This window comes from Lagenorhynchus albirostris, chromosome 9 (genome assembly GCF_949774975.1).
Source record: "Lagenorhynchus albirostris chromosome 9, mLagAlb1.1, whole genome shotgun sequence".
Classification (NCBI taxonomy): domain Eukaryota; kingdom Metazoa; phylum Chordata; class Mammalia; order Artiodactyla; family Delphinidae; genus Lagenorhynchus; species Lagenorhynchus albirostris.
Window position 1 is genome coordinate 5,001 of NC_083103.1, and position 133,224 is coordinate 138,224.

General features: G+C 53.9%; 9 protein-coding genes across 20 annotated transcripts; 5 read left to right on the plus strand and 4 right to left on the minus strand.

The window, feature by feature from the left end:
* The first annotated feature begins 25,951 nt into the window (after window positions 1–25,951).
* On the plus strand, window positions 25,952–28,656 carry CIMAP1A (ciliary microtubule associated protein 1A). 2 transcript variants are annotated; one of them, XM_060160904.1, is made up of 6 exons: window positions 25,952–26,060; window positions 26,231–26,431; window positions 26,912–27,013; window positions 27,157–27,278; window positions 28,104–28,244; window positions 28,567–28,656. In XM_060160904.1, exons 1-6 carry the CDS (start codon window positions 25,952–25,954, stop codon window positions 28,654–28,656), a joined length of 765 nt encoding a protein of 254 aa, XP_060016887.1. The 2 variants fall into 2 exon arrangements, with proteins under 2 accessions (XP_060016887.1, XP_060016888.1); XM_060160905.1 differs by lacking the exon at window positions 28,104–28,244.
* Window positions 28,657–30,098: 1,442 nt separating this feature from the next.
* BET1L (Bet1 golgi vesicular membrane trafficking protein like) lies at window positions 30,099–35,825 on the minus strand. 4 transcript variants are annotated; one of them, XM_060158028.1, is made up of 4 exons: window positions 35,207–35,825; window positions 32,939–33,030; window positions 32,641–32,697; window positions 30,099–32,514 (listed from the first exon to the last, which is right to left on the minus strand). In XM_060158028.1, exons 1-4 carry the CDS (start codon window positions 35,235–35,237, stop codon window positions 32,347–32,349), a joined length of 348 nt encoding a protein of 115 aa, XP_060014011.1. In that variant the 5' UTR covers window positions 35,238–35,825; the 3' UTR covers window positions 30,099–32,346. The 4 variants fall into 4 exon arrangements, with proteins under 4 accessions (XP_060014011.1, XP_060014012.1, XP_060014013.1 ...); XM_060158029.1 differs by lacking the exon at window positions 35,207–35,825 and adding an exon at window positions 34,238–35,193; XM_060158030.1 differs by lacking the exon at window positions 32,641–32,697.
* Window positions 35,826–35,977: 152 nt separating this feature from the next.
* On the plus strand, window positions 35,978–41,578 carry RIC8A (RIC8 guanine nucleotide exchange factor A). Of its 2 annotated transcripts, none has more exons than XM_060158032.1 (10): window positions 35,978–36,186; window positions 36,464–36,511; window positions 36,598–37,188; window positions 37,679–37,770; window positions 38,242–38,392; window positions 39,248–39,343; window positions 39,429–39,573; window positions 39,649–39,793; window positions 40,213–40,332; window positions 40,733–41,578. In XM_060158032.1, exons 1-10 carry the CDS (start codon window positions 36,103–36,105, stop codon window positions 40,851–40,853), a joined length of 1,593 nt encoding a protein of 530 aa, XP_060014015.1. In that variant the 5' UTR covers window positions 35,978–36,102; the 3' UTR covers window positions 40,854–41,578. The 2 variants fall into 2 exon arrangements, with proteins under 2 accessions (XP_060014015.1, XP_060014016.1); XM_060158033.1 differs by having other exon boundaries at window positions 35,979–36,186; window positions 37,009–37,188.
* An 871-nt stretch (window positions 41,579–42,449) lies between these two features.
* On the minus strand, window positions 42,450–58,822 carry SIRT3 (sirtuin 3). 4 transcript variants are annotated; one of them, XM_060158035.1, is made up of 7 exons: window positions 58,707–58,822; window positions 53,944–54,129; window positions 53,629–53,861; window positions 51,840–51,940; window positions 45,922–46,083; window positions 44,529–44,738; window positions 42,450–42,956 (listed from the first exon to the last, which is right to left on the minus strand). In XM_060158035.1, the coding sequence occupies exons 1-7, from the start codon at window positions 58,787–58,789 to the stop codon at window positions 42,927–42,929; spliced, it is 1,005 nt and encodes a 334-aa protein (XP_060014018.1). In that variant the 5' UTR covers window positions 58,790–58,822; the 3' UTR covers window positions 42,450–42,926. The 4 variants fall into 4 exon arrangements, with proteins under 4 accessions (XP_060014018.1, XP_060014021.1, XP_060014020.1 ...); XM_060158038.1 differs by having other exon boundaries at window positions 53,944–54,121; window positions 58,707–58,786; XM_060158037.1 differs by lacking the exon at window positions 44,529–44,738.
* Window positions 58,823–59,537: 715 nt separating this feature from the next.
* PSMD13 (proteasome 26S subunit, non-ATPase 13) lies at window positions 59,538–69,997 on the plus strand. Its single transcript, XM_060158039.1, has 13 exons — window positions 59,538–59,710; window positions 61,356–61,434; window positions 63,300–63,334; window positions 63,418–63,473; window positions 63,705–63,748; window positions 63,934–64,020; window positions 64,974–65,145; window positions 66,126–66,205; window positions 66,286–66,411; window positions 67,956–68,018; window positions 68,607–68,687; window positions 68,871–68,987; window positions 69,554–69,997. The coding sequence occupies exons 1-13, from the start codon at window positions 59,616–59,618 to the stop codon at window positions 69,647–69,649; spliced, it is 1,131 nt and encodes a 376-aa protein (XP_060014022.1). The 5' UTR covers window positions 59,538–59,615; the 3' UTR covers window positions 69,650–69,997.
* A 2,540-nt stretch (window positions 69,998–72,537) lies between these two features.
* NLRP6 (NLR family pyrin domain containing 6) lies at window positions 72,538–86,338 on the plus strand. The gene is given in 13 exon segments (XM_060159516.1): window positions 72,538–72,555; window positions 77,425–77,531; window positions 80,795–81,075; window positions 81,308–81,344; window positions 81,619–82,472; window positions 82,475–82,711; window positions 82,714–82,821; window positions 82,824–83,364; window positions 84,229–84,318; window positions 85,360–85,512; window positions 85,591–85,616; window positions 85,619–85,757; window positions 86,200–86,338. Coding segments are annotated over 13 exon segments (2,730 nt in total).
* Window positions 86,339–88,873: 2,535 nt separating this feature from the next.
* PGGHG (protein-glucosylgalactosylhydroxylysine glucosidase) lies at window positions 88,874–94,247 on the plus strand. Of its 4 annotated transcripts, XM_060158040.1 has the most exons (14): window positions 88,874–89,058; window positions 89,302–89,585; window positions 89,904–90,114; window positions 90,191–90,626; window positions 91,460–91,579; window positions 92,019–92,150; window positions 92,372–92,483; window positions 92,692–92,764; window positions 92,857–92,993; window positions 93,134–93,267; window positions 93,394–93,489; window positions 93,564–93,661; window positions 93,736–93,947; window positions 94,050–94,247. In XM_060158040.1, exons 2-14 carry the CDS (start codon window positions 89,327–89,329, stop codon window positions 94,103–94,105), a joined length of 2,076 nt encoding a protein of 691 aa, XP_060014023.1. In that variant the 5' UTR covers window positions 88,874–89,058; window positions 89,302–89,326; the 3' UTR covers window positions 94,106–94,247. The 4 variants fall into 4 exon arrangements, with proteins under 4 accessions (XP_060014023.1, XP_060014024.1, XP_060014025.1 ...); XM_060158041.1 differs by lacking the exon at window positions 94,050–94,247 and having other exon boundaries at window positions 93,717–93,879; XM_060158042.1 differs by lacking the exons at window positions 93,134–93,267; window positions 94,050–94,247 and having other exon boundaries at window positions 93,717–93,889.
* Window positions 94,248–97,395: 3,148 nt separating this feature from the next.
* IFITM5 (interferon induced transmembrane protein 5) lies at window positions 97,396–99,073 on the minus strand. Its single transcript, XM_060158044.1, has 3 exons — window positions 98,901–99,073; window positions 98,462–98,750; window positions 97,396–97,855 (listed from the first exon to the last, which is right to left on the minus strand). The coding sequence occupies exons 1-3, from the start codon at window positions 99,071–99,073 to the stop codon at window positions 97,643–97,645; spliced, it is 675 nt and encodes a 224-aa protein (XP_060014027.1). The 3' UTR covers window positions 97,396–97,642.
* Window positions 99,074–119,003: 19,930 nt separating this feature from the next.
* On the minus strand, window positions 119,004–120,205 carry LOC132526570 (interferon-induced transmembrane protein 3-like). The gene is made up of 2 exons (XM_060160907.1): window positions 119,881–120,205; window positions 119,004–119,288 (listed from the first exon to the last, which is right to left on the minus strand). Exons 1-2 carry the CDS (start codon window positions 120,136–120,138, stop codon window positions 119,097–119,099), a joined length of 450 nt encoding a protein of 149 aa, XP_060016890.1. The 5' UTR covers window positions 120,139–120,205; the 3' UTR covers window positions 119,004–119,096.
* Between the last annotated feature and the right edge of the window lie 13,019 nt (window positions 120,206–133,224).

A 133,224-nucleotide genomic window follows, 5' to 3' on the forward strand; every position in this document is an offset into this window, starting at 1 on the left:
TTCCCTAACACTGACCCTAACCCTACCCTAACCCTACCCCTAAACCCTAATCCTTAACCCAAATTGATTTTTTTTGTGTATTTTAAAAAATTTTTTTCTGGGGTTAAAACAAATTAGCACAACAACTAAATAAAACAGAAACTAACCTGAGTGCCCCTCAAATATCTACGTCTTAAATACTTGGTACTTCTGTTCTATTGACTCTTATGTAGCCGATAAAAATGTGAGAGCTAAGTCTGTTTTTCTACAGTGAGAAACATGATGTTCCACATGTAAGGAACACCTGGATGAAATGAGAAATCTACACATTATGCTGGTCTTTTCAGGGAGTAGGAAAGGATGGCATGTGGTAAAATATTATCTTTCCCTTTAATCTTTTTAAATTTCACTTGTTACAAAGAACTTGAATTATAATTGTACTTTTAAAAGTTAACAATGGAAATTTGAAAGAAAAAAATATATGTTGTGTGTTTAATTACATTTCATAGAATTATTATCCCTCAATCATAATTCTGTTTGTACACCAGTATAGAGATTATTTCTTAATATTTAGGTGAGAACTATTTCCTTCTCTTTTGAGAATAATTCTGTAAACTCATTTCCAGTAATGGCACTCTTCCCCAAATCAAAGGTTTAACAAGGCAGATGCAAGCAGAATACTCACGAAAACACAAAGCAATACAACAGCAACAAAAAATTTCTATCTTCCAATAACAGCTCAATTTAGAAGAGGGTTTATATCTTCAGAACAAAAGCATTCCTCCTTGACTTTCTAACCAGTCAAAATCTGTGTATTCTACAGAAAACTGTGATGTTATTCCCATAAAACTACCCTTTACTGCTTCTGCCTCCTTTAGATTTCCTAAGCACTAGTGTTTTAATGTACAGGTTAAAAACAAAATCCTAATGTGGTTTATTTATCATGTGTGTGTTCTTTGTCTTATCCTAGTGTCTAAAGTCTTCTCCATGGCTGGACCCCAAATAATATTCCTTTACGTGCTAAGTGATATCTGGAGAATGGGACAGGTTTAATAAATACCCTAACCCTAAACCATACCCTAACCCTAACCCATATCCTAACCCTAAACCATACCCTAACCCTAACCCATATCCTAACCCATACCCTAACCTGAACCCTAACCCGTACCCTAACCCACACCCTAACCCGTACCCTAACCCTAACCTGTAGCCATACCCTAACCCGTACCCTAAACCTAACCTGTACCCTGACCGTAACCCGTACCCTGACCCTACCCCTACCCCATCCCCAGAGCTTCTGGTGCCTAAGAATTTATAATGTTAACCGCCTGTTACCTCACCATCAACCAGAGAATTGTGCACCAGCTGATCACATACCCTGCGACACCCCTCCTTAACTTGGCCTTTAAAATTGCTTTGCTGAAATCCTTCAGAGAGTTTGGGGTTTTAGAGCACAAGCTACATGGCCTCCTTGTATTGGCACTTGTACAATTAAGGCTGCACCTTCCTTCACCACACCTGGTGTCAGACTGGATTTACTGCACTCGGGCAAGCGGACCCACATTTTGTTCAGAAACACTGGGGTCTCCCACGCTCCCACTCTCCTTGTGCCCCACTGACTGTCGTCTGCTCCTCCAGAGTCGTGTTGCAGCAAAAATAGAAATGAAGTTTTCCCTGCCCTGAGAACAAGGAAAACAAAGGGAACAGCGAACAGGCTAGAGAAGAAACATAACCTGGCCTGAAAGAGTTCATCACTCCTTGTTTTACTTTGTCACTCATTTGTAGTAACTAGATTTGTACTTTACAAGACTAACCTCACTCCATGACACTATGTAATTTACCTTTGGCACCCATCATCCCTAACTCTGTGAGAGTTACATCCCCTGCCTCTCACTCCCTAACCTTATTATGTCCAGCACTTACATTCTATACGCCCCTCATAACAAATCACCCCCTATAGTTTTTGCATTTCAGAAACGAGGTCACCGCCGATAAACCAGAGGCAAACGGACGCAATTACCAGACTGCTGGACCCCAATTACCACACGGCCTGATGCCAACTGTGACTGTTTTGAAATAATGCAAAGGAAAGGAGGAATGCAAGACCTTCACTACTTTGATCCTTATCCTATACCCCGGACTGCGAGAGCCCCACATATAAAATCTTCCCTGATTTTCAAGGAGGGGATGCCCAGTTCTTGAGGCTCTAGCCAGCTGTGTCTTCCCTTCTGCCTGGCAGAAAAATAAAGCCATCTCTTTTCCTCCAAAACCGGTCTCCGTATTTCTGTTCAGCCTCGGTGCACAGGGAAGCCGAGATTTCGACAACAGTCTGTGGCCAGTTCCCACACTAATTCCCCTCTACGTCCACAGCCCTGGCCCAAGCCTGAACTTGTGCCTGGTTCCTCCATCAGGCCTGACAAAGCTCCCTGCCCGCACGGTGCGTCTCACATCCCACCCCAACCTGGTCTTTCTGAAGCATAAACGAGACTGACTCTCTCCCGCCTGTAATCCCCCAAATGTTTCCCCACTTTCGCTAGGGTATCTGCCGGAAGAGACATCTGCCAAGGCCCTGAGAGTCCCCGACATCCCCACTAGGCTGCTGGCTCCTGAGCTCCCTGACAATGAGCACCTCAGCAGGCCGGGAGACACGGCAGGAAACCCCAGAACTGCTCACCTCAGGACCGGGCCGGCACTGCCACGGCCTGATCAGAGACAGCAGAGAAGGGCTCCCCAGCTGGGACACAAACTCTGCACGAGTGGCCTCTCCTTCAGCCATTACATCACCTCGAGTGACTTGAGGGAAGGAAGGACTGAAACACACTTGTTTCTTAAGGAGGATGGTATACGCTCAGTCAGGTCACTCCAAATTCACATGCTGAATCCCTAACCCCCAGGACCCCAGGACGTGGCTGTATTTGGAGATGGGATTTTTAAAGAGGTGATCAAGGTAAAAATGAGGTCACTAGGGTGGATCCTAATCCAATAGGATTGATGTCCTACAAGAAGAGATTAGGACACAGATAGGCACAGGGGGAGATCATGTGAGGACCTGGGGAGAAGACAGCTGTCTAAGCACCAAGGAGAGAGGCCTCAGGAGAAGCCAGCGTGCACACACCTTGATCTCAGACAGCATCCAGGACTGGGAGATAGGTCTGTTATTCAAGCTGCCCTGTCTGTGCTATTTGTTACGGCGGTCCTGAGCAGACTCACACGCAGGGTTAACTCAGGCCTCAGACTGGACAGAGCCCACTCTCCATCCCCCTGTACGTGAGTTACAGGAACCCCAGGAACTGAGGAGGGGGTCCCTGAGGGGAGGCACAAGATAGAAGATGCTAGGCATTAACATGGCTGCATTCATGTCAAACGTGCCTGAACTACATTCACACGAGATGCTTTTGTCCTCTATGTACATCGGCACCTTCAGTCTGAACTGCAAATCTTTGGCTTCACCACCTCCACTGAGGGCATTAGCTTCACCTGCTGTGGACCATCTCCTATAGGATTTCCAGAACCACAAAGCATCGAAGCTTCACAGGACCCAGAGTCTGTGCACTACCGTCCAGGTGACCGTCACAACAGGGCCGTGCAGCTGCACATCAGAACCCATTTCCCTTTTTCCTGTTCACAGCTACCCTGCACCTCCCAGCCTTCCCACCCTTTACAGCTGGGGCGCAGTGTCTCGTGTTACCAAGGGGAAAGGGTGGAGGTGGTGAGGGCCTTGGCCAGCCTGCATCCTAGGACGGAGGGCATGATGCCCTCCTGGTCACCCCACCCTTCTGGTTGGAGCCCTCACCTGGAAGCAGGGAGGAGAAGCAAGGGGGACAGAGCCTGGGACCCGACACCCACCTGCCCTGGACTCTCACAAGAAAGGGACAGAGACATCTCGAGCTCCAGTCCAGTTTTGGGAGACACTTCGTTCCAGCAAACAAACTTTGCCTTAAAAGTCAAGGTGCTTTACAAACCCCTCCCCAGCTGTCACAGAAAGTCAGCCTTCATCTCATCACACTTTTCTCAAACCCCAGCTCACGCTGAGACCTCCTCTTAGGTGATGGTGCTTCAGAGCATCCCCTTTAAAAGACCCCTGGAGTTCAGCTCTCCCAGCCCTGCCTTCAGTTTAAGGGAGAAGTTTCCTTGACAAACTTGTCAAACCTGCTCAGTTTCCTTGACAACCAAGCTTAGCAATCTCCCAAACTCTTCTCCTTCAAACATTCCTATTCTAGGCTTGATGAGCCTAAAGTGACAGTGCTGTCATCACGTGCCACAGAGTAACTCCTCCAAGCCCGTAGTTACTGGTCACATGATGCTATTGATGATGAGATCCCGGAAGAGCCTGCTTTGCAATATAACCATTTCTGGACTCGGCACTGGGTCCCTTTCCACGGACAGAGTGGAGTGGCTGTTTCCACGGACCCCGTGGTGGAAGAGCTCACCTAATGCAACCAGGACTTCATCCCTTCCAGGTTATTCCAGGGTCCTCATTCTCCCCAGACCACCACGGCCCCACATGCACTACCTACATGGCTACTGTCTTTGCCAGTCCATACGGGACCTTGGTAATCTCCTAAAAGGGTGTTATTTTATACACAGGTAATGGGTTGAATGCTGGCCCCGAAAGATGTGCCCCCCAAGAACACGTGAACAGGACCATATCTGGGAAAAGCATCTTTCTATATGTAGTTAAGGATCTCGAGGTGAAGTCATCTTGGGTTAGGGTGGCCCTCAATCCAATTGAGAGAGTCCTTATGAGAGACAAAAGAGGAGAAACACAGACATAGAGGAGAAACCACGTGAAGACAGAGGCAGAGACGGGAGGAATGCAGCCGCAAGCCTGGGAATGCCTGGAGCCCCCAAAAGCTGGAAAAGGCAGGAAGAACCCTATCCTGGAGCCTCTGGAGGGACTTCCGTCCTGCAACACCTTGATCTCAGATGTCTGGTCGCCAGGACTAGGGGAGGATGAATTCCCGTTATTTTAAACCACCCAGCTTGTGTCATTTTTTATAGAAGCCACAGAACAGTCACACAGACCCTGCTCTGTAGGATCCTGGAAGTGCGGGTCTCATTAAAGGCCGACAGAGGCTGGATTGCAGAACCCATAGAGTCAGCATTGGGCCCCAGAACTCCTAAAGCAGTGGCTGGACACCAGAATGTTGAGGGGTCAGTCGGAAGCCAATCCCTAAGGATGCCGGCTGCACACAGCCTCCACAGGATTTTTCTTTTTTTTTTTTTTTTTTTTTTGCGGTACGTGGGCCTCTCACTATTGCAGCCTCTCCCATTGCAGAGCACAGGCTCTGGACACAGAGGCTCAGTGGCCATGGCTCACGGGCCCAGCTGCTCCGCAGCATGTGGGATCCTCCCGGACCGGGTCACGAACCCGTGTCCCCTGCATCGGCAGGCGGACTCTCAACCACTGAGCCACCAGGGACGCCCCCTCCCCAGGTTTTTACTCCTGTACATGTTGGGGATAAGTATTTCCATCCTGATTCAGGACCTCTGATGTCACCGTTCACGTTGCTAATTAAGAACCCACTAGCTACACAGATGAAAACCTTATCAGAACACTTGCTCCAGTGGTAAACAATTATGACCAACAGAGGTGGGGAATCATCTCCCATGCAACCAGAAGCCCCCCGCTGCAAGGAGCGTCCTCATTGCAGGGCTGGGGGACGGTGCCAAGGCGTCTGTGAGTAAACGTGAGCTGAGCCCCAGGCCAGCTGCTGATGAACTGTTCCTACCCTTCCCAGGTAAAATACCTGAATGTGTGCAAGGACTTGAAAGCCTAGAGAAAGGACCGTGGAGCCACACCAGCCACAGCACGCAGGCTGAGTTGGTGCCTGCAGGCCAGCCGGGATGGTCCTGGCCCTGGGTGCTCTTCTGGAAGCTTTCCATTTCCCTGTCTGACATACCCCTCCTGTCCCGGCCCCCACTGCTTTTTTCTTTCCTCACCTCTGCCCGGGGAGAAATTCCAGCTGCAGGTATGGGTGACACATCCTCTTCTTTAGCAGGTGGCAGCCCAGCAACTCCTGCGGAAAGTCCAGCAGAGCCCCACTCACACCAGGCCACCCACAGAGCCGTGGGCCCTACTCCCTCCCACCAGCCCAGCCCCGACACTGCTGACGGGGCAGAGAATATGGCGTCAGGCACAGCTGCAGGGGCTCTTGCTGCCTGGAGGGGTGTTTATATAGACATCAACCCAGGCACACCTGGGGAGGGCTGGTGGGCTGGGTCAGGCTGCCCAGGTCAACCAATCCTCGCCCCTCAGGGGCTCATAGCTGCAGAAAACGGGCCTTGCTGCACTGGCCAGGTCCAAGGAACAGGTGTAGGGTCCTCAGGGTCAGGATAGACACGGGGCTGCATCCCTGCTTGTTTTCTAATCATTTTTTATGGTCCATGAGTGGGAGACAACTTCAAGACCCTCTCCTAATGAAATGAACCCAGGAGTCAGGGAGAGGAGGGGTGGTGGGTGAAAACAGAGGCCTGGTGCCCCAGCTGCAGTGGAAGCCTCTGGAAGACCCGGTGGAGGGAGGCCGCACAGAGTGAAGCCCAGGGTCACAGATCTGTCAGAGCTGCTGTTTGTTAGTTCAGGTCCTGCTCTGAGGTGCTCAGGGTCAGCTCTGAGCAACAGGTGAGCTGGGGGTGCTCTGCAATGAGGGCTACATGCACGGTTCCTGGGTGCCCAGCCTTGCTGGGTGCCTGCCCAGGTGAGCTCCATACCCGGGGAGGGGCCTGACCATGAGAGCCCCGTGGGCTGCTGGGTGCCTGCCCAGGTGAGCTCCGTACCCTGGGAGGGGCCTGACCACGAGGGCCCCAGGGGCTGCTGGGTACCTGCACAGGTGAGCTCCATATCCAGGGAGGGGCCTGACCATGAGAGCCCCGGGGGCTGCTGGGTACCTGCCCAGGTGAGCTCCATATCCAGGGAGGGGCCTGACCATGAGAGCCCCGGGGGCTGCTGGGTGCCTGCCCAGGTGAGCTCCGTACCCTGGGAGGGGCCTGACCACGAGAGCCCCGTGGGCTGCTGGGTTCCTGCCCAGGTGAGCTCCATACCCTGGGAGGGGCCTGGCCACGAGAGCCCCGTGTGCTGGGGGGGGGCGTGTGTATGGGCGCCCTCTCTGTACAGCCGGCACAGAGTTGCTTAGCAGCTTCCCTGTGGGCAGTGCTGGGATGAAATGAGAACCGGGAGATGCCACGGGCCCCCTGAACCCGTCCATCTAGAGTGATGAGGTGAGTAGGCGGGTGCTGGCCACTGTGCTGCATGAGGGAGGCCCCACGGGTACCTCTTGTGTCTTCCACCTGACACCACAGAGGCCTCCCCAGGACAGAGAGCCTGCCTGGGGCAGGTGGGAGCTCCTGGTGACGCTGCAGGGGACATGAGAGGGACGGACCAGGCAGGAGGGGGTGGGAGCCCAGGCAGAGCCATGGGGCTCGGGGTCGAGGGGGTCTTTCTGGGTCTGAGCCGAGAGTGGACGTGCAGGTGGTGAGTGTGATCCAGGAAAGCTGCCCTGGTGACGTGAGGCTGAACGCGCTTCAGAGTGACAAGCTTCCGGGTGATCCCAGAACAGGATAGTGAGACGGATCCTGTTAGAAGACGGTAAGTGAATCCCCCCAGGAGGAGGCTCTGTGAGCTGGCCCCGGGAGGGGGTGAAGGGAGCAGGCGTGGAAGCTGTGGGGAGTGGGCAGTCCCCCTGGGCGGGCGGTGGGTGCAGACCCCACTCCGTGTCCCACAGCTGTGCTTCCGGCTGGATTACTTGGCTTCTCGGAGCCTCAGCTTCCTGGTCTGCTCGTGGGGTGATGGTAGCATGGACTGACTAGTAATTCACTCAGAACAGGGTAGGAAGGGGTCTAGTGGAAATTCCACAGAACACCGTCAGTGTGGGAATCGCAGGCCCTGTTTCCTGTACGTCTGTCTTCAGGATCGGGAGAGCAAAGCCGAGCAGACTGGCAGCAGAGCCTGGGGACAGGCTCCGTTTGGTGGGTCCCCCTGTTTCCCGAATCTCGGAAGGAGCAGCTCCAGAGGGCAGTGGCAGCTTCATCCCACACCTGGAAGCATCCAGACCTCAAGGCCCTGCGGCCCACGAGCCCTGTGTCTGGGCCCCCGGGAGGCAGGCGGGACAGGCCGGCATCCTCCTCAGCTCTCTTCCTGCCCAGAACATTCGGGGTCCGGGCCGTCATTAGGGAGAAGCAGGGATGGGGGTGTCCCATGCGGGAACAGGACACGGGGCAGCTTGTGCACGTGGACGTCCACACCGGGAATGGGGATCGGTGGGACGCGGGCACCGGGAGGGGCAGGCGGTGGGCCTGAGGAAGCAGGGCGGGGCCGGGGGTCCTGGGAGGGGGTGCGAGCTTCGCCTGTGCCGGGCCTCAGACTCCACGGGGCTTCCCTCCCCTGGTCACTGGGCAGGAGGGGCCGAGCAGCGCTGGTGGAGGGACCCCTCGTGTCCCCAGGCCCTGCCAGCATCAGCCCTCCAGGCTCTGGGTCGGGGAGCCTGAGGGGCGCAGGCCCAGCTGTGCCCGCAGGGAGGCCTGGAGGGGTCGGGCGGGAAGCACGGGTGTGGTCTCGCCTGTGCAGAAGCTCCCGAGCCACTGTCCAGTGGGAGCCCTCACCTCGCACGTGGGTTTCAAGTCCACAGCTCAGATCACCTTCTAGCCGTTTGGTTTGTTTTCTAGACACAAAGTCCTAATATCTCCTATGTCCCCTGCCCGTGAAAAGGCACGTCTCACCTGGCACCAGGTGCTGCCTCTGGTCCCCCCTGGCTGGACGCCCAGCAGCCAGTGTCACCACGTCACAACTGTCAGGGGTGTCAGGCGTGGGGGGACGAGAGCACACGGTCCAGGCCCAAGAGGGGCCGTGCCGTCCACGGAGCCGGTGCTGTGGCTGTAGGCGTTCCCTCCCCACCCCGCGGGCAGAGACCACCGTCCCCTTACAGACTGTTCCCAGGTGAAGTCATGTGGACCCTGTTCGGGCCCCAGCCTGCGAGGCGCTCTGCCTCAGCGGGGGAGGTTTCCTTTTCCCACGTGGGTTCAAGTAGGCAAAGAACAGAACCAAAGCCGAGACCAACACAGCACAGGCTCTACTCAGTGGCCAAAGAATGGAGAAGCGGGAACTGAGTTCACAGATCACCTTCTCGCCCTCCTGGAGAGAGAGGTTTAATTTTAAACAGTAAAGACAAAGGGAGGAGGAGGGAGGCTAGTGATGGGATGAAGAGGCCTTCTGGGGAAGGGGCGGGGCTTTTTCCAAGGGGCTGGGGTACCACCTCCTTTTACCCGTTTCTGGTCCTTCATGTCCAGCCATGGCCGCCAGTGGATGTGTCACTTAATATGCTGCTATAGTAAATTCAACACGTGATGAGATTCGGGGTCTGTTGGAGGTCACATTCGTTGCCATCCTGGTCCCAGCTGGGTCCATCTGTTTGTTTCTGGCTTCCTTTCTTACCTCTGGACCCCTTCACTTAAATACTTAGGTGAACTGCTGCTGAAGGTGGGGGTGCAGGACAGCCCTGTGAAAGGTGGGTGCACGGGGCTTGAGCAGGGCCTGGAGCAGCTCTGACAACAAGAGGAGGCTGAGATGGACGGTCAGTCTGACGCCCGCACTGGGACCTGTGGTCGGCATGTGGAGGCGGTCAGCCGGGGGCACGTGTCAGGGAAGGTTCTCGGTGTTCACACAGAAGAGGTGAACGTGGGCCTAGATGCAGAGCTGCCTGCAGACGCTGCTACAGAAACCCCTGATTCTTTCCTGAGAAAACTGGTGGGCGGTCATTCAGGCAACAGGGCAAACAGCTTGCTCTGGAGGCTCTTGTGGGGAAGTGGGGACTTAGCAACAGGGGCTCAGCCTGCATAACCCCAGAAGCCCTCCCAGGACAGCCGCAGGACCGCTTCTGGAATGGTAAGCAGAAGTGGGTCTTCCACCTACTAGACGTGCAGGAGAGGGCTGTGGTCTGCAGGGCCGCCCTCACCTTCAGGTATCGGCTGGGAGGCTCACAGGACCCAGCACATGCTTGTGACTTGTGTTCTCACAGCTGAGATGGGTCACAGCACGCAGTAGGGATGCCCGGGAGGGAGAGGCCCTGCTCCAGTCACCTCATGACCCTTCATGCCCCCTCCTTCCCTCGAGGGTCTCTAGGATGTCTCTTCCCCCAGCGATGAAGGGCAGAACCATGACAGTTACCACCCCCGTCCCCCCAGGGAAGCTCATTAGCGGCTTGGTACCCGGCTGGGGGCGGTCACGTGGTGTGCTCTGCCCTCACCCCCCAAAATGCCGGTGCCCAGAAGGGGAGCCGGGGTTCAGTATGAACCACATGGTTTGTGCACACAGCACAGGCGCAGGGGGCTGCCCCTAACGGGAGGCGGGAGGGTTTAGATCAGGCCAGGGAGCTGCTCACCAGCTGCATTAGCTTCCCGGGGCAGCTGTGACGAACGACCACAAACGGAGGCTCAGAGCAACAGAAACATGTCCTGAGACCAGACGTCTGAGGTCAAGGTGTCCCAGGGCTGCGCTCCCTCCGGAGACTCCAGGAGAGGGTCCTGCCTGCCTCTTCCAGCTTCTGGGGGCTCCAGGCGTCCCTGGGCTTGTGGCCGCATCCCTCCCGTCTCTGCCTCCGTCTTCACATGGTGTCTCCTGTGTGTCTGTGTCTCTCTGCTTGTCTCTTAGAAGGACACTGTCACTGATTTAGGGCCACCCTGATCCAGGATGACCTCATCTTCAGATCCGTAACTAATTATACCTGCAAAGACCCTACTTCCAAATAAGGTTCCATTCTCAGATTCTGGGGGGCATGACGTGGACATAACTTCTGGGGACCCCCCATTCAACCCGCTATAGCACCCAGTTCCCAGATGCCAGCCGACCTTCCTCAGGACAGCATCAGGCTGGTGATGTTCTGTGTTTCCTCACGGAGTTGTCTCTTGTTTCTTGTGGTAACAGTGAGGTTGGGTGGGGGCGCTTCTGGCTGACCTCCCGGTCATTCCAGGGACGATGCTGACGTGTCCTTCCCGGGAGGGTGCGAGCATGGCCAGGGCTCCCTGGGAATACTCCACACAGACCGCTCGGTGGTCAGACACCTGCATGGGCTGGACCAGTCCCCAGCACCTTCTACCACATCCATAGCCTGGTGGACTCTGTGCGGGCCTATGACCAGGAGGTGTGGACCGGCAGGATCGGTGGGAGCCCCCCTGCCTGCCGTGTGGCCTCCAGCCCACCACAGACCCTCCAGTCCTGCCATGGACATCCCCATCCCATTAGCCCCCAAGAGGCCTTCTGGGAGGGGTGAGAACTTGGCCATGAAGAAGACAGGGCAGGCCCTAACTGCAGCAGGTGGAGGCAAGGACTGGGGGTGCTTGGCTATTTGTCCCCCAAAGACCCAGGATGTGGGCTCTGACTTGATGGGTCCACGTCCACCTGGGCTCACCTGGGGGGTCGTTGCAGGGATAGTGCGTCCTTGGGTGATTTCCAACTCTCCCCACATCCGCCTCTCTCCCCGGGCCCCCCTGGGCCCATTAATAGTCTTTAAATAGTGTCTCTCATCCATGAGGCCTGCGTGGGAGATTTTAATATTGTGCGGGAGTCCAGTGACCAGCGCCCATGTGTCCTGTGTGTCTTGGGAGGGGAGGGAGCCTCACTCTCACATTCCTGCCCCAGTGCACCTGGGGTCGGGGGCAGCAGACCCAGGCTCTGTTCCGGCAGAAGCTCCCTTTCTGTGAACAGGTCTTCCCCCACTCCCATTATCCTCACTGGAGACTCAGGAGGCCACAGCATCGGGACACCTCCAGCACCAGGACCCCACCCTAGGGAATCTCTCAAGAGCAGGGACCAGGCCTGGAGGCGGAGGGGAGGAGGGAGCCGGCCGCTTCAGGATCCCCGGGGCTAGGAAGCCTCCTACGCAGGAGGGCTTTGGACTCAGCTTAACTACCACCCAGGGTCTCCCACCCCTCCCCTGGTAGGGGGGCCCTTCAGATTCCAGGGCCCCAAGATCCTCCCCACCGACTTCTGCCCCCAACTGCAAAGTCGGGGACCAAGAGACCCCCTCCCCGGCTTCTTTGTCCTTGGAGGCTCCCAGAATTCCCTGAAGCTGTTATACTCAGGGTTTATTATGGTGAAGGATGCAAGTTAAAATCAGAGAGGACAGGGGGGATGAGCAGGGTCCAGCTTCCTCGGCTGTGACAGCCCAGGGAAGCCCACCTGAGTCCTGAAGTGCACGGTTTATTGGGGTCTGTCACGTCAATGTGGGGACCGCCATGTGCCTGACCTTGGCCTCCAGCCCCCGGGGGGAATCGGGAAGCCCCACCGTGTATCACGCTGTCAGCACAGACCAGCCTGGAGCGAGGCCCACGGAGCACGGACACTCCCGTCAGACTCAAGGTGACCTCTGGAGCCAGGACAGAGGCCCGGCCTCTCTGTGGGCAGGTGAACCCACACCGCACAGGCCCTGGTGCAGTGCCTGTTCTGTGGGGTCAGCTGGGTGCACGCAGGTCAGCCAGTGTCTGTGTCTCTCAGCCTGTAACCACAGACCACACTGCCCTGCTCTGCTCACAAGAGCGAGGCCAATGGAGGGACAACAGGGGTGGGAACAAAGCCGGGTCATGGTCAGGCTGGGTGAGAAAGGGTCCAAGGAGCGAGAACCCGGCTGCCCTTGCCTGGTGAGCCGAGAGCTGACGTCCACCCTGTGGGCAGCCCCTCTCCCCACGTCCCGAGGTAAGGCTGCCTTTCCTGCACCCTGGGCAGTGTCATGCCTGTGTATACAGCAGGACGCACAGCAGTGCACGCAGCAGGCCTGATGCCTGCCCTTGCCATGTACTTGGGGGCTTGCTGAGGGTGGAACATCCTGACAGGACACGGGCCGACCCCAGGGAGGATGTAGGGGTGAAGCGTTTGGGAGCCTCTGGAGGGGATCCTCACCTGTCTGCACAGGTGGACTGAGGACACAGACCAAGGGTGGGCAGGCGGGGAGCCCAGGAAGGGTCCTGGGTCATCCCTGAGGCTGGAGGAGGGGTGTGGAGCTGGGGGTGACGACGGTGGGGACGAGGGGCTGATCGCCGGACCGTGTGGAGAGGGACCATCCAAAGCAGCGGGGAAGGTGAAGACTGTGCCGGATGGAAGGACGGAGAGACCAGCAGGCGGCGCTGTAGGGCAGGATCAGGGCTGCTCCCTGCAGGGCGGCGCCTAGCCCCGCGCCGCTGGAAGCCACTGGTGTCCAGGCCAGACCCCCGCCAGGAAGAGAAAGGAAACCCTGTCTACACTGCTGAAAACACCAGTGCGGGACGTTTGCCCTCCTCTTCAGCTGGCGGGGAAACAGGCAAATTGAAGTGGAGGTGGGAAATGTGGGTGCTTGGAGCCTGGAGAGGAGGGTTCCTGAGGGGGTGAGGCCACAGGGTGCAGGAAAGGGACAGGGGGTGGGCAGGGGGACGGGCAGTGAGTGTCCAGCACTGGAGCACGTGCATCCTCGCTTGGGCCGGCCCCCCTCCCCCAAAGGCTGGGTCTATTAACACAGGGACCCTGGAAGGGGGTTTGCTGTGTGGCTGGTTCACTGAAGCTGGGTGTTTGTGGGCACATGGGGCAGTCTTAAGCCCCTGTGAAGACATTGTTCTGTCCAGGGAAATGAGGTGGACACTCAATCCCTGGTCTGTGGATGGTCTAGTCCTCTGGGTGTCTTGTCTCTTCTTGGGGGTCACTGGGGCTTTACCCTCACTCCATGGGGTACAGGAGGGGAGGGATGCACACGCCCTGGGCTCACTGTGCCTGGGCTCCTGGGGAGGACCTCTCTGGCCCACATGTTCACAGGCCTCAGTCACCCCTGCTCGACACCCCCCCTCCAGAGACTCGGTAAGAGGACCTGCCCTGTGAAACAGGGCGCCTGGGTCGGGGGGCTTGTGGGTCCCTTCTCAGATGGCCACACTCAGGTCTCGGGGTGGGGTGGGGTGGCCTGTGGCCACTCGCCGAGGTCACCACGCCACTGCAGCTCCTTTCTGCGGCCTGAGGTGCCCCATGGATGGCTGGGTGAGGGGGGAAGGTCGCCGTGACAGGGGTATGTGGATCAGGAGTCCTGGGCCCTGAGTCCCTCCCCGAGGAGGAGTGGGGGTCATGCCCAGAGCGGGGGCAGCCGGTGATGGTCCTGGGTGTCAGCAAGCACAGCGCCACGCCCCGCAGGCCAGGTGTGGGATTTCTGTGGCCCCCGCACAGAACAGCAGACAGGGGCCGGGGCTGGGACAGGGGACACTTCCTCTCAGGCCTGGAGCCCGAGGTCAAGGTGCTGGGGGCCCGCTCCTCCACGGGTTCTGAGGTCAGTCAGTCCCAGGCCACTCCCAGCCCCGTCTCCATCTCTGCCGTCACATCGCCTTCTCCCCTGTGTGTCTGTGTCCAAATTCCCCCCATGAGGACCCCCCGCACACAGGTCAACCTGGGCAGCTCTGTGGTGGCCCATCTGCACACAAAGTCCCAATCTGAGGTCCCAGGGAGTCCATCTTCCCGGGGGAAGATGTGGGCGGCGGGGGAGCCTCCAAGGCCGGAATCCAGGAGCCTCACGGAGGAAGAGGTATCCTGACTCAGGGAGGACAGATGGACAGGCAGAGGCGGGAGGGAGGCCAAGTGGGCGGTCACTCCTGTCCTCTGGGGGATGAGGAGTCTCTAGAGGGCCGGGCTGGAGCTGGCGGGCAGGATGCAGAGGTCAGAGGCAGGCGGCCTGGTCTGGGATGTGTGGGGTCACATAGGGCAACCATAACCCAGTCCCAGCCCTAATGCTAACCCTTCAAACCACCAACACCAAGCCAAATCTAATCAAGTCACACAAATACGTCATAAAAAAGAAAAGTACAGCAGTACACCTCACAAATATGAGCGCAAGGATCCTCCACAAAATCAGAGCAACACGAAACCAACAGAACATTAAACGGATGATGCCATAAGCAAGTATCTCCACACCGGAAATGTCAGGGTGGTCAACACATTAAACCTAAGCAATGGGGCTTCCCTGGTGGCGCAGTGGTTGGGAGTCCGCCTGCCGATGCAGTGGACACGGGTTCGTGCCCCGGTCTGGGAGGATCCCACCTGCCGCGGAGCGGCTGGGCCCGTGAGCTATGGCCGCTGGGCCTGCGCGTCCGGAGCCTGTGCTCCACAACGGGAGAGGCCACAACAGTGAGAGGCCTGCATACTGCAAAAAACAAAAACAAAAACTAAGCAATGTATTGAACAACTATAAAGATGTGAAGTAAAAACACATGATCGTATCAATTACTGCAGAAAAAGCTATAATCAAAATCCAGCGCTATTTCATGATACAAACACTCAAGAAAGTAGGAATAAAAGGAATTTTGTTCAATATGAAAAAGAGTAGCATACAAAGCCACAGCAAACATCATGCTCAATGTTAAAAACTGCAAGATTTACTCCTGAAATCAGGAACAAGGCCAGGAAGCTGGCCTCCACCACCGATAATAGTGTACTGGAAGTTCTACCCAGAGTTTTGAGGGAAGAAACCAAAGGCATCCATATGTGAATGGAAAAATTAAAACTGTGTCTATTCACAGAGCATAGGTCACATCATCTTACATATAAAACTACCTATAATCAGCAAAGAAATTATTTGAGCTAATTAAGCAAAGTTATAGAACAAAATATCAATTCATGAAAATCTGTCTTATATGTATACGCTAGCAAAAAATAATCTGAAAAAGAATTTATGAAAACAATTCCATTTTTAATAATGTCAACATCAATATTTAGGAGTATATTTAATCAAGGTACAAGACTTGTTTTATGTATGTAAATTTGTACGTTTGAAATTACTGTAAAGTAAATTACTTTTCAAAATATCATGTATGTCAATAGCACGCCAGAAAAGCAGAGAAAACATCAAACTTCCATATAGAAGCCAAGCTTTACCCAGATCCAGTTCACCCAAAGTCCATGTGTCATTTAGAGGCACTGGGGGAAGGTTATATTAGGAGCCACTGTCCTCCGTGTTGTGGACGACCTGGATACGGTAGAAACAGTGGGATTTTGGAATTCCAATTTTCCACTTCATTCCACAAAAAAACTATTAGAACTAATAAATGAATTCAGTAAAGTTGCAAAATCAATACACAGAAATCAGTTGCATTTCTAAACACTAATAATGAACCATCAGAAAGAGAAAGAAGGCAACCCTATTTACACCTGCATCAAAAAGAACAAAATACCTGGGAATAAAGTTAACCAAGGATGTGAAAGACCTGCACACTGAAAACTTTAAGACATTGACGGAGAAATTGAAAAACACACCAATAAATGGAAAGACATTCTGTTCTCAGGGGACGGAAAAATTAATATTGTTAAAATACCCATTCTACCCCAAGCAATGGACACAGTGAATGCAATCCCTCCCAAAATTCCATGGTATTTTCCCCCAAAATAGAGCAACTCCTCCTAGTATCTGTGTGGAACCACAAAGGACCCCAAATAGCCAAAGCAACCCTGAGAAAAGAGAACAGGCTGGAGGCATCTCCCTCCCTGACTTCACACTATGTTATGAAGCTACAGTCACCAAAACAGCGTGGAATTGGCACAAAAACAGGCACACGGACCAGAGCAACAGAATAGAGAGCCCAGAAATAAACTCACAGGTATGTGGTCAGTTAACTCACAAGAAAGGAGCCAAGAACATGCGCCAGGGAAAGGACAGTCCCCTCAATAAACGGTGCTGGGAAAACCGGACGCCACACGCCAAAGAACAACTCTGCGCTCTGTCTACACCACATACACAAACTGGCTAAAACCCACAATTTTCCACATCAGCTCCTTCCCCTCCTGGGTCCTCCGAAGATGGAGCCCCTCCGCGGTCAGCCACGCACAGGAACCTTCTCCCCACCTTCCCTCACCTCTTCTCCAGCTGCACTGCTTCCTGGCAGGTCCTGAGGGGACCCGGCTCCTGTCAGTGTCGATGTGACCCCACACTATCCCAGAGCTGAAGCCCTGGATGGCCCTGATGAGACCCAGATCCCATCAGCTGTGTACAAACCCAACTCTGAGTGTGGAACACGGGTCAGCAACGTGGGCTACACGCCCCCATGGGCCATCAGGGAAGTGCAGACCATGCACGCTCACAGTTCAGCGAGACCCCACTCCCAGTGGGCAGATCGGCTACACACACTAGCCTTTGGAAATTCAAACTGAAATGCAGTCAAATACCCTGCCATTGAAAGGATGGAGTTACAATTTACAGCCACTGTTCTCCAGATCCCAAGGCGTACTGAGACCATGCAGGGTTGCAATGAAATGCTATTTTCTTTTATTCATGGGAGCATAGCTGAAGATTTCCCAGTTTTGCAAAATATACCTTAGGGGACTACAAGACGGAACAGAGCTCTGATCACCCATACTTAATTATTCACTGTCAGTTTGTGAAATATCAAGCAAACAGCAAACCAATGCAGAACAGTCTCTCATGGTCGCAGTTCCCTAGGCCCAGAAAAGGAGATTCCCAATCAATGGCCCGTCAGTCAGAGACGAAACCAAAGGACCAAGCTTGAATCCAAAGGGGAGAAACCCAACCAATGCCCCATCAGACATGGGGCCAAACGACCAAGCCTTGGTCCCAACCAGTGCTCTGCAGTAAGCCGAGCCAAAGCAATAGGGAAGAACACCCTGGTGTCCTCACACGTGAGCTCCATTCCCAGAGACGTCTCAACCGCCCAATGCAAGTCCTGATACACACATACACACAGACAACAAATACAACCACACAGACAAGAGATCCGATGAGGCGCGGTCCAAAACTTCCATTCCCACTCCCAGATGGAGGCCTCCAAACAGATTGGCCCGGCTCCTAAAAGACAAACGGGCCCAGAATGGTTCACGACAAGCCCAGGGTGGCTCACTGCTCGCAATGGAATGAACCCAGATGGAACGGGTAGAATTCCCAGGCTGTGCAGGGTGGAGTGAATCAGCCCCAAATGACACGGAGTGTGGACTGGAGAGCTCAGGACGTTCCTCATCTCCAGAGAGCCTTGGGCTGGGATGGTCAGTGTCTGTCAGGGAGAGTCCCTTCGAGTTCCCTGGAGCAAGATGAGCTCTGGCAGCTGCTGGGGACTCAGGGAAGGGGATGCCCCGGCTGGGGTCCACCCACCATGGATACAGACTCCTGGCTGGCTCGACAGAATTGTTGTCAAACCCAAGTTCATGTGCCCAACACACAGTGAGGACAAACAAACTGAAACGTCAGAGTTTGGAGCAGAGAAAGGTTTATTGCAAAAGCCAAGCAAGAGAACAGGTGGCTCGTGCTCAAAAAACTGGAACTCCCTGATGGTTTGGGGGGAAGAGTTTTTAAAGGCAAAATTTGGGGTGAGGGCTGCAGTGTGTGATTTTCTTCTGATTGGCTGGTGGTGAGGTAACAGGGTGGTGCTCCAGGATTCTTGTGCTCAGCCAGAATTTACCATCCTCCGCTGGTTGGGGGCCTTAGTTCCTGCAGAAGAACTCAGCGACATATTGTTATGTACATCTCTCGAGGAGGAACCAGGACCCTGCCTTATGCTGCTCTATTATTAGCTGACTGCTCCTCCTTTATTTCTGTATTCCCTTCCCTCCCTAATTAGTAACTGTTTGAATCTGTCCTTTGGAACTCTGGGAATGTCCAGGAGGCTGAAGCCTTTTTCCTACAAACAAGAAACAGGGGACATGGAAAGGCTTTTGTAGCCAGGAGGGCCCCTCCTGCTTGGTTTCAATATTTTTCATCGTAACTTGATGAATACAGTTATTGATAAAGATATATGTAATTTGAATACAATGATGATGATGTAAAAAAAAGACTTTTTTTTTAGCTTTATTACGAACAAAAATGTTAGCTCTAAACCATATAAGGTCTAGACCATTTTCCGATATGATAGTTACCCAGGGGAGGAGTCCTGCTAAGAGAATTTGACTACCGAATGAACTCTCAGTGTTTCTACAAGAAAAGCAGCCGTGTTCAGTCCTGCCTCATTAACAAGTGAATCAGACAGTCTGACATACTGACTTGTCTGATATCTTCAGTATTTAATAACCTTAGTATTTCTGTCCCAGAACGGAATGTCACATATCTTCATGAGGGCACCTAAGGTCATAGGGCACAAGTAAATGTTCAAGAACTAGAAGAACAGAGCCTTTGCAGGTTGCGGTGATGAGTTCCATAATTTAACAAATGTGATCTTGGTATTTGCACGTCTCTGAAAATTATGAACCAAACACGTTATGAATTGATAGAACCCGGTGGGTTTTTTTTTTAAGAACATTTTGACTGTAATTTTCCATCAGAACAAGATCCATGACTAGAATGTTAATGAATGCAGAATCTATTTGTCCCTCCCCGTTAGCCAAATGCAACCTGAAGACAGAAGGCTGGGCGCCTCCTGGGGCTCAGGGTGAGATAAAGCCGAGGGGAGCGTGGTCTGAGGACCAGGGGGAAGCCTGCAGCACTAGTGCTAGGGGGTGGCTTTTGTTGTGCTGTGTTCTGCTTCCAGATGGGTGACGTTACAGCAGGAGTAGATGCTGGTGATGTTACCGAGTCCAAGCTCGCTCCGCTCACCGCACGACAAGCCAGTAAATCGGAGACGAGGCGCGGAGGCAAGGAGCACGACATCATTCGGAAAGCCTGCAGACGGAGAAGATGGCGGACTCGGTGCCCCCAACCATCTTATGAGGGATCTGGGTGCCACTTTCTTTTATAGGATCAGAGAGGGAGGGGCGGTGAGGAAGTAAAGTCAAAAGGACTATCAGTCTTGCAAAACGGGTGAGGGGATGTGTTACTTTCTTCTTTCTTGCGGCCATTCACAGGTAGGCAGGGTCAGATTGTCTCCCTGTGAGCTGAACAGAGGCACTTTAACATTCAGGCAGAGGGTTCCCTGAGGCAGGCCATTATGTATGATTATAGTAACAAAAGCAACGAAAAGCAAAGGTTAACGTCAAAGAAACAGATCCAACATGGAAACAGAATTGGCTCTTCCCTGTTACACTGAGAATGATGCAGTAGAGATAAAAACATGATACTGCAGAAAGAGATGACAAAGCCTTCATGTGGGGAGAAGTAACAGAGGAGGGTTGCCGTTGGTATGCGTGAAGACAGGTCCTCTCTTGCAACAGGAAGAAACACAAACCTGGAAATGAAGGCAGGTTGATAGATTTGGTGATAAGACTATGTGTAGTTTTTTTCTGACCTATTCAGTTTCTGAGGCCCAGAGGGTAAGACAGGAGGGGCAGTGTGACAATAGCCATCTCAAAGTATGAGAGGACACCCATCCTGGGAATCTAGAAGTCGTTGGCAGCACTAAGACCCCACCCAAGGCGAGGTCTTGACATGAGGTCAGCACACCCTGCTGAGTGGGCAAGTGGAGAGGAAGAGGTGGAGTTATCCAGTGTCGGGGGAGAGGGTGGGACAGGAAGGGGGTTTGACCGTGAGCGAGGGAATGTTCTTAACCACGGTGCGGTAGATCCAGGCCAGGTGGACTGGATGTGGGTAGGACTGTGACGGTTGGCCAGAGCAGTTCCTGAGTAACTGCTGCGCACCAGAGGCAGCGAGCTGAGGGAAAGGACATGGCCAGAGGCAGGGGCACCTGAAAAAGAAATTGAGCAGGGAGTGCAGTTATTGGTATTGCAAAGACCAGGGGATAACCTTGACAGTGACTGACTGAAGCGGGTGGAGGGCAACACCACAGGAAGGGAGGAGGCCAGGGGAACGAAGGTCAAGGTGTGGGGTGGGCTAGGTATGTGCATAGCAGAGTCACCAAGAATGGTACCTGGAGGAGTGAGCAGAGCAAGACAGAACTGAGGCTCAAATCCTCAGCAACCATGAGAGATTGTTGGGGATTCCGTAACTGACGGCGCCTGTGAAGGGCTGCAGGAGCAACGTTCAATAGCATGTGATTCCAGGGGCCCGGCGTTTGGGGAAAAAGAAAAAGCGCAATCCAAACGTAGTAAAGGGGGGCACCCAGCCCACCTCCAGGTGGGGCAGCCGTTTTGTTGCGGGAGGGGGCGGCAGATCACTCTCAGAGACTGAGACTGTCTTTGCCAATAGTTTATTCAACACAGGTTCACGGCGGGAGTTACAATAACTGCTCAAGCCAGTAGCATACAGGATAATGTCTCGTTACAATAAGGCAATAAAGACATAACATAATCCAAACAAGCGACAGGTTAATTACACTGTTGTCCCACACAAGGGGAGATGACAGGAATAAAGTCCACATTTAGTCGAGGTGTACCTTTTCTGTGAGATTCTCGAGAGAGTCGGCTTAACCAGCCAGGAGCCGGCATCCAGTGCCCTGTTGCTAGGGAGTGACCCTGACACAGCTCACTTCATTCTTAAATCAAAACAACTTTTCTTCCAAAAAAAACTGTTTTTGGTCTTGGTCATAAAACAACTGGTGGATTAAAACAACTTCACTCAAGTCATAAAAAAGTGCATTTGAAATCATATCAAACCAACACACAGCACTCTGGAGACTGGGAGAAAAGTGCAGAGGAAGGGGAATAAATGCTGGGCGGACGGTCTCCACTGGGGCCGGAGGGATTCAGAAGGGCAGATATCCAGGCCCTGCCCCCGGAACCCTGCTTCCATGGGTCTGGACTATGTCACAGCCCAGGGACAGCGCCTTTAAACATCTCTCCAGGTGGCCCAGCAAGCAGCCAGAGGACCACTAAGTTAAAGAAGATGATGTGGGTCCATCAAAGCATAATCAGAGCAAGGCCTGTCCCACTGACCAGAACCCCCTGGGCCTTTGGGGACGGGGAGGGGCTCAAATTTGCCAAAAGCAGTCTCACTCATGAAGCCACATTGCTTTGTTACAGATGACCTCATTACACGTTATTTCTCCTACATTCTTGGAATTGTGAGCAGAAGTAGGTTATATCGCCCATGGATTTCCTTTCATGTTAGCAAAGGGGACTACAGACTATTTGTTATAAACAGACACTCAAGTGGATGAGAGGCTCTGAGTACTCAGAGGACACAGGACAAGGGTCTGTGGTCTGTGACAGACTCAGGGACAGCTGGGGGCAAGTGAGGGGCAGGGTGACAAGCAGAGGCAGGGTAACCAATCCGGACAAGGTTGATCTGGAGGTGTCAGTACTGAATGAGGAGCCCCTGGGGGCCAGGTAGGGCCTGAAACCCTGGATCCTCACAGGAGCCCTGTGGAGAGTGGGCCTGTCCTGCAGGATGCCATTGGCCACCAGGTGGCAGCATGGGACAGGAGAAGAGGGCCCACGGCGTAAAGGCCAGACTGCAGCACTGCTCTAGGGGCCGTCTAGTCATGGGCCCAGGTGTTGCAGCCCCCTTTCTCCATCATAGCACTGGACTGTCTCCCCCAGATCCTAGACTTCCCCAGGCTGGATGACCACAGAAGGAAGCTGAGTCAGACTGCAGCCCCTCCTCACTTCCTGCAAGTGACTGTAATCCCACCAGGTCCCAGAGACGGCCCAGCTCCTCGCCCCTCAGTCACTCTCAGGCCCATCCTCCATCCCCTGGAGGCTGCTGCCCACTTCGGGCCTCCTGTGGCCCTGGGCCCATCTCCTACCGCCCAGATCTGCAGACCCCAGGAAGTCCCCCACCCCTGCCCCAGTGGAGACCTCCAGGCTGTCTCAGGTATCAGAGCCCAGCGCTGGCCCACAAAGCATGCTGAGTGGAGGGGGGATTCCTACCCCAAAAGAAAGGCCTGGGCCTAGCCCAAGAGCCTGCCACTCTCAGCCGCAAGCCAAGCGAGGCCAGAGGCCCTCAGCGTCCCCAGCCACACCACCCTTCATTGCTGACCAGGCTCCCGTCGCCCCCTTACCTCTGTGCACTCACCCCAAACGTTTGCCAAGCACCCCTCACACAGCACCCCAGGCCCCTTGCTGCTCGGCAACCACTGCTGGGCAGGGGGAGAGGACACACCCTCGGCTGCCCCACCGCTGCTCGCACTGGCTGCGTCCTGACGGGCAGGTCGGACCCGCCCCCGGGACAGGTGCCTGTGAGGCGTAAAGCAGGCCCAGGCGGCTCCTGAGGAGCCTGCGCGTCCGCCATGAAGGGGGGCGGCGCCCTCCTTGCTCGGTACCCGTGCTGAATCTGTGCGCTGACAGGTGCTTCCAGCACATTCGGGGGGCTGGTGTCGGGGGAAATGGGCGGGAACGTGGGAAGCTAGAAATCCAGGCACTGGGCCCCGCAGTGATTGGTGCCCACCTTCCCAGGCACCCCAACCCACCTCCATCACAGAACACAGATGTGGACAATGACCCTGTTGCCCTTGGCGACCCCAGTCCCCAGGCAACCCTACCCCAACCCCAGCCCAGCTCAACCTCTCTCCCAGCCCCTGTGTCACCACCAAGCCCAATGTCACCAACCCAGCCCAGCCCAGGCTGACCCTGACCCCGATCCAAGCTCCAGGTCAGCCAACCTCACACGGAGGGGAAATTCCACTGAGTCAGAGGCTTGGCTTTCCTTCCTCGTGACGCTAGGGAACCCAGAGCGGAAAGAGGCCGCTGAGGTTAGGGTGACGGGAGGGGTCTGCGGGCAGGTGGAGCTGAGGGATGTTTTGGAGGAAGATCTGGGGCAGGTGAGGGGGACATTGATGGGGAAGGTCTGGAGACCGCTGAGGTTAGAGGTGGGGGGTCTGGGGGTGGAGCTGGAAGGAGTCCTGACCTGGCCTCATCTCATCCCAACACAGGACTGGCCACGGGGGAGGACAACAACGAGTTTTTCATCGACTTCCTGCAAATGCTGCTGGTGGGATCTGCAGAGGAGCTCTGTGAGGGGCCCCTGGGCAAGTACGTCGTCAGTACAGATGCCAAGGCAGCAGTAACCAAGCTCAAGTCCTGCACAGATGGCCTGCAGCCCATGCACAAGGCGGAGCTGGTCAAGCTGCTGGTACCGTGGCCAGGGGGGCACCCCACTCCCTAAAGGCCTGCAGCCCTAGCAGGACCCACAGTCCTACTCCTCAGGCCCTCCACCAAATGCCATAGCCCCTCATCACCCACCCAGTGCAGCAACCCCGTACCCCAGCACCCCACAGACACCCTGACCAGCCTCAGCCAGCAGGGGTGGACATCCCAGACCTCATTGCCTGCAGAGCAGCCCTCAGCCTCCCCTACATGCACATACATGCATACGCACACGCTCATACCTGACACACACACAAATGCAAACACACATGAGCACACCCCGCTTCCCCAGCTGCTGGAAGGGGACCGGCTGCCATGTCCAGAGCCCACCGTCCCCCCAGAGGCTGGCCTGGGCCTGTTTGCCTGATGGAGCCGTGGCTCTCTAGTTACTCATCACCGGGCACGGGAACCCCAGGCCTCTTGGCCCACGCGTGTCTGCCTCCTGGGTGCAAGTGCTGGGCAGTCAGGACGATGCCTAGTGGACCCCAGACGTGGCTCCAAGCAGCCGTAGGACCAGCCGCACAGGCAACCATGACGACGACACCCCTTCCACTTCCCTGTGCAGGAATGTATCCTCAAGCCACCCAATCAACAAAGCCTCCTGCAGCTCAGCCTCCGGCTCCTGTCTCTCCCCACCCTCAGGCACACAACTACAGGCTCACACATAGGATCATGTGAGCGGAGCACACACGTATAAGTAACCCCACACAGAGGGCAGACCCACCAACAGAAATCCAGGCAGACGCCCTTGTAGGCAGGTGGACAAAGCAAGACAGACAGATAGGCGAGACATGTAGATGCAGGGAGGCATCAGGACACAAGAAGGCCTGCGGAGGCAGAGGTCGGGGGCAGGGGCTCAGAGCGGGGAAGGGCAAAGAGCCCCAGAGACAGGAAGTGGCCAGGGCTGAGGGAAGAGGCTGGGTGCTGGCGCTCTGCATCTGAAGGTTATCATTTTGAGACAATAAATGTGCACAATATACACATGACACGGGTCCAGGGGATTGAGAAGTCACCCAAGGAAAGAGACGGAGCCCCAGCCGGAGCCCCAAGAAGGACATGCTAACGAGGACACTCAGGGTCCGACGGGCGGGCACAGCCAGCGTGATGCAGGAGGGAGAGCAGGGTCAGGGAAAGGGCCCTCAGCAGAGCAGCAGCTTCCGATGCCAACTCCTGCCCCCACCCCAAACCAGGGCAGCCCTACTGCACCCTGGATCCCAGCATCCCCAACAGCCAGAGCCTTCTTGTGCCTCAGTTTCCCCAGCTCAGTCCTTCCCGGGGGCAGGACTGAGGAGGTTCAGCTCTGCCCCTGAGGACCTTACTCCTCGGCCACTCGGACTCTGGGTCCCATGGCCTCACCGTCCTAGTCCAGGACCTAGTTGTCCCCTTCCTGCCCTCTGCGCCTCTGGCCTGCACCCTGCAACAAGGAGCAAAGACCCGGGTCCCGAGCCAGGCATGGGCGGGGGGGCTGGTTCCACGGGCTGAGGCCATTGTCTCCATCACACGGACAGTGATCTAGAACCCACCACCCCACAGAGCCACATTCTAGAGCTCAGGGGCCGGGCCCCTTCCCCAGTTCTCGAAGCCCCCAGGGGGAGAGGAGAGAGAGGGAGAGGCCTTCCTCGCCATGCTCCTTTTCTGGGACTCCCTGGCACCGAGGCCAGTGCGACGGGATTGCCTCTGAGAAGGCTCGGTCCATAGGTTGCTCTGAGCATTGCTCCTGGACTAAGGAGGTGAGGGCCCCTCCAGAGCAGACCCCTGCTCAGCCCACGGCACAGTCTCACCCCAGAAGTTCCCCACCTTTGCCCACTGCTCCTTGCCCAGTCACGTCCAGGGTCCTCTGAGCAGGAAGCACCTGCGCAGACCCCCTCAGAGCCACTGTGGGGTGGCCCGTGAGCGCTGAAAGAGACATGGGCTTGTCCACGAGGCTCTGAGGCTCCTCCCCTTGCGGGGGGACGGGTTGGTGCGGCAGAATCTCCCACTGCTCTGAAGTCTGGGCCTCAACTCAAGACCCCACTGAGGAGGCTGTGGCCTACAGTTCTGCCCCTCAGTGGGGGCAGAGGCAGTGATGGGGGTGGAGGGCCCAGGCCTCCTAGCACCTTGTCACCCTTCCATCCGTGGACAGAGCCAGGCATGGCGGAGGAGGTATGGGTGGGCACCTGGAGGCCCCATCGCCCCCGGGGACCCATCATGGCCCTCTACAGCAGCCCCGGACCCAAGTACCTGATTCCACCCACCACAGGTAAGCACTTGGGAGCCTGGGAGGGGGCAGGAGCCAGGTCTGCGGGGAGCCCGGGGATGGCCAGGGCTCATCCCTGACTCCCAGCCCATCAACCCCTCTGGGGTCAATGGGGGGTCTGGGGGAGAAGGGCAGGGTCTGGCTCCAAGCTGCTCAGAGCCCCTGCCCCACAGGCTTTGTGAAGCACACGCCTGACAAGCTGCGTGCACCGGCCTACAGCTTCCACGGGGCCCCCATGCTCCTGGCAGAGAACTGCTCCCCGGGGCCCCGCTACAGCGTGAACCCCAAGATACTGAGGACTGGCAAGGACATCGGCCCCGCCTACTCCATCCTGGGGCGCTACTGCACTAAGACCACGCTGACCCCCGGCCCTGGTGACGGACTCTGGCCCAGCCCCAGCCCCGCCCCGCCCAACCCTGCTGGTGGCCACTGCAGGCCTGGCAGGGCCAGGGTGTGAGGGGTACAGCCATCCTCACCCTCCTGACCCACCTTTCTCCTCATGAAGGGATACCATCAGGCCTGGAGGTGGAGCTGTGACACCACTGCAGCCTCTGAGACCCTAGTGCCCTACTCTGACCTGGGCCTTCCTTGGCCAAAGTCACCGCACCAGGCCCAAGTCAGACTCGCCCTCCTTCTCAAAGCAGCCCCTGCCTCCCCCCAGCCCCTGCAGCCAGCATTTCCATCGTGGACACCCGTGCACAATCCCGGTCGCCACTCACTGGGGCCCAGAGGCCCCAGGCCTGTGACGTCGCAGGTCTTCCTAGAACCGCCCAAGCAGGGCCGGGCACCTGTTTGCATCTGCTGGATGGTCCTCCCCGTCCCAGCACCCACACCATTCCTCCCCCCACCCTCAGGCCACTACTTTCCAGAGAAATCTACCAAGCATGTGTTCGACTCGGCGCCCAGCCACTCCATTTCTGCCCGAACCAAGACCTTCCGAGTGGACAGCACCCCAGGTCCGCCACAGCCCCGATGGCCCATGGCTGACCGGGTCGAGGATCCCGGGCAGGGCGGGTGAAGGGGTCTGGCCTGATGGGGGTGGAGACTCCGGGCACAGGATTCCATCCAGCCTGAGACTCGGCACTTGTGCCCCCGACAGGCCCCGCTGCCTACATGCTGCCCGTGGTGATGGGGCCCCACACTGTCGGCAAGGCCTCCCAGCCCGCCTTCTCCATCAAGGGCCGCAGCAAGCTGGGCAGCTTCAGCGACGACCTGCACAAGGCAAGGGTCACCCGGCTCGGGCAGAGCACTGCTTACCCCTAGAGAGACGGCCCTCGGGCCCCTTCCCCCAGAACCTAGGACCCACCAGCCTGACCCCCATCCTCCCGAAGCCCCTCAGCTCCTTCATCCTCTTGGAGCCTGCCACACGTCTGTCCCCACCCCCACGGGTTTACATCCCAGAGGTGAGGAGGGGCAGACAGTGGAGGAGGACGAAGAGGCCGAGGCTCGGCATGGAGACCGATGGTGCTGGGGAGAGATGAACACCTCAACACCCAGTGTGTGGGTGCTGCCTGAGTGGGGTGCCGCCTGAGGGGCGAGGAGCAGTGTGAGACACGGTGGCATGCAGGAAGAAGCTGAGAAGAGGAGAAAAATAAGCTGTGACATATTTGGGGGAGGAGGGTTCTGGCTGCAGAAACAGCCAGTGCAAAGGCCCTGAGGTGCTTGTGTACCCGGGAGCTTGGGGAGCCTGGGGAGACTGGCAAGGTGGCATCACAGCACCGCTGACCTCACCAGCCCAAGGCCCTTGAGTCCGCAACTAGGAAGAGTCCTCTCTCACACACACTCATGGAAGGGACAAGTCTGGGGCTGGCACAGACTGGGGTGTCACTGCCACGGCCAGGCTGAAGGGAAGGTGACATCCCACACAGAGAAGGGCCCCACAGCACTAGGGTACTGTCACATGGTGTGGCCATCGTTTGGAGACAGAAGAGTCCCCTGACACACAGTGACTTGGGGCCTGAAACCCAGTGTCTGATGCCAGCCCCTGCCCTCTGGGGTCACACGCCCTGGCAGGCCGAGCCTGTGTGAGCCTCTTTCACCTCCCAGACCCCAGGTCCCGCAGCCTACCGCCAGACCGACGTCCAGGTGACCAAGTTCAAGGCTCCACAGTACACCATGGCTGCCCGAGTGGAGCCCCCGGGGGACAAGACCCACAAGCCAGGACCAGGAGCCCACAGCCCTGAGAAGGTCTGGCAAGAGCACTGCCCGGAGGGGTGGGGTGGGGACGGGTCTGTAAGCCTACAAGGGTCACGGGGGCCGGGCACCATCAGAACACTGTGCGTTCCAGCACCAGCCTTCCCCAGCCGGCAGGCTCTGGGTCCCCAGTGTCCCCAAACACTGGTGACGGTGAGCGCTGCCGAGTGTCACCACACACCAGGCTCTGAGAGGGGCTTCCTGCTGGTCACCTTGGCCGGCGGTTTAGGGGGTACAGCAGCCCCAGCCCCAGTGAGGGCAGAGCCTGCAGGGTGGGGGCAGGGGTGCCGGCCCCTCACAGCCTCTCCTCTCCCAGGTGACAGTGACCAAGCCCCGCGCCCCGATCGTCACCTTTGGCATCAAGCATTCTGACTACATGACACCCCTGGTCGTGGACGTGGACTAGCCCTGGCCCCGCCCCACCCGTCACGCTAACTAAGCCTCTGCACATCATGTCCCCCCAACAACAGATTCCCTGAGCTGAGGGCTTTGGGCGGCTCCTCTACCAGCTGGGCTGCAGCCGGCCTGGCCCTGCAGGGCAGAGCATGCTTGCTCGGACAGTTGTGACCAGCTGTTTTTTCTATGCTTTCCCATTTGCTAAACGTGTTTCCTGCTGTGCCCAGATATACAATAAATCACGGATTCCGTTAGCGATGGTTTGCCTTGAGGGAGGATTAACATTTTCCAGAAAGGGGCCCCCACGGGCGATCATGCCAGCCCATGTCAGGTCCCACCCTAGCTTCCAGGGCCTGGGGTCTGAGCAGAGAGGGCTCAGGAGCATCAGACGCTGCTATGCCTGCCCTTCTGATTCTGCCTTGAGCGCTGCCCTCCGCACCTTGCTGTATCCTCCAAAGACGGTCACACCTGCATTCGTCCCTTCCCGTGTGGTCCTCTCCCTGTGTGACTGCCTCTCCCCTGCTGAGATGGGGTCTGTGTCCCTCCCCTGGAATCTAGAGCCTGTGACCGTCCTGAATAAAGTGATGCTACGTGACTTCTGAAGCCAGGCCATGCAACATACAAAGAAAACAGCTTCTGCCTGGACGTCCCTCTTCTCTTTGCTCACTGTCACACCAGCCACCATGTTGTAAGGAAGCTCAACACATGGCAACACAGTGAACCCAGCTGGGCCCCCAGCTCACACCAGCAATGACCTATAGGTGTGTGTGAGCCTTCAGCAAGTGGCAGTGCCAGTCTCTTGTCTCCAAACGGAGACCTTAACATCACAGAGACAACTATCTCCGCTCTGCCTGTCTCAAACTCCAGCAGTAACCATGAGACACAAAGTATTACTGCAACTTTAAGTGACTACATTTGAAGGTGATCTGTTAAACATCAAAGATAATACGGGAAGCATAAGATCTGTGCAGGGAAGAGGGTGTCTGAGCTGTGATGAAGAGGGGCATTTCCAGAGGATGCCCTGGAGTCCAAGGCCAGCCTTGAGGAATGAAGTCTAACCTTCACCCTAGCCCTGGGCAGGCAGCCCTGTCACCCCCGTGGGACTGTGGGCTGCAGCTGCACTAAGCATAGTACAGCTGCTGACCCTCACTCAGCTGTATCCGTGTCAGGCTACTTGTTCTAAACACCTCACCTGCATCCCTTTAATCCTGAAGAGGTAATGCTATCATCTGAGTCACAGAAACTTGCGCAAAGGAAGGTCCAGCAACAGGAAGTGGCAAGCTCACGTCTGCCCGCCTGAGGGGATGAGTGAGGAGGGGAGAAGGGACCCAGGAGAAGGAAAGCAGCAGAGTCCAGACCATTGGTGCCCACGGCCAGTTTATGGAGCAGAGTCAGTTCCAGACAAAGCTATCTGAAGCCCCCAAGGAAATGAAAACACCAAAGGCTATGGGGTTTACTCCATCACGAAGCTTTTTATTCCAAATTTTGATTGCTAAATGTGTTGTCCATGAATTATGGGATAGAACCTGGCAGTTCATCCTCACCTGGCACAGAGGGAGGCTCCAAGTCCTTCTGTTTTATGGTCTCCGGGATCAACCTCGGCAAACCCCACTTACCCACAGGATTAGGTGCTCAGTGTACAGGGCTGAGCAGGGAAGGCCCCACAGGAAACCCTGCCGACACAGCGGCAGCAGGGGTGCCCTGCTCCCTTCAGGAATTCACCTAACACAATGAGAGTAGGAAGCAAGAAAGTAAACCAGAAAGAAACTAGAACCCAGACCCCCAAATAGGTGGAAGGGCTGCAAAGAGCCGTGGAGGTGGAGAGGTGGGGAGGCACAGACGGAGACCTGAGGAGAGAACACAGCAGCCGGTGTGCCACCCTGAAGGCAAACCCTAAATTCCTGGTCTGCCTTGGCAAGACAAGGGGGCACACCACATAAAAGCATCTGCGGGGAGAAGGCTGCCATGGCTGAGCCACGTTCTCAGGAAGCAAGGTTAGCAGGCCCAGACAAGGTGGGGGCCACGGAGCTCAGGTCTCGGTGTATCTGCAGGGCCTGTGGCAACCAGATGGAGACACTGCACAGGCAGCAGCTGTTGAGCTTGGTGACCAGAGGATGAAGCCCCGCGACAAGGTTCAGTGTGAGATGAGAAGCAGGCGAAGCCAAAGCCGCAGCGCACAGGGCGCTGGGGGTCAAGGCAGGACCAGAGACCTGCGAAGGAACGTCCAGGAGGACAGGGAAACAGCCAAGCCCCAGAGACACGGAGACAAGCAAGGCAGTCTCACCGGGGGAGACACAAGCACACACTGGACGAGACGGCGCACTCAGGTCGCAGGTACAGGGGAAGAGAGGGCACCAAGGCAAGCGTGCGAGGTGAAGCCAGCCTGCTGGGCGGAGGACGAGGGGAGGCGCAGCAGCGGCACCAGAGGCGCGGTGCCCGGGGCCAGACACCAGCAACGTGGGGCAGCAGATGCGGCTGGCGCAGGTGACCGCGCGTGGCACGAGCGTGCGGGGAGGCGGACGGTGAGCCAGTAGCCCTCAGGGAGTAAGGTGGGCTGACTAGGAAACCAGAAGGTCGAACAAGGGCAGGGAAGGACACAGCCGGTGACTCGTTTCTTATAAGCGTTTTTTGTGAAGACAAGGCTACTGAGGTCTCAGTGGGGTAAGAAGCCACTAGTCTGGCTCGGCCTGTGGTTCAGTTCGAGGTTCGAGTGAGCAGGGGACTGACCAAGTGGGCGCTGAGGGCCCAGGGAGAGATGGGCAAACACCGCAGTGGAAGGGCCAGGCTTGGTGGAAACTGCCCGCTGACCCTCAGAAACTAACCTCTAGGTCCTATGAAGAGTCCTTACTTGGAAGCCTCCTGTCTATACCCACGAAAGTCCCTCCTCACACCCTGCCTGACTCTGAAATGCCAGATAGACTTGTTTCCAGAGATCTGGTCTCCTGGAAATAGATCTCTGGTGCTCTGGGTAGATCTTGAATCGTGAGAAAGTATCACTTTCTGCACCTGGATACATGGCCGGGAGATCACCAGAATGTGAGCCCCATGCTTTCAGCGAAGGCTGCAGTTCCCAACTCCATCCACAACCCCTGCCCTTCCCTGAGGGTCGGGCTTCAGCTGTGGGACTGGAAGGCAGGAAGAGGCCTCTCGGCAGGACCCTTGACTTCCACTGGTCCACGGATGCCCAGCAACTCTGGGCAGGAGCAACTGCCATCTCTGGGTTGAGAACACTCGGCTGAAGGTGACAGCGATGATTTGAGGTTCACCGCCACACCCCCTTCCTATGTCAGCTCCAAGCATCTCAAATACCAGACGTGGCCTTATACAGACAAGAACAGCGTAGAAGAGCCTGGAGATGTTCAGAAACTCGAGGGCCAGGGGAAGAGCTGCTGTTCACAGGTGACCGTGTCCAGGATTCCCAGCTGCTCTGCTTGGACCTGACTCTGCTGGGGCTTCTAGCACCCAAGGTGGCAGAGGAAGTGGGCCTTGGCTACCCCATGAAGATGGGCCCCTTGCACACATGGGACCAGCTAACACAAGCTCACTGGGTCAGAGCCTCCCAGCCACACAGGAACAAGATTCCTAAGCCACAATCATCGTTTCAAAGGAGTATTTTGTCGTTAAGTTCTCTGGCCCAGGACGCCAGGCAGAGGCGGACCATGCTTGCCCGAGGCACCCGCAGAAGCCAGCTCCCACTGGCTCACGTCCTTGGCCTCGACAGGAGGTAGGAGAGGATGAAGAAGACCACGATCAGGCCCACGGCCATACCACACAGAAGCTTCCGGTTGTCTCGCCCAGACCGTGCCATTGTGGAAAAGCGCTTCACGCTCCCCGTGAGGAGGCCCGTCACACTCGTGAAATCTGTGTCCTGAGGAAGGAATCCCATCATCATCACACAGGGGCGGTGACCCCACAACACACACACATGTGGGGGCTGCACAGCAGGCGGTGGGGAGCAGAGGTGACCGTGACACTCGCAAAACACGGGCCTTACCATGCCGCCCAGGCTCTGGTTCTGGTCTTCCACGTCCCTATCAATGTCCAGGGCCAGCTGGTCAGAACACAGAAGAGGCAGGGTCAGACCAGGACAAACACAGTGGACAGCACCTGACCCCCAGCAAGACCAGCAGAGGTCAGGAGATCCAAATGCCACCTGGACCGCACACAAATGAGTGTGCCACAGACGGGACAAGGATGATGGAACTACCTGAAACCCTTCCAGGTTTTCACCCTCCCTCCGATACCCCCTCCGGGATGCTAGGTGGAGGCAAAAGGAGAGGACCACCACTGACCGATTTGAGCCTGGTGACCTTGGAGGCCAGGCTGTCAGCCATCCGCTTGTTCTCCCGGTCTAGAATCTCCTCCACAGCGCCGGGGCTCTGAGCTGCAAGTAAAGACAGAGGTTGAGGGCATGCATCCACCCACGAGCATCCCCTGCACCTCAGCCCTTTGTGGCCTCAGGGCTCTCACTCCAATCCCATCTGGCCCAGTCGGGTGTCCGGAGGTACTGGGCCCTCCTGAGTCTACTGAGCAGGTCCCGCCCTAACCCAGGATCCAACACGTGGACTCCACACACAAGACAGACTGTATAAACAAGTGTGCGTGAGCACACGTCCTGTGTACTCATCCAGGCTGGGATGCGTAGGCACCTCCAAAGGGCTCAGTCCAACCAGCACTTTCTGACATTCTGTAACAGAACCTGTACCATTCCTCCATGGATATCACCAGCGACGTACACAGAACCTGTTCTCAGAGAAAACCAGTGAACTCTGGTAAAGCCTTAGGAAAGCCTCAGTAACAAAGATTGAGACTGATCCCAAGAGCAGGGCCTAGGTCTGCTCACTTCTGCACCCCACACAGGGCCTTGTAATGACACTCAGAGCATGGTGTTTGCTGAGACCTGGCCCACGACAGGGGCTGGGCTTGGTGATTTAAAATTACCATCCTATCGGGTGGGTGACAACTGCCTCCCCCAAAGTTCAGAGTGCATATCTGCCTTGGCCCAGAAACCTCAATGAGACTCATATAATAGGAGCACAGCCCTAAGAACCACGAATGTGTACAGACCCCAAAATTAGAGGCGTTAGCGTTCTACCAACTCCTTGTATCCATTAATTCCTTAAAGGTCACAACAGCCCAGCGAAACAAGCAACAGCATTCCACTTGGCAAATGAGAAGAGGGGCTCCCAGGGGGCAAGTGGGGCACCCTGAGCCCGAGTCCGTACGCGGCCTGCTTGGGCCCTCTCATCACGCGCAGCCCCCACTCCGAGGGGGCTAGCCTCCGGGACCCGTCGACCAGGCGGCCCGGCCGAGGTCCCGGACAGAACCATCTCGCAGGGGTGGGGACTGCGGGCCTCCGGACCCAGCAGCTTCACGGAGCAGCTGGGCAGGAGCGCCCACAGGGCCCCAGGGACTCCTCCACCGTGCTGCTGGCTGCAGCCCGGCCGCCCTGCCCCGTCGCCGCCCGCCCCGAGGGTCTCCCGGACGAGGCCACCCAGCGGGACGGGGGGCAGGCAAAGGCGGCTCCTGCGGGCAGCGGCGTCGGTGCCGGCGGGCCCCGCCGCCATCCGCCTCGGCTCTCCCGCACTCACCCCGAGCCCAGTCCGCCATCCCGTACAGCTCCGACCCGGGGATCCGTCACCGGCTCGGCCACAACCTCCTCTGACGTGGCACACTCGCGGGAAGTGGCTTCCGGTCCCGCCCCTTCCGCCTCAGGGCCTCCGACTTCCGGCCGAGGTCCAGGCCGCGGGGGTGCGGCAGTGGGAAGGGAAGGATCTGACGTTTCTTCCACAGCTTGGCTTGGGGATGGGGCGAGCCCTTTACTTTTGGGACCCCTGGGTGGTTAGTGTCTTTAATGTCAATTAGGGTGCCGACAAACACTCCCGCAGCCATTCCCGCCTAAGGCGGCTTCAGGTCCTAACTGTGAAGAGCTCACGGGCCCTTTCCCAGGCGACAGAGGCTCCTCGCCGCGACCCCGCCCGGGTCCTGAGGCCCGCCCCGGCCCGCCCGGCTGCGGTGCGGCTAAGAAGCGGACTCGGTGCGAAGGCCGGCTCCAGTTACTGCCGGCGGAACAAAGTGGAGATCAGTGCCTAGAAAGTGCCTGGAACCAGCGAGCAGTGCAGAAGTCGCAGGGGTGAAGCACTCCGAAGAAAACAAGAAACCAGGAAGAGGAGTGGGAGCGTAAGGGGAGTGGGGACGGTAGAAGTCAGTGCTTCTTGACTTTGCACCCGGGCACTGACAAGGGGCCTGACACAAAGTAGATACTCAACAAAGCCTTCTTGCCCAGTGGATGGACTATAAGTTACCACCCAACGTAATGGAGCATTTGCTGTGTGTCATTTAGTCCGCCTGACAATCCACTGAAATGGGAACTTTTATCATCTCTGCTTTTCAAGTAGTAAACTGAGTCCAGGCCAGACCAACAGGTGTGCCTGCTTAAACAGCAAGGAAGTCACCGCACATGACCAGGCTTTGCCTTCATCCTGACCTCCCCTCCCCACTCTCCCCTTTCTCTCAGCCACAACAGTGACGTTTCTATCTCCCACCACGGCCATTCCCACCTTTGTACTGGTCACTCCTTCTACCTTCCATGACCTTCTTTCAGATCCTTTCCTGGTTCACTTCTTACCAACCGGTCTCAGCAAAAATGGCACTTCTTCAGGTCTCCCTGCAGTCCATCAAGCCCCTTTTCTTATTCGATCACAACACTATGCCTAAAGTCGTCTCGTTTGCCCGTTTTTCTTGGTCTTCACCTCTGGCACATAAGCTGCTCGAAGGCAGGGACCTTTGGGTCCTGTTCACCCGCATCCCGGCTCCTCGCATGCAGTAGGCACTCAAACGCCTGGTTAGAAACCAAGTGGTCCCGGGGTTGCAAAATCCTTTCCACCTCGGCTTTCTCCTGGACATCTCATTCGTTCTGTGCATCAAGAGGAGTGTTGGTGTTCGTGTGATGGAAGGGTGGGGGGCTGAGGTCCTCTCCTACAGGGAATTCCGGCCCAAGAAGCGAGGCTCGCCGCTCGGTTCAGGGGCGATTCGGGCCCAGAGGTCGGACGATCACCGAGTCGGATCTTGAAGCCCAAGTTCACTTGGCGGCAAAGCCTTCGGGTCCTAGAGGGGGGCTGTTCCAGGGCTCGCCACTTTAAGGCGCGCGCAGCCCAGACTACGCAGCGTACACCCTGTCCCGGCCTTCCCCGCGCGCCTCCCAGGCCCCGCCCCGCGGCGCCGCGCACGCCTCGTCCCGACCTCCCCCGCGCGCCTCCCAGGCCCCGCCCCGCGGCGCCGCGCACACCCTGTCCCGGCCTCCCCCGCGCGCCTCCCAGGCCCCGCCCCGCGGCGCCGCGCAAGCCCGGTCGTGGCAACCCCAGTGCGCCGAGCCTGGGCGGGGCAGGCAGACGGAGGCCGGGTTCCGTGAAGCGAGGTGCTTCCCGCTTTCCCGGCGCCGGGTCCCGGGCCCGCCATGGAGCCCCGGGCGGTTGCGGATGCCGTGGAGACGGGGGAGGAGGACGTAGTTATGGAGGCTCTTCGCGCATACAACCGGGAGGTGAGCGGGACGTTTAGGGAGGAGGTGAGGCCGGGTGGGGTCCGCACGCGTGGCCGGCGGCGGGGGCGTGAGTGGTGAGCGTGGCGAGGGGCTGAGGGTGGAAGGGAACGCGGCGGGGAGGAGCGCCAAGTCTCTGAGGAGTTGCTGTGGGGGCTGGTGTGTGGGGCTGGGGCGCCATCTGTTCCGAGCGGTGCCTGCGGCCTCAGGTCCCTATCCACGGAGCCCGGGTTCTGCCGCGGTGGGCCTGCGCCTTCTGAGCCTCTGGGTCTCTCTGCAGAACTGCCAGAGTTTCACGTTTGATGCTGCCCAACAGGAGGACAGGAAGGTGGGTGCTCAACGAAGGGTAGAGGGGCAGGGACGGGTGGCCCAGGTAGAGGAGCCTGGTGGAACCGCTCTTCTCCCTGCCCACAGAGACTGGCGGAGCTGCTGGTCTCGGTCCTGGAGCAGGGCCTGCCACCTTCCCGCCGCATCATCTGGCTGCAGAGCATCCGCATCTTGTCTAGGGACCGCAGCTGCCTGGACTCATTCACCAGCCGTCGGAGCCTGCAGGCATTTGCCTGCTATGCTGGCATCTCCGCCTCCCAGGGCTCGGTCCCCGAACCCCTGGACATGGATGTTGTGCTTGAGTCCCTTAAGTGCCTGTGCAACCTTGTGTTAAGCAGCCCCGTGGCACAGGTGCTGGCGGCAGAGGCGGGTCTAGTGGTGAGGCTCGCAGAGCGAGTGGGGCTGTACCGCCAGAGCAGCTTCCCGCACGACGTCCAGTTCTTTGACTTGCGCCTCCTCTTCTTGCTAACGGCACTTCGCGCCGATGTGCGCCAGCAGCTGTTTCAGGAGCTGCAGGGAGTGCACCTGCTGACCGAAGCGTTGGAGCTGACGCTGGGAATGACCCCTGGAGAGAGGCCCCCTGAGCTCCTGCCTCCCCAGGAGACTGAGCGAGCCATGGAGATCCTCAAAGTGCTCTTCAACATCACCTTCGACTCCATCAAGAGGGAAGTGGACGAGGTGAGGGCTGATCTTAGCCTGTGGGTGGGGTATGACAACTTGGACGTTTCTTGGATGTGCTGCTTTGCCAGGTATCTTCAAATTTCTCCACGTCAGACCAGGAGGAACTCTTAGCCTGTCAAGAGAAGGCAGGGAGATGCCCATCCGGGACAGGGCCCTCAAGGAAGTTTTCTCAGGGCGGTGGAGAGCATAACTGGCTCTTGCAGTTTGGCAGGAGGGCTGTTTGGTGGGGGGAGGCTGTGAGAGACTCATCACCACGCCTCTGTGAGCATGGACCTAAAGCGCAGAGCAGTTCCAAAGGGATCCGTCAACGTTCTTAGTCAGGAGGGTGTTCTTCAGGTCGCGTGGGAAAGGACAGCATCCAGGTGTACAGTAGAGATGTGTAATTAGCGCGCGTGGGCTTGCGGTGGGCCAGACGGTAGAACCTCAGCTGGCAGCGATGGGGGCGAGCGGGGCTCTCTCTCACAGGAATCTTTCTCTCTTTGGTCAGGAAGACACTGCCCTTTACCGGCACCTGGGGACCCTTCTGCGGCACTGCGTGATGGCTGCTGCTGCTGGAGACCGCACAGAGGAGTTCCACGGGTGAGGGTGGTGCCTGTCGTGCGGGGGGCGTCCTGCTCGCAGGTCTCCCTGGTGGTTCCTAGCTCTAGAGTCTTCTTTCACCTGGGTGAGACGGACGCCAGTGTGTTTCCGGGGAGCTCCGGCATTTACAGTACACAGCTAGGACAAGAGCTGTGAGTCCGGGGACAGGAACGTGCCAGTGGACTTTGGGTGGCGTCGCGGACAGTATGGTATCTGTGAGGCAGCACGCTTGTTCACGTCCATCGTTGCTAACCTACGCATAGGGAGGTTCTGATTTTTGACTGCGTTGCTTCGACCCAGATGTGCACTAGGTCGGCCGTTCGCAGGGAGTGTTCCCCTCAGCTCTGGTACCTCGTGCTGTTGCTCAGGCCCCCAACGCTGGTTCATATCGTGGCCCCAGCAGGTGGTGGCAAGCGTTGTACCTGGGCTCGGGGATTGGATTTACCAAATGCCCCTTTCATCTGTCCCCAGCCACACAGTGAACCTCCTGGGGAACTTGCCCCTCAAATGTCTGGACGTTCTTCTCACCCTGGAACCCCACGAAGGCTCTTTGGAGTTCCTGGGAGTGAACATGGATGTGATTCGTGTTCTCCTCAGCTTCTTGGAGAAGCGTCTGCACCAGGTGGGCAGGGGGAGCTGCTGTGGCTCTGGTCCAGGCTTTCCCGAGCAGCTGTGGTCGCTGCGTTTTTGTAGTCCACGCTGGGAGGTGGAGATCAGCCCCCCAGTGTGATTCAGGTGACGCTCCAGCTCCTCCACGGTCCGGCCACGCAGGAGGCTGGACCCTTCTCCCTGAGAAGTATACGGAAACAAGTTTTCAGAGTCTAGCAAAGGACTCATTTTCTTAGATTTCCTTGTGGGTCTTTGAGTGGCCCTGAGAAGCCCGCCCACCCGTAGTCCCTGCTTGTGACCCTAAACTCAAAGTGTCACTGAGCACAAGCAGCCCTTGGTGACGAGCATCGGCTGTGCCTTGGCGTCCCTAAGGGGACCCATAGGGCCTTCAAGCCAGAGGCTCCCTGATTCCTGCGGCTGCACCCCAGGGCATTGGCCAGCCAGTGCTCTAACCAGCCCCCCTGGTGTTCGCAGATGTATCACGCAAGCCAAAGAGATTCTGTAGGGCCCCGGGGAATCCATGTTGCCTGCGTGCCCTGGGAGCTGGTTTGTGTTCTGGCGGTGTGCTAACAGCTTGGGACACTGTTTTCCCCACCATTGTGGTGTAAAGGGAGGGAAGTGAGACTCAAAGCAGTCGAGTGATTTGCCTCAAGTTGCAGGGCATGCAAATGGCCCTGAGTTAGGGTCCACGCCTGTCCTTTTCGAAGCTCACACAGACACCCACTGCCCTCTCTTAGCCCCTCAGCTGGGGCCCCTGTGGCGGGGCCTCGTCCCGAACGCCTCCTGCCAGGACCGTCTGGTGCATGTGCCTAGCTCCCCTGGCCTCGAGTCAGATGGGCGCAGTCCAGTGACAGAGGCTCCTCTGCAGACGCACAGGCTGAAGGAGAGTGTGGCTCCCGTGCTGAGCGTGCTGACGGAGTGTGCCCGCATGCACCGCCCCGCCAGGAAGTTCCTGAAGGCCCAGGTACGGGGCAGAGGGGCCGCGGTCAGGCCCTGGTCAGAGACCCTGGTCGTTCCAGGCCTGGGCTCAGGGACAACTACATCCCCAGGTGCTGCCCCCGTTGCGGGATGTGAGGACCCGGCCCGAGGTGGGGGAGCTGTTGCGGAACAAGCTGGTTCGCCTCATGACGCACCTGGACACCGACGTGAAGAGGGTGGCAGCCGAGTTCCTGTTTGTTCTGTGCTCTGAGAGCGGTGAGTCAGGGGGCCAGCCCCTCGCCTGCCCCTCCCCAGCCACGTTTGCACACTGACCTGTGCCCTGCCCTTCAGTGCCCCGATTCATCAAGTACACAGGCTACGGGAATGCTGCCGGCCTCCTGGCTGCTAGGGGCCTCATGGCAGGGGGCCGGCCTGAGGGCCAGTACTCGGAGGACGAGGACACGGACACAGACGAGTACAAGGAAGCCAAGGCCAGGTGTGTGTCCCCCACATCCTCGGGCTGCCCTCACTCGGCCCCCATTCCTATTCCCACACCCATTTGGGCCCGCAGGGTGGGCAGGACAGGGTGACCAGCAGGTAAAACCTTATAGAATCAGGCTGCTGTTCCCAAGTGACACGTATTCTGACATCAGGGTGTTTTGTTGAGAACACCGGCTGAAGGGGGCCGAGTAGTGCCGGGGACCAGGTGGTCCAGACGGCAGGAGCTGGTTACCTGCTGCTCCAGGAGGGGGGGCTTTTCTGCAGTTGCCTCGCCTTCCCCGCACCCAGGAAAATGGGTTTCTTGCCATTACAAGCCCAAGCAGGAAGATAAGGAACTCCACTCACCCCACACAGCCTTCTTTTGTCCTGCAAAGTCACTGATGCGTTCCCCATGCTCCCTCTCTTGTGAAACAGCATAAACCCAGTGACTGGAAGGGTAGAGGAAAAGCCTCCCAACCCCATGGAGGGCATGACAGAGGAGCAGAAAGAGCATGAGGCCATGAAGCTGGTGAACATGTTTGACAAGCTCTCCAGGTATGTGGCCTGGCAGGAGGGGCCCAGCGCTGGGACAAAGGAGAAGGACCCACGTCCTGTCTTGCGAGCCGCAGGAAGTGGGATCAGAGTGGGGGTTAGATTCTGGCAGGGCTGCGTTACTAATGTTTGAAATCACCTGTCTTGGAGGAAATTCTCTAGCCAGGGGTTAGGGCTGAGATCAGTATTAGGTCCATCTTTACAGTTGATGAAAACTGAGGCCCAGAGAAATTAAGACACTGCCTAAGGTCTCAGAGCTTAGGTAGCAGTCAGGATTTAGGCCTGACTGAAACAGTTCCCACCCAGGCTTCCCCAGTAAACAGGAGCAGCTTGGTGGAACAGAAGGTCGCAGCCAGGGGTGAGCAGGACCCCTGCCCTTCCCTTCCACGCCTTTTCCCCTCAGGCACAGAGTCATCCAGCCCATGGGGATGAGTCCCCGGGGTCAGCTCACATCCCTGCAGGATGCCATGTGCGAGACCATGGAGGGACAGCTCTCCTCGGACCCTGACTCGGACCCTGACTGAGAACGGCTGCTCTTCCGCTGCCCTTCAGAACTGGTGCTGCTTCCAGAGGAGTCCTGGGGGCCAGGACCTGGGGAAGCCACATCCCTCCCTCCAACTCGGAGACCCTTTTCTCTTTACTCCCACACTTCTTTTCGTGATTTGCCTTTGGTCCATTTTCTTCTCTTTAGGGCTGCGAGGGTCTTGTCCTATGAACTCTGGGAACTCAGCCTTGCTTTCCGCAAATGAAGTGGTTTCTTTTATGTGTGCCTGAGGGCAGGGCTTAACTGAAGGCAGAAATGTACATGGGTTTGGGAGGGCGGGGGCTGAGTGAGACACAGCACATCCACAGCTGGCATGCAGGCCCAGAGCTGGTGTTGGGCAAGCACCACATTTCACAGGGGAAAGAACCTGCTGGAACTTTATATGCTAATGCCAGAAACACACAAGGTAGGATCTGCTGTTTTTGTCCCCACTGAGTGCACGGCTGGCAGCCTCTTGCATTCTCGGTCCTGGCTCAGTGCCCAAGTTCTCTGGTTGTGACAGTTGGGTCTCAATCCTGCCCACTGGTTTCAACCATAAATACATGAAGGAAAATGTCTCTCCTGAAACCATAAGTCTAGATTTCTGTCATGCACCACAGAGCTTCACAGAAACATTATTCTGGAATAAAGAGTTCCAGGCAGGGATGTTTGTGTGTGAATACATGTGCAAGATACCAAGTAAAGGCACGTTAAGCAGAAATAGAATCATGTTTTTCTTACAATTCAGCACTTTTCCCAGGTGCGTATGCGTGTCTTGTTCTTTTTTTTTTTTTTTTTTTGCTGTACGCAGGCCTCTCGTTGTGGCCTCTCCCGTTGCGGAGCACAGGCTCCGGACGCGCAGGCTCAGCAGCCATGGCTCACGGGCCCAGCCGCTGCGCGGCATGTGGGATCTTCCCGGACCGGGGCACGAACCCGTGTCCCCTGCATCGGCAGGCGGACTCTCGACCACTTTGCCACCAGGGAAGCCCGCATGTCTTGTTCTTGAAGAGTGAGGCCACCAGGTCTCCCGAGGAGTCTGTCGGTGAGATCTGCTCCAGCCCAGGGGCCCAGTGGGGAAGACAAGATGCCAGGAAGGAGAAAGCACTGGGGGCAGGGTTGGGGCAACCCCAGAAGAGGCCTGTACAGAAGCAGGGAGACCACAGTATGTTCTGCCCAAACAGCAGTGTGGCCTGAGCACAGGTCAGGGAGCTAGGCGAGGTTTCCAAATGAGTACTGCCTTCTGTCTTAGAGGTTAATTCTAGCAGCATTACTGGAAGAAGGCCTGATGGGGGCGAGTAGAAACAGGGAGACAGGAAGCTGCTGGAATGGTCTGGAACAGATGAGTTTCTGGGGGTTGATGTGAAAGGCATCAGGGTCGAGTGAACAGGATGCGATGACCTTTATGAGGGGTGCTGGGTGCTCTGAAAGTCCCGTGGACTTGAGCTGGAAGAGGGCACTATGCCCATCTCTGAGATGAATCAGGGACAAATGTTCTCAGTCCTCGGGTGGTTTCAGTAGAGGAGAGACACGCACACACCCCCAAGCTCCCCTTTCCACGTTCATCTTCCCTTTCAGGAGACAAAAATGAAGGGATGCCCAGTTTCTCTATTAGTTTACTTCATGCCAGAAATGAAGGACAATCTCTAAAAATAAACCTACTAAAGAGGCCACCGCGCTAGAAAACCCTAGTGCGTTACCTGGGACCCAGACCCACACTTGGGGTGTGACTGGGGCTGCTCGACCCAAGTGGACAGATGCTAAACCTGCCCTTCAGATGGAGTCCAGTCTGGGGTTCCAGGTTGTCTGAGTCCAAGAGGTTGACCATCAGAAGAACGCTTGTGGCATTAAGAGCTTCAGCAAAAAGTCAGGCCAGGCAGCTCCTGCACATCTGTGGCTGGGGTGGCCCCGAGTGCACAGACTCATGACCTGGGAAGACACTCCAGGGGCAGCCTCAGGTCGCATGTTCTGGTTCAGCCAAAATTTGTAAGCGTGCCCGAGCTGTTCTTCAGGCAGAGGGCTCGTCAGAAGTGGGCGGTGGCTCCCGTGTAGCCCTTTCTGGCGTGAGGAGCAGCCCTCACTCTCCTAATTTGTCCCAACCATCAAGCTGGAGCACAAAGGAGAGAGGAAACTGGTTATCTGAAAACATACCTGGGCACATCTCAGGGCCTGGAATTGAATTATTTCCTAAAACGGAAGCTTTTCTGTCCGCAAATGCTGCTGTTCAACCAAGTTAAGACGATGCCAGCAGGGCTGGGCAAAACTGGGCGGCTAAATGGAGGGCTTCGCTTAAGTAACCAGTCGAGATGTACTCACGTACGTTCACTGTTTGGAAAAGTAATCCAGCTTAGACTTCAGCTCATCCCTTAGTGTTTATTCTTGGACAGCAACTCTTTTAAAATAAGTAAACCCCTAAAATCGTAACTTTACACAAATTTCTGTGGAACTAGAAAATAGCACAGGTCAAATCCTATAGGACTATAATTCTAAACGTCTATAGAGGCTACTTGACTTTGTCTTGCTGTTATATGGAAGTAGGAAGTCAGCCACCCAAGGCTCCTGTGTAAGCTGCCAGGCGGATCTGACCAAGATCTCTACTCCCCTGTGAGCAAGGCATCTGCTACGGTTCCTCTCGAGGTGTAAAGTGTAAGCATCCGTATTAGCCGGACTCTGCTTCCATTAAGCGACCCAGCAACGTGACTTTAACATTTGATGGTCTTTATTTCCTCCATATAATGAGATGAGAAATGGCACCGTCCTACATCTTATCCCTAAGAGCCAAACTCTGGATTGAAAGGCAATGATGTCTAATATCATGAAAACAATATAACTGCAAAGTCTTATATCTTTAAAAAGCCTCATATTCTTCTTGCTTTGGTTCAAATTGGTAAGAAATCAGGCTGTAGCCAGAGGCTGGGGGCTTTTGCCAGTGGAGGTGAGAGGAAAGGGCTGACTCATGGCCCTGAGTCCTGAAGCAGCCACAGCCAGAAGGTGAGAGGTTTCCCGAGATGGCAAGAATATAACTTACAGCATTCTAGTGAAGTCCACTTCCAGCAGTGTTAAACCTGGCTGTCATCATACATAATCCTCTTTGAGACGACTGGACTTAAAATGCTTAATGCTGCCCCCTGTAGAAAAGAACCCCTCACATCAAGGCTACACGTGCTAACTGATTCTCATGGGAAACTGCATCTTCTGTAACCTCACTTGTTTATAGGAGGTTTGACATCTAGAGAGATCAAGGCTCTCTGACTTTCTACGCTCAGCAGATGATACGTCAACTCCTCTCACTCTGATTATCTCCTAAAAGCATCATCCCACACAGGTTCAGAGAACTTCAGAATCACATCTTATCCTGGAGTGCTCCTTCAGTTTAGGGTACAAAGACAGCTGAAGTGTGACGACTGCAGAACGACAGCCCTGTCTGCCTAGACCCTCATCTCCACTCTGCCACTCAGCAGGAACGAAGCATCAGTTTCTTCATCTCTAAACAGAGGTATTAAGAATCACAGCACCCGATTCATAAGCACATAGATGGCGCCAAACAGTGCCTGGTACAGGGTTAACAGCAATATTACCTATTACTGTTACTGTTTTAGCCAAAGAGGGCGCCACTCCAGGTTGACCAGACCCCAGAGTAGAAGAGATGGCCCCTCCCGTGACTCTCAGCAGTCCCTACCTTTCCAGTTTCCCGCTGGATGAGGTCCCGCATCTCCTCCGTCCAGCCCAGAAGCTCCACCAGCCTTTTCACACCGTGAACCACGTCCCCCAGCTGGACCACATCCCTGCCCCGAGGATGCCTAGCCAAGGACCCCACCAAGTCCCGGTTGATGAGCAGTCGGGGCACCGAGCTCCTCACGGCCTCAGACAAGCTGGCGAAAGGTTCCACCTGAAAAATTGCCCAAACGTGAGGAGCACAGTGCCCGCCCTCCCAAGCCCTCGGGACCTTTCTGCCACAGCCCCTGCAGCCTCGGAGGGACAGCACAGACTGACAGTGAGACCTTGGATATGGAGAAAACCCAGCATCCGTTTCATTTCTTCAGTAGCACTCCCACCGCTGGGTCTCGATGCCCTTGTTCCCCCACCCCAGCCTGCCTCTCATCCACGCCCCCTTTCTCTTCCGACATCTCCTGGGTCCTGTGGGTCTCCCTGCTAAAGTTCATGCACACCACCTTACCTGCCCTCCTCATCCACACTCACCAGTGACATGACAGCTCATCTATCTGGTCGCGCTCCCTGAGAGCAAGGGCCCGGCCCCTCACAGAGGGGCCACCACTGAGGGGGTCCTGACACACACACTGCAACAGGGCCTGGCACACAGCAGGCAGGTTCACTGAAGAAACACACAGCTCTGGGCCTCTGACTGGCTGGGGCCCCAGGCACAGGTCTTTCTGGCCCCTCTGCCCCTTGGTGCCTGCATCCAATCAGGCGCAGCCCATTTCAGGGTCTCATCACGTCCTTTAGAAGTCTCCTGAGCTTCAAATCCGGAGGCATCTCCCAGGCCCCTCAAACACACGTGTGCAGGACTGCACTCAGCATCCCTGATCCAGATTCCCCCTCCCCAGCAAAGGCCCTGACCCCCACGAAGAGACAGACACCTCTCTCTTCGGTCCTCAAAGTGACGCCAGGCTCCGAGTCCAGCCGTTCCCTCTCTGCCGTCTCTCATAGCCCCGCAGTCTGACTGTGCTCAGCCTCCTGGACATCTGCTCACTTCAGTCCCTGTCCCCAAGTCTCTCTGATCCCGAGGATGACCAGCTACATCCCTGGTTTCACTGCCTCTACACAAGGTCGGTCTCTGTGATACGACCTGGGAGACCTGCTCCCGCCTCACGTCTCCCACACCCCTTCCCCTTGCGCACGGTGCCCACCTGCACTCTGGATACCTCCAACGCTGAGCATCCTCCCTGCTCCCCATTCTAGGCCTGGAACACCTCTGCCTCCTCGCATGTTGAATCCACTCATCTTCCAGAGGTGTGGCCCCAGGGCGTCTGTCCCACCAGCCCCACCTCCTCTGCCTCGTCCCGCCAGCCTCCTCCCCACATGTCTGTGCACCGCAAGGCCTGCTGACAAACCTCCAGAGAGGTCCCAAGGATGAGCAGCAGGTCTGCCATGGGGAAGTCAGCCAGATGCAGCAGGAACCTGTGGGGCAGCGTCTCCCCAAAGAATACGATGTCGGGCTTCACAACGCCAGTGCAGACCGGGCAGCGTGGGACCGTGTCCACCATCACGTCGGCCTGGGGTGACACAGAGAGAAAGGGGGCCCAAGGAAGCTGTCACAACACACTTTAAACGGAAAAGGCAAAACCAGCTTCTTATTGAGAAACTGTCAAGCGTTCCACAGCTGAGACAGTAGTACAGTGAAGCCCCCTGTCTATAATGAACCCAGCTTCAGCAATTACTGACACTCTGCCAGTTTCATATAGCACCCCAGAATTTGGGGAGCTTGCAGTATTTGAAAGCAGATCATGGACACCATACGATATCCAACGCATTGAACACTACGCTCTGCACCTGGGGTGCTTATCAGAGATATGCAGGTGCTGAGGAAACACAGCTGAACTTGGAACAATACAGGGGTCAGGGGCACCAACCCTCCGCACAAATGAAAATCTATACAGAACTTAGAGTTAGTTAACCCTCTGTACAGATGGTTCCTCTGTATCTGTGGTTCAACCAACCATGGATCAAGTAGTCCTGCAGTACACATTTATTGAAAAAAATCCACATATGAGTGGACCCACACAGTTCAAACCCGTGTTCAAAGGTCAACTGTACTGATTATATAGTCCTCAGAAGTACTCTGTAGGCATTTGGCCAACAACAGGCATTATTCAATTTGTCCCTGATTTTAGCTGAAGTGATCCTGACATCATCACCTTAGCCCTGAAGACATTCAGGTCGGCTTCAACTCACTGGCTGGAGTTATGAGTCACAACATTTTCCACAGACTTCCTCCTTGCAGGCCAAGGTGAAGCAGATGTAAGCTATTATTATATCCTGCTACACTTGGATTCATGCTTGGGCTAGACATTAGAGGAGGAAACTAAGGAAAAAGACACCTGGCTTCTAAGATAAACCTTTACAGCTAATGGGATTTGTTTTTGCAGGCAGAACCCAGTAAGGAGCAGCAGAAACAACAGACAAAAGAGATGGGCTGGTCAACGACTTCAGATATTCGCAGATACAGATTAGAAACTATATTATGGGTAAATTTTTAAAAAGACAGGCTTGAAATATCTATTGGAGATAGAAAGCTATACAAAATAATGTCGTGGATTTGAAAAAGAACCAGATAGAACTTCCAGTAATAAAAAGTAGAGTATCGAAAATTAAAGCTCAGTGGAAGGGCTTTATCCTCTATGACAGAACAGAATATCGATAAACTGGAAAGTAGATCAGGAGAAGAACCCAGAATGCAGCACAAAGACGAGCAGGATGGGTGTAGAAAAGAGCCGCCAAGGGCTGCGGACAGCGTGAACCAGTCTCAGAGGTGCTTCACCCAAGGTCCACACAGAGAGGACACGACATGGTGGGGCAGTCACTGTCTGAAGGGTCATGACTGAAGATTTTTCAGCAAAAATGAAAGATATCAAACCTCAGATTCAGAAAGCTCTACAATTTTTAAGCAGAATAAACAAAAGGAAATCCATACGGAGACAAACCATAGTAAAGTGCAAAACTCCAAAGAGAAAAGTTTTTTAAAATATGCAGAGAATAGATAGCAACAGACTGATTCTAAAGTTGATATGGAAAGCAAAAGACTCAGAATAGCCAACACAATGTGGAAGAAGATGATCGATGAAAGAAAAATATGGTAAGTCAGGCTTCATTAAAATTAAAGACTTCTCCTCTGTGAAAGACAATAAGAGGATGAGACGACAAGTCACAGACGGGGAGAAAATATGCAAAAGACACATCTGATAAAGAACAATAAGAAAATGGGCAACCCAGTTAAAAACTGAGCCCAAGACCTCACCAAAGAAGATATACAGATGGTAAATGAGCATATGAAACAAGTTCAACATCATATGCCACTAGGAAATTGCAAATTAAACAATGATATTCCACTACACACCTATTAAGAACGGCCAGAATCAGAACACTGACAACACCAAGTGCTTATGAGGATGTGGAGCAACAGGAACTCACATTCACTGCCGCTGGGAATGCAAAATGGGGCAGCCCCTTGGGAAGACACAAACTAAACACGGTCTTACCATAGCATTCAGCAATCACGCTCCTTGGTATTTACCCAGAGGAACTTATGTCCACATAAAAACCTGCACATGGATGTTTATAGCAACTTTATTCATAATTGCCAAAGCAATCAAGATGTCCTTTAGTAGGTGAATGGATAAACAAACTGTGTTACATCCAGCAAATGGAATATTAGCCTAAAAAAAAAAAAAGTGCTTATCAGGCCATGAAAAGACATGGAGGAACCTTAAATACATAATGCTAAGTGAAAGAAGCCAGTGAGAAAAGGCTGCATATTGTATGATTCCAACTCTATGACATTCTGGAAAGGGCAAAACTATGGAGACAACAAAAAGGTCCGTGATTGCCAACCTAAATGTCCATCAACAGAGGAATGGATAAAGAAGAGGTAGTACATATACACAATGGAATATTACTCAGCCATAAAAAATAACAAAATAATGCCATTTGCAGCAACATGGATGGACCTAGAGATTACCATACTAAGTGAAGGAAGTCAGACAGAGAAAGACATATATATGATATCACTCACATGTGGAATCTAATTTTTTTTAATGATACAAATGAACTTATTTACAAAACAGAAACAGACTCACAGATTTCAAAAACAAACTTATGGTTACCAAAGGGGAAACGTGGTAGGGAGGGATAAATTAGGAGCCTGGGATTAACATATACACACTACTATATACCAACAAGGACCTACTGTATAACACAGGAAACTCTACTCAATATTCTGTAATAACCTATACGGGAAAAGAATCTGAAAAAGAATGAATATATGTATATGTATAACTGAATCACTTTGCTGTACACCTGAAACTAACACAACACTGTAAATCAACTACACTCCAATAGAATTTTTTTAAAAATCAGTGGTTGCTAGGGGTTGGGGGCAGGAAGGGAATAGGGTTGACTGATTAGTGGATACAGGGTTTTCCTTTGGGGTGATGAAAATATTTTGGAATTAGATAGAGGTGGCGGTTGCACAACACAGTGAATGTACTAAATACCAATAAACGGTACACTTTAAAATGGTTAATTTTATGCTATGTGAATTTCACCTCAATAAAAAATAAAAGACAGGATCCTGTGCCATGTTGATATTTCAGAATTTCATCTTTATTTAAGATTTTCCACTCTATCTTACTCTACTTTAAAAAAACCCATTCTAGGGACTTCCCCAGTGGTCCAGTGGTTAAGAATCCACCTTCCGCAAGGATATACAACGGAGAAAAGACAGTCTCTTCAATAAGCGTTGCTGGGAAAACTGGACAGCTACATGTAAAAGAATGAAATTAGAACACTCCCTAACACCATACACAAAAATAAACTCATGGGGCTTCCCTGGTGGCGCAGTGGTTGAGAATCTGCCTGCCAATGCAGGGGACACGGGTTCGAGCCCTGGTCTGGGAGGATCCCATATGCCACGGAGCAACTAGGCCCGTGAGCCACAACTACTGAGCCTGCGTGTCTGGAGCCTGTGCTCCGCAACAAGAGAGGCCGCTGTAGTGAGAGGCCCGCGCACCGCGATGAAGAGTGACCCCCACTTGCCACAACTAGAGAAAGCCTTCACACAGAAACGAAGACCCAACGCAGCAAAAATAAATAATTAATAAACTCCTACCCCGACATCTAAAAAAAAAAAAAAAAAACTATTAAAAAAACCAACTGTATATAAATAAATAAATAAACTCAAAATGGATTAAAGACCTAAATGTAAGACCGGACACTATAATACTCTTAGAGGAAAACATAGGAAGAACACTCTTTGACATAAATCACAGCAAGATCTTTTTTGACCCACCTCCTAGAGTAATGGAAACAAAAACAAAAATAAACAAATGGGACCTAATGAAACTTAAAAGCTTTTGCACAGCAAAGGAAACCATAAACAAGATGAAAAGACAACCCTCAGAATTGAAGAGAATATTTGCAAATGAATCAACGGACAAAGGATTAATCTCCAAAATATACAAAGAGCTCATGCAACTCAATATCAAAAAAACAAACAACCCAATCCAAAAATGGGCGGAAGACCTAACCTAAATATACATTTCTCCAAAGAAGACATACAGATGGCCAAGAGGCATGTGAAAAGATGCTCAACATCACTAATTATGAGAGAAGTGCAAATCAAAACTACAAGGAGGTATCACCTCACACTAGTCAGAATGGCCATCATGAAAAAATCTACAAACAGGGCTTCCCTGGTGGCGCAGTGGTTGAGAGTCCGCCTGCCGATGCAGGGGACACGGGTTCGTGGCCCGGTCCGGGAAGATCCCACATGCCGCGGAGCGGCTGGGCCTGTAAGCCATGGCTGCTGAGCCTGCGTGTCCGGAGCCTGTGCTCCGCAACGGGAGAGGCCACAACAGTGAGAGGCCTGCGTACCGCAAAAAAAAAAAAAAAAAAAAAAAACCATTCTAGGATAAAGATGTGGTGTATATAGATATATACAATGGAATATTACTCAGCCATTTAAAAGACTGAAATAATGCCATTTGCAGCCACATGGATGGACCTAGAGATTATCATACTAAGCAAAGTAAGTCAGAAAGAGAAAGACAAATATCATAGGATATCACTTATACGTGGAATCTAAAATACCACACAAATGAACATATCTACGAAACAGAAACAGACTCACAGAGAAAGAGAACAGACTTGTGGTTGCCAAGGGGTAGGGAGGTGTGGGAGGGATGGATTGGGAGTGTGGGATTAGCAAATGCAAACTATTATATATAGGATGGATAAACTACAAGGGCCTACAGTATAGCACAGGGAACTATATTCAATATCCTGTGATAAACCATAATGGAAAAGAATGTGAAAAAGAATATATATATGTATAACTGGTCACTCTGCTGTACAGCAGAAATTAAACACAACATTGTGAATCAACTATACTTCAATAAAATTAAAAAAAAAAAATTCTATTCCCAAATATTCCCAGAAGTACACAGAGGTGTAAACATGGGTATCATTACTGTATTATTTTTAATAGTAAAAATCACAAACATCATAATATATCCCACAACAGGTGAATTGCTAAATGGAATGCTCTATAGTTACTAAAAACAGTAAGTAGAGCTGTAGTTATTGACACAAAATATCCATGAAATTTTGCTCAGTGACAAAGCATGTTGCACATTAATCTTAATGATCCCATTAATGAAAAAAAATTGTAACTGTGTGTGGGTGTAAGTACCCAGAAGTGTGCATGTATGTTTGTATATACATATCTTTCTTTTTTTAAGGCCTGGAACATTATACACCAAACTGTTAAAAGTGGGCTACAGGAACTGGATGAAGGCAGATTCATTTTTCCCTATATATTTCTCTATTGCCTTATTTTTTTTTTAATCTGAAAAGATCCTATGGCCCAATAAGTTTATATTTACAGGTACTGGGAGTTAGGACTTGCACATTTTTAAAAAACTGAAGTACAGCTGGTTTACGATATTGTGTTAGTTTCAGGTGTACAGCAAAGGGATTCGGTTATACATGTGTATATATATGTATGTATACATATTCTTTTTTTATTCTTTTCCCTTATAGGTTATTAAAGCTATTGAATGTATAGTTCCCTATGCTATACCGTAAATCCTTGTTGTTTGTATTGCCTTAATTTTTTACAAGTACATATTAAAAATATTTTCTTAGTATTACTGTTCTGTTGTCCTTCCGACATGATGCTTATGCAACACCGCTTCTCCAGCTTACTCCCAGTGAGAAAGGCAGAAGGGAGAGAACTGTCAGTGTGACAACTCACCCAAAAGTCCTCCCCTGGGAAGGGTCTTCGGCAGACGGTGCAGGTGGCAGAGGCAAAGGATCCATGAGCTTCAACGAGCTTTGAGGCAGGGATGCCAGACGCTGAAATTCAAACCAAAGCTAAGTGCTGCTGCCCCCAGCTTGGGCGGAAGCCCCTTAGTGTAACCTCTGGGCTGAGCAGGCCCTCCAGGAGTCACTGCCCTTGGTGGAAGCCCGACAGCCCCGCCTCTGTCACCTACAAACGACACCCCACTGATCAGAATAACCTCAGGGGTGAGGCTCCAACATGGAGCCGAATCACAGTTAAAACAAAGCCTGTGAAAACACAGTAGAAAAAACATTTAAGTCCAGATAAAAGTACACCCAATACTAAGAAAAACATTTTCTATGCTACAGACACCTAGTAAAAGTGAGAAAATATTATAAATACATTTCCAAAAACCTGTAGAAAAACAGACAAAAGGTAACTTATCATGAAGTTTTTGTTATCACCGTCAGCTCTGGAAGACTGTAGGTACACAGACCTGGTCCTAGCTGCAGTGGTTTCCCACTGTCCTCACTGTACATACGCCGAAGCTCACAGCCACGCACTCCCGCCTTCCCACAAGGCCTGCCCTGCTGCAACTCCAGGAGAGAGACTGTCCCCATGGGGTATTCACTGCTGCCTATGTGGTTCCAAGCTGTAGAGTCCTTCTAGCAAAGAAACATTTTCCTGGAGTCGAGATAACTCCATTTTTCGAATCACAACACACCCACAGCCTGGCTGAGCTGCCGCTGGCTTGCTGAGAGTTGCCTGTCAGCACCTGTCAGCGTCACTGCACGTAAGAAGAGGCCCCGGCAACTGCTTCTCTAGGGTGCACGGCCAGGGGTCTGTATGACAGTATGACCCATGAATCACTGGTTGTGGCCGCCACCTAGACAGTCAAGAAATCACCACACACTGAGTTTGATGAACTTAAGGAATTATGAGTGATTTCTCTGTGTGACAATATCATGGTTGTGTTTTAAAAGTCTTTATCTTCTAAAGATATCCATTGCTAGATTTATGTATTAAATTTATGATGAGAGGGATCTGCTTCAAAATAGTTGGGGGTGAGAGAGAGGTGGGGTAGGACACAGATTAAACAGGACTAGCCATGATGAGGTGATGAGGACATGAGGATTCATTACATTCTTCTCTTCATTTTTGTGTGCTCGGAAAATCCCATAATGAAAACTTTAAAAAAGAAATCATTAGGGGACTTCACTTGTGGTCCAGTGGTTAAGAATCCGCCTTCCAATGCAGAGGACATGGGTTTGATCCCCGGTCGGGGACCGAATATCCCACATGCCGCAGGGCAACTAAGCCCACGTGCCACGACTAGAGAGCCTGTGTACCGCAACTACTGAGGCCACATGCTCTGGAGCCCGTGCGCCACAACTAGAGAGAAGCCCACGCACCGCAACAAAGATCCTGTGTGCCACAACTAAGACCTGATGCAGCCAAATAAATAAATATTTTAAAATATATACATATAAAAAGAAAAGAAATCAACGGATCAGAAGCTCCCAATGTCAACTTTAGTTCTATCCCAAACTCACAGCCCAGAAAATGGGTCCACCAATGAGGTCCCAACAGTGATACTTAAACACACAGAGGACATTTTTTGGGGGGACAAAGGCAAAACTTTTTGGCTCAAAATCAGTCACAAGGATGGGGAATAAGCACTGGGCCTCAGCCCTACCCAGAAACAGGCACCTGAGCCTTCCCTGCAGGAGTGAGAAGATGTGAGACAGGACGGAGGTCTCACCTCTCTCAAGCCCATCGATGTTCTGTGTGTAGAGCCGCAGAAGCAGCCCCTTGTCATGGAGCAGTCGCAGGAAGTAGTGAGTGGCATTAGGCCTATAGTTCCCAGGGTACAGCTCCTTGGCAAAAGTGAAAAACGGCTTCGGATCGCGAAAGAAAAATGAGAGCTCAAAAATGGCCTCGGGGTAGGGGATCTTGTACTGCTGGAGGTTGCTGTAGTATCCAGTCCCTGGAGATCTGCAGAGAGAAGCAAGAGGCTCTGAGCCCTTCAGGAGAGAGCCCCAGGCAGCCAGGGAGGTGCATGGGGACTGCACGGCACCTGAAGTCTGGGACGCCGCTGGGTGTGCTGATGCCGGCCCCCACCATGACCACCACCCTCTGGCAGGCTCTGGTTTTAATCAGCTCAGCAATGTCCTGCAGGAGAAACTTCTGACTGTGGCCTCCGCTTCCAGAGACACTTGAGGCACTGGCAGAAAAAGATATGGACCTTCCTCCACCTGCAACACTGACAGGAAAAGGAGAGCAGTCACGTAACCGATGATAATCCAGTTCATGCTAGCAAGAATGAGCCATGTCTCCCCTCCCCAACCCCACCACTGAGAATGACCGCACACTTCCCTCCTGCCCCCCAAACGACCACCTTTCTCACCATGGATAAAATACAAACTCAGAAATCAAGACGTATTTCAGGTTAATAGCAACTGTGCAAATAAGGAAAGTATCATTTCACAATTCCTGTTATCAAAGGCTAGTGCTGAAGGCTCAAGCTAGAGCCAAGGGCATCCCTTTGCGGGGTCTCTGGGGATACTCTCTGCAGAGCCATACACCCTAACGTACCTGGGACGTGACAAATACTCAGTGACATTTAAAGAAAGTTAAACATCTCAGACTTTACACCAAATATTACCAGGATGATAAGTGGGTTCAAGAGACCATTCCAAAAACAAACATTCATATCCTAACAGTGAGCGATTCAAACTGCTGCAGAAACTTCAACGTCCGCAACTACTCAGGAGGCTGCTCATGTTACATGGCAGCCAAACAAGTCACAGAACCCACGCAAGGCAGTGGGCAGACTGGACCTCGGGGTCTCCCCGCAAAACTCCAGAGACCAGGAGCTGAGACGCTCTCAACAAGTTTAACGGTCAGGGGTGAGGTGCTCTTCCACACACAAAAAGAGCAAGACACACAATAAACAAGTCACAGGCTTCGGAGAGGCATCAGGACTCAGTAAGTGACTCCAAACTCAGGAAAGCACCCGGAAGAAGACGAGGGCAACACAGACAGCACAGAGCCTGGAGCGACACCTGAAAAACGTTCCACTGAAGCAAGTCTGCAGCCACTGGGGGCGCGCAGGCTAGAGACGAGTGCGGGCCTGAAGGCCTTCTGGGTTTACTGATCTGCTCTCGGGGCCCTCATCTGGCAGCTGCCTGAGCTGCACAACTTCATCACCGCCTGGCATCACTCTGGCAGCTCACCCAGAGTTCAAGACGGCCAGCCCCACCACACAGGGCACCTTCCTCACACCCCAAGGGCTGGCAGCTACCGCACCCATCCTCCAGGAGAAGGGCCTGATGACCCGCCTCCAGGACATCGCCCTCCACCCTGACAGGAAAAGAGATTAACCCAACTGAAACGACAGCCCTCCCCAAATGATTGATAAATCTAAAGTGAATACAGACATAAAAACAGGAAACAGAGTATTTATTTTACTCATTTGTGATACAAGCAAGAAATACGCACGCTAAAAGCACATCTTTACATACAGGTCAGGACAACCCAGAGCTTATCTTCCAGGAGTGCGACCCTAACTCACTGCCTTGGTTGCTCTGTCTTTGGTTTTTCTCTTGTTCCTGAAAAATCTGCACAGACCCACCTGCTTACACACGGCTGGTGAGGTTTGCCCAGACACCCTCTGCCAGCCAGAGCACCCTAACATCTTAGCACAACACACCCCGCCCCAGTGATGGCTTCAACCCCGCTACTCCCTCTCACAGACCCCTCCTCTCCTGGTTCTCGTATACACCCTAAACCCAGCTCCTTTGCCTGAAAAGCCCTTTTTCCACCTCAGCGTGTCCAGAGTCTCCCAGAGTCAAGGCCACCTCCTTCATGAAGCCACTGATGAACCCGGTGAGAAGTCACTTCGCCCTCCTCTGAAAGGTGACAGTGCTGGCTCCCCCTCCTCCCTTTAGGGTGCCTGTCACCCCTTCCCTTCCTGCACTCTCACACTCCACTCTGGGGTAAATGACAGTGCAACTCAGGGGCTTGCTGGCCGCTCAGTCCATTTGTGATGCCTCTCCTGACACACAAAGCATCATCTTGGTTTTCCAAAGAACAGACCTCAGAAAGGTGTGTGATGAGAAAGAGGAACGTGGCAAGGGAAGGCAGGGCCGAGGGCACCAAAAGGAGAGGCACAGCCCTAGCTCACTGCCTGTCTCACCAAGTCGCTCAAGCACCCTGAGCCTCAGCTGCCGAAGCTAAAAGCAAGGGAGCCAGAGACGATCCCTACAGTCTTTTGAAAAAAATCCATAGCTGTAAACCTCCCAGCAGAAAGTACAGGAAATAGATGCAGCAGGGAAAACAATGCTTCCCCACTCCTCCCCAGGCTCTTGCAGAGAGGCCCCTAGATTCTGAAGAAAGTTCTGCTGCATCAAAGACTTGCATAAAATCACCTGTGAAGGCAGCTCTTCTGAGTGCAAAAGTCAATGAAATCTCCAAAGAGGGTTTTCCGATGAAAACCAGTCAGATGGTTAGGAAGGAAAGAGAAGGTTCTGGTTCCAACCACAGCTATTAAATGCCCCCCTGCACACAGCATCAACAACATCTATTCACCTAAGGTCCTCACCCAAACATTTACTGAGCTCCTCCTAAATGCAAATTATTATGAGAAATGCAAAAGGAATGAGAGGGAAGTTGTGATACTGTGATTTATAATAAATATATATTTTGGTCTCTGTCCCAGGACTCTCTGAATTTCCTAAGAGCAACGGGAGCATCTTTCGTTACAATATTTGGCCTTTTGGCCTCAGTTCCTAAAATCACTTCAGAGCCGTGAAGGTGAAATGGGTGTCTTGTTATTCATAACAAGCCTCTCACAACTACACTGAGTTTATGTTAATGAGGTGACTATTGGAAATCCCCTAAGGATGGGGATATAGTTGCCAGGGGGACTGACCACAATTAGAGGGTTGGAGCCTCCATGAAAACCCAAAAGGAGGGGGTTCAGAGAGCTGCCAGGCTGGTGAACCAGAAAGCTTCCACGTGCCAGGCCCTAAACTCCACAGGGACAGAAGCTCCTGTATTGAGAACCCTTCCAAACCTCGCCCTATATACATATCTCTCCATCTGGCTGTTCATTCATATCCTGTAATATCCCTTATAATAAACCCGCGATCTAGTAAGTAAACTGGTTTCCTGAATTCTGTGAGCCGCTCTAGCAAGTGAATCCAACCAGAGGAGAGGGTCGTGGGAACCTCCGATTTGCAGTCAGTTCGTCAGAAGCACAGGTGAACCTGGATTGGCGGCTGAAGTGGTGTCAGTCTTGTGGGACTGAGCCCTTAACCTGTGGAAGCTGGTGCTATCTCCAGGCTGACAGAGTCAGAATTCAGTTAAATTTGACACCCCGTCGGTGTCTGTGGAAAAGCAGAGAGTTGCTTGCTGGTGTTGAAAAAATACCCATGTTGTAGAAGTCATTACCATTGTTGAGTGCCTACTTGCACGCAAGGTATTACTCAGGGTACTTGATGTGTATTTCTCATCTACATCAGTAAAACGTCTGTCGCTGAAAAACACCCGGCAGAATTTTGCCGAATGTCTAGAACATACTGAATGACTTAAAGTATATGCTACATGGAATGAGAGTTACTGGGAGTAGGGGTGCTCTGAGGGGCAAGCATGGGTGCTGCCTGGGAAACGGCAACAAAGGACAATTTCTTATAAGAGCCCTAAAAAGGCACAACTTCCAACTTGCAGACAGCCTGTGCAAACGGACTGCTCCTCGCAGGCACCCTCCAGCCTTCTGCTTGATGGTGGGAGCAGCGGGTGGGGAGAGTGGGAGCAGGGTTTACTGAATGATGGCGGTCTCCTGATCAGCACCTGGTGGCCCGGGTCACTGTTTAGCCATGCCCCACCCACACAACTGCCTGCAGATTCTGAAACTGGAATAAGCTCCATGGAGGCAACAGTTTGTCTGACCCCTGCTCCATCCTAGCATCTAGAACAGTCTGGTAGATAATGAGTCCAATTAAAAGTTTCTTGGATGAAAGAAAGACTCCTCCTTGGTATTTCTTTATGAAACTCTTCGATATTTTTGGTAGTTGTGTAAGAAGGCATTAAATGAACGTACCATTATTTACGTAAACACTTGACCATTAGTGGGCATTTAAGTTAGTTTCCTAACTACTCTGATTAGCAACTATGGGCCTTAAGATTTTTCCACTTGTAGGTTCAGTTCCTAGACAAGAACTCAAAATGTGCAATTATTGTGTATGAACCTGTGAAGGGGTATGAACATACGCTGGTGGGAGTATTAACTGCACCACCTTTATGTGGGGCAATAAAATGTAGACGCAGGAGTTCCACTACTAGAAATTTATCCCAAAAGTGAGGTACAAATAAGGTTATTCAACACAGCATTATCTGTAATAACTAAAGATTAGAACCCATTTCAACAAGATACTCGTTAAAGTATGAAACATCCATATAATGGAATTCTACAGATTAGTATAAAAGGCTCAGAAAACATTTGTTTAGAATGGAAGTAACTCCAAGACATGTTAAGTAAAAAAGGACAGGTACAGAATAGAATCTAACTAAAAAGGGGGCGGGATGTCAAGAATAAACAAGTAATGTTGCTTATACACGCCCAAAATACCCCGGGAAGAAACGAGAAACCAATGCCATGGGTGTCTCCGGAACACCCTTCAGGGCCGCGTGAGCAGGGACTTGCCATTTTCAGGTCCTCCAATCGTCCCGCCGACCACGCAGGGGGAAGCCTGACTCCCCCGCTCCCCTGAGCGGGTCAGTCTCCGCCCTGGGCCCCGCCCGCCACCCCCGCCGCCGCCGCCGTCACCCGGAACAAACCAAGGCCGGCGGGTCCAGGGCCGCGCACCTCCCAGGCCCCAAAGCCTGAGGGCGGGAACAACTGAACAAGCCCACAGCGCCATGTTCCTCCAGAGCCCGCAGCGTCAGGCGCCCAGGCGTCACGTGCGCGCTCCGCCCCCGAGCACGCCCCACCCCCGAAAGTCCCTCCCCTGCGAGGCCTTATCACACCCTCGCGCTCTCTTTCCCCACCTCCAGCGCGCCCCGCCCCTCTCGGTGCACCCTCGCCCCGCCCCAGCGCGTCCTTACCACACCCTCGCGCTCTCTTTCCCCGTCCCCCAGCGCCCCGCTCCCGCAAGCCCTTACCACAGCCTCGCGCTCTCTTTCCCGGCCCCGGCAGCCCAGGTGGAGGTGGACGGAAGGTGGGGCCGGTTTCCTAGTCTGATGATCTCCCTCCTCTGGTACCCGAGACCAAACCAGGAACCTGCATTTCTCTACCCTCGCTCCCACCTTTTTTCAATTGAGATGGCGATGATAACTAACACTTTGGGAGTGCTTTCTATGGACAGGCATCATATTTATACTTAGTCCTCGAAAGCCACTACTAGGAAGGTAGTATTGTTATCATCCCACTTGAATCGGGAACACTGGGTCACAAAGGCCGAGGCCACACAGCCAGTCGATGGCTGGTTCGACCCAGGCGCCCGTACTCTTCAACGCCAGAGTAGCACGGCCAGCTGCCAGGGGATTCCGGTACAAATCTTGAGGAGAACTCTGCCCGAAGGAAATAGGCACGGTTACCATGACAACCAGGAGCGCCCCACGTCGCGTATGGCGTTCCCGGCCTGCCCCGCGCGACGCGGCGCCGGAAGTGAGTGAGCATTTCTGGCAGCCCTACCCCGCGGCCTGGCCGTCCCCGCAGTACCGCTGTCCCGGCGTCTTCCTCCCGTCATGAAGGACGTACCCGGCTTCTTACAGCAGAGCCAGAGCTCCGGTCCCGGCCAGGCCGCCGTGTGGCACCGTCTGGAGGAGCTCTACACTAAGAAGTGAGCCCCGAGCCAAGGGGACCCGGGCGTTCTGGGATGGGAGAGCGACACGGAGTGGGTACGGGGGAGGCCCGGGACCTTGATGGACTGAGGGCGCTCAGACCCGTGTGGAGAGAGTGGGGACAGGCTAGACCGAGGAGGTGCGCTGAGGAACCCGGAAGGCAGGGCCGACGAGGGAGAGGGGTGACATCCCACAAGGACCGAGGAGGAGAGCCATAGGCTGGGTTTTGGGATCTAGGGTTCACTGCCTTCCAGACCGAGGGGCTGTGACTGAGGCTTCGAAACTCCCCTTCCTTCTGGTCTTACGAAAACGGTTCAGGGCTCTGATTTTACCTCTTGATTCCAGTCAAACAAGCAAAACACCCTTTCGGGGTCAGGCTGCCATACATTTTGTATAACAGATACCGGTGTCTTGTACTTAGCTTTGTCATAGTGGCACTGTAGCCACAGTTATCTTTCTCGGCAGTCTGGAGCAGATAAACCAGAGGCCAGTGCAGTTTATTTTTTTCCCCCCTGTTGATTCTGCCTCAGTTTACACGGTGGGGTGCAACCACTTCTCCGCTCTCCCATGGCCCATACTTTTTATTGCATTTCATGTTGGGCTTTGTGCCCCTAGAGAGGTCTCAGTTTTGCTTAGAAACGGTGAATTTCAGAACAATTAAATTATCAGTTGCTGAGCAATAACCTCTTTTTAAATGAATCGAATGAGTTGCTGGCATTGGTTTAGTGATGTTCCATAGAAAAATACACCTCTTGTAATACCTCCCTGTTAACAACCCTAGCTTTTAGCATAGTGCCTTTCACATGGATATTCAGTATGTGTTGGTTTTTTTGTTTTTGTTTTTGTTTTGCGGTACGCGGGCCTCTCACTGTTGTGGCCTCTCCCATTGCGGAGCGCAGGCACCGCACGCGCAGGCTCAGCGGCCATGGCTCACGGGCCCAGCCGCTCCGCGGCATGTGGGATCTTCCCGGACCGGGGCACGAACCCGTGTCCCCTGCATCGGCAGGCGGACTCCCAACCACTGCACCACCGGGGAAGCCCTCAGTATGTGTTTTGATGATGTTCAGCAGCCTTCTGCTATTAGCAATTTTTGAGAGAAAATTCTTAGTTTTTGGCAAATAGTTGCATGTGTAGCACTTTGTATTTTTCAAAGCATTTTATCTGCACTCTTAGAAATTAGCCTTTGGTTTCAAGTGTGCTATGTCATTGTTCTAGAGGCTTTCTGTATTAGCTCATTCAGTCCTTCATCCTGTTTAAAGATGAGGAAGCTGAAGCTCAGTTTAAGCTCCTTCCCTGAGATACTCAGCTAATAGGTAGAAGAGCCAGGAGTTCAAATTAGGTATGTGTGATTCCAGAGTTCTTGTTTCCAGTCAAGCCTCTCAACGCTTTGAGGTAGTCTGGAAAGGTGTTCTCCATTCATAGCTGAGGAAACTGAGTCTTAGAGAGGTTAAGTGATCTCAGGGTGACATAACCACTGAGTGGCAGAGCCAGGGAAAGAACTCAGCTTTAAAACACATCCGCTTTAGCATTCTTGTATTACACAGTAGAGACTGGTTAGTATTTGTTATTTGATAGGACCATCAAGGGTGAAGATGTCTGTGACTGACGCTAGGTTATAGGTCTTAAGAGCCTTGTGTTTTTCAGGTTGTGGCATCAGCTGACACTTCAGGTGCTTGACTTTGTGCAGGACCCATGCTTTGCGCAAGGAGATGGTCTCATTAAGGTAAATGATTTGCCATGCTAGGTCAGAGTATATAAATGTGTTCAAGTACTTTTTAAAATAATAGGTGGGCTTTACAATGATAATATTTATAACAATAAGCCTATTCAGCCACCACTTTTTGTCAGGTGCCGTTTGTTCTGAGTGCTTTACACATTTACTCATTCACCTGTAACAGCATTGGGAGATAAGTACTACTGCTGTCCTATTTCTGTCCTGTTTTTTTTTATGTAGAGGCAGACACCAAGAGATTAAGTGACTTGCCATAGATCACAGCTAATAAGTGACAGAAGAGGATTCAAACACAGACATTCTGGCTCCTTCTAAAATCCCGACCTAAAATGCTCTCTCTTAGCATGCCACTGTATCTTATTGTTTATAGATTTTTTTATTTTAATTTATTTGGCTGCGCTGGGTTTTAGTTGGGGCATGAGGGATCTTCGTTGCCACGTGCGAGATCTAGTTGCAGCATGCGGGCTCTTAGTTGTGGCATTCGGGATCTAGCTCCCTGACCAGTGTTCAAACCCGGGCCCCCTGCACTGGGGACGCGGAGTCTCAGCCACTGGACCACCAGGGAAGGTGGACAACTGTTAAAACTGCCGTCACTCCTCTTCCCTCTCCCCCACTGACGCTGCTTGTTTGCCCGAACGCTTTGTCCTGGGCAGTGTGGAGGATGTGCTTCACTGGGGGACAGGAGGCTTGGAGGGGGAATGCTGCTTAGTATCATGCTGCCTCTGTAATAGAGCACTTCTAGAATTTTGTCAACAGAAAAATACACTCTCTGCCCCAGCCTTTCCCAGATCCCCTGACAAACCCACCCCACCCCAGATTTGTTCACTGGTAGCCTACTCTTTGAAGTCTTTCCTGACATCTCTCCTTGTTGTCTTTCTCTTGGATTCTGGATGAATCAGAGGAACTGATTCATGCATTGGAACTGCAAGCTAGTTCATAATGGTAGTTTGAATTATTTGCCCTGAATACATTACTTTAAATGTGCTCACAGTGAAGCTTACCACTTTGTTATTCCACCGTCTGGGCTTCTAAGATTTTCTTGTGGTTTATATCTACCAGTTTGACATTTTACAAGTTCAAAGGAACTTGTAATCGTCTGTAAGTCTGGAGATTTTGCTGGGCATGCTGTCTTCTGGAATATGTGGGAAAATGATAAATTAGAGCTGTCTTAATATTTGTTCCTTAAGGTTCTGTATCATCGTTATGGATAATTCATAATTGTTCGTCTCTCTTCTTTGGCTTCTTGTCTTTAAATCACTTTCTACTCATAGCAGAATATTTGCAACCTCTCTCATTGGCTGCTCCAGCTATGTGCTTTCTTCTTTGCTTTTTAACTCACAGTGTTGTCACTTATTTGTTTGCAAGTCTCTCTTCTCTACTAGGCCAGAAGCTCCTTAAAAGCTCAGTTTTTGTCTTGTACATTCTCTGTCTGTAGTGCCTAGCAAAGGGTCTGAGTAAGTGCTCAAATGTTTGCTGAATGGCTAAGCTATTTGATAATGGGACGTAATTAGCCTGCCACCTTCTGACCTCTGTCAGGTTAGTGAACCTTTCAGACTAATAGTCTGTTTACTCAGCATACTTTGGAGGACAAATAGAGAAGTTGGTCTTCGGGAGATTCTCACAGGGTAGGGTTCTAATTCCCAAAGCCAGAAAAAAAAAAAAAAAACATAGCTTTCTTCAGTAATTGATTGGTGATCATTTATGTGAACTTAATAAGCCCCAATATGGGTCTTCTGTCATTCAGCAAACATTTACGCAATGCCTGCTGCATGATGGGCATCATGGTAGTGTCTGAAGTTTTGCTTTTGCCGAGTGAAAGACGTCCTGTAATTACTCTCCATGTTTTGGTTCTACAGCTTTATGAAAACTTCATCAGTGAATTTGAACACAGGTAAAACTCTTTTGTCAGTTTTTGTTCTTGAAAATGGATACATTGATATTTGTTGACACTCAAAGATGTGGTTTTTATTTCAGGGTGAATCCTTTGTCCCTGGTAGAAATCATTCTTCATGTAGTTAGACAGATGACTGGTGAGTCTCACTTTGTTTCCTAAAGGAATAGATCCTAATGGTAATTTAAATGATCTTGAAGTATAAGTTATTTGAACTTTTGCATTTCAGTAGAAAATGTAAAATTCTAAGTTTTGTATTTTACGGTCTAAACCTAAAGATTATCCCACCTAAAAATGTCCTGGTTGGTCGAAACTAATCTGTAAAGATAATCTGTTGGTGGTTCTTCTGACTTTGTTCTCTCTTTTCTAGATCCTAATGTGGCTCTTACTTTTCTGGAAAAGACTCGTGAGAAGGTAAATGTGAAGTCTGAGCCAGATCTTTTAAAATATGTTTGACTTATAGTTTGTGTCTGTGCTTACTGTTCACAACTCTAGAGACCAGTGTGTCTCTAGTCCTGCATGTTAAATCAGTGTACAGATACCTTCCTTGTTAGTCTGCTGCCCACAGTTCTGAGGCTCCCTTGTTTCTGATTCTTTAGGTGAAAAGTAGCGATGAGGCAGTGATCCTGTGTAAAACCGCAATTGGAGCTCTAAAATTAAATATCGGGGACCTACAAGTTACAAAGGTGAGATTGCCGCAGTACAGATTATCGTTGTTTAAAGTTGTAGGGGGCAAAAATCCTACTTTTCTTCTTTATTTATTTTTAAATAATTTTAAATTACAAGAAAGTTGCAAAAATAGCAAAAGAACTCTCCTCTACCCTTACCTCAGACTCCCATTGTTGACATTTCACCACTTTGCCTTGTTGTTCTGTGTGTATGTGGTTTTTTTTTTTCTTTTCAAAACCACTTAAGAATAAGTTGTTGATACGATGCCTGTTGCCCTTAAACAGAGTTCTCCCCTGTGTGACCACAGCACGCCCATCCAGCAGGAGCCCACACAGCCTCCAGTGGTCCACAGCACGTGGGTTCTCGCCATTCACCATTGACCCAGCCCTTTCTGCTTCCTAATTATCATTGTTGAAGATTCCTGTCTGTGTTTATGCCTTTCTTACTTTCATTTTAGTGTAATTTTGGGGATAGGTGTGAGTATGGATAGCAGACCAACTTCTGTGGTCAGTGCATCATACAGACACTCCCGACGCGCCATCCCTTCAACACTTGGCATTTTCAGCTGCTCAGCTCTTACTGATCTGTTGAGATGAGATGGTGTCTCACTGAAAGTTTACTTTACATTTCTTGATTACTGATTACCACTCTGCTCACGTCTCCACTTCTATAAATTGCCCGTTTTATCTTTTCTTTTGCCCATTTTTTTGTGTTGCTTATCTTCTCTTGATTTTTAAGAGTTTTTTACTTAGCCTTGGTCATATTCCCCTATGGGTTGCATGTGCTTTAAATATCTTTTCATAGTCTATAGCTTGTCTTTGTTCTTTTTTCTGTGTTTTGGATGAACTGAAGTTTTCCATTTTAACATAGTCAAATTAGTCATTTGTGGCTTTTGCTTTTCATCTTGTCATATGTTACTTGAAAAATGTTTCAAGTTACAAAGAAAGGCAATTTCACTTCCTGTGTGTAGGAAACAATTGAAGATGTTGAAGAAATGCTCAATAACCTCCCTGGGGTGACATCCGTTCACAGTCGTTTCTACGACCTCTCCAGTAAATACTATCAAACAATCGGAAACCATGCATCCTACTACAAAGATGCGCTGCGGTTTCTGGGCTGTGTTGACATCAAGGATCTGCCAGGTAACGTGGCCAGAAAGTCCATGTCACACGAGGAACTCACACGTCATAGCAGCTGTGACATGCCTGAGGCAGCCAATCTCAGGAATTATTCAGATGTGTTCATTCCTTTTAGAAGAAAGTCCATGTGGTGGGAAGAGTTGTTTAAGCTTCGTTTCCGCATTGTATTTGTCTTCAGCGTTTAATTCAGGTGAAAATGAGGCTCGCACCTCGTAGCCCCTTTACTGCCCCTTCTCCAGGTCTCTGTGTTCTCTGAGTCAGAGGCCTCTGTGAGAAGGACAGTGATGCAGGTGCCTTAACCCCTCGCAGGATGGAGGGCACGGTGAGATCCCTGAACCTGGGACTCTTGTCGTAAAAACTGAAATGCTGGACCCAGGGGAATAAATTATGGAATTTTCAAGGGTTTGAGGGTGGAAAGAAAAGTGGCCAGTGACTTTTGGGAAAAGTGCAAAAGGAATATGTGTTTAGAAAAGAAATGTAGCCTATTTCAGCATATTTTAGATGTTTTCCACAATATACTGTTGAAGCTAAGGGGACCAGCAACTCCTAAAATTGTTAGTACAGTTTCAATTGCTGCATCTCAAGAAAAATATATTGGAAAAAGCAACTAATGTGTCAAGAGAATAAGGGAACAGAGTTCTAGTCAAAAGAAGCTAAATGTGGTGGCTTGAAGGTAAATAAGAAGTGGTGCTGCTTCCCACGCAGGCGAGGGGATGAGGGGCACACCCGCCAGGCAGCAGACAGGCTGAAAACGTATAGTTCGGTGAAGATAAGCAATGAGTGCCTTTCCCACAAAAGCCATTTATGTGGTTCCAGGTATGATCTAAGTCAATCCAATACTTTAAAAGAGATGGCTAATCATAGGGCTTTGTAATATAACCGTTGCACAGAACAGTGTCTGTACATTTTATGAGAGACTTCTAAAGCCAAACGGGACTGACTCTCGTGCCTGGCGCGTAACCGGAGCTGTGTTGTTGCCGTAGTGTCTGAGCAGCAAGAGAGAGCTTTCACGCTGGGACTAGCAGGACTTCTTGGCGAGGGAGTTTTCAACTTTGGAGAGCTGGTAAGTGGGCCTGGGGTGCAGATTCCTTAACACAGGGGACACTGTGACTTTTTGTCAGCTGACCGTCTCCGTCCTCACAGCTCATGCACCCCGTGCTAGAGTCACTGAGGAACACTGACCGGCAGTGGCTGATTGACACCCTCTATGCCTTTAACAGCGGCAATGTAGAGCGATTCCAGACTCTGAAGACCGCCTGGGGCCAGCAGGTCAGTCACAGGCGGGGCTGGTGGAGTTCATCCGTGTGTCCGCTGTCTGTTGAGCGCCTTCCCTCTACACGCCACTTTGCTCTCATTGAGCAGGTGGTTCGTTCGGTCGCTGATTAGTTGCTGTGGTAACTCGGTTACTGTGGCAGTGCTCAGGGCCACAAGCAGAGAGAGCTTCCCCTGTGTTGGGTGGAGGGGGTGTAACTGAAAGCTTCCCCAAAGAAGGACTGCTCTGTGTGTGACCTTAGGAATGAGTAGGAATTAGCTAGTGACGAGTATGGAAGAGCATATGCCCAGCAGAGGGAGAGGAAGCTTTCCGCATGTTGGCAAAGTGAGATAGGGCGCGTGGGGCTAGAGCGCGTGAGTGACTAGAGAGTGGGGAGATCATGGGGTGGGGAGGGGACAGGAGCAGAGGTGCGGGGAGTGGGGGGAGAGGGGTCTGCATGGGGGAGGGGCCGGGGAGAGGGAAGGAGCCTGTGTTGAGTGGGAGTCAGTGAGGAGAGCACTTAACAAGGATTTGAAGTTTAACAGTAAGGTTATTCTTTTTAAATGAAATTATTAGAAGCAAATAATTACTAAAATGTTAATGGTGATAGGAATTATGGTTGTGTTATGGTCTTTGTACTTTTCTGGAACTTTCCATCTTCTCAAAGTTCAAGGTGAACTTGTAGGACTCACACATAAGGGCACAGAGTAGATAACAATGGGCTGTGAAGAAAGCAGATGCAGCCAGCCTAACGAGGCCTGTGTGTTGGCGTCTCAGGAAGGTGTGCCACTCAGAAAGGAAGACGGCTGGCACGGAGATGTCAGGAGGAGTCGGAACTTGAGAGGTGCTTGCCAGCCGTATCTGTCCAGGCAGCAAGAGCTCGTTCAGGGGGAGGGGCCCTTTCTGAAGAGCTTGACTTGTCCATGGCTGTAGCAGAAGTGTCACTGTCAGGGCTGCCCGTGTCGGGGTCTGAGCTACTAAACGTCTGAGTCAAGGAAGCCGCTCTCCACGGTTTGGCTCTGTGCTCAGCAAATAGCCTTTAGACACAACTGCAGGGAGATTGTACAGGTTGTGCAGAAGGTGCATTCTGGTTCTCATGACAGTGCCACTTTTCGTGACAAATTAGTAACTTGCTCTTTCAGTTTAGAATAAGTCTCCGGAACTCCAGCGGTGTGTCCCTCAGAGGCCCCATTGACACCCAGCTGACTGAGCAGGCAGTGCACCCAGACCCGCTCAGGCGTCGGCTGTGCCCTCCCCGCCTTTCCTCGCGAGGAGCCCTCCTGCAGCACCTGCATACACCCTGTGGCCCTGCCCCCTGGTGTTGGTGACAGCAGCACAAATCCTACCTTGTAAACTCCTTGTCTTGGAAAATCCTTAGGCCTTCAACTAAGCACTCTTCTAATGATTTCCTGAGAAAAGTGAAGTTCAGATCCCTTGAAGCAAATGATGAGCCTCAGTGATCTAAAGTGTTTGGACCTGCCCAGTTTCTTTTTGTTCAGTTGACGGCTGTAGAAAGAATTTCAAAGCCAGGTCAGGTAACTGGTACCCTTTCGCTTTGCAGCCTGATTTAGCAGCCAGCGAGGCCCAGCTTCTGAGGAAAATCCAGTTGCTGTGTCTCATGGAGGTAAGCGAGGCCCCGCCCACTTCCAGGCCCTCGGGGCGCAGCCTGAGCTGGGCTGCTAGCTCTCCTGTCCCGCACCCTCTCCAGCACCTTTCCTCTTCCTCTGCCACCACTTGCTTTTTTAGTTTGTGTTTGGCTCTCAGCTTAGATGACGCCGCCTCCGAGAGGTATTCCCCGACCACCTGCGCTACGGGAGCTGCCACCTCATTGCACTTGCCGTTCTTTGCATGCTCATCCGGTTTCCCACACTAGAATTTAAGCTTCTTGAGAAAAGGGACTTTGTGTTTCTAGTTTCCCATGGAATCCCCAGCTCCAGGTACAGCCCTGGCACATGGCAGCCTCAAGTACTTGTTCAGGAAACGAATAGTGACTCTTGTAGAAAACTACCATAAAGCGTGCTTCACCTTCTTATCTAGGAATTGAAAGCTTAGTGAGATAAGATATATGACTAATATTAAGAAAGTTTTAGTATGTGTGGTACTGATAAGATCTGTATTTTCAGAGCAAGTATTGACAGACATATCCCTTATCAATCAGCTCTCTGACAATCTTTTTTTGGAAAAATAGTTAATAAACAAAAATTTTTTTCAGATGACTTTCACACGACCTGCCAATCACAGACAACTCACCTTTGAAGAAATTGCCGAAAGTGCTAAAGTCACCGTGAACGAGGTACAGAGTTCTTAGACTCGGGATGTGCAGCAGCAAAGCTGCTCCTCGGGGGCGGTCAGGACTCCTGTGTGAGATCACAGAAAGAAACTGCTCCTCGTTCCCCTCGTGTTTCACAGCTGGCGGGGTCCGCAGGTACGTGCGTGTTGGCACCAGGGTGTCTTACACGACCCCCTCTCTGCACAGGTGGAGTTGCTGGTGATGAAGGCCCTCTCGGTGGGGCTGGTGAAAGGCAGTATTGACGAGGTGGATAAGCGGGTTCACATGACCTGGGTGCAGCCCCGCGTGTTGGATTTGCAACAGGTGATGTGCTTGAAATACATAGTTCAGCTTTGCGGGTGTTTTGGGTTGTATCTGTGCTGCCTTTGTTTCATTTGGATGGAAGCCATTTAGGAAGAAAGCATTATTAGACAGGAGATTTCGGAGAATGAATTACTGCTCTAGGGACTAAGGGCTTTTCAAAGAACCTAATTGAATGCAAGCTTGAGATTTGAGCCCTGCATTTAAAGCGTATTGTGACAACAGTGCTGGTTGTGCTGATGATGTCTTTTAATCTTTAATTTGGTGCTCCGATCAAATACTTTCCTGGTTCCGTGATTTGAGCTCATATCCATCTTATTTATATTTGCTGGAAATTTAATCCTGTGGCTTTCCTCTATTCTTGCCTGTTTTCTTTCATGCAAGTTTTTCCTCATGTCCTTCTGATAGAATTGGCTGGGATAATCCCATCTCACACACCCCGCTTTCCCAGCTCTGATGTCCTTTTTATTAATGCTGCCCGAAAGGATTAGCTGGAAATTTAGGACTGCCCCGTCAGGTGCTGTGATTCCCAAGGGCCTTAACACACGTGTGTCCTGGTTTGCCCTCAGATCAAGGGGATGAAGGACCGCCTGGAGTTCTGGTGCACCGACGTGAAGAGCATGGAGATGCTGGTGGAACACCAGGCCCACGACATCCTCACCTAGTCTCCCCTGCCCTGACCAGTCTGGAGAGGTGTTTCACGGCTGATAAAACTGGCAGCTGAGAAGACCTGCCTTTAATTGGGGGTGGGGGTGGGATTCAGTTTGGAGTAGGGACTGTTGTTCTTGCTGTGAAGACTGTCACAGAGCACTGTCATCGATGGGGGTGCCCAGCCACAGGCAGACGCCTCCTTTGTGGCTGTCACCATAGCCTGCAGTGGGGAGGAGCCGCCAGGCTGAGTGATGAGGTAGCAGGAGTGTGGGCCCCCCGCCCCCGGAGTCACAAGGGGTAGCCCTAGTGTGCAGGGGGCCCACTCCAGGGTTGGCCTCCATTACATCACCTGTGTGAACATGTTTTCCAGCGTGGTTTGAGAATGTTTCTATAACTAATGCCTTGCTCTGTTCTTTCCGTGGTTCTGTTTCCTTAGGCTTAGCGTCCAGGTCAAGCCTATGCCTAAAGTGATTAAAAAGCAGGGGATGGAACCTAGGGAGGGCTTGGTGGGGATTTGGCCTTGGTTTTCCTCACCCTCTGCTCTGAGGAAAGGGCATCCCTGCCCACACAGGGCACAGGGCAGAGCCAGAGCAGAGGGCGGTGGGCACGGCAGCCAAGGAAGCGAGTCCTGCCTTTATTGTTGCTCAGAGAGACGTGGTGTCTATTCCTTCTGACAGGTGTCTACCCCATTGCCACCTAGTTGGCAGCTTCTGTGGCCTCAGTGCCCGGGTGCTGACAGGAACCAGCCCGCAGACAGCCGGGTGCTGGGCGTCGGGGCGGGCGGTGCGGGGTGGAGATGCACATACACAAAGAATCACCAAGGAAACGTTAGGAGGAAGGATGGTTTAATCCGATCTTCCAGTCTGTGCCTGGAGCGGTGACCGTGAAGGCTTCATGCTATGGAGCTCTTCTTGTAGCTCTCCAGGTGGTACATGACCCAGCCCGCGGGGATCAGGAAGCCGAGGAACATCACAGAGAGCCCGATGGCCTGCTCCTGCGTTGAGAAAACGCATGAGTCCACTAGGCCCAGGCTGACTGCCTCTGAACCTGGGGCCTAACCAGAGCAGGGTGGAGAGCTAGACAGGCTGCCCTGGACCCTCGGCCCAGCTGTGTTCACGCCGTCTGCCCCAGACAGACTTACCGGGTGTCAGGTGGAGAGACCTGCGAGGTGTGAGCAGTGATCCCTGCGGTCATGAGGGAGGACAGCCTACTGGGCTCCAGTCTGTAGGTGGGGCCTCTCATCACAGCCCCACCCCCTGCCCAAGAGCCTGGCCTGTGCCTGGGCCTTGAACTCCTTCCCACCAGGCATTACATGCACCCTCCCTTCCGGTCACCTGCGGACTGCGTGTCAGGCATGTGTTAAGTTGCTGAGTGGCGGTCCTGTTTGAAAGCCTGGGTGGGATTCCCTGTGTGTGTGTGTGCGTGCGCGCGCGTACACATGCATGCATGTGTTCAGAGGCCATCCCACCTGCCACCCTGTGTTCTTTCTCAGTGACTGCACCCTCAGAGCCAGGCTCTGAAGCACTAGCTATATTTCACCTTCATTGTTTCTTCCTGAAACAGCCTGGACCAGTCGCCCCACCCCTCCCCCAAGTGAATCAGACACCAGGTTGGAGACCAATCCTTCCTTTAGACTTTCACTCCCAGAGGTTTCAGAGCGACGTTTCCAGAACAGGAAACGTGTTCAGTCCTAGTCCTATGACCTTGGGCAGATGACCTTCTAGACCTTGGTTTGTTTATGCTTAAAATAGAGATAGTTGTTGACTCTCCTGGAGCTCCAGGGTCACAGGTTTGCATTTTCACCTGTACTCTCACAGACCCTCAAACCAGCCCACTCTTCCCCTTTAACGGGTTGTAAACGAGATGCACTGAGCGCCCTCCAAGCCCAGCCGTCAGCACCACTGTTTGCCAGACGGCAAGTAGGGGCCTGAGAACAGAGAGCCTCCCACCCCCCAACTGACTCTGCAGGCTGCCTTGGGAGTCTGGCCTGCAGGTGATGGCTGCAGGGACCCCTTTCTTGGACTTGGGACACTGTTCCAGCCAAGGGAATGAGACCTAGCACCAGGATCCCCTCTACATGCAGGCCTGAGAGGACACCCCTCTCCCCTCTGTGTCCTGCCCCAAACCCACCTCATCCTGAGAACATCTCAGGACTGCCCACTCCCCCTGCCCAGGTCAGGCCACCCCCCCCACCCCCGCCCCCCATGCCCCACTGCCTTGGCGGGACCTACCGTTGGAGAAGTGGGTGTTCTGGCCGGCTTGTCAGAGATGTGTGCCTTGGGGACCACCCAGCCCCCCAGGGGTGCTTTCAGCAGCCTGACGGCGGGAGCCAACCTCAGCATGCTTGCGGGGCCGAGCTCCTCCCTAGCCTAGTGAAGTCCCGGTGTGTGCTTGGCGTGGCCTCTGCTCACTTGCTTGTTGGGGCTTTTTATAGCTCAGGGAGGCAGCCTCAGCTGTCCACTCCTGTCACAGGGCTTGGCAGAAGGAGACCTGCTTGGAACTGGGAGAGAAGGGGCCTCAGACCAGCAGCCTCCAGGCCCAATCCCTGCTGTGGCCCCTTTCCACCCGATGCTGGTGCCTTAGCCTGGGAGCCCTTCCCTCACGTTTTCATGTGTTTTCAGGTCATGCAGGCCCTGATCAAACGATGTCTCCTCAGATGTGTCTTGTTTTAGCTGGCGTGTCAGCCCCACAAGGTCGGGGACTGGTGTGTTCACCACGGAGTCTTTGGGGCCTAGATCAGGTTTTCAATGTTGGATGGATGGATGGATGGACGGATGGACAGGTGGGCAGCTAGGAGGCTGAGTGGAGCCGGGGCTCTATGCCAGGCATTGGGTTAGACTGGAGGAATGCAGAGTTGAATCAGACATGACAGGAGACTGCGGGATCACACTCCACCGTCAGAATGACTAAGAGGTTATCGGTGAGAGTGATAAAGGCCACATCCCAGAGCGTGCTCCTCGGCTGTCTCCAGACCAGATCAGCGTCGGGGCGAGCCCAGGAGCCAAGCAGCAGCAGGACATAATGACCACGTCAGTCCTAAGCTCCCAGGCTCAGCCACAGTCTCCATCCTCACGAAGGATGATCACACCCGAGTCAGCCTGCTGGCGAATCAGTGATGTGACTACATTCCGCAAGGAACACCATCTTACCTTGCCCTTCCCTAGAAACCACGCTTGTTCTAGATGCGGGACTCGCTTCTGGGCTCCCAGCCCCGCCTTCCAGGGCCCCAGCGTGACCGTCTTCCTGTGACTTGGTTTCCCAGGAAGGAGCCAAGTCCTGGGAGGCCAGAGGTGGGAGTGTGTCCTGAATGTTAATTCAGCCACGCTGGGCCTCGGTGCCAGCCTCAGGCTGTGGGGGGCTCTCCCGCTCCTCTCGAATAATCCCTTCCGCCTGAACCTTTAATTATAGCTTTGGGGTCCAGGTGGGGATAAGGCTGTGGATCAGAGGGTCAGTCACCCGGCCTGTGGTGTTTCTTCTTTCACAGATAAGACCTCCCGCCCCCCTCACGCAGGCCTGGTTCTGAGGCAGGCCTCCTTCTCCACCCATCCCGGCTTGAGTGGGGTGGGCGTGTAGGCAGGGGTTGGGCAGCAGAGTGCCCACTGTGCTCCGGGGTGTCAGCCCCAGTCTAGCAAGCAAGGCCCTGGCCAGCCCAGCGCTGATGGGTGAGGCCTGGGTGAGCACCAGGACCGGGGAGCTGGGGGCCGCCCTCCAGGGGAGAGAGACTTCGCAGGCCTGTGCTCAACCTAGCCACACCAGCTCCAGCCCCTTCACGTCCACCTCCCTCCCACCAACCTTTCCAAGCGCAAACCTGCCCTGCTCGCCTCCCATTCATGCAGCTTCTGGGGCTCCTACCACCCATGGCAGTCTGCTTCAGGCCACACCCCAACCCGGTTTTTAGTCCCCAGAACCAAACTCTCTGCAGATCCCTGCTGCCCGCACCCACACCCAGGCTGCCAGGGGTGGGAAGCCTGGCCCAGCCTCTCCCTCATGCCCACAGCCGTGCTGACCACCCCCCCAACCAGAGTGCAGCCCTGTGTACTGGACCAGCCTTCTCCACTGGGGTCTGCCTTTTCCTGGAAAGAAAACGATGTGCCCCATGGAGAAAGCAGTGGTGGCCAAGTGGCGGTCACATTGAATAAGGTAGTGAAAGGCCCTGGGGGTGCAGGGTGGGGACGAGGGCCCCCTGTAACAGCTGGACAAACTGAGCCATGGAGAGGGAACAGGGCTTGGGGCCAGCCAGGCCTATTCTGGCCTGTCCTGGACAGGTTAGGGTTAGCAAGAGCTCTCCAGGGCTCTGGTGGACAGAAGTGTCCCTCCTTCATCCTCAGCACGTATCTATGGATCCAGCTCTGATCTAGATCTAGACCCTAGACCTGTCCCTGCTGCCCATGGGTGGGGAGAGGCGGGGATGGGGGGTAGACCAGCCACCGTGCACACCCTCCCCTGCAAAGCTGCGAGGCCACCTGGAAGGTCTGGGGTGGACACTGTGGACACATGGCACCGCCCTGTGTCCACACTCGGAACCACAGAAGCTCTTGAAGAAAGGCACTGACCGTGTGGCGCCGCCCTCTGCAGCAGGCATCTTTAGCGTCAAGGACCCAGAAAAAATGCACACAAATGCAAACATTCGCATCTTACTTTTATCGCATTGGAAATCTACTTTCACCACATAAAACGCAGGTTCTCAAAGTGTGGTCTCTAGACCAGCAGCAGCAGCATCACCTGGGAACTTGTTAGAAATCAGTTAGAAACCAGGGTGGTCCCAGTCATCTGTTATAAGACGTTCCCCCACCCGGGGAATTCTGATGCACAGTCAAGTTTGAGAACCATTTTCATGTCATATAAAAACTTTATGCTTCATAACTTCATTCAAAACTAAATGAGCATTTCCCGAAAAATTAAAATCTCATCCAGGTTGCAAAACTCAGCCCCCTCCTTTAATCTAGAAAAACACACTTCCACTAAGTACTTCTTAGGTTTTGCAGAATTTACCGAAACTGAAGCTCATGGGTAGAGACTCTGCGAGAGGCGGGTTGCCCCCTTCCTCCCCCCTCCCTGCTTTGCATGCCCCTCCTCTGAAACTCAGCTTCTACCCTCTTCATACGGGACGTGCCCACAGAGAAACATGGAGCCAGTCGGTAGGGCATTTTCACAGTTCTCTCGGTGTGATGGTTAATTTTATGTGTCAGCCTGGCTAGGCCATGATGCCCAGTATTTGATCAAACATTGTTCTGGGTGTATCTGTGACGGTGTTTCTGGGGGAGATTAACATTTGGTGGACTGGGTAAAGCAGGTTGCCCTCCAAAATGAGGGTGAGCCTTGCCCAATCGGAGGACTGAATAGAACAAAAAGTTGACCCTCCCATGAGTGAGAGGGACTGCTGCCCAACTGCTTAGTCTGGGACATTGGTCTTTTCTTAGCTTCAGACTCAACGGAAACATCAGCTCATGTAGGGTTTCAAGCCTGCCGGCTCTCAGGACGGACCTAATGGTCGGGTGTCCTGAGTCCAGCTCTCCAGCTGCAGCTCTCAGGACTTCTCAGCCTCCATAACCATGTGAGCCGATCCCTTATAATCAATCTCTACCCATATCTATATCCTGTTAGTTCTGTTTCTCTGGAGAACCCTGACTAATACAACTGTATGCTACACTTGTCATGATCAATGAACCAATATTGATATATCATTATTAAGTAAATAAAGTCCATACTTTATTCATATTTCCTCAGTTTCCCTCTGATGTCCTTTTCCTATTCCAGGACCCTATCCAGGGCCCCACATGACAGTCACTCGTCACATCTCCTTAGGCTCCTCTGGGCTATGATAGTTTCGCAGGCTTTCCTTGTCTTTGGTGACCTGGACGGTTTTGAAGAGAACTGTTCAGGTATGTCATAGGGTACCCCTCTATTGGAACTTGTCTCCTGTTTTTCTCAGGATTCTCTGGGGTTATGGGGTTTGGGAGGACGACCACAGAGGTAAAGCACCCTCTCGTCACATCATGTCAAGGGCACAGACTATCAAGGGCACAGACACATCAGTATGGACTCATGGGTATTTGTCTTATGCCTTGGATTATAATCAATAGTACTTCATTTTGTTGCTCAAATGTTTCCAGACTTGGTGTTGGGAGTTCTTTCTTTTGGCTTCTGTGTCCCTTTGGCATGCCCTTTTCATTGTGGAGTTTTTTGGGTGTTTTTTTTTAATTTGTTTTGAACACTTTCTTACTTACTGGCACTGTAAAATGCTCCAGACTCTCCTTGTATATTTTCTGCCCCAGTGCTAGAATAAGCCAAGGAACCCTGGTCCCTTTTATTGGTGAATGGCACTAGAAACCAGGACCCGGGCACCACGTAGATATACAACATTATGCACCTGTCAAAATTCATAGAACTTTACAGCACAAAGAGTGAACATTAATGTCTGCAAACTAAAAATACCACTTGGGATGTCAGGGGATCCAAGGGCTAACACAGTGTATGTCATGAAAGAATCTAACCATATTACATATGTACGAATGAATCTCAGGGAAGGGAGTGGGGGAAAGGTGGTGACTTAAGTAACTTCAGAAATGAGTGGAGTCTGGGACTTCCCTGGTGGTCCAGTGGTTAAGAATCCACCTTCCAATGCAGGTGATGTGGCTTCGATCTCTGGTTGGGGAACTAAGATCCCACATGGCGCGTGGCAACTAAGCCCACGTGCCGTAACTGCTGAGCCTGGGTGCCACAACTAGAGAGAAGCTGGCGCGCCGCAGTGAGGAGCCCTCACGCCGCAACCAAGACCAGACACAGCAAACAATAAATAAATACATAATATTTTCTAAAAATGAGTGGAGTCTGTAAGAATAAAGGCAAAAGAAACTGCAAATAAGCACTGTACTCTAGGTTATAAAGTAGTTTCCCATGGGGGAGTGTGTGTGTATGTTTATATATAGTTTTATATAAAATAAATATATAGGGCTTCCCTGGTGGCACAGTGGTTGAGAGTCCGCCTGCCGATGCAGGGGACATGGGTTCGTGCCCCGGTCCGGGAAGATCCCACATGCCGCGGAGCGGCTAGGCCCGTGAGCCATGGCCCCTGAGCCTGCGCGTCCGGAGCCTATGCTCCGCAATGGGAGAGGCCACAAGAGTGAGAGGCCCGCGCACCGCAAAAAAAAAAAAAAAAAAAAAGAACTCACACTGTGGAGAGAGAAAAGTGAATGTGCTTTTAGGAGAAACAGCCGCGGCCTGTGTGCGAAATCCGTCTGCGCAGCATCTCAGGCTCAATGAGGGGATCAGTGAGGGCCGCCCTGGGTCTTCAGGATGGGGCTGTGGCCAGGGGCCCCGTGATGGCCCAGCGCTGTGCAGGGCCAGATTCTGTCCACAGCTGAGCTCTAAAACATCTGCTTTTGCGGTCTAGGCTGCTGCTTTCCCTGGCAAAGCCCCCTCTGCAGAATCCCAGCGTGTCAGAGGAGCTAAGTCAGGGGCAAGTCGAAGCATCTGGGACCCCACACAGGGCTCATAGGGCTCTGGCAACTGAGGCCAGACGTTGCTCAGGGCTTGTCTCCAGGACCCTAACTCTTCGGAGACCCTGCCCCCTCCTCTGCTTTGCTGGGCGCTGCCCACACTGTGGTCTGGAGGGAGGGTCTCGTCCCTGCTCTGGGCCTGGCCCAGGTGGGGCTGCTCCAACACACCAGGCAGGCACACGGCTCCGTCCTCTCAGGCCTCTGTGGGAACAAGAGAGACTTGTTCACGTTCTTTAAAAAGCACAGAGTGCCCCTCCCACCAGGAAGTGTGCTGGCGGTGTGTCCTTCAGACTCTCCCGTCACCCATCCTGCTCTGTGCCCGGGAGGCTGCCCATGTGGAGGGCAGCAGCAGGAGTTTAGGAGCAGGAAAGAGCGAGGAGGGCGCCCTGGGGGAGGTGTGAGTGCGCCCAAAGCAGTGCCTCGCCTTCTCCCTGCGCCTTCCTCGGGGAGAGGTGGGGACTGTCTGTCTTAAATAGAAACAAAACTCGTAGGTAGAATGGGAACCTCTGTGGACCCTTTCCTCCTGGGGAAGGGGCAGCAGAACAGAGGCTCCCAGGACTCGGGGTTCCCTCCCCAAGGGCAGCTCTCAAGGCTCCTGAAGGAAGCAGGACTGAACACAGGATGACCTGTGGAGCCTGAAAGGCAGTGATGATGCCGCAGCCCCTGTTCTTGCAGACACACTCTCACAGAAATGCACACTCAGAGACATACTGTGTTCGTTTCCTGTGGCTGCTTAGCCATTACTACAAACTCGGCGGCTGAAAACAACACACATGTATTCTCTTACAGTCGTGGAGGGCAGAAGTCCAAAGTCAGCTTCACTGGGCTGAGGCCCAGGTGATGGTTCAGCCGCTCTCCCTCTGGAGGCCCCAGGGGAGAATGTCTTCCTTCCCAGCTGAATCTCCAGCTTCTAGGGCTGTGTTCCTTGTGCTCCTTGCCTCGTGGCCCCTTCCTCTATCCTCAAAACCTGCAGCCTGGCCTCTTGCCTCAGTGTCACACTGCCTTCTGCCTGTGTGCCAAAGCGCCCTCTGTCTCCATCCTATGACACTTGTGATGACATTCAATAATAACTATGCAGGATAATCTCCCCATCTCAAGATCCTGAATTTAACCACACCTGCAAAGCCCCTTTTGACATTTCAGGGAACATTCACAGGTTCCAGGAACTAGGAGCTGATATCTTTGGGGACTATCATATAGCCTACCATAGATACATTTATGCAAACACAGTATTAGGGTGGCCACACCAACAGACACAGACATACACACACACCCACATTACACACAGGCAGACACTGTCAGTAGAAACCCGCATTCCTGGGGTCCCACGTGGTCACCCATCAGTCACACACATGCCTCATGTCCAAAGCTCTTCCCATCAGCCTGCTTAAGCCAGGTTTGGGAGGCCACAGAGCACTTCCCTGTCCCATTTTCTCCTGGCTCCCGGGTGACAGCCTTCCTTTCCCCAGTGACACTGTGCATGTCCCTCCTTTGCCCCCTCTACCTAGGAAGCCCTTGCTCACCTCTGCCTTCAGAATTTAACCAATCTTGAGGCCTTAAAGTTTAAGGTCTTGTTCTGAGCCAGCCACCTCCTCCATACAGCCCACCTTGCTCTGCAGTTACCTCTCACAACCATGCCTCGCTGCCACACCCCATGGGTTCTTGGAGAACGTGAACTGAATAAAGGAACAGTAGAAAACCAAAGGTCACTGAGCGGAGCTCTTAAACACCGGTCGTGCGAAGGTGCCACGGTGCCTGAGTTTGGGAGCTTGGTTGCCGGGGACCAGCCCCAGCTGGACAGGTTTTACCCAAAGGGGAGACGGAGTCGGCGTGGACAGAGCACAAGACACCTCAAAGGATGCAAGGATCTGACAAATTTATTTTCATGATTCCGTAGTACTTATACTATAAAGTAATCTCATTTTCAATCTTAATAACCTCATACCAAAAAAATCCCTTACATAAGACATAAAACAAAAGTAATTCGTCCCCTGTGGTTAGGTACATCTTGGTCACATAAAAATGTCAGGAACGCAGTCTGCGGTTTCAAAATTAGATGTTCTTGTACCTGTATGTTCTATTCAATCAGCCAGTTATTCAAAGCACAAACTCAAGCACATTATTCTTTTAACAACTCTCAAGGGAGGGCGTTGTACCTTTGATCACCAAGTTCCTTTGTAAAATACTTACAAAATATAATCTGTGCTTTATATCTATTTCTATACAAAAAACAATTAAACTTATTAAAGGTTGCCAAATAGCCTACTCTATCTAATTTGCTATACCCCATTATAGCATAAAACTTTCCCACCACCATACCCAAGTGTTTTTTAACATATCTTTAGCTCCCCAGGAGGGCCATAACTCATTTTGTCTTCTACAGTAAGCTTTTACCACACAAATGTTCCTATATATTTCCCTGAACCCAATGCCCTGGCCTGGGAATGGGGATTTCAGGTGTAGTCTTTAAGGGAGCCGGGGTAATCATAATCTTTTTTAGTTTTACCCTAAATCAGGGTCTTTTCCTAAACCCTCCACCAAAACTATGAATAATATATCCCAATACTAATAGCAATCCCATAAAAATCACCTTAAGCAAGAGTAGAGGAGAACAAGGGAACCACGCAGAGGAGAGCTTTGCTTCTCCATATTTGTACCTGACAGTACCAGCTTTGCTTGGCACTATGGGTCTCGTCCGTGCTGAGACTCAAAGGCACTTCCTATATGGCTCCCGGCACTTGGTGACTGTCGGACAGACATCTCAGTGTTGGCCAAGCTAGAGCACCTGGGTCTGGGGCATGGACGGGCCCGACAATGCCCCCAGGCTATGGCTCCAGTCAGGCTAGGGAGGGGTCGCCTCTCTGATCCCCACCTCTGCCCCTGAGTGCTAGACCTCGGGGCCAGACTCTGGAGACCAGCCAGAGGCTCCCGCTCTGGGTGAGTGCGGCTGGCCTCAGCCCTCTGGGTCCTCCACCTCCCCCTGCTGCCTTCCTGGGGCTTCACGCCCCGTGTCCTTCACACATCCTTCCTCCGCCGTCCCCCAGCCTCAGTATTCTAGGGACTCCATCCCCCCAGAGGGCATCTGTGGAGTCTGTCCTCCACCAGGGGCTCAGTCTCTGCCTCTGGTGCAAGGCCCTCAGGCTGGGCCTCACCAAAGGGTCCAGTGAGCACGGATGTCCTGGGCAATTCCGGAACACAGCCTGGACCAGGTGGTGAGTCCAGCTCCCTGCTGAGGCCAACTGCTCCGGGCTCCTGGGTAAGAGAACGGAGGGAAAGGAGGGAAAAGGAGGAAAGGGGAGAGCACAGGCCCTGGTAGACATCTTATCTTGGACGTTTGACCTGCATGCGTGGAAAAGAATGAGCAGAAAGGTAGGTGCGGAGCAGGAAGGCACCCCCTAACTCTGGGGTCAGAGGAGGCCAGTGCCCGCCCAAAGCTTTGGAACGCCTTGGAGCGAAGTCCTCCGTAGGGGTGCTGGGAGGAGAGGACGACCCTCCCGGTAGAGCGCTATCGAGCGTTGGCCTGGAGCCACCTGGATAGATGGGGGCCGCGTCTAAGCCCCTGCCGCTCGTGGGCGCCCGGGGCTGGGGTCCGGAGCGGCGGGGAGGGGCCGGGGTCACCGGGGCACGGCATGCGTGCTAACCCCGTGCGCCCGCCCTCAGCACGGAGGCCCGCGCTGCCGCCGCCCGGGAGGTGCTCCTGGCTGCGCTTGAAGACCTAAGCCAGGAGCGGTTGAAGCGCTTCCGCCACAAGCTGCGGGACGCGCCGCTGCACGGCCGCCGCAAACCGTGGGGGCGGCTGGAGGGCACGGACGCCGTGGACCTCGCGGAGCACCTGATCCATTTCGACGGGCCGGAGCGCGCGCTGGACGCGGCGCAAAAGACCCTGAAGAGGGCGGGCGTGCGTGATGTGGCGACGCTGCTCAAGGAGCAGCGGCTGCGGAGTGAGCGCGGGGTCCCCGCCCTCCGTTCCCTCCCGCCTGGGCAGAGTCCTGGCCACAGGCCTCCATCCTTCCACTTCCCCAGAAAAGCCCCGTAGCTCTTCCGGCCTGGGCGCGCTTCGTCCACAAGTTCGCGGGCCCCAGGGCTCCGATCCTGCGGGTGGCCCCGACCCCTGATTGCGCCCCTCCCCGCACCGCACAGTCGGCGGGGCCTCACCGCAGTCCTCCCTTCCAGGGCTCGGCCTCAGCTCCTAGGCGCTGCTCTCCGCGTCCGATAGGTCTCTCTCGGCGGGAGGCGCAGGCCCCGAGCTTTCCGGGCCTTGAGCCCTGGGTTTGGAGTACGAGTGTCCTCGAAGTCACTCGGAGGTTCCTGACAGCTGGTCCCAGGGAGGAGCGCGGATGGGAGGGGGACTGTGGCGCAACAGGGGAAACTGAGGTCTGAGCCCGGCAGGGAGGGAAACAGGCCCCTGAGAGTCGGCTGACACAGCCCGCCTCCTCCTCGACCCCCTGTTCCCCTCTCCTCTGTCCGGCCCTTCCCTGCCCCCAAGAGTACAAGAAGAAATACCGAGAGCACGTGCTGCGGCAGCACGCCAAGGTGAAGGAGAGGGACGCTCGCTCCGTGAAGATGAGCGAGCGCTTCACCAAACTGCTCATCGCGCCCGATAGCGCTGCCCTGGAGCACGAGGCTCCGGGGCCCGCGGAAGAGCCGGAGCCGGAGCGCGCTCGGCGATCCGACACCCACACCTTCAACCGCCTGCTCGGCCACGACGGGGAGGGCCAGAGACCGCCGACCGTGGTGCTGCAGGGCCCGGCGGGCATCGGCAAGACCATGGCGGCCAGGAAAATCCTGTACGACTGGGCGGCGGGCAAGGTGTACCACGGCCAGGTGGACTTCGCCTTCTTTGTGTCTTGCCGCGAGGTGCTGGAGCGACCGCGCACGTGCAGCCTGGCCGACCTGACCCTGGACCAGTATCCCGACCGCAACGCGCCGGTGCGGCAGATGCTAGCGCAGTCCACGCGGCTGCTGTCCATTCTGGACGGCGTGAACGAATTGCCGGCGCCAGGGCCCGCCGAGGCCGCGCCCTGCACAGACCCCCTTGAGGCCGCGAGCGGCGCGCGGATGCTGGGCGGCCTGCCGAGCAAGGCGCTGCTGCCCACGGCCCGCGTGCTGGTGACCGCGCGCGCCGCCGCCCCCGGGAGGCTGCAGAGCCGCCTGTGCTCCCCGCAGCGCGCCGAGGTGCGCGGCCCCTCCGACAAGGACAAGAAGAAGTACTTCTACAGGTTCTTCCAGGACGAGTGGAGGGCGGAGCGTGCCTGCCGCTGCGCGAAGGAGAATGAGACGCTGTTCTCGCTGTGCTTCGCCGTGTGCTGGACCGTGTGCCCCGTTCTGCGCCAGCTGCTCCAGGTCCTGACCTGTCGCGCACCTCCAAGACCACCACGTCCGTGTACCTGCTTTTCATCGGCAGCGTCCTGAGCTCGGCGCCCGCGGCCGACCGACCCCGCCTGCAGGAAGAGCTGCACAAGCTGTGCCGCCTGGCCTGCGAAGGCGTCCTCGGGGGCAGGGCGCAGATCTCTGAGAAGGACCTGGAACGACTGGAGCTTTGCGGCTCCAAAGTCCAGGCGCAGTTTCTCAGCAAGAAGATGTGACAGGCGTGCTGGAAACCGAGGTCACCTACCGGTTCCTCGACCAGACCTTCCAGGAATTCTTAGCCGTGCTGTTCTACCTGCTGGAGGACGAAGGGCTCCCCAGACACCTGCTGGCGGCGTAGGGGCACTTCTGCGGGGGCACCCGGAGCTGCGTGGCCACCTCGCGCTCACTACGCGATTCCTTTTCGGGCTACTGAACACAGAGAGGATGCGCGACATCGAGCACCACTTCAGCTGCGCGGTTTCAGAGCGCGGGAAGCAGGATGTCCTGAGGTGGGTGCAGGATCAGGGCCAGGGCTGCCCTAGGGTGGCACCAGAGGGGACCGAGGGGACCCAAGCGCTCCGGGGCGCTGGGGAGTCAGAGGAGGAGGAGGGCGAAGAGCTCAGCGACCTGCTGGAGCTGCTGTACTGCCGGTACGAGACGCAGGAGGGCGCCCTTGTGCACCAGGCCCTGCGCGGCCTTCCTGAGCTGGCACTGGAGTGAGTGCACTTCAGCAGAATGGACCTGGCCGTCCCCAGCTACTGCGTGCTGTGCTGCCCGGCGGGGCAGGCCCTGCAGCTGGTTAGCTGCAGACTGGCCACTGCCCAGGAGAAGAAAAAGAAGAGCCTGATGAAGTGGCTACAGGGCAGCCTGGGAGGCAGCTCGTGAGACCCCAGAGCAGGGCGGCCCTCTTCTGCAGGCCCTCTGTGTGCGGCATATGTGCATCTTATGCACTGAAGTGTCCATCTGGGCCTGGGGAGCGTGTCCAGACCTGACGCCTGCTCCCCAGAGGAGAGGCACGACTTCAGGCTGGTTTTCCCACCTCCTTGCAAGGCAGCTCCCAGGGTGTCCTCACCATGCCCCGCACCTCAGCACCCACGTCCGAGGCAACCCTCCCAGCAGCCCTCCACCCACCACGATGCCTTCTCATAAGTCCTGGCGTATACCACGCCCTCTGTGCCCTGAGCCTTTGCTTCTACTGTTCCCTCCACCCAGAATACTGTTCACTGCCTATCCTCAAAGCCTCTGCAAGCCATCCCAGCTGGCCTGAGACCATTTTGGCCTCAGAAATGCCCCACTGACCACCGTATGCCATGACATCTGCCCGTGCCCATCTCCTCCACCAGACCCTCTGCTCCTCCACGGGCAAAGCTCGTGCCGTTGTTTCTGTGCAGTTAATTCCAACCCAGCACCTGACTCAGGTGCTCAGCATCTGTTGGGAGAATGAATGTCAGGACGTTGACAGGGGCTGGGGCTGCCCACTGCAGGTGCAAGGACAGGCCTACCTGGTGTGTGCAGGTGACATGCCTCCATGGGACTCACATAGACAGCTTCAGTGGGGAGGTACTTGTGGTCACAGTTGAGTGGTTTCACTCTGGGCTTGGGATGAAGAGGGAGGAGGGTCCTGGCCCAGCTTGTGGGTGAGGGCAGAAGCAGCTCCAATACCTCAGGACCATAGGAAGGAGTCCTTTGTGGGAGTGAGGGATTGGAAGGGGCTGGGGCCTTCACCTTCCTTTCTCTCTTAGTAGCTCTCGAACCACCATGAGAAAACTCCTGGGCTCCCCACTGCATCCACTCTGTGAGTGGACCGACCGACAGTGTGGTCTGAACACCCTGATGTGAGTGAACATGCCCCCAGCCCTTCCCCTGGAAGGGATGCAGAGCAGGACACCCTGGGCAGGGACAGAGGTGTGGCCCTGTCTGGGGATGGCTGAGAGGACAGGCTGAGAACCTGTGGCCTCTGGTGTCCCTTGCTGGGGTCGACAGGCTCTGCCCACACAGGACAGAGGAGGGAAGAGGGGATGGGGGCAGGGCTCCAGCACCAGCTCAGGTGCTAGTTAGGACAGAGGGCTTGGCCCCAGTCTGAGTGGGAAGCAGAGTCCAGCTGAGCATCCTGGGGGAGGGATAAAGAAGGCCAGACTGTATTTCCCTCCCCAAGGAAGGCTGCTCAGTGCTATTGTGAACTGCTGGGCAGTCCCTCTGGATTCTTACAAGCAGATATGGAAGGCGTTCAGGGCGCGGGCTCTGAGGCCTGTCCGCCATCTGAGCTTCAGTTTCCTCCCCTGGGAAATGGAGCCAGTAGCTTCCACCTCAGAAGGTTGATGTGAGGATTAATGAGGCAGTACTCAGTACATAATCTTTCCAATGACTGTTCACCACCACCAAGTAAGCAGAAAGTAAGAAAGGCTGTAGGAACTAGTACCGAAGGGGCATGTGGTGAAACAGGCACAGTCCTGTGTCAGTGGTGACACAGGGTAACTTAACTTGGCATAAACGTCAGGAGCCGAAACAGTGATCAGCTCACTTGGCCCATTAGTTCTGCTGCCCGGCTAAGTGCGTGAAGATGTTCCTCGCAGCATTGTTTATAATGCCCAGCTAACTAAATGAGCTCAGTCCACCTGCACTTGGTGGGTGACTATATGGAGTTAGACATATTAAGAACAAGGTCTCTTATTGGCTCATCCAGAAGCTGGTGGAGAATACCCTGAGGGAAGAGGGGAGTGCAGTCCAGCAGGGACACACATGGTGACAAGGGGCAGGAGAAGCTCTGTGGGGCCCAGGGAGGCAGGTGTGCAGCCAGCACGTCTGCAGACTGAACCTCAGCCCCCAGGGAGTGGGCAGCTTGCACGGCTGGGGACCCACGTGCCTCCTGACCACAGGCTGTCCCGCTGCAAACTGCCCGACTTGGTCTGCAGAGACCTCTCTGAGGCCCTGACGGAGCTGGGCCTCTTCCACAGCTGGCTCAGCGAGGCCGGCCTGCATGCGCTGAGTGAGGGCCTGGCCTGACCCCAGTGCCGGCTGCAGACACTCAGGTGAGGGCCGGCCTGGAAGGGACCAAGGGGGAGACGGGGGCTCCCATAGCAGCTCCTGCGGTCAGCACTGCCCGCTAGGGTGCAGCAGCTGGGCCTCCAGGAGGCTCCCAGTATGTGTTTGGCCTGCTCCAGCAGAGCCCAGCGCTGACTACCCTGGACCTCAGTGGCTGCCAGCTGTCGGGGACTATGGCGACCTAATTGTGTGCCGTCCTGCAGCTCCCAGGGTGCCGCCTGCAAAGCCTCAGGTGGGGGCAGCGCCGGGAAAGGTGCGGGAACACAGCCTCTCCACCCTGGCTTGGGGTGGGCGCCAGGGGCTTCCCCCAGACCTCACAGAGGAGTCCCGCCCAGGGCCCTCCCGAGGGACCCTGCTGAAACTCAGCCCCTGGAGACCCACCCCCTAAATCCCTGGCCCCGGCCCTGGGCTTCAACCACTCCGCCAGACCAAATGTCCATCTAGTGTCTGGTGCACATGGCCACAGTCTGGACCGGCACGCTTTCACTCCCCTGAAGGCTCTGGCCCCTAGGCCCTACCCGCTGCCCCAGCCCCTGACAGCCCCCTTAGTGGCTGCCTCCCGTCCCTGTGTGCCTTTGGCCTAACCCAGGTCAGCAGCTCCCCATCGCTGCCTCCCCGAGCCCTGGCCTCCTTCCCCCACCAGCTCCACTGCCGTCCTCTGCACACGGCTACAGTCTAACGTCCGTGGAGCTGAGCGAGCGGTCACTGCAGGAGCGGCGGGCCGTGGGGACAGCAAAGGCGGGACTGGCCGTCACCCACCCAGCATTGGACAGCGACCCCCAGCCTCACAAAGGGCTCGGCAGTGACCCCTGAGGCCCTGGGGGAGGGCTCTAGTCAGCCCTACGGAGTAGCCCTCCCCACTCCAAGGGCGAGAGGTTGGTGTTCTCTGCTGTGGGCAACTCTTGAGCCTGAGGGGCCCTGGACAGGCAGGTGGGAGACCCAGAGAGACACGGCCCCTTACCTGCTCCTGGACAGCCCCCGAGACCTCCCCACACCCTGGGGACAGGTATGTCTCTGTCCTCCCCACCAGGAGGAGGGGGTCCCCTCCCCTAACCCCACTGCTGCCCCACCCACGTTCCTCTTCTGGGACCTCCAGCCCTCCCATTGCAGGCGCCCCTCAGCAACAAGGGTGACGCTGAGCGCCCCCGGGAATTGAGGACCTACAGTGTGTTGGCCTTTACCTGGTGCAGGATGACCCATTTGCTGATCCTGTGCCCATGCACAGTATGGGCACCCAGAGCCCGCTACTCGGCTCCAGCCACAGGGCATCAAGCAGGGGCTGACCCTTGCCTGAAGGTAGGTGGGTCACCGTCCCTCCTCAGGAATTTGGGTCTCAGCATTAGGAGTGAAGCCATCCCTGAGGCTGTGTGGTCTGAGCCCACAGGTGTCCACTCGCTGTCTGAGGACTTCAGGAACAGGCCAGAGGAGAGTGGACAGGAGCAGTAGCCCCTGCTCCGGATGGGAGCTGTGATGGCGCATGTGGTGGGCAGCGCCCCCGTGCACTGATGATAAATTCTCCTTGGGATTTGTTTTTGTCGGTTCCTGTTGCACTTAGCCAGGCATCCTAACAGGCGTTCATACTCTTTCCTTTGGTCCCCAGCCCATCTCAGTGGGACAGGGTTGTAGCCCCCGTTTCCTGGGTGAGCTCAGGGGAACACCCTGATGCAGGAAGCTCTGACGTGAGGCTTGGCCTCCATGGGCAAGGCCAGCGACTGACAGCCCCCGAATCCTGAAGTCTTCTCTGCTCAACCCTGCTGGACTTGGCCAGCTTCTGGGACCCCAGTCAGCCCCTCCACTTCCCCAAATTCCCTTCCATAATCCAGTTATTCATTCCACAGAACAGACCAAAAATCCCTGCTCTCCTGGAGCTGGTATTCTAGGAGGAAGGGAAAGCAGGGGGCTGGGGGGGATGGAGCCAGTGGTTTCCTCTTACATGTAAGTAGTCTGGGAACATCTGGTTGTGGACGAGGCATTTGAAAACGGAAGGAAGGGAGGGACCAACCCTAAGGATGTCCTGAAGAAAAGGCAGTGGGATGGCAAGTGTAAAGGCCGCAAAGGGGCCTGTCTTGGTTGGCTGCTGCTGTAACAAAATACCATACACCGGGTGGCTTGCCAGCAAGATAAGTTTATTTCTCGTAGCTCTGGAGGCTGGGATGTCCAAGGTTAGGATGCCAGTCAACTTGGTGTCTGGTGAGGAGCCTCTCCCTGCAGATGGCTGTCTTCTGGCTGTGTCCTCACGGGGTAGAGAGAGGGCGAGCTCTCGGGCCTCTTATAAGGGCAGAAATCCCGTTCTTGAGAGCTCGTGACTTAATTACGTCCCAAAGGCCCCACCTCCAAATACCATCACACTGGGGATTAGAATTCAACGGATGGGTTTGGGGGGATCACATTCAACCCATAACAAGGAGCGAGCTTGGTGCAGAAGCAGCAAGGAGGCCAGGGTGGCAGCAGCGGGATGGGGGAGGGGCTGAGGGCGGGGAGGCGGCCCTGGGTAGCTTGTCCTGCCGGTGAGGTGGGCACCACTGCAGGCTGTGAGAACTTGCCCACTCCTGGGGTAGATGTGGCTCTGGCTCTGCTGACAAGGGCTGTGGGGCCAGAGCAAGGACTGCACTAACCCAGGAGCACGGCCTGGTGAGAGCGGGCACGCCCTGGAAGGGGGACGCGCCGGTGGATGTAGGTGGGGGGACAGCGGGCCTGAGCAGCGGGATGGGTGAAGTCACCACGGCCTGTGCTGGGCAGGCCACGGCAAGGGCAGGTTTCAGGGACACGTTGAATTCGAGTGTCTCTGGCTGGGCGAGTGGTCAGAGCACAGTCATTCGGGTCAGACCAGGGCCAGAGAGACGAGGTCCAGACAGCCCCAGGGCCTGGAGCCTCCAGCGGGGCAGGGGGCAAGTGGGTAGAGGCTGAGAGACGAGGCTGGGAAGAGCCAGAAAGTGGGGCGGGGACAAAGGAAGGCGGGGCTCCAGGAGGGGGACCTGCCTCACCTCTCCGGGGCGGACGGGGGTTCAGGGAGAGAGGCAGGACCCGGCGGCAAGAGAGGGGACACCTAAGCCGAAACCCCGCCCCTCTCAGTTCCACCCTTGGAGAAGACTCAAGGGAGAGTTGGAGCTGGGCTCCTCGCAGCCTCGCAGGCACGACTGGTCGAGGCGGCCCGCCCCACCCGCGCCCCGCCCGCCCCGGGGGTGGGGACGTTCCATCCGGCCCGCGCTGCGCGCCCTGGGGCGGGGACCGCGGGGCCTTCCGGTGACAAGGCCGCCCCTGGCTACTTCTCTCTCCGGTCCGGCGGCCACCCGCTGGAGCCGAGGGACGCTGCTGGGCTGCGGCGAGCCCCAGGGACGTGGCCGGCGAGCCCCAGGGACGCGGCCGACGGCCCGCCTGCCCCCCAACCCCCAGCTGCTGCCGGCACCCCACCCCGTACCCAGCCGGCCTCCTGGAGGGTGAGGCCCGCCGGCTGAGGCCTCCTCCCTTCCCGCCAGCTGGACGGCTTCGAGGCAGTGCGCCCGGAGAGAGCTGGAAGGGACTGAGGCCCTAAGGTGGGAGTCCGGGGCCTCTGCTGTGTCCCTGGAGATCAGTATTGGGGGCGAGGGTCTCTGAGGGTTGAGGGTGTTTCCTGGGGTGGCTTGAGAGTGGGGTTCTGGACAGTCGGGGCTGCCCAGGTGGGTCACACACGTCCCTCCACCCGTGGGGGCATTAACCAGGTTCCAAGGCAAGCTTCGGGGTTTACAGAAAAGGGAGGCCCAACCAACGGTGGGGGCCTCTGACTCCCCCTTTTGCAGGCCCCTCCGCTGAGCCAACCTTGCCATGGAGGATGCTGGCAAGGACGCCACCAGATTCACTGCCCATTCTCTGCCCAGTGACCCCCGGCTCTTGGCCACCGTGACCAATGCCTACTTGGGCACACGCGTGTATCATGAGACACTGCATGTGAGCGGAGTGTACAATGGGGCTTGGGGGGATACGCACCGGGCCATTCTGCCCAGTCCCCTCAATGTCCAGCTGGAGGCCCCTGCAGGATCAGGAGAGCAGCTGACCAAGACCTTTGTCCTGGACACTAACACAGGTAGCCACTGCCTGACCTCCCCCTCCCCTCCGCCATTGTTCCAAGTGAGTGGGAGACCCGACAGAGGTTCCATCGAGAGGATGCCGACTCCCAAAGAAAAGGAAGCTCTGAGAGGCCACTTTGTGAGGCCTTCAGCCCGACGGGCCTCCTGGGCTGGCAGGAGCTGGCGGCGCCTGTGCAGCTGTCGCTTCCCAGACAGGGCATCTGGGGCTTGGAGGTGACTCCACTCCCCGCCGGCAGCTTTGGAACTGTCCTCGGCGGCCCTGAGTGGGGTGTGCGAGTTGTCCTGTCTTCCCCTCCCCACCCCCGCCCCGCCAGGCTCCTTTCTGCACACCCTGGAGGGCCCCAGCTTCCGGGCCTCCCAGCGCATCTATGCCCACCGCACGCTGCCTCACGTCCTGGCCTTCAGTGTGTCCATCACCCGCTTGGCCACAGGGAGCTGGCCCATCACCGTGCTGCTGCAGTCAACCTTCTCCCCAGAAAGCCCGGACCTGGACCTGCATCTGGGTCCTGACTTCCAGGGAGCCCGGTGAGGAGGGGGCGGGGGGCCGGCTGGGTAGCCCGAGGAGGGAGCCCATCCCTGAGACACAGCCATCCTGTTGCAGGTACCTGTACGGCCACACACTCACCCCCGAGCAGCCTGGGGGGGCACAGCAGGAGGTGCACATGCTGTGGACGCCGGTGCCCCCAGCCTTGACCCTTGGGGAAGGGGAGGAGGATGGGACGTGGGAGTTCCTGACGGTGGTGGGTGGCAGCCAGGCCGAAGCCCAGGCCTGCCTCGCCGATGCCCTGCAGCTGCAGGCCAGGCGCACTCTCTACATGGCCCATGCACAGGCCTGGGCCCAGCTCTGGGCAGGCTGTGGCCTGGATGTGGAGGGGCCCCTGCGTCTGCGCCAGGCCCTGCGTGGAGCCCTCTACTACCTGCTCAGTGCCCTGCCCCAGCCCGGGGCCCCAGGATACGTCTGCCACGGCCTCAGCCCAGGCGGCCTCTCCAACGGGAGCCGTGAGGAATGCTACTGGGGCCACGTCTTCTGGGACCAGGTGCGCGCCACCCACCCTTAACGCACACCTGCTGCAGAGCCGGCTGTACACAGAGCTGCTGCCTCTATCCTGCATGGGGTGGGGCTGTGGTTGGGGAGGCCCAGGGACCGTGGCAGACGGAAGGCTTCCTGGAGGAAGTAGTGTCTCGGCTGAAGGCTGTGTAGGCATTTGGTGAAAACGAGTGATGTGATTCAGGCAAGGGGACCAGAAGGTTCAGAGGCCCAGAACTGAGCAGGTGCGGCATCTGTGCAGGGCATCTGTGCAGGGGGCCCTCACCGCTGCAGGAAGAGCGGTTGTAGAGGGGGCTGAGGAGACTTTAACTGGGGAAGGACATGGGCAGCCGTGGGCTCTGGGAAGACCCCTGTGGCTGCTGAGTGGAGCGAGGGTGGAGCGAGGTGAGGCAGCCAGGACCGGCTGCCGGCTGGGCTTGGGAGGGTCCGGGATGCTGCTGCACATTTCCTGATGCCGGAGAAGCTGCTGCTGTGCTCCCTTCACAGGTGAGGCTCAGAGAGGCCGAGCTGCTCACTCTGGGTCGGCCAGCTAGTGAGCAACAGAGCAGGCACCCCCCCACCCCCACCAGGCTGCCCACACCCAGACTCTGGCCTGAGCCCTGGGCAGACGCAGATGCCCGCTGGGGACCAGGTCTGAGGATCATCTGGGCTGGGGATCGGACTGTGGGGTTGGCAGGCAGAGGGCCCAGGACAGACCCAGATGAGGCAGGAGAGGAGGGAGCTGGGTGTGGCCCGTGGGGAGAGAGGAGTGAGAGCACCAGGACGAGGGGGCCCCTCGGCTGTAGCGCCAGGACGAGGGGCCCCCTCGGGCTGTGCTCGCAGGACCTCTGGATGTTCCCCAGTATCCTGATGTTCCACCCGGAGGCCGCCAGGGCTCTCCTGCAGTACCGCATCCGGACGCTCGGTGGAGCCCTGTACAACGCCCAGAACCTAGGCTACCAGGTGAGGGGGACTGAGCACCTACCCTACGGGGCCCCCCAAAGGGCTGACGTCCCATACCACCCCCCAGGTCTTCATCCCTCACCCCAGCCCTCTCTGTGGGTGTGGCTGGAATGTCCTGGATTCTCATAGAGGCTCTGTGGCATCCCCCAGCCTGTACTGTACTTGTGGGAACAGCAGCCTGACCGGGACCCCGCAGGACGTCCCCTCACTGCCCTGCCCCAGGGCAAGTACACAGTGGAAACGGGGCAGAAGCCACCTGGCCCACGATGGGGCCACACAGAGGGCACTCAGAGCCCACAGGCCCCCACGAGGTCACGCGGGACAACTGGTGCCCCCGCCTCTGTCTGCCCTCCATGGCTGAAGGCTGAGAGCGTTGAGAACCGGGGTGGGCTACCCCCGGCCCCCCGAGAGCGGAGTCAAGTCTACTCCAACCCCGCAGGGAGCCAAGTTTGCCTGGGAGAGCGCGGGCTCCGGCCTGGAGGTCTGCCCTGAGGCCATTTATGGGACCCAGGAGATCCACATCAACGGGGCCGTGGTGCTGGCCTTCCGGCTGTACTACCACACCACCCAGGTGAGGTGTCACTGTGCCACCACGTGTGACCTCCTACCTAGCGAGGCCACGCCCTCCACGCTGCCATGACTTCCTGTCCGGCCGGTCCGGCGGAGCATCTCAGAGCCAGGCCTTCACTTCTGGGCACTCAGAAGGGTAGGCGTTGGCAAGAAATGCAGTGACCAGTGGGAACTAGAATCACAGGTGCCACGGCCTCTGATGCACCACCTCCTGCTCTCCAGGACTTGCAGCTGTTCCGAGAGGCTGGGGGCTGGGATGTGGTCAGTGCTGTGGCTGAATTTTGGTGCAGCCGCGTAGAGTGGAGCCCCGGGGAGGAGAAGTTCCACCTGAAGGGTGAGAGCGTGGCCATGGTGGGAGGAGTGTGGATGACGGGGAAGGGGCAGGGGGAGTGGATGGTCACAAGTGGGGAAGCAGGTGGGTGCTTCTCAGTTCAGCATGTGGTCACCAGCACCTGATGCTGCCAGGCCCACACTGGCGACTGGCATCAGGGGCAGATCCCTAAGACCCTGCACTGAATACCACCTTGTACTTATGTGCCCAGGAGTCATGCCCCCTGACGAATACCATTCAGGGGTCGACAACTCCGTGTACACCAATGTCCTGGTCCAGAACAGGTCAGATCCAAGAACCCGCCCCACCTCCACCATGCAGGGGGCCAGCCAGGAGTGCAGGGCTGCAGCCCACCTCTCCCCATCTCTACTCCTAGCCTGCGCTTTGCTGCTGCCCTGGCCCAGGACCTGGGTCAGCCCGTCCCCAACCAGTGGCTGGTGGTGGCTGATAAGATCAAGGTGCCCTTTGACCCGAAACTGAACTTCCACCCTGAGTTTGATGGGTACCAGCCTGGTGAGTGGACTTGGAGCTCCTTCAGGGCCCTTCTCCCCTCCCACAGGACCTCGTGTCCGCCCTGGATGCCCCCTTTCCAACAGGGCAGCCCCTGCCCTCCCCACCTCACCCCATCAGCAGCATCTCCCCCCTTCCCCCAGGAGAGGAGGTGAAGCAGGCAGATGTTGTGCTCCTGGGGTACCCTGTCCCCTTCCCCCTGAGTCCTCAAGTTCGCAGGCAAAACCTGGAGATGTATGAGGCTGTGACGTCCCCCCAGGGCCCTGCCATGACCTGGGTAAGGAAACTGCAGGGTGTGGGGTGGTGGTCCCCAGGGCAGCCCCGGCCCTGCCCCACTGGCCTCAGTCTTCCTTCCCCCCGCAGTGGGCCTCACCCCAGCGTGACCTCTGATCTCTGTCCCCAGAGCATGTTTGCAGTGGGCTGGATGGAGCTGAAGGACCCCGGGCGGGCATGGGACCTCCTGCAGAGGAGCTTCGCCAACGTCACGGAGCCCTTCAAGGTCAGCCTGGCCAGAGCCTCGACCTACACGCCGACCACGCCCACCTCCTGCACTGACTGCTTTGCCCCCTGCAGGTGTGGACGGAGAATGCAGACAGGTCGGGTGCCGTGAACTTCCTGACAGGCATGGGGGGCTTCCTGCAGGCGGTGCTCTTTGGGGTCACGGGATTCAGGTGAGTGCAGTGGCAGGCAGAGGGCAACCACCTGCCTCCACCCCCCTCCTCACAGAACCTTCCCCTCGCCGCAGGATCACTGAGGCCGGTTTGACCTTCGACCCCATGTGTCCAGCGGGGATCTCCAGAGTGTGCGTTTCTGGCATCTCCTACCAGGGGAGCAAGCTTGACTTTTCCTTCTCTGAAGGGTCTGTGACAGTTGAGGTCACTGCCCGAGCAGGGCCCTGGGCCCCCCCGCTGGAGGCTGAGCTGTGGCCATCACAGAATCGGCTCCCCCTGTCCCCAGGTAGGCCGCCACTCCCAGACCCACCCAGGGGTCCAGGGCACGTGACCCCCAAGGTAGCCCCCAGTGTGTGCCCTCACCCCACAATGCTTCCTCTCCCTGCAGGACACAAGGTCTCCTTTCCCTGCTCAGCTGGCCGGATACAGAGGTCACACCTGTAGGAAGCAGGGGCAGCAAGTTCTGCCCCAAGAGTTTCCTGTGAAGATTGTTTGAAGACATTAAGCATCTGCGCAGAGCCCACAGGACCCCCTCTGGGACACCCTTGGGCCCTCCAGCCCCACTGAGTCCCCCCCCCGCCCAGTCCTGCCCCCTCCCCCAAAACGACCAGGGCTATTGGCTTCAGGGATGTCTCTCAGGTCCTCCCCCCGGCCACTCCCTCTGCGGGTGCCCCTGCTGGCTGCACCCACCCCTCCTCAACGCCCTCCCAGCCTGCCGCCCCCTCCCACCCTCCTCCACACGGCAGCCAGGCTCACGGGTTCCAAGGAAAGTCTGGACTCTTTGGCCCAAGTTCAAGACTCTGCCTCTAGCCTGAGACCCTCCCCAGCCTAACCCCCCATAGATGGTCAGCTTTCTTGCAGCCTCACACAGCATGTCTGTTCCCGCCCTCCCTCAGTGCCCCTGCCCTAGGACCCCACAGGGTGAGGTGGGAGAAGGGCCAGCGGTTCTGCGAAGACAGAGGCAGATGCCGGCCTTGATGGGGAGCACGGCAGGATGAGGGGCGTGGGGGAGACTCAGTCTCCTGTGGGATTACTTGGGACACCGCATCGCAGCTTCACAAAGGACCCTTCTGTGTCACACGAGGGAGCATCAGATATGGCTGGGTCCAGGTGCTCCTGGGCTGTTGTGAGCACTCGGCATCCTCAGTCCTTGGGTCCTCTTGCCTCTGGGCCACTTCAGTCAAGTCGGATGGTCTCTGTCACATGCCTTTCCTCAGCCAGGAAGGCAGGGGAGTGGGGTGTGGAGCAAGACCCTGCATTTCCTCTGACCAGCCAGAAGGACTGGGGCCGGGTGTGCGTGAGTTCCAGGCCATGGCCCTGGGCCCACCTGTCCTGGGCAGGCTGCCCTCAGCCGAGGCTCTGCCCACTGTCTCTTCCTGGGCTTCAGCCCCTTAGTTGGCACAGCAGACTTGGGCTTCCCCAGGGTGAGGCGAGATGGTGTCTGCCATGGAAATCCTGGCGAGGGCCGAGCCTGCTGCAGCAGATCTGCCTGAGGAATGGGCAAGCTTTGTCTGCTGTGAGGAGCTGGCGAGCTCCCTGATGAACGTGAGGGTTTCGTAAAGGATCAAGTTTCCCTTCCACGCGGCTGGGAAGCACAGTCACTTGCTCGCTAGAGCAAGTAAGCGAGTCCCGTCAACGTCTGCGCCCCTCCTTCATCTGCAGACCGTGCTCTCTGTTCTCAGTGGAGAGTTAGCCCGAGTTCTCCAAGAAGCAGACACCAGGCAGACAAACTGTGATGGACTGAAGCCCCATGAGGGAGAGAGGGAAGGGGGTGGCCGCAGGGAGTGTGGCCGAGCTGCAGAGCAGCTCCCTGAGGGCCTGTGGCCTCAGAATGGGTCCCGCGACTTGGTGGGGCTCCCCCAGGGGCCCACAGGCTCTCGCTCAACCGGTGGCAGTGCCGCAAAGGCCCAGGCAGGTCTGCTGAAGCACAACATGGTGGCCAGGGACTGTCCCCATGAAGCGGACATTTGCCTTTGCAGCCCTGGAGCCAGATGTGGGCACAGGCATCAGGTGGGGGTAGTAGGTGGCCCTTCACCCACAGGACTGACGTAGCTTGATACGTGCCGCGTGTGTGTGCCGTGTGTGTGTGTGCGCGCACGCACACCCACCTGTGCCTGTGGAGGGGCAACCCTCCAAGGGGCCGTGACGGTGGCAGCATGTGTGTGCTGGCCTGGCTGGTCCGGCCCATGACAGCCAATTGCCTGAACCTGACCAGGGTCCTTCAACCTGCCCAAGACACAGGCTGGGAGGGTTTCTGGTGACCTTCTGTGCCTGGCTTGACCGCGTATTCTCTGTCCTCAGCAACTGGGCAAGGGCTGGACAATATCTGCTCCCCTCACCAAATGTGGAGACCAGAAGACCATCCCCTGCTTGGAGACATGTACCCGGCTACACACAGGCTGACCCCTGCTCCCAGCCTCTGTGTCCAGCATGGGTTGGTCCCTTCCTGGGCCAAACCTGGAGCTCAGTGTTGGAACGCCGTCTCCATCCTAGTCCGAGCGCTGGCCTTGTCCTTAGTCCAATGTAGGGCCAGTGCCCAGGAAGGGGCACTGCTCCATCTCCACCCCAGGCCCCGGCCAGCACAACCTCTGCCTCACGGGCTGGCTCAGAGCAGCGCACACTCAGCAGGCGGCTGGGGTACTGCCAGCCTGCGGCCGGGACTCATCTCTGCCGGCACGCTTTAGAGACAGCTGGACCAACTGTTGGCCGTCACAAGAGGGGGGCTACTCTGGGGGCTCCAAGTACAGGAGCTAGACAGAGACCCACGCCCCCAGCCCAGGCAGGGTGGGCAGGCAAAGGGAGGGAAGGGACCATGGGTGGGGTATTCAGAGCCCTGAGCCACCCTGTGGTTAAGGCCCCTGCAATTAGCCTGTCCTGTCATTGGCCCGGCCACAGCAAGGCCCAGGGGCCTCACCCCCAGCCACACAGGGTGTGCGTGTGTCTTTGGCAGCCCCCACTCTGCCAGGCTGTGCTGGGGCTGCCGGGGGGTTACATAAGGGAGGTAACTGATGCGAGGACGTGCACCCGCACAGAGGCACTGGGAAAACGCCCTCACCCCCCACGCCTCCCTTTCTGTACAATCGTGCGTGTGCAGAAGGTGCTCCTGTGCACCTGTGCGTGATGGACGTGTGCACGGGTGACGGCGTGACCATGTCTGTGTGCCTGTGTGTCTGTGTCCAGCCCCACTGATCCAGGAAGGAGGGAACCCACTGCCGGGACAGATCAGAATTAAAGGGACGCAGGGTCACAAGGACAGAGTGACCCAAAGAAGTAGGTCAACACAGGCCCAGCCCCAGACAGGAACGTGCACGACAAGGACAAGTCTCACTGGTCAGGGACTCCCCTTAGCACGTGTGCACACACGCTGACTCGGGGATGGGCAGGCACGTGGACGCAGAGACACAGCACACACATTCTGAAAGACAGGCCGCTAAACCACAGAGCGGCAGAGATCAAAGCCCGACTTCTCAAACTTCATTCTAAAATACTCAGGCACCTCCACCCAGAAGCCGCAGGCCGCCCAGTGCCTGAGCAAAGGGGACAGTCGGGGCACCAAGCCGACAGGGCAGGGCGTCCACCATGGACGCTGGGGGCAGTCCAGGGGGATTTGGCTGCAGTGGTCCCTAGGGTAGCTCCCCTCAGGAAGATACCCTCCCCCACCCCAGCCAGGAACAGTCCTGGAAGGCACTTTCTGGAGCCAGGCGCTTTTAATTGTGAAACAGGCTGAGCCTGGCAGCTGGGGAGGGAGGAGCTGGCCTGGGGGCAGGGGTGGGGGGTGGGGTTAGGGGACTGGGGGCATCGATGGAGGTGAGGGTAAGGCCCTGGGGTCCCTGTGGAGGATCTTCAGGGTCAGTGTTAGGTGCCCAGGCTGGGGCTGGAGGGTGGGCCTCAGGCCCGTAGGCAAGTCAGGGTTCCAGGCGATTAGGATGGAGCCCCTGGGGTTGGGGTCCCTAGGTCAGGGCGGTGACAGGGCCCAGCCTGTCAGTCATAGTCTGAGTCGTCGAACTTGGTGCTGAAGAAGGCGGCGGAGCCCTGGGCCAGCCGGGACAGGTGCAGGGCGCCGGTCACCACCAGCACCAGCAGCAGTAGAGGCGGCACCAGAGCCCACACCGTGGCCAGGATGTTGTAGCACTTGGCTTTGGAGCCGAGCCGCCGGGCTGCTTCCAGATCTCCAGTCACCTTCTGGTCTCGGGCCTGCGGGCCAACAGCAGGGCCAGCTCTCTACACCTGCCTGGGGCCTGGGTGGGGCCTGCCACCCAGTCCCAGGCAGCCGCTGGGTCCACACCTTGGAGGACCCGAGCTGGACCCAAAATCTAGATGGAGGGGTGTGGCCTGAGAGGATATTGCCCGGGCTCCACCCACTCCCTTCACTGTCCCCAGCTGGGCACATGGGCTTGGCCCGCCCAGGGGGCCTTGGGTCATCAGGGGCTCAGCCTAAAGTGGGGCTGAAAGGAGACCCTGCATCCTCCCACTCCAGCTATGGACCCAGTGGCCCTCCCAGGCCAGCATCAGCCTCCAAGGACCTCCGAGGGTAGGGAGTTCTCAGAGGTGCTGAGAGCGTTTGATGGAAGAGACGCCCTTGGATAAGGCCCCATCGACCCTGGGCTCTTCGGGACAAACTAGACCCCCCATTTCGGTTTTATGAACAGCACCCCAGCCTCAGTGGAGAAGCCCTCAAGAGGGAGGGGCTCCCACCACCGTCAGGCTGACGGATGGCCCCGTAGATACTCCTGCACCCCAACTTGATAAGCAGCCCCTGTGAGATGCTCTTGGGCCCCCTCGAAGCGCCCCAAGGCCCACCTTGATGGAGTAGGCCAGCGCCAGGAAGCCGAGGCAGCACAGGTTCAGGTAGAGGGTGCTGAACACCGACCAGATCAAGTGGTCTCGAGGTGGGGGTAGCGGCGCCCCCAGCGTGAGGGCCGTGTGGGCGGTGCCGTCGGCCTTGTTGGGCGTCGGGGCCCGGGGGTCCTCGCGGGGGTACGACGTGTCCATGGGTTCCAGCGCCGTCTCCTCGCTCGGACTCCTGCTTCGAGGGTGGGCGCCCCGGCCGCTTATAGTCCCCGCCGCCGCCCGGCTGACCGGCCCGCCGCTAAATTTAACGACAAATGACAGCCCGGGGCTGAGCGGTCGCCCCGCCCGCCCCGCCGCCCGCCGCCCCGCCTGCGCGAGCCCACCTCCCAACCCCCGCAGAGTCCCCCTCCCCCCCAGAAAGCCCCGCTCCCCGCGGAGAAACACTGACCCCGTAGAGGCTGGGGGCCGGTGCGGGGCCACCAGAGCCCCTCCTGTCCGGGTAGTGCAGCCTAGGGAGCCCCCTGCAAGGCTGCTGGTGGGGCCATGCGGTGGCTGCGGTCTGCCCCTCAGAGCCCCCGCCCCCGCCGACGAAAGGAGGCGGACGCGCCAGCTCAGGGCCATGGTGGGTGGGCCGCTGCCTCGGCTTGAGGGCAGGGCTAGGCGGGGCTCCTCAGGACCGGGGCTGCTGAAACCACAGCCCCTCTGTCCCCAGAACTGCCCGCATCCCCTGGTCATCAGTGCCCACCCTGCCGGGTGGAAAAGAACAATGCTCAGGAGAGAACAGCGGGGAAGAGGGAGAGCGGGGGTGGGGGGGGTGGCCTGTTGGGGGACCAGCTGTGACCTGGACTGTTACTGTGCGGGCGCTACAGTGAGCTCTCCAGGGCCTGCTCTGGGGACTGCCCTCCTCCCTCCCAAGCTGTCAGCTGCTTCTCAGGCTCCTTTGCTGGTTGCTTCTCCTGAATCCAGAGCTGGGGGCTGGGAGGGCGGGGCTGAGCTTGTGTCCGCACCCCGGTCTCATCTCCCTCCAGAGGGCCCAGCAGCCTGTTGGCTAAAATGCCACCTATGTGCCCGTCAATCACATTTATGTCAAAGGGCCAGATTGCCGTGCTCCGCGGAGGAGGGCTCCCAGGGTCTCCAGCCTAGCTCCTCAATAGGAAACCTCAGGCTCTCCCAAACCTCTGTCTGAGCTGGGACTCGCATAGCGAAGTACCTGGACTAGCGGCTCACAAATAATAGAAATGTATGTCTCACATTTCTGGAGCCTGAAGGTCTGAGATCAGGGTACCAGCGTCCATGGGTGCTGGTGAGACCCGCTTCCTGGTCGCAGAGGGCCGACTTCTCAGGGCTCCTCACCGGTGGAAGGAGCTGCGAAGCTCTGTGGGGTCCCTTTTATAAGAGCACGGACCCTACCATGAGGGGTCCACCCTCATGACCTAACCACCTCCTAATACCGTCACTTTAGAATTTCAGTGGGGAGGGGAACACAAGTGTTCAGTCCACTGCACCCTCTGCCCGGTCTCTGCGGGCACAGCTGGTGGCCGCTCCACCTGGCCAACTGCTCAGGACAAAAGCATTGGCTTACGCCTGCACCTTCTGCCGCTCACACCGGATCCATTTGGTCCCACCTTCCGGAATGTGCAGAATCTCACCCCCACTGTGACCTCTGAGACCAAGCCACTCTCACCTTCTCCTGGGTTAGCGGGCCCCCCTCCTCGGCGTTCTCACTACTCCAGCCAGAGTGATCCTGTTACAACAGAAAACAAGTTGTGCCCCCTGCGCCCCCCAAGGGCCCCCACCTCACTCCAGATCCAGAGTCACTGCAGTGGCTCACAGGCCCTGCAGGGTTACTCCAGGCCACGCTCCTGGACTCTGAGAAGGACATTGAATAGGGAGGCTCTTTGTGTCCAACCCTGAAGAAGGGAGGAAAAGAACAGGATGGGGTGGCAGTGGAAGCTGAGCTGCAGCAAGGCCCAGCAAAGGCCTGAGCTGAGCCCGCAGGAGCTCTGGAGCTTGGAGGACACTTGAGACGTGTCCAAAGCAGGGCGACATTCTGCTCACCGTCAGCTACCAGCTCTGCTAGGCCCAGTGGGTCACGGTGTGATGTGGCCCCTTCTCCAAGAGACCTAGGCCTTGGTCACCGTGACCGTCTTGGGGCAAGAGTGCTGCACTTGGCCATTTACCATAACACTGGGCAAGAGGGGGCCCAGTGTGGAGCATCCCTCCCTCCTCCTGCGGACCAGAGTCAAGTGGCCCTGCCTGTGACCCAGGCGTGGGAAACAAAGGGGCATCCAGAGATCGTAGGTCAACGGCACCTTTTTGTGTCGCCTGAAGGAAGCTTTGGGAGACAGAACTTCTGAACCCACAAAGCCCAGAGCAGCAGGGCTGGAGAACGTGAAGTCACCAGTGGTCCAGGAAGTGAAGAGGCAGAGCTGCCCGGTCCTGCCCTGGGGCCCTGGGGCCCATGTACTCTACCCACAGCCACACGGCACCTCCTAACGGCCTTTGACCTGAGGGCTAACTGCGGCCAGGAGGGGTGCCCACCCTCTGCTTGGTGCAGTGGGTTGGTAAGGTGTGGGACGTGACTGGCAGACCTGAGCCTGTGTTCCCATCCCTGGGGATGACATATGACGTGGACTCCTGTGCAGGGTCGGTGCTCCGAGTTCCTGAGGGCTACACGCTGCCCCTCTGGGGACAAGGGTCCAATGAAAGTAACTCGCTTGCAGCTCTGCCCCTCACCCCGGTGTTCAGGCCACTCCTGATTGGGCTGGAGTGCAGGACCCATCCTGTGGCCAGCCGTCTCCCTCACACTAAGCTGACCAATGGAGAACCGGGCTGGGAATTCTTCCTTCCCCATCATCTGGTCCCAGAGGGATCCCCCTGCAGCCCCAGGTGTGAGCAGAGAGACAGGCCTTGGGAAGCAGTGGTGGATGACACAGGGTCAGGACAACCTGCTTGTTTGACCTGGAATGTTGCACGTCCAGCCTTGAATGCATTGCTGCTGGACTAAACTGTCAACTGAAAGACAAACACACAATGCAAGAACTGTGAGGTAAGTTTTATTAACGGTGTTACTGAGGACTATAGCCTGGGAAGCAGCCTCTTGGTGCCTCTGAGAAACTGTAACAGGAAGAACAGACCTGGCACCACCTCCCCCAACACCCATTCTTCGGCCCATGTAGTCCATCACTTTCGTCCCCACACGCCAGGAGTTAAACAGTAGAGAAATGTTGTTTGTTCCCAAATAGCCCATTAAGTTCCCTGAAGAACGTTCCCATCCCACGGTCCTGGGTTACTTATGGCCATTACTTGTTGTAGATAAGTTTGCTTTCAGCCTGGAAACCTTACAAATAAGCAGAGATAAGACTGTAAAGTAAAAATAACTGCTAAGGACTTGAGGATTTGCAGGCACCTTGTGATCCAGCCTGCGTGAGCAAGCAGAAGAACGAAGCAATGCTACGCTTCCTTGAAGGCCAGGTGGCTCCGAGAAGTCTGCAATCTGCCTTCACCCTCTAATCTCAGATGGTTCTTTAGGAACCATCTTCTTGGTTTGCTGGCCTCTGATTAAAGTCACTACTTCTTCCCCATCACCTTGTCTCTTGACTCATCAGCCTGTCGTGTGGGAGCAGCGCGAACTTGGACTCTGCACTCGGTAACAGAACTGCTCCGAAGAGGTAGGGGAGAAGCCAGTGCACGTATGGTTTTAGCTAGGAAATGCGTGCAGTGAAGCACACAGCTCGGTAAAAGGTTCCCGAGAGTCACGAGGATCAGACATCTCAGTTAATGATTTTAGTGCTTTTCTATATGAGAAAATGCAAGAAATGGGGTTCATTAAAATTTCTTCTTGGGACTTCCCTGGCAGTCCAGTGGTTAAGACTTCATCTTCCAATGCAGGGGGTGCGGGTTTGATCCCTGGTCGGGGAGCTGAGATCCCACATGCCTCGGGGCCAAAAACCAAAACAGAAGCAATATTATAACAAATTCAATAAGACTTTAAAAATGGTCCACATCAAAAAAAAGTCTTAAAAAAGAAAAATTTCGGGCTTCCTTGGTGGCGCAGTGGTTGGGAGTCCGCCTGCCAATGCAGGGGACGCGGGTTCGTGCCCCGGTCTGGGAGGATCCCGTGTGCCGCGGAGAGGCTGGGCCCGTGAGCCGTGGCCGCTGAGCCTGCGCGTCCGGAGCCTGTGCTCTGCAACGGGAGAGGCCACAACAGTGAGAGACCCGCATACTGCAAAAAAAAAAAAAAAATTTCCTCTTGCGATTACCCTGCCTAAGGGGCCTGGTTTTCCAAAGCACAGACAGCCTTTTCGTCCTGTTCTTCATCCTGAATTGCCCTCAGGGTGAGCTGTCAGTCAGAGACTCCAGTGGCTAATGGCCTGATCCTTGTAGAACTGGATGGTGGGCAACAGTATTTGTTTTACAACTTGCCCCTCTTGGTCATAAATTTAACCAAGGTTTGGGAGGCATGTCATGACCATCCGCCCCATGGTGCCCAGAGGGCTCCATGTGCTATTGCTGGACCAGGCCCTGTCAGAGGTGTCCGTGAAGTCTCTGGACCCCCCGTCACTCTAGTCTGTTACAGTCCAGAAAGTGACTCTCCCATGTTACTTCTTCCCATATCTAGAGTTACATTATTACAATCATTGTAACCTCATATAGAACTATATATTTGGTAGACTATTTCAAGTTGCTTAGTTATTATTTTTGTTGGAAGCTCACTTACACATTGGTCAATACAAGAAACAACAATCTTGTAGAACAGGCAGAAGACAAGTGCTATAGCTAGTAGCATTAATAAAATCGTAAGTAAGAAGTTAGGCCAAGAATTTCCATTAGGTGTGGCTGAGTGTACTCCCAGTCGGCTGACAGTTTGCTCTGAACCAATCGCTATCTTTAGGGGTAACGACATATTGGCATTGTTCATAAGACAGCCCAATTTCCTAGTGTCATCAGGCTGATGACCCTTAGTATGATTTAATTGTTCCCAGCACAAGGGGACCCTTAAACTTAAATGACTGTAACCTGGTAAATCTACCCCATAACTGAGGGAGGGTCCCTCCTAATAAGCAAGTGACTATGGTTTTTGACTGAAATTTAGCTCACTGCTCTGATTGAACTCGAGTAACTTTTAAAGAAAATTCATATTTCTGGCCAGGGTCAGAGCAAGTATGATTAATTAGCCAAGTGAGGGGATCCCACCTAGTAATTCGATAGCGGCCTGAACAGAACTATAATTTTTTTCTTCTAGAATAGATCTCCTAAGGACCATTCAGAGCCAGTCAGAGCCACAGGAGAAATCCACCAAGATAACCAGATGTACTGAATGTAGTTAATTGACCATCAACCCAACAACTGGATTGATTTTAGAACTCTGCATAGGACTGTGCCCATGATAGAAAACATTCGATTCATATGCAGAAGTTCAAGAAGTTAAGAAAACACTATAAATGATCATATGGGTCAGGTCTGGCATCTTGGGCCAGCTGCCTACTTCTGATGTCATCTTCTTCTTGTCCCCGTGTGGGCATGGTTTCTCTTCTGATTGAGCATTGTTTTTTTTTTTGTTGTTGTTGTTTTTACATCTTTATTGGAGTATAATTGCTTTACAATGGTGTGTTAGTTTCTGCTTTATAACAAAGTGAATCAGTTGTACACATACATATGTTCCCATATCTCTTCCCTCTTGCTTCTCCCTCCCTCCCACCCTCCCTATCCCACCCCTCTGGGTGGTCACAAAGCACCGAGCTGATCTCCCTGTGCTATGCGGCTGCTTCCCACTAGCTATCGGTTTTACGTTTGGTAGTGTATATATGTCCATGCCACTCTCTCACTTCATCCCAGCTTACCCTTCCCCTCCCCGTATCCTCAAGTCCCTTCTCTAGTAGGTCTGTGTCTTTATTCCTGTCTTACTCCTAGGTTCTTCATGATTATTTTTTTCTTAAATTCCATTATGTGTGTTAGCATACGGTATTTGTCTTTCTCTTTCTGACTTACTTCACTCTGTATGACAGACTCTAGGTGAGTATCGTTTTAAGGTGAGTTTGAGATCAGCAGTCCTCTATAGACCAGTCAGTCGGGTGCAAGGGCCCTTTGTAAATGGGAAATATGAATCCAAGAACTAATTCCCTTCAGTCTTGCTGTGTGTGAGCTAGTTAAGAGCACCCAATGAGGGTCCTTCTATCTGGGTTGGAGAGAATCCTTTAAATGATGTCTTTTCCAGTGTGTATAATCTCCTGGTTGCAGGTTATGGGGCATCTGATGTTCATCCAAAGAGAGATTATTGTGATAAGCTTCAGAAACAAGCTTAGAGTGTCCTTTTAACAATTTAATTAAACCTTATGGTAATGCAACACAGTAACAAGGAGCCATCTAGGCAGTGAGTCTCAGGCAGTAAATACAAAACCTCAAAGACAACTAACAACACTAGAACTTAATATCCACTGAAACAAAATTTTTTTCTCTCTAAAATTACCCTCGTTTCTACAAAATATAGCCAAAGTAAGACTAATTCGCTTACAAAATAAGCCTGGTTTCAATAAACATGACCTGATTATTTACATAAGTGTAATTGATGCTATAGGCTCTTCTAAATTGGCCTTGCTGGAACTTTTTTTTATTTTTTATATTTTTGGCTGCCTTGGGTCTTCATTGCTGTGCGCAGGCTTTCTCTAGCTGTGGCGAGCAGGGGCTACTGTTCGTTGCGGTGCATGGGCTTCTCATTGCGGTGGCTTCTCTTGTTGCAGAGAACAGGTTCTAGGCGCGCGGGCTTCCGTAGTGTGGCACGCGGGCTCAGTAGTTGTGGCCCACGGGCTTAGTTGCTCTGCAGCATGTGGAATCTTCCCAGACCAAGGATCGAACCCGTGTCCCCTGCACTGGCAGGCGGATTCTTAACCACCGCGCCAGCAGGGACGTCCCTGCTGGAACTTTTGATAAGGAATCTCAGACTGAACTTTAAAAGTCCTCTCAAGGCCATGAAAATCACACCAAACAGTTACCATCAGCTTCTGCCTGTAATACCTGTAGATTGGGGTAGACTCTTCTCTTCTCAAGGTCCCCCAAGATATCTTGAAATTCCTGCACCTGCCAGGAGGTGGCCTTCCTTATTCACCTGATAAGGCTGCTAGGAACCCCGTAAACAAGGTACCAGGCTGTTTGTCCAAGGGACTTCAGGCTCCATGAAGTTCACCTTAGTCCTTTAAAGCTGTGTGGTCATATCTGATTCTGATTGCATATTGTCCAATATGACATTTCAAAGCCAGGTTAATACAACCAGTGTTCCCAATTGTGTCTTGTTATAAGGAGAACATATTCTTTCTGAACTTATCCAAATAACTATATTGCCATGAAAATAAGAATACTCACTAGAAGTTTCCAAACTCTGGAGGGATCAGGTAGAGAGAAAAGATAAATGATTCAGTTCTGCTTACAAAGGTATAATTTACCAAATCGCCATAAGTCATAGCAACCTTCAGGAGAAGGGTTTCCTTAGATCTGGAAAACAAAGATGAAAAACCAGTAATATTTCAGACAGAAAGTCATAAAAGTTATCATTCAGCCTATGTACTAATTCCGCTTGATCTTGACCTTCTGTTAACAGCTTTATGAAGCCATCAGGTTTTTCATTAGAATTCTGTCATTTCTTGCCCAGTTCAGTGGTATGACCTGAAAGTTATCGGAAATTTTTTACCTTCAGATTTTGTCCTATGCTTTCCCCTTTTCTCTCTCTCTTTAGAAGAAAATTACTTTCTTTTCCCTTAACAAAATGCATTTCCATTACTTACACTTTCTTTTTCCTTGCATACAAAGATGTTTTCCTCATTAATTTTTAGTAGTTTAATTACATTTTTAATTAGAATCCCTAACCTTTAAAAACCTTAATTTCTAGTGAGAACTAAGAAGTAAGCAATTATGAACTTTTACCTTAGCACTCTGTAAATTGGCAAATTTATAAATATTATTTATAATTTCAAAAAATGTGTGCTTTCTTATAGAATATGCCTCAGTATGGCGCCAAACATATCTACTAATATCTTTAATTTTTCTGTAAAAGGAAGCCTATGTTTTGTAATTAATGTTTCAGTATTTTATCTTATTTGGAAATAATACAGACATTCAATAAATTTTCATCATGTAACTTTATTTAGGAAAACTCTCAAGTTTCAAGTTATCAAAAATCTGGTAAGTAGACATATCATAAAACCTAATTATTCTTAAAAGGTTTATCTGAAAGCTCTTACCCCATTTATATCTCTTTAATTCACTTGTTCCCAACAATTATGTTTAGATGACCCATGAAAACTTCATGAGACATCAGAACAAGTCAGCCATCATCTGAAGCTATTTTTCTTGCTGACAAATTTTGTAACAGATGTAACATAAACTTATCTGACTTTTAGTAAATCTAGGTACAATAAAAGTAGTATACTTAGTGTTGATGACTCTAAAGACATGTCTGTATTAATTAAATGAAACAGACAAAACTTAATACTGAATATTAATTTAATACTGGATATTTCCCTGATCACTTAACATGAGATGCATTTGGGTTAGTTTCTATTATATTTCTGAGAATTTATGTAAGCACTTAACTTCTTTTAAGTCAATTAAATAGAGCTCATTTACAAATTAAATTTGAAAATACCACCTGGAGGTAGAAACATTTATAATGTACATACATTCAGATAGACAGAGATCTCATCATTTTCATTTTAAAACAGTCATGAATCAGGTATTAAAATATAAAACTCACTAGTTTATAAATAACAGTTGAAATAGACTAAGTCTACTTGCTTGAGTTTTTAAAAAGGCTTCTTCCCTTCCCCCTTTTTTCCGTTAGTATCAGGACCTGGAGATGGCCCGGATATGTGTTCCCTGACCTGGTAGAACATTTATATCTCAAAGGCACAGGGAGAGAAATGCAAGCTTCTTCTAGAAGGACTTTTGTTCCCTTAGGGTCAGACTTCTGAAAAGATATTTTATCAAGCCAGCTTTCTCTAACTGCTTACGCGAAGAACAGTTTTGGAATGCTGAAAGAGCTCCATCTTGGCCATTGCAGGGAGAGATTTTTGTTTCCCATTTCATGGTCAGCTGAGATAAAATTGCTGTTAAAAGCTCTGTGTGGGTTGGCGTGCTATCTGTGAGCTTAACTCCTTCAGGTGTTACCACTGAGCCGTTTAGCTCTCTCACGTGTCTTGGTGTCTCTCTCTTGTAGTCTAAAACCTGAGCACCAGATGGCCAATCCTTTTGTGTGCTCTTCAGACGAGTGAGTTGTTTTTGTTTTTTTGCTTAATGAGAGGCTGTCCCTTTGGGACCGCTGCATGGTATGAAGATCCCACTCCACCACTCCTATAACTTTCTCAATTGCCTGAGAAAACAAAGCCATAGCTGGCTGGGAGAAGCTGGGTCCCTTATCTTTGGAGCTGAAAGCTCTCATGTGATATCGTCACTTTCATTCAGACAAACTTTGTTAAAGTAGCCAATTCAAGGAGAGACACAAGGCCAGCCTCCTACCTAGTCACCCAGAGTCTAAACCTTTTCAGGGTCTTTCAACTGGGGAATCCAGGTACCCCTTCTTCACCTTAAGTTCAAAGAAAGAGCTACTCCTTATAACGAGGAGTTTAATAACCACCAGATATTGTAAAACTCAGGATTGCCAACCAGGATGGGAGACCTGGGACTCAGGAGAAACCTATCCATTCCTCTGACTCACCAAGGAGGTGGATGGGCACAAGGGGCCCTTGCTAGTACCAAGGCTGCCTATCCTCTTGGAGTTCAGGCAAGGAGAGACGTCTGCTCTGGGTCCCTTCGTGGTCACCCAAACTGTCGACTGAAAGAAAAATGTACAACGAAAGAGCTATGAGTTGAGTTTTATTCAGGGACCTTACTGAGGACTATAGACTGGGAAACAGCCTCTCAGTAGCTCTGAGAAACTACGAGGTAGGGGAGAAGCCAGCGTCACATGGTTTTGGCAAGAAAATGCAGTGAAGCACACATCTCAGTAAAATTTCCTGCTAGTTACGAGGATCAGATATCTCAGTTAATGCTTTTAGGGCTTTTCCATGTATGGGAATGACAGGGACAGAGTAGGATAGTTACACAGGTAGTCGTAGAAGTCCCACTAGGGAATTATAGACAGGGAAACCTAGGGAACGTTGGGAGACCACTGTAGGTTAATGATCACTCAAGAAAGCTATCGGAACTTAATGGAAAGAAGCAGTCTTGCTTAACTATAAAGCCATAAATAAAAGTATGAGATATGCCCCAGGTCATTAAGTGAAAGAATGAGGCCTGCATTCTGCTGGTGGAGTTCGGCAAGATAATGATCCTCAGGACCAAGGACAGGAACTTAAGGGAAAGATGACGTTCCAAAGTAGGAGACCTTCATTATAGGGAAACCTGAGATGATGCAACATATTTCAGTATATGTTACCACCCTTCTGCTGATTTGAATGAGCGCTATGACAGTCGTAGTTTGACCTCATAAGGTCAAACACTCTCCTGCCTGATACGAAGGAAGAGCTAGTGACGTCTACTCAAAGAATGAGGAAGAAGGCGGTCTTCCCCCCTCCCCGCTTCCCTTTGGTTATAAAAATGTAGCCTGCTTAATTCTTGGGGCAGAACCCCCTCGCCTGCCCGCCTGTATCCCTCACGAGGGTCCTGTATTAATAAGTCCATCACTTTGCCTCTCACTGAATTCCTTCTGTGCTGAGCCTCAGTAAGTCCAGACACCAGGTGAGTGATTCTAATTGAGAGACCGTGGGCTCAAGTCCCAATCTGAGGTGCACAGTTTCAGAAAGATACAAGAAATTGGGTTCATTAAAATTTTTTCCAGAGATTTTTCTACATCCAAGGAGCATTCTCCTGACCTTTGTCCCGAACTCCTTTCAGGACGCCCTGTTGGTCCGCAAGTGCCGTGGCTGACAACCTGAACCGTGTAGCGTTGAGTGGTGGACATTCTTTGCTTCACAAACAAAGCTCTGTTTTGGTGGGTCTGACACAACCCTCCTACGGCTGGCAGATCTGCCACGAGGTGGCCGGGTGGCCATGTCCAACTTTAGAGACAGGACAGGAAAGACCGCCTTCCCCAGACCTCTGCCCACACACCCTAGCCCCGGGCCCGGTTGACGTACGTCTGGCACAGCAGCTGCACTTGGACTCCCACGGCTTAGCCTGCCGCGGCCCCGAGTCTCCACCAGCTCCATCTGGGTCTGGGGCCAGACAGGTGAACGAAATGGAGATTTGGTGGGGGTGACACCCCTGCACCCTTTAGGCTTTGAGATGGCTTAATTTCTGCTTCACTCCCAGTCTGGGATACAGTAAGTTCCTTACATACGAACGAGTTCTGTTCCAAGAGTGTGTTCATAAGTCCAATTTTTTCTAAGTCCAGCAAAGTTAGCCTAGGTACCCAACTAACACAATCAGCAATATAGTACTGTACTGTAATAGGTTTATAATACTTTTCACACAAATAACATATAAAAAACAAACACAAAAAATAAAAGATTTTTTTAAAGACTTTAAAAGATTTTTAAACTTACAGTGCAGTCCCTTGAAAAGTACAGTAGTGCAGCACAACAGCTGGCATGCAGGGGCTGGCATCGAGGGAACAGGCAGGAAGAGTTACTGACTGGAGGAGGGAGAGGTGGTGGGAGACGGTAGAGCTGAAGGGTCGTCAGCAACAGGAGACGGAGGGCGAGCTGCACTTTCACTCACGCCTGACGCTGATGGCACAGGCTCTGGTTCCTTGCTGGGTTCAACTCTATCTACCATCTTGAAAAAATGATCCAGTGATGTCTGGGTAGTAGCTCTTTTTTTCTTATCATAGGTGACATGGTAGCACTGGATTACATTCTGAACGGCTGCTGAAACCTTCATGTACTGTTCTATATTCAGGTCCTGTGCCTCAAAAACTAACAGTGCCTCCTCAAATACAGAAAATCCCCTTGCCATTTCCTGCGCTGTGAATCTCTTCCGTTCTTCAGTTACTTCTTCCTCTTCTTGTCTCTCTTAGTCCTTTCTCTGGGCCTCCAATTCCATCAGGTCTTTGTTAGTCAGCTCCTCGTGATGCACAGCAACAGTACCGTGTGGTACAGTACACAAAAGCACCACCACTTGGAGAGGATGCACGCACATGACAATGTACGCCAGACACGTGACCTAACTTACGTGACTGGATATGCGAACACACCTTCGCATCATTTTAAGTTCGCAACTTGAAGATTCTTATGTAGGTGACTTAGTTATTGGTTTTGATTTTCCTCCCTGCTGGGGTGGGCACTGGGAAGCAATTCCAGTGTCCCCACCAGCCAGCCCCATGACCATGGCTCCTACCCAGAAGCCACTGACCCCATGTGAGGATGTGCCGAGCACCACTTGCTTCCATTCCCATTCCACCCCAAGGGTGGGAAATGCCCGGACGGGGTCAGGCCCCACTCAGCGTTTGATTAGGGCCTGGAGCCCCCTGATTCCTTAGCCCCACGTGCCCTGCGTGAAAGGGCAGCCAAGTGATACTTTGCCTGTTGAGTTATTGTGATTTATATTAAGAAATATGTATTCGAAAAGAAAAAAAAGAAAAAAGAAAAAGAAATATGTATTCGACCTTCTTCCTGTTTCTTGCAAAGAACTCCTAAAACTCTTACAATTTCCTAAGTGATGAGAGTGACAAAGGTATCCTCGAGTGTAATGAGGTGACTTTTGGACCCCACCTGAGGATGAGCGCTTCTCAGGGGAACCAACCATGTGTTTAGACTGTTGGAATTCTCAGTCCCAGTCCCCAGGCCTCCAGGGAGAGGAGAGGGGCTGGAGGTTGGGTCAATCGCTAACAATCTATGATTTACTCAATATGCCTGTGTAATGAAGTCTCCAAAAGCCCCAGAAGGACAGCGTTCCAAGCACTTCCAGGGTGGTGAGCACATGGAGATGCCTGCAGAGGGCAGGGCAGCTCTGTGCCCCGTCCCCCATAACTGCCCTGTGTGTCTCTTCCCTCTGGCTGTTCCTGAGTCATATTCTTTATAATAAATAAGTAAAATGTTCCTCTGAGTTCTGCGAGCTTCTGTGGCAAATTAGTTGAACCCAAGGAGGGCCTCGTGGGCCCCTCTGGTTTACAGCCGGGGTCAGAAGCCCAGGTGATATCCTGGTGTCTGAAGTGGCCGGGGGGCTGTCCTGTGGAGCTGAGACCCTAGCCTGTGGGATCTGGAGCTGTGTCTGGGCAAACAGTGTCAGAATTCAATTGAACTGAGTAGAATTCTCAGACACCTTGCAGGAAGCCCCCTCCCCCTCCACACACGCACACATTGAAATTGGGTCCAGGAACCTATTAAATACCAAAAAATTCAACGGTGAAAATTTGAAGATCTAATTGGCTTTACTGAATGACTCACGAATGGGGCAGCATCCCATCCAACGAGTGGAAAGGAGCTCCAGTGGGCTTGCCAACTACAAATCGGCACTCGCCGTCTGCCTCTACGAGGATTAAATCATGAGCCACTGAAGCTGCTGACTTCCATTCAACACCCCCGGAAAGGAGTTCAGGGTGGAGACCAGGAATGAGGCCCTCTGTGCTCTGGGAAAAACTGGCAGGACAGGTCTTCAGATAGTTAGATACTTTCAGGAGATTTTAGGAGCCCTATTCTTGCATCTCCTCGTATCTAGAAAAGCGCTAAAATCCTTCAAGGTGACGTCTGTTCCTCGTGACCAGCGACAAGCCTCTGCCAGAATGCGGGCTTGACTGCACGCCGCCCCCCCCACCAGCCCTTCACTAAAATCGCATATAACGCTGACCTTCCCCGCTGCCTCTTTGGAGCAGTTTCTCAGAGCTGTCTGGGATGCTGTCTCCCGGGCTGCAGTCCTCATTTTGCCCCAAATAAAACTTCACTTGCGGGCTTCCCTGGTGGCGCAGTGGTTGAGAGTCCGCCTGCTGATGCAGGGGACACGGGTTCGTGCCCCAGTCTGGGAAGATCCCACGTGCCGCGGAGTGGCTGGGCCCGTGAGCCATGGCTGCTGAGCCTGCGCGTCCGGAGCCTGTGCTCCGCAACGGGAGAGGCCACAACAGTGAGAGGCCTGCGTACCACAAAAAAAAAAAAAAAAAAAAAAAAAAAAAACTTGACTGGCAACTCTTCACAGTGTGCATTTTTTTCCATCGACAGGCTACAAAAATGGAAAAGATTTTAAAGGCAAGACAAGGAAGTCATAAACAAAAAAAAGTCTTAGATAATTTAGATTTCAGGCTTAAATAATTCACCTATGGGGGGAGGGAAAGGATCTTATTGGGGTTTCCTCCTAATACTGACCAGGAAATTCCAGGTTGACTGGCTAAAGGTTACTCTCCCGGGGAAGGTTGAAACTGCAGTTAGGTTGGGTGTTAAGTCTTGGTTGGCTGGTGTGGGGCTTAGCACATATGACTCCATTTGGGGCCTGTTGTTTCTTTTTAACAGTCCCCCCTTTTGCTCAGACTCTCAGCTTAGCTGGGAGATGTCATCAACATTTAAGGCATTAGCACTACCCCCAGCCACCGCTCTGAAGATCCTTCCTGTGATGTTCACAGGTCACAACTTCAGATTCCAAATTTTTAAGAAACAGGTGAACTTTGAACTGTGTCTGGAGGCACATTTCTGGTTTTCCAAAGATTTGTAAGATAAGGACACTTGTTTTTAATTCCTCAAAGAACTGGGTTGCAACTTAAATGACACCATAGGTTGATCCACTCATAAATCCTTTTACAAGGGCTTCCCTGGTGGCGCAGCGGTTGGGAGTCCGCCTGCCGATGCAGGGGACACAGGTTCGTGCCCCGGTCCGGGAGGATCCCACATGCTGCAGAGCGGCTGGGCCCGTGAGCCATGGCCGCTGAGCCTGCGCGTCCGGAGCCTGTGCTCCGCAACGGGAGAGGCCACAGCAGTGAGAGGCCCGCGTACCGCAAAAAAAAAAAAAAAAAAAATCCTTTCCCAAGAGCTTTAGGAGGTTTTTTCCCTTCCTCTTGGTAGATTTAGCTTGGGGGAGGAGGCCTAAAAAATTTCTATCAGGCTTTGAACATCAGCTTCCAATATAGCCAAATTTCTGATCCTAGTGTGAAGTTAAATTCACATTTTATGGCAAGACAAGAAAATCTTAAACATAAAAAATTTTCTCTGCCCTTTGGCCGCCTCTCTCCCTGCGCTGCGCATTGTGTATCGACATTACGCATCAACCAACCTCCCCCAGCGGCAGAAATATTGGTTCAACCATAAAGAGCAATATTCACCCGTCAGCAAGGCAGCTCCTTAAAGATAACACCACTTCCTGACCTGGTAAGGGGCCACGCTGTCGCTTAGCTCTGGATCGTGTAACTGTCGATAACGCGTCATTTAACGTACAGCGCTCTTGTCTCAAAAACCTTATGTAACTGTGCCTGGACTTCTAATGGGCAGAACAGTTCTCTGTACTTTCTGAGATGTTCTTCCCAGGATATAAGCCTCAAATTTGGCTCAAATAAGACTTTCCATTTCTTTCTTAGTTTGATTAATTTTTCATCGGCACTAGAGTATCCTTTTAAATATCTTGTCAGGTCTCAGCCAGGACAAACAGTAAATATTCCTGGCAATATCAAACAACTCCGTGGACCCAAGAGGCATCCTCAGAGAAGGTGTACAGGTTACCACCTCCCCAAGATCCAGAGTCACCCTCAAAGACAGCCAGAAACAGAGCTGACAACATGCATGTCCCAGGCAGGCAGAAAGCCAAACCCCCCTCCTAGGACACAGAATGAGACGAGCAAGAAGACAACGGCAGTCCTTGGGGGAGAAAGGACCCATAATCTGTAGGTCTGGTTTGGAAACGAAGGAACACCATGACATTTTGTTTTCCTCTCTCGACCGGGCAATAAAGACAAAGACATAGGAGAGCTGACTCTGCTAAGAACCCTCACCTTTCTCTGGCTTCTGTCAGCTTTCCCAGGATCCCCTGTGCAGGCTCCAGTTTTGCATTAATTTTAATTTTAGTTTCCTTGGCTGTTTAAGGGAATAGTGTAGCAGTTTACCCGAGACCCGTCAGAGTCCCATCAGTTCTGGGAGGGGCCCAGATGGGGCCTCCTTTGGGGATAGATAGGAGGGCATTCGAGTTGATGTTGAAAAATCCCCTTTGAGGACAATCTCTTTTCCATTGCCACAGTTGACTACAACTGACACATCATTCCCTGGGCCCCTAGGTGTCTGGTCTTGGAGCTGTAGTAGCTGTAATGTTAATGCTTTGGTGGACTTTTGATTATGACCTGTGTCTTTAAATTTTCATTAGCTTTTTGCAAACAATTTTTTAAGGAAGGTATTTTGGAATTTTGAAGGCTTTTGGAAGCTTCCACATATCAATAAAAACAGGTATCCCATTTGCTCTGTTTGATTTGGGAAACTTTGCTTTCAAGTACACCTCTTAAATGATTTTATCTAATTGGAATAGTCCTTATAAACGCCCATTGTGACTCTAGGTTGTTTTAGTAAGACTTTTCCCATTTTTGTGATATCTACAGCTTCTGGGACAACAGTTCTTAGATATACAGTAAACGGTTGTGCCGGCAGGTGGCAAGTCCCTTTCTTCTAGCTAAGCCTTGGGTTCTCTCTGAGCCAAACTAAAACCTCAAACGGATGTTTCTCTGGGATGCAGATTGTGTGTGGTTCATGGTGCATCTCGCTGCTCGGAAATTTTCTTGACGTTGGTGGGTGACCTGGAGTCAATATAACCCGTTCCACGATCAACTGATCCTAACATGGGAGTCCTTGGGTTAGGAGACAAGTGGTCTAACAGCTCTTAAATGCTCCACCTGCACTACCAATTTTTGCACCTTTTTTTTTAACTTGCAAATTTCACATTCGCTTTTAGCCTTTGCTTAAGATTTTACTCGCCCGAGGACCTGCACTGGACCCAGTCCAGCTTAAATTGGACCTAGTTCATTTCGAAACCCCGTTCAGTTTTTAAATCAGACCCAGTCTGACTCCAGCTGGTAAACACCAACAGTTCCTACTGTGGAGTCTGAGGACTCGTGGAGGATTGTACCAGCAGAACTCCACACATGAGGACCGCAGCCTGGGGGCTCCACGTGGATGGGAAACTGCACTGCCACTTACAGTTCCCAAGTAGATGTAGACGCAGATTCAAGGGAACTGTGGAACCTGTGGCTTGGGGGATCACTCCCAGTGAGAGTTCACAGCGAGGCTGCAGGGGCACACACGGGGATGGGGGGGAGCTATGTCTCCACCACCCCAAGAAGTTCTCCTTCCCAGCCTCATTAGAGAAGTTACATCCTTCACACTTCGGATTCAGACCTCGAGTCTGGTCCAGAAAAGAAAAAGGTACTGAAAGGGCACTGACCACTGGTGGGGTGAGTGGCCAGCAAAGGGGACAGAGCAGAGGGAGGGTGAGCCCTGGGGCCTCCCGGAGAGGCTGAGAGTCCGTGAGGAAGCAGATCGAGGCCCAAGGAGGGGACGGGGGCCCACCGGGCACTGTCCTGCTTGGGCTCCGGGGAACGGGCAGGGGTGGGTCCCCATGTGGGTGAACGGGCCCTGGGGGACGAGCAGGGGAGGGCCTGAGTCACAGCACCTGGCTGTCACCTGGCCCAGCTCCAGGACCCCTCACCGTCTCTACTCCCCCAGTCTAGGGACCGGAAGATGGTGGGCGATGTCACTGGGGCCCAGAGCTATGCCTCCACCGCCAAGTGCCTGAGCATCAGTGCCTTGGCCCTGGGCATCTTTCTGATCGTTGGATTGGTGTTTGCTTACCTGAAAGCCTACCAGATGGCTTTACAGATGGCGAATAATAGAGGCTACTAGCCGCTGGACATGGAGGCAACCCAGTTCCTCCACCGTCCACAGCCGGCCCTGCACCTGGGGCTGTGGACCTGCCCCCTCCCCCCACCCCTTTATACAGCAATTTATGGAGACAGAGCTGTCGACAGCTGAATTCAATAAAGTGCACTCATCTGTGAAGGTGCTGTGATGTCCCCTGCGAGGGGACACTGCTGTGAGTCCCCGGTTGCCTCGGGGAAGCACAGAGCGCTCAGCTGTGGGCTGACAGCAGAAGCCCAGAGCAGAGCTGGTGACCCCGCCCCGGTTGGCAGAAACCCCCAGAGGAAAGACCACTCCCTCCCACGCAAACGTGGCTGCCCTGCTGGGTGGAAGTGTCTCACAGACACTGGGGACCCTGGGGCATTGGGTGTGAGCCTGGGCTGTACACGGGGAGGTGGGGACCCGCCTCAGCCCAATACAGGGAGGGGCACCCCAGGCAGGTATTCCTGTCTCTGAGCCCCAGAGGGAGTGGGCGCAGGGGACGCACCCTACCGGCTGGCCCACCACGCCCTGCACAGTATCCCAGGTGCGCTGTGCATCACCCGGGAGAGGCTGGAGGAGTCCAGGCGGCCACAGGCTGGTGCTGGGGCAGTGACCCTTCTCCACAGGCCCCTTGGGGATCCAGGCTCTTCTGGGCTCCCTCACGGGGCTGAGGTCCAGTCCTGTCCGGCTCATTGAATTCAGCACTCTTCACAGTGGATTTCCTTCCGTCCTGGCACCTAGGACTCTAGACCCCAAACCCTCACAAGGCCCTACCTCGGGGGCTATGTAGGTTGGGGTCCTCCCTGGAAGACGGTGACTCAGACGAGGTTGCCCGCTCTCTCTTGGGTCCCACATGTGAGCTCGGGAGGCTCGGCCCCAGGGAAGCTGGTTCCCGGAGGAGGGGAGGCTGGAGGACCTGCCTCTCTGAGTCCAGGAAGGACACTCTCCCAGGCAGGGGGTGGGGGGACAGACGTATGACCCCAAACCCCCAAACCCCCGACCCCGGCTGGCTGACTAGGCACGTCCCACACCCCCCTGTCGGGTGGACAGCAGTCGCGAAGGGTGGGTGGCACTGACTGTAACCCCGTCAATCTTCACGGATTTGGGGTAAGGATCCTGCTAGGTGGCAGGCCAGCTTTGCCTGGAGTCTGGCCTGGAGGAAGTCTGCCCTTAGGATTCCTGAAGATGCCCCGCCCAGGTCTGGTCCCGAGGGAGTGAGGGCAGAGCAGGACAGACGCGCTCGGGGTGGGGGTGGGGGGGACGAACATCTCTCCTGGCCTCGCCCCTGGCTCCCTTCCTGAGCGCTGCTGGTCCGGGAAGCTTCCACCTGCCCAGCCCACCCAGCAGGGGTCTGAGTCGCTGGGCAGCGTCCCCTGCCAGACTCCAGGGCTTTACTGGCTGCGGGCCCCTCCTCACCTTGGCGTCAGTCCTTCCCAATCCAGAGGGGCAGGTCTGCCAGCCTCCCCTCCTCCCGGACTTCCTTGGGGCTGTCCCCTCCCTGCTCACGTGTGACAGACCCCCGGTGAGAGGGGCTCCCTCATGGCCACCCTGAGACCCCAGTCCCTTGGCCATCTCCTGGAGTCGGGACTGCAGCTGGGGACAGATAAAGGGGCGTGGGTGCGGGTCGGGAGGGGATCCACAGCTGGGGTCGGGTGTCAGGGTACGAAGGGGAGGCTAGGGCCACCCCACCTCACACCGCACCTGCCCAGCTGGTTGTGGGCAGGGTCTTCCCTGGGGCACCCCAAGTGCCCACACATCTAGAGGCCTGACAGAACCAGGGATGGGGGCTGATTTCCGGGGCAGGGCAGGGGTTTCTCCTCCTCCTGGGGGCTGTCTCTGCAGCGGTGGCCCGCGCACTCTTGTAGCCTTCCTGAGCTGACGGGGTCCTTGGGGCCATGGACCAGGAACAGCAAAGTGGAGACACATGTCAAAGGGTCTGCAAGGGAGCAGGGGAGCCACTGCGGACCTGGAATTTGCACACGTCCTGGCCGTCCTGGGACCACTTGGAACCTGTTGTCTTTACTCCCTGGAAGCCTCAGTTTAGCAGCCAATCAGCTGCTGACATGTGACCCACTGCCTGCTGGCACCGATCCCGCTTCATAAACAAGCCCTGGAACTTCTCTGGAATGTCTTTGTTGTGTTTAGAAGCCCCAGCGTTTGTCCTTTCCTCGCAGCACGTTTGACTTGCTACTTGAATCTGTACTTCTCCGATTGCAAATCCTAAAACTCCAAATAAACTCTTTTCTTATTTGCGGGCTTCGTTTGTTTTGTTTTGTATTTTGTCAACAGGGTCAAGGGTGTTCTGGACCCGGCATGACCCTTCCCCAGAGGAAGGCACCACCCCAAACCCCTGTCCAATTGCTGCTGCCCCAGCTCAAGGCCAAAAACAGGCAAAGCCTTAGGACTTGGCAGATCCCACTCAGAGCAGCAGAGCAGATGGGACGGGGGGGGGGGGGGGGGGGGGGGGGAGGGGCTCAGTCTCAGGGGCAGGCTGGGACTCTCAACAGGGCCCCCTCCCCAGGTCAAAACACAGCACCCGGGCTTCCCTGGTGGCGCAGTGGTTGAGAGTCCGCCTGCCGATGCAGGGGACACGGGTTCGTGCCCCGGTCCGGGAAGATCCCACGTGCCGCGGAGCAGCTGGGCCCGTGAGCCATGGCCGCTGAGCCTGCGTGTCCGGAGCCTGTGCTCCACAATAGGAGAGGCCACAACAGTGAGAGGCCCAAGTACCGCAAAAACAAAACAAAACAAAACAAAAACACACAACACCCTCACATACAAATGCTTTATTTCATTCAGCTGTGGACAGATGCGTGTGTAAACTGCAGTGAAAAGGGGTGACTGCCTCGGGCTGCCGGCAGCTACTAGTTGCCTCCATAATCCTGCATGAGCTGGGAAACCGCTTGAAAAATCATCACGGAGCCAGTGGCGAAAACAACGATGAAGACGGTGATGAGAAGGATGCCTAGGACCAGGGCGCAGATGTTCAGGCACTTGGCGGTGGAGGCATAGCTCTGGGCCCCAGTGACATCGCCCACCATCTTCCGGTCCCTAGACTGGGGGAGAAGAGACGGTGAGGGGTCCTGGAGCTGGGCCAGGTGACAGCCAGGTGCTGTGACTCAGGCCCTCCCCTGCTCGTCCCCCAGGGCCCGTTCACCCACATGGGGACCCACCCCTGCCCGTTCCCCGGAGCCCAAGCAGGACAGTGCCCGGTGGGCCCCCGTCCCCTCCTTGGGCCTCGATCTGCTTCCTCACGGACTCTCAGCCTCTCCGGGAGGCCCCAGGGCTCACCCTCCCTCTGCTCTGTCCCCTTTGCTGGCCACTCACCCCACCAGTGGTCAGTGCCCTTTCAGTACCTTTTTCTTTTCTGGACCAGACTCGAGGTCTGAATCCGAAGTGTGAAGGATGTAACTTCTCTAATGAGGCTGGGAAGGAGAACTTCCTGGGATGGTGGAGACATAGCCCCCCATCCCCGTGTGTGCCCCTGCAGCCTCGCTGTGAACTCTCACTGGGAGTGATCCCCCAAGCCACACACACACAGAACAATACACACAAGGGCTCTCCACACCCCACATGCCAGCCAGGCAGGGGGGGGCCTCTCCAGGCTCACACACACTTCCTTGGAGAACCCCCCAGGCGCCCACCCACCTTCACGGAGTAGGCGAATGCCACGAAGCCCAGGCAGCACCAGTTCATGAAGATCGTGTTGAACAGGGACCAGACGATGTGGTCGGGCACCGAGGTCTCGCTGCGGATGTTGATCACCGTGGTCGTCACGGGGGCCTGGCTCTGGGGAGCCCCCAGCATGGCCACCTCGTGCTCCTCCTTGAGCATATCATAGTTCGGGGGGATCCTGCTGTGGGCACCATTGAAGAACGGTTGGGATGTGTGGTTCATGGTGGACATGAGGCAGCTGTGATCCAGGTGACTGGACAATCTCAGGGGTCCTCCCTTTCCCCAGTAGTTTCGATTTCACTTAAGTTTCCTTTTCCTGGAAGTTGGGGAATTGGGGATGGGCTGGTCCTAGGAGGCGGGATGAGAACCTCCGAGTGTCAGGTTACACCAGCGTGAGTGGGGGGAAGGCTGAGGGCTTGGAGGGAGCTTCCCGTCCCAGAGGCTGGAAGGGGCAGAAGACTTTCCTTCTACCTTCCCAGGTTCTTGGTTGAGACCCCACTGTAATAAAAAGACAGTTTAACAGAAGAAAAACAAATAAAAGTTTAATAACATGTATACCTCCTGTATACATGGGAGAGACCCAGGAAAACTGAGTGACTCCCCGAAATGCTAAAGCCACCACCTTAAATGCCACCTCCAGCTAAAGACAGAAGGTGTTGCGGGGTGGGGAAGAGAGGCCCCTCTGGGAGGTGACAAGGAAAAGCACATAAACAATGGTAAGGTTTCCTGCGGAGCTTCTCCATCCACAAGAGTCTCTAGAAATGTGGCCGTCCCCCTCATCCCCACACAAGAGGAGACACACTTGCATGGAGGCTTCCCTTGTACGTGTAAGTGTCTTTCGAAAGGCTGACTTCTCCCAGCTGTCCTATTGCTTAAAAATAAGCAGCTTAAAGTAATCAATATGGCAAAGAGGCACATTTGGGGTAACGAGTTCTGCTTCCCTTCACACCCGAGCCAGGCCCTGTCTCAGCCACCCCACCTCCCTACTTAGGGGTGTGGTCGGGCCCCGGGACGCTTCCCCAGCCCGGGGGTCTCAGGCCTAAGCCTGCTGCAGCCCCGCTGTCCTCACGCAGGGCCCCTCCCAGAGTCTCACTCAGCCTCCACACCCCAGCCCCCAGAGCCCACGGCCCACCCCTCACTGCACCGCCCTCCCCTCGGAAATGCACTGGCCTTCCTGGCCCTGAGTCCCTGCTCCAGGCTGGTCTGGGTCCTTCCTGGTTGCAGGTCAGCAGCCAGCAGCCTGGGTGGCCTGCCCCAAAGGAGCCTCCCATGATCTCCCAAGGGCTCCCGGGTGTGGGGACACTGGGCTCCGCGTGACCTGAGGAGGCAGCTGTGGTGGGAGACCCCAGGGTCCAGAGCATCTGGTGGCAGCTAGGAGCCCAGGGCCTGCATATTTGCTCAGCCCTGTCGTTCCTTCCTCCTTCCCGCCCCCCCCCCCACACATTTGATATACCGACCAAGGAGCTTAAGGGGCAGCATGGAGGGGCCTCGGGAAGGGTCAGTGCCTCCACCGCCCAGAGCCTTCCTGAATTACACGCTTTCCTCTTACTGACTCTGTCCACCCCACAGCAAGATGGTGACATCGGAGCAGAGAACGGTGTGTACCTTGCGGTGAGGCCGTTCCGGTGTCTCAGGGGCAATGAGCGCTGTGCTGTTTCCCCGTCACAAAGAAGTAACGCACATAGTAGGCCTGGCCCCTGACCCGCCTCTCCCGCAGCCCCCCTCCATGCCGATGTCCATCTGGCTCCCCCCAGCCCCTCCTGCTCTGCCGTCTGAGAGCCCCCCACCCAGGGCAGGGTGGCTGCCTTTTCTCCAGGAGCTTCCCTGTGCCCTCCCCTTGTCAGGCTGGGGGAATGAACTTGGTGGCCGCCCTCCTGCTGCCCCACCTGGGGGTCCTCCCTGCCAGCTCCCACTCCTACAACAGCCTCCAGGGTGGCTCTGCTCCAGCGCTTCACAGTGGCCACCAGGCCCGGGAACGTGGAGGGTTCCAGTGGAGAAAAGATGTATGCATAAGTCTCATATCAGCTGTCCTTGAAAGCTTGGTGAGAAAAAAAGAATTTTTTGTTAAGATATAAAATATTTCATCAATAATATCGTTCATGGGGCTTCCCTGGTGGCACAGTGGTAAAGAATCCGCCTGCCAATGCAGGGGACACGGGTTCAAGCCCTGGTCCGGGAAGATCCCACATGCCGCGGAGCAACTAAGCCCCTGCGTGCCACAACTACTGAGCCCGCACGCCACTACTGAAGCCTGTGCATCTAGTCCACAATAAGAGAAGCCACCGCAGTGAGAAGCCCGCCCGCCGCAACGAAGAGTAGCCCCCGCTCCCCGCAACTAGAGAAAGTCCACGCGCCACAATGAGGACCCAACGCAGCCAAAAATAAATAAATAAATTTATTTATTTATTTAAAAAAATAATACCTTTCATTAATGATATGTTGTTATAATATTTTCTATATTTAGGTTCAAAGAAAACAGATCCTTAAAATAAACCTCACCTGTTCTTTTTCTCTCTTAACGTGGCTACTGGAATAGTTTAAATTGGGTTTGCAGCTCACACTCTACTATGCGCATGCCCTGGTCATCTGTAGGCAAAAGAAAAGAGGGTCTGACCCCTTCTACTTGCAACAGTAGGCCCCAGAAGGGACATGTCATCTTGTGGAGACGCCCCTCCATCAGCTCCCCAAGTCTGAGGTCCTTTCTCAGGCGGGGCAGGGTCTCTCGGAGTCTGTGCTGGGTCCCTGCGCCGCAGGTGAGGTGGTGGAGGCAGGAGGGGATGGTACAGCTGGCCGATCCCCTTGGAAGGTGCCATTCCTCTGCAAAGTTTTAGGGGTTTTACACAACTTTTCCTAATGAATTTCCAAGGACCAATAATCAGAGAGACCAGAACAACCTGTAACAGTTAGGGTCACCTAGCTTTCTAACTACACAGGGAAACGAGATCCATCTGTGAACCTGCTCAGATTAACACGGTATAAAACCAGATATTGAACATGTCTAGGATGTAGAAAGATATCTCTTCCTTTTGTTAAGCCTAGCCTCCGGAGTTGCATGAATTAACATTTTAAGGAAAAAGCAAGTCTCTACAGGGCCTCTTGCTGGCCAAAATGGAGTAGAGAATCAACAGAGTTCTGCTTCACAGGGAAATCAGGAGCACAGAGCATCCGCCGTGGCCACAGGCACTCTGACACGCTGTCCTTGAGGAGGTCCCCTCTCTTGGAGGCGTGAGGGCCAGCCCCTCGGGGTGGTGCTGATGCTGCAGCGCCCCGTCGCAGCTGGTACACGGCGGAGCGACAGCGGGCAGGGAGCCCGCGCTCACAGACCAGCTGCCCCGGGACCGCAGACAATCAGCACAGATGTGAGAGCAGCCGGAGGCAGAGCCGGCGGGGCCGCCGTCTTCCGGGAGTTTCGGGGGAGGCTCTGGCCCCTCACAGTGCGCGGAGCGCGGAGCCGCACCCCGCCACCCCTCCCCCACCAAGTCCCGCAGCACCTGGGACGCGGGCGCAGGTGCGGGGTCACTCGCGGGCATCACGCGGACTCCGCACATCCCTGTGGCGGTCACGAAGCCCGCGATGGGAGCTTCACCCTGGGCCCCGGGGGTGAGGGGGACCCGCCGCTGACGGCCGCCAGCCCACGTCAGGTGGCAGCAGAAGCAGGAACAGAGCTTTCTTGGCCGCCGTTAAGATCCCAGATCACTCGTCGTCAGAGCACCGTGCAGCTCGCCCCGACCGCCGCGGCGCAGCGCCGTAAACGCGCCTCGGGCCCGGGCCCGGAGGCCGCAACGAAAAGCTGTATTCCCGAGGCGGGAGAGATCCAACCCACGTGGAGAAGCGTGATGTGAATTTCCTGTGTCAGCCCGGCCGGGGCGCAGGGCCCAGACGCCGGGTCAGAGGTTATCCTGGCGTGTCTCGGGGGTCTTCCTGGATGACCTTCACTTTGAAAGGTGCGCCGAGTAAAGCAGACCCCCTCCACAGTGTGGGCCGTCTGTCCAACCCCTCCGAGGGCCGAGTAGGAGAGGGCGGAAGAGGGGAGAAGCTCCTTCTGACTGGGCCCTGGCCTCAGCCTGGCGGCCCCGCGGCTGCCCTGGTCCCCCTCCTTATGACAAGTCTCATCTAAGTATACGGGGGTCTGTTTCTCCAGGGAACCCCGACTAATACAAGCAGCGAGGAAAGGGAGGGTCAGCTGGCTCCCTGTGATATTTGGAAGGCGGACCAAGAACCTAGAACCCTGTAGCCCTAGAACCCCCGCTGCTGGCTGCCAAAGGCCCATCGCATGCTGTTCACTGTTGGCTGCGTGTTCTGGCCTCTGGGCTCAGAGAGAAGGGCTGGCGGGTGGGCAGGAATGAACGGAAATAGAGGAAGTCCAGGGCAGGGACTTGCGGGGTTAGAAGAGCGATAGCTTCTCAACCAGAAGCAGTGAAAGATAAAATCACAAAGCTCTCGAGTTATACTCCAGTCAGGGCGCAGCTTGTCCACGTCAGCCCGACACGCCCGGTTACCTGCCTCGCGTAGGGGGGGAAGGTGGGCGGGAGGGGTAGGGGGTGAAAATGCAGAGAAAAGCAACAGAAACGAGAACTGTGGGAAAAGGAGCTCCGGGCATGACTTTGACATCTGAACCTGACTGAAATTAAGTCCAAGTTTTAAAAGTCGATTACACATATGAAAGAGTGATACTGTCCCCCCAAAAATCATCGGCCTGGACCCGAAGAGACTGTGCTGGCTCGAGACTTAAAATAACCCTGGGACCCCGACTCTCTGTGGGCGAGAAGCGGATGGGAAAGCTTTGGGGTCTCCAGTGCCCACCTCAGCACCCAAAGGCCATGGAGAACGGCAGGTGGTGTGCCCCCGCCGGTCTAGTCCAGGAGTGCATCCACCCTGGGCCGGGGTCCTCAGCACAGCCACCCGGAGGACTTCGGACCCCACGTCCGTGTCCACCGCCTTTCTGCTGCTCAGTTGACACTGCGGGTTTGGGGCTCAGTGATCTGGCCTTTTAGCCGTGCTGCTTGCCAGGAGGCATGGCTAGGCCTCCTTCGCATCACTTTTGACCTTCGTGGGGCTGGAGGAGACTTTGGGATGGTCCCCCTGGGGGAGAGTGTATTTCGCACACAGGAAGGAGCGCTCCCAGGTCTTCCTGACCAGGTGTGAATGTGGGGTTCCTTAGTGCCGCCCAGTCCAGGCGTAGCCAGGGTGTGAGTCCCCGAGTGGCCTTCCTGTGCCTCCAACCTGGGGGTGGCACCTCCCCTGGTCGCTGCCTGACAGCGGGAAGCAGCGGCCCCGCGCCCCTCCTGGGGGTGTGGTCAGATCAGGACTTAGGGATTTGGGGTTGTCTGTTGCAGCCTGTCCTAAGCAATGCGTCCTTCCAGGCGGCCGCCTGCAAGCCCCCAGCTCATCCCCCACCCACGGGAGACCCTAGCCTTTTGCCTTCACATGTTTCCCAGGCCTTTTCCTGGCAGAATTCTGATGACTTCAGAAACACAGTTACTAAAAAGTGCAGTGCTCCCAGCATTTCCATTTGCTGGTGCCTGATGTGTTCGGTCTGTGTTGTTAGGTGCATATACTTTTAACCTTTCCTTATTGTGAAATTTCACAAATACACAGCAAAATGCATGAAACATGAACGTTCTGCCTAGCAAATTGCTAAAATGCAAATGCCTACAAAACTACCGGGTCACAAGCAGCGCACTGCTGCTACCCTGCGGTAACCGCCATGCCTGCCCCAGGAAGGTCACTACTCTCTGGGTCATTATGCTGTGTACATTCTTGCTTTTCATATGCGGTTTAACCCCCAAGTGTGGGTTAAACTGAACATGATTGAGTGGAGGTTGAATCTGAACACCATGGTTTACTTCTGCCTGTTTTGAACTCATGTAAATGAAACGATGCTGTCTTCTTTGGTGCCCATAGTCCTTCACTCAACATTACATTCTTGAGCCGCGCCGAGGTTGCAGCTGTAGTCCATTTATTCTGATCTGTGTTGTGTCCATTGTATAACAGCTTGTCTGCTCTCCTGTCCATGGGCAGTGTCGCTTGCCGTTTGTGGCTACGAGGGACAATGCTGCTGTTGAGAGTGCCCCTGACCCCAAGGGTAGCCGCTCTGGGGGTTGTGTAATGCTGTCTCTTTGTGGTTTCAATTAGATTGTAGCAGTTAACTATTGCCACAATAAGGTTGCATAATGACAAACCCCCAAACCTCAGTGGTATATACCAATAAGCATTTGCTTTTGCCCAAGAGCCTAGGAGCTTCGGCTGACCTGGACCGCCTCGGGTGGCCTTGGCCAGGCTCCTCATTTTCTGCTGTCAGCTGTGGGTTGAGGGGACAATGCCGGCTCTCCTATGGGAGCCCTCACCTTCCGGGATGTCAGGCTGGGCTTGTTCTTAGGGCCACGGCAGGGTCCCCACAGAGAGCAGAGGTGTGTGAGGGGCTCTGGAGTCCGGTCTGGGAACTGGTCGTGTCACTTCCTCCATTCATTAACCAGACAAGTGTTGAAGGCTGTTTGCAAAAGTGGCCACAGTGGCTCCCAGCCCTGCATCCAGGACCCTCGTTGGGGTGAGCGGGGTGGGCTGGAGACTAGGGGCCACTTCTGCGATCCACCCACCGAAGAAGTTTGACACCTTTCGTTATGCCTGATGGCCATTTGCTGGCTAAAGAAATACAACCAGTGTTTGGATATGAACTCTGCATCCCGCAACTTCGCCAGACTCTTACTAATGCCAGTAATGTCTCTACTTTGGCTGGTGTTTACGGTTTCATGATTTTATCCGATAGTGTGGATACTCAACACTCCTTTCCTATTATCTTACTTGTTACTAATAAATTATGACATCGCTCGGAGACCCTTAGGTGCTCTTACCTGCCCAACGGCACAAGGCCCTTGCCTCCCTCCTGACTATGCCGCCGTTGCCACGCTCTTTCAGTTTTCATTTTCTGACAAATCAAGATGTTGTCATTGTTTGGTGCAACTACTACCTACTGACACTGACCACACGCAGGTTTCGCAGCTTCTCACCCCTTCCTGCATGCCCAGTCCATGCAGGTCGTTCTCTTCAGCGTGAAGAGCTCCCTTTAGTGGGGGCTTACTGGTGGCCAAAGCCCATCAGTTGTTGTTTTCCAAAAAAAATCTTTATTTCACCTCATTCTTGAAGAGTGTTTTCACTCGGTAAAGAATTTTAGGTCAGCGCTGAAGATACAAATCCACTGTTTTCTGCTTCTGCAGTTACTATGAAGTCAGCTACCAATGAGCTGTTACTCCTTATTAGGAAATCTGGGTTTTTATCAGGCTGTTTATGATTTTGTTTACACCTTTTGTTTGCTACAGATTTACTGTGATGTGTAGAGGTGTGGATTCATTTTTATTTATTCTGGTAGAGACTTCTTGGGTTGCTTACACCTGTGGGTTAATGTCTTCCAACAGTTTTAGAAAATTCTCATCCATTGTATTTTCAGATATTGATTTTCCCCCATCTTCCACATCCTCTCCTTCTGGAACTCCAATTAAACATAGATTAAAGCTTTTCACCGTCCTCAGTATCTCTTCCTGCTGTCTGTGGTTCCCTCCACTGTCTGAATGGTTTCTTCTCATCCATCTTCTCCAAGTGAGGTCCTTGAGCAGCAGCGTTGGCCTCACCTGGGAGCAGTATTCTGAGAGATCCAGGACTCACTGCGTGTTCTCTCCAGGTGTGCTCCACATGTTGTAAACCGCCCACTGAGTTCTTAATTTCTGTTACCGTATCTTGCAGTACTATGATTTCTAATTAATTCCTTTTCAGATCTGCAATATCACTTTTTATGGCTTCCCATGCCTGCTAAAATGTTTAAGTTAACCTTTCACCTCCAGGAGCTTAGCAAGCACGGCTAGTTCATCATCTGGAGATTCCAGTACCCAGAGTTTCCGTCGTCTGTTTCTCCTGCCGATCCCCGAGCAAGTTTTCTTGTCTCTTGGGGTGCCTATTTATCTTTCGGTTCTGGGTTCAGAGCTAATTTCAGGCCTGAGATGGTGTCTCACCCCAGAGAGGATCCTGATGATTCTGGCAAGGAATCACCCAAATCCAATTTCAGGGACTTCCCTAGTGGTCCAGTGGTTAAGACTTCACCTTCCAATGCAGGGGGTGTGGGCTGGATCCCTGGCCAAGGAGCTAAGATCCCACATGCCTTGGGGCCAAAAAAAAACAAAACAAAACAAAACAGAAGCAATATTGTAACAAATTCAATAAAGACTTTAAAAATGGTCCACATCAAAAAAAAAAAAAAAGAAAAATAAATCCAATTTCAGAGACTGAGATTTCTCCATATTTCTGGGTCTTTTCTTAAATTGTATCCCTTTTTGGATCTCTGTCTTTTAATTCACATAATAATTCTTCTGTTAGGACTTATTTCTGTCATATTTTTCATATTTGCTATTTGCTCTACTTTTCTGTTTCTTTTTTCATTTCTGTTGATTGTCATTTGGTGGATTTTTTTTTCTTCTTATAACTTTTTTTTTTCCTGCGGTACGCGGGCCTCTCACTGTTGTGGCCTCTCCCATTGCGGAGCACAGGCTCCGGACGTGCAGGCTCAGCGGCCATGGCTCATGGGCCCAGCTGCTCCGCGGCATGTGGGATCTTCCCGGACCGGGGCACGAACCCACGTCCCCTGCATCGGCAGGCGGACTCTCAACCACTGCGCCGCCAGGGAAGCCCTCTTCTTATAACTTTGCCCAGAGCTGTGGTGGACATGAACGTTCTGGCCGTGTCTGCTGGCTTCTGTCCACTCCCAGCACTGAGCACCTTTGCCCTTTGGTGGCCCTTCCTGTGGCCCTTTATCTTCCCTCCTGTCATGTTGGCGCCACCCAGAATTTTAGGTGGGGTTTGTATGGCTGCACATCCTGCACTTTTTAAAAAACTTTATTTATTTATTTATTTCTTTGTTTGTTTGTTTGTTTGTTTGTTTTTTGGGGCTGCGTTGGGTCTTCGTTGCTGCACGCGGGCTTTCTCTAGTTGCAGCGAGCAGGGGCTACTCTTCGTTGCGGTGTGCGGGCTTCTCATTGCAGTGGCTTCTCTTGCTGCAGAGCACGGGCTCTGGGCGTGCAGGCTTCAGTAGTTGTGGCTTGCGGGCTCTAGAGCGCAGGCTCAGTAGTTGTGGCGCACGGGCTTAGTTGCTCCGCAGCATGTGCGATCTTCCCAGACTAAGGCTCGAACCTGTGTCCCCTGCATTGGCAGGAGGATTCTTAACAACTGTGCCACCAGGGAAGCCCACATCCTGCACTTTTGCCCTTTGTTCCTGCCTTTTCATTGGTGATGGTTTGTTCCTAAAATAAGAAAAGGCTTCACAAAGGCATTTGGCCTCCTCGCTTCCTTTATGACTCATGGATTTTCCTGGGTGTGTTTTTCCTCTTTTTCAGTTCCTGCTCCAAAAATGTTATCAGTGTAGGTGTTTGGGAGGGGCACATGCTGAGGCTTTCTGGAAATATCTTTATTATATTCTTACATTTGAATAACAGTTTGGCTGGATATTAAATTCTAGATTAAATTCAGTTCTTTAAAATATCACCCTGTATCTTCTTATATGATTTGCTCAGAAATCTGGTATCAATATTATTCTTGTTCCCAGGTAGGCGGTCTGTTCTTTCTCTGTGGAACTTTCCTTTCTGGAAACTTTCCTCTGATACTCTTAAATTTCACTGTAGCATATCTAAGTGTGGGTTATTTCTCATCTTGCCTCTTTGTGGGCTGAAGCCCTTCATCTTTCTTCAGTTCTGGGAAGTTTAGCTTCGTTGTTTCGTCAAGAATATTTCCTCTCATTTCCTTTCCTCTTCTGTCCCAGGACGTGGGGACTTCTTCCCCGACACGGCTCAGCTCCCTTGTCATCCCACTATGTGCCTCTCCATCACCTCCCAGGACCGCTGTAGCTTAATGTCCCACACACTAAGCTGCCCTTCGGGGGGTCCACCCCTGTTTACAGTTCTGCTCATCATAAGAGTGGTCAGTCTGCACCAAGCACTGTTCTAAATGCTTCACATATATTAATAGATTTAAACCTCAGAACAACCGGATCAGATAAGTGCTGTTATTTTCCTCATTTTAGAAAAGAAGAAATGGAGGCACAGAGACATTAGGTAAACTGCCCAATGTCACACAGCTGGACAGTAGCAGAGCAGGCTTTGGCACCGAGGCAGGCTGGCTCCAGGCTGCAGCCACAATGCTACCTTCCTTATCCCACCTCTTTATTACTTATTTCAACAAGCCTAACATTGACTTTTTCCTGGCTTTGTATTTTCAAGAAATTTCAGACATATGGAAAAATTGCAAGACTTTACAGAGAGAGCTTCTGTACCTCCTCAGCCAGGTTCCCTGTGGTACCATGATCAAAACCAGGAGGTTAACATTGGTACAATGCTATTGACTAAACTGAAGACCTCATTCAAGTGTCACCAGGTTTTTGCCTAACATCCTTTTTCTGTTCCATGATCCCACGTTGCATTGAGCCGTTATTTCTCCCAGCCTCCTCCAGCCTATAATAGTCTTCACTCTTGCCTTTTGCCCTGAAACGTTTGAAGAGTATCGTGAGTTATTGTGTAGAATATTCCTCAGTTTGTGTTTGTGTGCTGTTTGGAATGAGGCGCTAATAACAAAAATTCAACAAAGTAAACTTGAGATCTAATTGGCTTTGTTAAGTGATTCATGAATCAGGCAGCGTCACATCCAGCAATAGAAAGAAACTCCATTATAGCTGCAGAGAGAAAAGGTTTTTAAAGGTAGGAAGGGAGAAGAAAAAAGGAAATTATTAGCAAAGAATGCATTATTTTAGGCAACGTTGCCCCCCTAAGGGGAATGGAAGGGGTCTATCAGCATATTTCCTCCTAGGACTGACCAGGAAATTCCAAATTGACTGGTTAAAAATCACTCTCCTGGGGAAGGTTGAAACTGCAGTTAGGTTGGGTGTTAAGTCTTGGTTGGCTGGTGTGGGGCTTAGCACAAATGACTCCATTTGGGGCCTGTTGTTTCTTTTTAACAGTCCCCCCTTCTGCTCAGACTCTCAGCTTCACTGGGAGATGTAACTAAAATTTAAACACCAGCTACCTCTCTGAAGTTCTTGCAGTGTTTGTGGCTCCTTCATGTCAGATTCACAGGTCCTGACGGTTTTTGCTCAGTCTCTGTGATAGTCACAGGTCACAATTTCAGATTCACAGTTTTTAAGTCAATAATGCTCTTTGTTCTTTTTTTGACAGTCCAGTCTTAGGAAGATCATTTGCTCCGTGGTCAGCAGCTGTGAATGTGTATGTAAAGCCTTTGAGAGGACGTGGAACACCAGGGAGATACTATGATTATTATAAGCAGGAATATTTCCAGTGTCTGCAGGGCACTTTGGAGCTTGGTCCCTAAGACCCAAACGAATCAAAATCACATAAATCAAAGACCCATGGAAGAAGTCACCTTTTTAAGCCACGCGGTTTGCTCAGTGATCTTATGTAACTGAGTTTCAACCTCCCCAGGAGTGTGAACCTGGGTGGGCGGGTGGTGATGGCCATGCACAGACACCTCCTGCCTCAGCTCGAAGATACTCAGGGGCTGTCCTATTACCAAGAACAACACTGCCCAGAGTCTAAGGATGCTTGTTGGGCAGCTCTTGACCTAACAGCAGATTCTGCAATGTCTTCAAGCATTAAGGAGAGGTTTCTGATCATATCCTCATTTACACTTACTCCTAACCAGGGAGGTACGAATCCTGACTCATGAAGTCCTCCTGGTAGGTCCTTCCTAACTACAATGTGAATCCAGGGGAGTCACCAATGAGGGGTCTTTGTTTGTGGAAAGCTAAGGGCACAGTTACATAACCTAAGAGGCATTACCTGGCTGTGTGCCAGCCATCTGGACAACCAAAGGCCCGAGAAGAATGATAACCGTCACAGACAGAGATAAACCCAGACCATTCCCATTAGGGCACATTGTTCATGGATTTGTTCACAGGAATTGCTGGCTGTGTTTACCCGTTTAAGCCAGGGGTCGGCCAGATTTTTAGCACATGTAAGAAATCTCCTAGTCTGAAATAAGGAGTCATTCTGAATATCTTGCAAACATGCGTGCTGCTGGAGAGATCTCTTAGTTGGTGGGGGCAGCCCTGACCTAGATAATCATGAGAAGGTGAGGATGCAGAAGTGCTAAGATTTATTTAGGTATTTGTGTCTAACTGGGCAGGCACAGTTATAACTGGAGAATGGTTAAAAACAAGGCACAGGTGTTCTGGCATAAGGTAACAGAGAAGAACAAACCTGACTCCGTGTCAGATCTATTCCTTTAGCTCTAACCTTTGTGCTCTGTCGCCTGTTCTTAGTCATGCTGGCTCTGCATCCTGTCTCCTCAAACACTAAGTGAATGTTGCCTTGGGAACTCCCTGGTGGTCCAGTGGTTAGAACTCTGCGCCCTCACTGCCGAGGGCATGGGTTCAATCCCTGGTTGGGGAACTAAGATCCCTCAAGACAAGCAGCATGGCCAAAAAAATTTTTTTTAATTTTTTTTGATTAAAAAAATAAAAGAATGTTGCCTGTAGCCTGAAATATACATAATATTTGAGGCTTGGGCCTCCGCAAGGCTCTGCCTCCCAGGTTTGCACTTTAAAGGCACAACAATTTTTCATTCATATAGAGATAAAAAGTTGCCAAATAGAGAATAACACTTGTCTTGTTGGAGGGTTACAGAAACATTGTGACCAGACCTACACAGTGCTGCAAGAGCAAAGAATTTTCACATCCCCTCCAAGGTCTGGAAGAAGTTTGCAACAGCCAGCCACACCCCCTCCCCTTTTAGTATAAAAGAAAACCGAATTCTAACTCAGGGAAGGTGGTCCTTTGGGACACGAGTCCGCCGTCTTCTCCATCTGCTGGCTTTCCAAATAGTCACTATGCCTTGTCCCAACACCTCATGTCTTGATGTGTTGGTCTGTCATGTGGTAAGCAGTATGATATTGGACTCGGTAACAGTAAGAGTTGAAGTCAATAGAGATTTCTAAGGAGTCAATTGTAGTTTGCGGTGACATTTGGAATAGAAGAGAAACTGGCCTCAGGGAGGACCAGGGGTCTCCAGCATCATAGGTGGGTCAGAATCTTTGATGAGGGAGCCAGCCGTCTAAAAGGCCACCCCCTTAGCAAAGCCTGGGAGATACAGATGAGGGTGACACCTGTAGCTATAACCGAGTCCAAGCTCACACAACAGGCCAGTGAGTTGAGAGACAAGGTGTTGGGGAAGAATAGCGACTTTATTCAGAAGCGAGCAATCCGAGAAGATGGCAAACTAATATCCGAAAGAACCATCTTAATTCAGGCTTCTTTCATGCCAGGGAAGGGG

What these genes read in the sequence shown, in the direction of transcription:
- CIMAP1A (XM_060160904.1), top strand. Translation starts at nt 25,952, where the DNA reads ATGGCGGAGGAGGTATGGGTGGGCACCTGGAGGCCCCATCGCCCCCGG. An exon ending in CACGCTGACCCCCGGCCCTG is followed by an intron (nt 26,432 to 26,911) that starts GTGACGGACTCT and finishes CCCCACCCTCAG; the next exon opens with GCCACTACTTTCCAGAGAAA. An exon ending in TCAGCGACGACCTGCACAAG is followed by an intron (nt 27,279 to 28,103) that starts GCAAGGGTCACC and finishes TTCACCTCCCAG; the next exon opens with ACCCCAGGTCCCGCAGCCTA.
- BET1L (XM_060158028.1), bottom strand. Translation starts at nt 35,237, where the DNA reads ATGGAAGGTAGAAGGAGTGACCAGTACAAAG. An exon ending in AAGGAGTGACCAGTACAAAG is followed by an intron (nt 33,031 to 35,206) that starts GTGGGAATGGCC and finishes CTTTACTTGCAG; the next exon opens with CTCAGAGCCCCGGCGCTGTG. An exon ending in AGGTCACCAGGCTCAAATCG is followed by an intron (nt 32,698 to 32,938) that starts GTCAGTGGTGGT and finishes TGTTCTGACCAG; the next exon opens with CTGGCCCTGGACATTGATAG.
- RIC8A (XM_060158032.1), top strand. Translation starts at nt 36,103, where the DNA reads ATGGAGCCCCGGGCGGTTGCGGATGCCGTGGAGACGGGGGAGGAGGAC. An exon ending in GGAAGTTCCTGAAGGCCCAG is followed by an intron (nt 39,344 to 39,428) that starts GTACGGGGCAGA and finishes CTACATCCCCAG; the next exon opens with GTGCTGCCCCCGTTGCGGGA. An exon ending in TGTTCTGTGCTCTGAGAGCG is followed by an intron (nt 39,574 to 39,648) that starts GTGAGTCAGGGG and finishes CCTGCCCTTCAG; the next exon opens with TGCCCCGATTCATCAAGTAC.
- SIRT3 (XM_060158034.1), bottom strand. Translation starts at nt 58,789, where the DNA reads ATGGCGCTGTGGGCTTGTTCAGTTGTTCCCGCCCTCAGGCTTTGGGGC. An exon ending in CCCTGGACCCGCCGGCCTTG is followed by an intron (nt 54,130 to 58,706) that starts GTTTGTTCCGGG and finishes TTTTCCTGTCAG; the next exon opens with TGTTGCAGGTGGAGGAAGGT. An exon ending in TCCTTGGGACCTCTCTGGAG is followed by an intron (nt 44,739 to 45,921) that starts GTTTGTCAGCAG and finishes GCAATTTTTCAG; the next exon opens with GTGGAACCTTTCGCCAGCTT.
- PSMD13 (XM_060158039.1), top strand. Translation starts at nt 59,616, where the DNA reads ATGAAGGACGTACCCGGCTTCTTACAGCAGAGCCAGAGCTCCGGTCCC. An exon ending in AAGGAGATGGTCTCATTAAG is followed by an intron (nt 61,435 to 63,299) that starts GTAAATGATTTG and finishes TTGGTTCTACAG; the next exon opens with CTTTATGAAAACTTCATCAG. An exon ending in AGACCGCCTGGGGCCAGCAG is followed by an intron (nt 66,412 to 67,955) that starts GTCAGTCACAGG and finishes TTCGCTTTGCAG; the next exon opens with CCTGATTTAGCAGCCAGCGA.
- PGGHG (XM_060158040.1), top strand. Translation starts at nt 89,327, where the DNA reads ATGGAGGATGCTGGCAAGGACGCCACCAGATTCACTGCCCATTCTCTG. An exon ending in CCTGACTTCCAGGGAGCCCG is followed by an intron (nt 90,115 to 90,190) that starts GTGAGGAGGGGG and finishes ATCCTGTTGCAG; the next exon opens with GTACCTGTACGGCCACACAC. An exon ending in TTTGGGGTCACGGGATTCAG is followed by an intron (nt 93,662 to 93,735) that starts GTGAGTGCAGTG and finishes CCCTCGCCGCAG; the next exon opens with GATCACTGAGGCCGGTTTGA.
- IFITM5 (XM_060158044.1), bottom strand. Translation starts at nt 99,073, where the DNA reads ATGGCCCTGAGCTGGCGCGTCCGCCTCCTTTCGTCGGCGGGGGCGGGG. An exon ending in CGGCCCCCAGCCTCTACGGG is followed by an intron (nt 98,751 to 98,900) that starts GTCAGTGTTTCT and finishes CGTTAAATTTAG; the next exon opens with CGGCGGGCCGGTCAGCCGGG. An exon ending in CGCTGGCCTACTCCATCAAG is followed by an intron (nt 97,856 to 98,461) that starts GTGGGCCTTGGG and finishes GTTGGCCCGCAG; the next exon opens with GCCCGAGACCAGAAGGTGAC.
- LOC132526570 (XM_060160907.1), bottom strand. Translation starts at nt 120,138, where the DNA reads ATGTCCACCATGAACCACACATCCCAACCGTTCTTCAATGGTGCCCAC. An exon ending in CATTCGCCTACTCCGTGAAG is followed by an intron (nt 119,289 to 119,880) that starts GTGGGTGGGCGC and finishes CTTCTCCCCCAG; the next exon opens with TCTAGGGACCGGAAGATGGT.